The sequence below is a fragment of the Xenopus laevis genome, chromosome 1L (assembly GCF_017654675.1).
Source record: "Xenopus laevis strain J_2021 chromosome 1L, Xenopus_laevis_v10.1, whole genome shotgun sequence".
NCBI lineage: Eukaryota > Metazoa > Chordata > Amphibia > Anura > Pipidae > Xenopus > Xenopus laevis.
In genome coordinates, this window is record NC_054371.1 from 54,634,583 (window position 1) to 54,778,761 (window position 144,179).

At 40.2% G+C, this 144,179-nt stretch overlaps 2 protein-coding genes across 2 annotated transcripts; one reads left to right on the forward strand and one right to left on the reverse strand.

Moving 5' to 3' along the window:
• Window positions 1-17,801: 17,801 nt before the first annotated feature.
• On the reverse strand, window positions 17,802-68,446 carry tma16.L (translation machinery associated 16 homolog L homeolog). The gene is given in 7 exon segments (NM_001096063.1): window positions 17,802-18,177; window positions 22,662-22,704; window positions 48,323-48,471; window positions 51,793-51,877; window positions 55,376-55,413; window positions 56,381-56,487; window positions 68,360-68,446. Coding segments are annotated over 7 exon segments (591 nt in total). The 5' UTR covers window positions 68,363-68,446; the 3' UTR covers window positions 17,802-18,011.
• On the forward strand, window positions 37,601-44,365 carry LOC121402799. Its single transcript, XM_041589280.1, has 2 exons — window positions 37,601-40,451; window positions 42,125-44,365. The coding sequence occupies exon 2, from the start codon at window positions 42,964-42,966 to the stop codon at window positions 43,909-43,911; it is 948 nt and encodes a 315-aa protein (XP_041445214.1). The 5' UTR covers window positions 37,601-40,451; window positions 42,125-42,963; the 3' UTR covers window positions 43,912-44,365.
• Window positions 68,447-144,179: the final 75,733 nt, after the last annotated feature.

Sequence of the window (144,179 nt, forward strand, 5' to 3'; positions counted from 1 at the left end):
GGAAATGCGGTAAGGCAACATCTGCAATTTATAAAGTAATTTAGGGAACATAGTCATTTTTACTAAATGGATCCTACCCGAAAGTCGTGTTCATCCATTTTTGAGTGTCTTGTTCAATTTGGTCAATGGTACTTCTAATATTGGATCTGTACATGTCCTTATGGTGCTGCGTCAAACAGATACCCAGAAATTTGATATGATGTTTGGCTTTCTGAAACGGAAATGGATTCGCCCAATCAGAAGGGGTAGTGTGTTGGAGGCGCAAGGCTTCGGATTTCCCTAGATTAATTTTAAAACCGGCTATGGTGCCAAATGCATCAATTTTTTGCAGAATTACTGGTAGTTCAATGTGAGGCTGATGTAAAAAAAGGAGGATATCATCTGCATAAGCTATCAACTTAAGCCTTTGCGTACCAATCGGAATACCCTGAAAAATATCACTATTAAGTAAGTGCCTCAGCAGAGGATCTAGGGCTAAGTTAAAAAGTAGCGGCGAGAGAGGACAGCCTTGCCTGGTGCCCCGTCGTATTGGGAATCTGGGCGAATTTGTTCCATTCGCCGTGATGTGAGTATAAGACTGGGAATATAGGGTTCTAAATAAATTGAGCATTTGTATGCCAAAATGTTGGAATTTGAGTAATCGTTTAAGGTGAGCGTGCGTTATCCTATCAAAGGCTTTATCCGCGTCTAGATTAATCAATATACCGTGTTTTCTCTCCTCCAGATTACATTGATATATAGCCTTCAGGAGAGCTTGAACCAGGTATCGCCCTTTGAGGAACCCTACTTGGTGAGTGGTAAGTATATGCGGGAGGATGAGTTGCAGCCTGTCTGCCATGATTTTGGTCAAAAGTTTCAAGTCCTGATTCAATAAAGAGATGGGTCTATACGAGGAAGGAAGAGTGAGATCTTTCCCCTCTTTCGGGATCAGTATAATCCTGGCCTCGTTGGCCTCATTCCACAGGGGGGAACCCTGTAGAACATCATTAAAAAGCGTAGTAAGTAAGGGGGCAAGCTCTGGGAGGAGGATTTTATAATATTCAGCGCATAGACCATCAGGGCCCGGGGATTTCCCGTTTTTTAGACATTTTATTGTTGATATAATTTCTTGTTCAGTCACAGGTGCGTCTAGGATTTCCCTATCCTGTACCGAGAGCTTGGACAGCTGAGCATCCCGCAGGAAAGAAAGACCTTCCGCAGGAAGATCCTGGTTTTCTTCATAGAAGAGATTAAAGTAAGATTCTAGTTCAGCCATAATGGTGTCAGTATCCCGGGCCCAACCATCCTTTGTTTTTAACTTTTTAATAAAATGTGACGTAGCGTTGAGTCTGGTTAGTCTAGCTAAAAGCCTACCCGGTTTGTTTCCCCATCTGTAAAACCTATTCCTCGTATGAGAGATTTTATAGTGAGCACTGTCGTGTAATAAAGTATTAAATAAAGCCTTTGTGTCTGAGTATTTCCTTTTATCCTCCTCAGAGTTTGTACGCTTGAAAGCCTTATAGTGAGTCGTGAGTTCCCGTTGCAGAAGCATGTATTTATCCCGAAAGCATTTTTTTTGTCTAATTATGTACGCAGTAATATGGCCCCGGAGTACAGGTTTGGAAGCTGCCCACAGTAGATTTTGGTCATCCCAGTGTTGTAAGTTATCATCTAGATAATTCGCCCAATGTTGTTTAAGGTAAGTTTGGAAATCAGAGTTCTTGGACAGGTAGGAGGGGAATCGCCAGTTATATGAAGTCGCCCTGGAGACAATTTGCTTCAAAATCAGAGTGACTGGGGCGTGGTCAGTTATATGAATGTCGCCTATGGCAGAGGCCAAAATATTGGGGGTTTGGGATTCAGCTAGAAAGAAATAGTCAAGCCTAGAATGTGTCCCGTGAGCTCCCGAATAAAAGGTATAGTCCTTGGTATCTGGGTAAGTAAACCTATAAGTGTCGTGCAATTGTAAAAACTCACACAAGGTATGTAATGGGGTGATCCTTCTGATCGGGTATCTGGAGGTGGCGTCCGATCTGTCCATAAAGCGGTCCCACACTGTGTTCATATCGCCGCCCAATATCAGGTTGGTGGGTCCCCAGGAGTCAAGCCGTTGCATTAATTCTGAAAAGAAAAAATTATTGTCATCATTTGGGGCATATACGTTAACCACAGTATATTTCGAGTCAGGAGTTTCAATGTCTACAATCAGGTAGTGTCCATTTTTGTCTCTATACGTTTTAGTCACGGAGCCATTCAGTGATTTACTCAGTAAAATTACTACCCCCCTAGATTTAGCCGTGTAAGACGCTACTATTTGCTCCTGAATCCATGAGTCTCTCAATGCTATTCTATCAGTGTTTTTCCAATGTGACTCCTGTAAAAGGACGATGTGGGCTTTCTCACGTTTCAGAAAGTCCAGGACTTTCCGTCGTTTTATCGGGGTATTTAAGCCATCAACGTTCCAGGAGAGTAGTTTAAGGTGCTTAGGTTGATTAGTCAGGGGGAAATGTTGCGCGGGTTCACCCATGTTGGTAAATTTAACCAATACCCGTTTTAGGGGTGAACAGGGTGATCCTTAGCTGCGGGGGGATAATCATTCTGTCCCAGCGAGCAGAAGCCATCCTGGGGGGGTCTGTATGGCATACATGGGAGGGGCAGGTGTAGAAATCTGTCTCAATCACTTGGCAAAACAAGAACAAATTAACTATATACAAAAGAGGAAAGGGGTTTTCTAATGTAGTCATTACAACCTTAAATTCCAGATACAACCACAGTAATATGGGAAGACAGAATAAAGCTGTCACGATAGGCAGAAGAGTTCAATCAAGTAAAGTAACATTGAAGTGGTAGGTAGGTTAAAAGGCAGAAAAGTAGAGAGAAAGGCGTGGAGACATGCAAGAAACAAAGGAAATTAGCAACATTTGCATGGGTGTGGAAAAACAAAAAAAAAGAAGGGAAAAGTAATATCCGATGATGAAGACCAAACGTGGGAGAGGGTGGGTCAACAAGGTTCCAACATCTAGTCAAACCATAGCAGAATGGGATAGCATAGTCAATATCTCCAGGACAATGCCACAAACGGTGAGAGTTCCAGACGGAGGGCCATAAGCATGAATCACAGGTCGCCGAATCTGCCCCCAAGTCATAGTCCCTGGATAGGTAATGCAGATGCGGAGGAGAATCACAATCAAACAGAGGGGGGAAATTGTGGTGGTGTCGCAGCAGCAGGCCCATCCATGGAGAAGTGGAGCAGAATAATCAACATCCATAGGGAACATCCAACCAGGGCGACAACGTCAAGGTTAAGGACGCAATCAGAAGTCACTCATCAGCCAGTTGTCGAACCATCCCCTCACATCAAGATCTCTCAGGAAATGGCACCAGGCAATAGGTAACTAGGGATGTCGCGGACTGTTCGCCTGCGAACTAATTCGCGCGAACATCGACTGTTCGCGTCCGCTGAATGTTCGCGAACGTCGCGCGACGTTCGCCAATTTGGGTTCGCCTTAGCTGGCGCTTATTTTTGACCTCTCACCCCAGACTAGCAGATACATGGCAGCCAATCAGGAAGCTCTCCCTCCTGGACCACCCCTACACCCCCTGGACCACTCTCCTTCCATATATAAACTGAAGCCCTGCAGCGTTTTTTCATTCTGCCTGTGTGTGCTTGGAAGAGCTAGTGTAGGGAGAGAGCTGGTTAGTGATTTGAGGAACAGTTGATAGTAACTTTGCTGGCTAGTAATCTACTTGATACTGCTCTGTATTGTAGGGACAGAACTCTGCAGGGATTTGAGGGACATTTTAGGTTAGGTAGCTTTGCTGGCTAGTAATCTACCTTCTACTGCAGTGCTCTGTATGTAGCTGCTGTGGGCAGCTGTCCTGCTGCTGATCTCTCATCTGCTGACTGCTGCCTGTAACCCAATAGTCCTTGTAAGGACTGCTTTTATTTTCTTTTTTGTTTTTTTACTTTGCTACTATAAGAGCCCAGTGCTATTAGTCTAGCTGTGTTGGGGAGTGGGACTGGTGTGCTGCTCCTCCTAGTAGTTCACAACTACCAGCACCAACCAGAGTCAAAATTGTTACAAAGTATCTTATTAATAATAATAATTCTGTGTCCGTAAACATCACCTGAGTGATACAGCAGCAATAATATATTGTAATATATAATATCCGTATCCACTACTGTATACGTTGCCCTTGCAGGCATTGTTTGCCCAGTCTTTAACCAAGTGCCACCTCGCTGTGTGAGCTTTTTCACATTCCGTGTCCAGAAACATCACCTGAGTGACGTAGTGTGATTTCTGCCCTTTACAGCACAAAACGCAGCGCTGTGTCAACAATGTATTTTTCAGATACATTTTTGCCCTTGATCCCCCTCTGGCATGCCACTGTCCAGGTCGTTGCACCCTTTAAACAACGTTAAAATCATTTTTCTGGCCAGAAATGTCTTTTCTAGCTTTTAAAATTCGCCTTCCAATTGAAGTCTATGGGGTTCGCGACGTTCGCAAACCGTTCGCATTTTTGACGCAAGTTCGCGAATATGTTCGCGAACATTTTTTCCGCCGTTCGCTACATCCCTATAGGTAACAGTAACCAGGTTAAGTGGGGGTTCAACAGGATACTCAAAAAAAGAAAAAGGCAGAAAAACCGGAGGCCACAGTCAAGAGTCGGGAGCGACCAAGAGGTGAACCAACCCCCCGTATCAAAAATCCATAAGAGGTAGTGTAAGGGGACAGCAAGCAGTAAACTGGAAAAACGGAAGGCAGGTCCACCAGCTCAAGTCTGGGATTTAGACTCAACGTATTGCAATGCTTGTTTGGGGTCCTCAAAGAAGCGGATTCTGCCAGTATCTCTTTCAACAATTTTGAGTTTTGCCGGGAACATGAGAGAGAATTTGTCATACAGTTTTTTGCAAACAGTTGCAAACTCTCTGCGTTTTGCCGCCACGGAAGCAGAGTAATCCTGGAAGAGTAAAATGGAATGGCCATCATAGTTAAGGTTACGTTTCATTCTCTAGGCCTCCAGGATCCTGGTTTTGTCAGTGAAATTCAAAAGTTTAAAGATGACTTGACGCGGACGCTGAGCGTCCTGGGTCGGTGGTGGGCCGATCCTGTGGAATCGCTCCACAAGATAGGGAAGGTATTGGTCCTCAATACCAAGGGCGGAGGGAAGCCAATCATGTATGAGTTTATCCAGGTCTTTAGCTTTGACTGATTCAGGAATCCCCACCAATCTCAAATTGTTTCTCCTACTACGGTTCTCCAAATCCTCTACTTTATCAGACAGGATAGAGATCTCCTTCTGCTGCAGATCAATTGTGGATTGTGCCGTAGTTAAATTGTCTTCCAGGGACGATATTCTGTCTTCAGCCTGGGTCAACCTCTGGGATTGGTTGGTCATTTGTTGTAGAATTTCAGAGACAGATTCCTTGATACTTGCCAGCTTCTGGTCAAGCAGGGGGCCTAGAACGTGAACCATGTCTTCCACAGGAGAAGCGGCAGAATCATTTTGGGTTCCCGTTTCCATATCACTTTCGGTCTGAGCGGCTTCTTGAGTCTGTTTCTTGTCTTTTGGCTTGGTGATTGTCCTACGCGAAGTCATAGTAGTAGGTTGGCCTAAATATTTTTCCATCACGTGGTGGCAGTCCCAAAATCATGGAATGTAGAGCCTACTTAAGAGAAATGGTCATCGATTGAACAGGTGTACAGTGGTTGTATCATCCAAAGGTCCTACATCATGGTAGAACGTGAGGTACTATAATAGAAAGGCAGTCCCCCTCCTCGTAGCAACATTGCTGCGGTGGAAGATTTAGGCATAGACAGCAGACGTTGCCCAATAATTGCTGAAATACAGGAAAGTCAGAAATGTGGGTGCATACCCAGTTATCCAGCTCGCAAGAGCGTTTCAGTGCGCACAGATAGCAGCAGTGAGAATACAATATGACAGTTTCGCTGATATGGGGCAAAACAGGTGGTTAAACTGTAAGGTGGTGGGAGCCCAAATGTAAGCTGGTGATGCCCTCACGTGGTCGTGGCAGAAATTGGCAAATCACTGTTGCTTAATAAATAGCAAAATATAACTGCGTCACTGGACAGTAGCAGTAAATAACATTCACGTTGCAGGAAGGATCAATATGAGGTCAGAGAGGCAGTAGTAGTGAAAGTCCTGCCAGTTTGTAAGTTAGGCTGCCTGCCTGCAAATAAACATGGCCTAGCCACAGTAGACAGTAACTGCGTCACACAGCTGGTGGTCAAAAGGAGTGCATACGGTGGGATCGTAGCCGGATATAGGAGCTGTGGGCCAGTGGCAGTGGCAATGGGCCGTGCAGGTGCGCTAAGCGCGAAGGCAATTGACTAGCAGGGCCACGTGGTACGCTGGGCCTACCAACTTGGCGCTGCCGCCGCACAGGCCGCAGCAGGGACAATCAGCGTCAGATGGCTGGGCGAGGCCTCCCCGGGAATCAGCAAACCCAACTGTGAGTATCGCGTTATGCAGCGTATACTTCACCGGGAGCGGGTCCACGTCCAGTCCTTCCAGAAGTCCGCGTGGTAGGGGACTGGATCCAGTCCGGCTATGTCCAGTGACGATGCGTGCGGCGCGCTGGCCTCCGGGGTCGCAGGAGGGGGGAGAGTCGGGAAGCTGCTGTCCCCAGTTTGCCCCCAGGTATTCCGCTGTGATATCACCACCCTTGCCGTGTAGTTTTGGCGAAGCTGCGGTAGTCGTGACCGCAGATATAATCAGGTGATGGCGGAGCTCTGTTAAGATGCGGCCATTAGCAGTGGCACGCCCCCCGGAAGTCCGCATTCATGTTAATTTAAATGCTCTATGTCTTAAATAATACACAATGGACTGCAAAATGCAATAATAGTGCACAATATTTGTTATTTTATCTTACATCTATTAATAATGATAAAGTTATGATCAAATATGTATATACAGGTATGGGACCTGTTATCCAGAATGCTCGGGACCTGGGGTTTTCTGGAAAAAGGATTTTTCCGTAATTTGGATCTTCATACCTTAAGTCTACTAGAAGATCATGTAAACGTTAAATAAACCCAATATTCTGGTTTTGCTTCCAATAAGTATTAATTATATCTTAGTTGGAATCAAGTACAAGTTACTGTTTTATTATTACAAAGAAAAAGTAAATCATTTTTAAACATTTGGATTATTTGGATAAAATGGAATCTATGGAAGGTGTCATTTCCGTGATACAGTAATACGGAGCATACTGGATAACCGGTTTCCGGATAACGGGTCCAATACCTGTATAAAGGAATAAGTAAAAAATTGTGATGCAGTGTATGTATGTATGTATAACTTTATTTGTAAAGCGCTGCTAAGGAGCTGCAGCGCTGTACAGTGCATAAAAGTACAATATATATATATATATAAAAGTATACATGGGGGAGACAAATCACATAATAAATATATACAGAATCATAGCAAAAAGAGCTTAAGGGCTATGTGGTAAGAGACATAGTGGGAAGGAGGTCCCTGCCCCGTAGAACTCACAGTCTAAGTGGATGGGAGGCTAACATACAGGTACAAATTGGAGATAAAAAAGTGCACAAGGTAAGGCATAGTCAGAATAAAAAGGCCTAGGCTAATGTTGTCCAAAAGGTAGACTCTCAGTTTTTTCTTGAAGAGATAAAGAGAGGATTCCTTACGGACGAATTCAGGGATGGAAAGTAAGGAGCAGCAAGATAGAAGGGTTTGAGAGGAGAGGTGGCAGTGGATGTGGATGGTGTGAAGAGACGGTGGCTCTGAGAAGAGAGGAGAAGACGACCAGGAACTTATAGTGAGACAAGAGAAGAAAACGTAGTGAGAATCAGAGGAGTGGAGGGCTTTGAATGTTAGTAGAAGGGTTTTATATGCTATCCTTTGCTCAACAGGCAGCCACGCTAAGGATTTTAGTTGGGGGTTGAGCAGATTCCCTTTTAGGAGAGAGTAGAAGGATCCTGGTAGCAGAGTTTAAGATTGATTGGAGGGGAGAGAGATGGGAGTCAGGAAGACCAGTTAGGAGGAGATTGCAATAGTCTAAACGGGATAAGATAAGGGCATGGATTAGTGTTTTGGCTGTTTGTGAAATGGGCGTATCTTGGCTATATTGCGGAGGAAGAAACGACAGGTTATGGCAGTATTATTAATATGATTAGAGAAGGAGAGGGACTGGTCAAAGATGACCCCTAAGCAGCGTGCCGAGTTAACCAAGTTAATAGTCATGCCATCAATAGTAATTGTGAAAGGAAGAGAAGGGCTTGGTTTGGGCGGAAAGACCATGAGCTCAGCCTTGGCCAAGTTGAGCTTGAGGTGGCATTGGTTCATCCAAAAAGAGATAGCTACTAGGCAGTCTGCTATCTGGGTTTGAACATTAGAGGTTAGTGAGGGAGTGTCTAAATATATCTGAATGTCATTTGCATAGAGGTGATATTTAAGGCCAAATGAAGATATATGGTCTCCTAAAGAGAGAGTGTACAAAGAGAACACAAAGTGTAGTTAGGAAAGTTCCAACCCTAGTAAAACAATACAGACAACATACTTGAACATACTTCATTACAAGTGCATCTGATTATTTGAGAACACCTTTAGGTAAAAGAAAAGATGAGGAAGTCAAATTTTAGTAGTATTAGAGCTTTTTGAAATCGCGAATAAACTCATTTCTGCAAATGATTTGAAAAAGCGCGAACAGGAAAAAGTAACAGGAATTTGAAACCGCAACTTTTTTGACTTGTCTGCCACAAAGTACGACTTTTTCATTTTGACGCACAAAAGCAAGCATCAAAAACCCCAAAAATCATGAAGTAAAGAAATCTGTCATTGGCTTCTGCATGATTTCGACAGGTTTCAGCTGGAGTATTTTCAGAATTGGAATGTCTCTGTTTAGTTGCATAATATTGTAAATACATTTTTTTCCCCTGCAACTTTTTTGGATTTTTAGTGACAATTTTTGGCTACATAGTGTGATCTCAGAGGAGCACTGACATGCTGACAAAGTGTCAATAATGTAGTTGGTTGTGGAACAAACCCAAGGCAGCAAATTGACTGCAATACTCTTTATTGGGAGGTAGAGTTACACAACGTTTCGGGCGGGGCCCTTTGTCAAGTGTCACACTTGACAAAGGGCCCTGCCCGAAACATGTTGTGTAACTCTACCTCCCAATAAAGAGTATTGCAGTCAACTTGCTGCCTTGGGTTTGTTCCACAACCAACTACATTATTGATACATTGATTTGGGATATCGAACACAGGATAACCCGTGGAATTAAACCAACAACAGTATTAGTGTTTATTCGACGTTTCGGCTCCTAAACACGAGCCGTCCTCAGGAAGAACACACCAGAAAACAAACACACATATTTATACACCTAAAACAAGCAGAAAAGGGCGCCAACGAGATCAAATGACGTGGAGAGTGGTAGCAGGCACGAAGGAGGCAGGCAGTTACCTGCTACATCAGGAAGCTTGTGTAAATAGCGCTCGGCACTGAATGACGGTACTGGCTTAGTAGGATCTGCTCATCGATATTTTTATTCCGTATCTGGATGGGTGGCGACACTACATACGATCTAGATGCTGTAGGACTGTTCCTGGCGGATTCTGGAAATCTCATTCACACTGTACCTGAAGTGTGAGGCTACGGGTAATTGTTTTTAATTTTTTAATGGTCACTAAAGGTGGCAGGTGTCCCTTTTATATTCTTTCAACATAAATTACTTCCATTTGACAAGCGAATGTTCCATTATAATGTATAGCATACGACAGGTCTTTAGTGGTGAATTGGGGTTTTGCCATGCTGGCTGTTTTAATGTGAGTGCATCCAGGTGAGGAAGTAATACCGTTAGTTTTTTGGAATCTAGTACCATTCCCAGGAATTCTAGAGACTGTGTGGGTGTGAGAAGACTTTTTTTGTGATTGATTAGCCACCCGTTTAGGTGGAGTTGTCTGAGGCATTCCTGAGTCTGTCACTATGAGGTTGTCTAAGTATGCTACAATGTGTATGCCTTAAAGGTGCAGCATGGCCAGTATGGTTCTTAGAGCCTTTGTAAACACTCTTGGGGCTGAGGTGAGCCCGAATGGTTGGGCTTGAAATTGGAAGTGGCGCTGCCCCAGAGCGAATCACAGGATGGCGATGTGTAGATACAGTATGTATCCTGAGTGCGAATCTTTGACATGTAGGACTGCGGCTTGAGGGATTTGATTATGGATCATTTTGAAACATTCCTATTTCACCTGTTTGTAGAGAGGGTGAAGGTTTAGTACCGGATAATAAACCCCGTATTTTTTTGGCACTAGAAATAAGTTGGTGTAAGCAAAACTGGTCTGGTACTGGGGTGATCACATCTCTGTCTAGGAGATCTTGAGTGATGGAGAGCAGGGGTGCAGTTTTTGGGGTCTGCTGGCATGAGAGAGGGAACAAACCTGTTCGAAGGAGGGCGTTTTGAAAAATTGATTCACTGCCCAAGGTGCATGTCTAAGACTCAAGGAATCTGTGACAGAATTCTGCCAGACAGGGAGAAATTTGGATAGCCTGCTTCCTACTGGGATGGGGTGAGGACTGATTATGGGAAGGGTTGTTGTCTGGGATGTGATCTTCTCAGGAATCCTGACCTTTGGACAGTGTGCTTTTGCGTGTAGATTTGGAATGAGTCGGCCAAGAAGCTTTAAATCTCCTGTTGCTTTGACCCTTAGATTGGGGTCTAGAAGCTCTGGATGTGCTATTGAGAGACCACTGCCTGTGATGATTTATTTTATGAAAACCCTTTCTGGGTCTTCTGCCTTGCGGAAGGAAGGCACCTTTAACAACCATGTCATCCAAAATAATTTGTTTTAGTTCTAGACCAAAGAGTTGTGATCCTAAGAAATTCAGTGATGTCAGCTTGTTTTAAGACACCGTATCTCCAGACCACTGACACAGCCATTGAAACCTGCTTGCAGTAACAAAGGCTGTTGAAGCATTGGCTGCGAGTTTTACCACATCTAGTGCGATTTCTCTTAGGAAAGATAGAGCTGTTTTAACCATTTCTAGGTCAGAGTTTTATTGTTCAGGTGAAGATGGAGGGTGTTTTAATAATTCTTGACACCAGGGAGCAGATGTACTAAGGTTCAAATGGTAAATTCAAATTTGATTTTCGAGTTGGTTTTTTGATCAAAACTCACAATTTCAAGTTTAAAACCACCAAACTGAATTTGAATCCGAGATTTATTATCCACCCTACCCTGGAATAAATTTAAATTCGATAGGTCACCACTTAAAACCTGCCAAGTTTGTAGAAGTCAATGGCAGAGGTCCGTTGACCCATTTGAAGATGTTAATAGCCTTCCTGACATTCTAGTATTTTTCCTGAGGAAAACTCTATTCGAATTGCTTACGTATTTGATTTAAATTTTCAGGTTGTTTTAACATTCAATCAAATTTAGACATTAGAGTTTATTAGAGTAAAAACAAAAAATTTACATAACACTAAAATTCGACCTTTGAGCAGCTAAAACTGAGCAGCTGGAAGTCTTGTTTGAGGGCTGAGTGAATCCTTCTGTCTGTGGGAACCTTAAGGGATCACGCATCTTATGCTGGTAGCATTGTGTGACAAGCGAAAAATAGGGGGATTGACTTTTTGGACCTTGTCCCTGTGTTTATGATCTTCATGAATTGGATAGGTGTCAAAGAATTTTTGTGGAATCTGTGTTTTTTTTGTCTGGCTGTTGCCATACAATGTCAATGATCTTGGTAATGGTTTTACAGGCCAGAAAAGTGTTGCTTGAAACTTTGTCTGCTTTGGAGAGTGAGATTTGCTCTTCTGAAATCTCAGGTGTGGAAAATATTGCACTTAGAAGATTCGTCTGGTTGTTTTGAGCCCTCTGAGCTATTGAATTGGGAATCTGATATATACTCTTCTTCAGATACAGTATCCACTCTTATGGAGTCTGATTGGCAGGAGCTCCAATCAAAATATTCCCCCCCAAAGGGTGGAGATCTTTTTCTCTTATCTTTTTTTTTAGGTAAATATTTGGAAGTAGAAGGGTCTGTTTGAGCTGTGAGTGCTTTTTGTACAAAAGAGTGACTAGTGCATTGATTTCAAGACATTAGTTGAGAATTTTGGAGAATTTTGTAGTGTATGTTTCCTGTTGTGGACTAACAGGTGACTTCTTAAGAGATTGCTGTTGAGAAGTTGGATCCTGTTGCTCCTGTGTAGCAGGCACTAAGGCAGTAGCAGTTATAGCTGAGGTATTAGGTTTGGAGTCTGTATGAGGAGACACAGAACTGTCTCTGCATTTTGAAGCTGGTTTGACAATTTTTTTTCACTTTAGCCTTACCCTTGCGTTTACCAAACATTAAAGAAATAGAAAAATTAACGAAAGAAACTCTGAGAAAAAAATTTATTAGAAAAAATCAATTAATTTGAAAAAGTCAATCAATTGTGAAAAATTAATTGATATAAATAATTACTTAATTAGAAAAAAACATTTTATTTCCCATTCATGATTCAAACCCTATATGTGCTTATAGTTTTGAGTTGGTATATCCAATATGCTTCAATCTTAGAGTGTCTTTTTATCACCCCGTTTTATATTACATTTGGGGCTATTATCTGGAAAGTAATATTAGATACCTTATCTTTATGCTCAATTATATGCTTAGCAATGGCTGATTTACTGCAGCCCCTTTTAACGGTGGAAAAATGTTATATAAACCAGTGGAACGCAAACTTATCTGCTGCAGTAATGCGCTACTCAGACTCGTGGATCTGGAGCGCGTTCGCTGTGAAGTCAAGATAACACCCGTGAAGTCATTGAGTATATTTAGGAGTAGATGGTGTCCAGACATCTTGTGCTGTGAAAGTGGGACCACTTAATTAGTATGATGCCATGGATACTGAGGTAACTGGCTTGACCTGTGGGAGTGCACAACCAGGCCCAATACCATAGATTGCATACAACAGGGCTCCACAATCTTGGAGTGTAAATCATTCTTATGCGTGGGACTGACCAGGGGCTCACTAAATAGGAGCACGAGATGCAGAGTACTTACCTTTGTCCCAAGCTAAGGCTCAACCTAAAGAGAGCACGCTGGTATTAAAGAAGCCTACTCTGCCAATGTAATGATATGTGTGGGCATACATGGTAGCACGCTAGATTATGGCTCAACCATGATTTTAAGTTGTCCATTGGAAGCTCTGTATATTGAATTTGATGATTGCAGGAGGAGAAAGGAGAGTTGCTGCCTCCTAGCAGTACAAACTGAAAAACACCTACCCATACAGACCTATAGATACTGAAAAATATATTTAAAAATATACATATATTAAAAGATACATATACCAATACCTACTGTATATTCTATATTAAGATCACTATAGCCTTGGGCATTATGCTTGCTCAAGAAGTCATCCAAACAGTTCTTAAACACATTAATAGAATTAATAAGCAAGGCCTTTTTTTGCACAAAATTCCACAGTCACACATTAGCTATGAAGGTTTAGCGCTTACACTGGTTTTTAAATGTCAAGAAAGTCGCATCTGTGGCATTATCACAGATTGGCCTTTACACCTTCCATTTGCCACAACTGCAAACAATCACAAGCGCTTTTGTTCACATTTTTGTACCTAGCCTTGAATCAGCTTATACTAGATGAGGCCAAATGTCACTGTTATTTATTTACATCTGGAAATAATCTGTAATATTATGTGGCAATATTGCTTGATAAAAGAAAAACAATTCAGGACCAGAGAACATGCCTTTATTTGCAAGGTTCATTTATGTTCACTACAGTCTTGCCTAAAGAGGTCTTTGTCTAATTTAGCTATGAGAATGAAGACGTCTAAAGAAAATATTGAAGCACTATTAAAATGTGTTTAAAAAAAACAGTATATATTTCCATTTCCTCAGGTATACATTACTGTCATATAGGTCACCCCTAATTCACCATCTTAAGTAGTAAATCTGCGGATAACACCAATATACAAGACATAGCGTAGTTTCCAATATTTTACTGTGGCAGTTCCTTAGTACTAAATAAATACAAAGAATGGGGTGCAGTCTGAGGAAAAAAATCCACTTGTGCTAGCTCTGGTGTCCAAACACTAAAGGAGTACTACAGAAGTAATATAATCACCCACATCAAAGCGGAACACAAATTGCCTCAATTCAAAATAAATGATACCTAGACCCGGCCTGCAATCGTGATAGCAACATGCCTTAAACTTGCCGGTTATACAAGGCTCCTGCTGGGCATCATCTTGTCAATCAGTGCATCATAAGAAAGTACCTGGCCACACGTTTCATGCACACACGGCGCTTCAACTATATAAGGCAATCCTGTAAGGATAAGTCTGTTCTTTAAGGTAGGATGGATGCCTTAGTGAAGCCGGGTGAAGGAATCTCAAGAATATAGCAAATTAAGGGTAGAAATAGTCACACACCAACAACATGAGATGGTAAGGTTAGCGAATAAAAACATTGTGCATGTTGTTTTACAAAGAAACATCACCTGAAATGTTTTGTTTGTAGGGATCGTTGTGCCATGAAAATTCATATGAGCTTTCTATCGTGTTGGTGTTTTTAAGACAAACGTGGGAGGGAACCTGAAGTGCAATGTTTGAGTTAATATTTCTTAGAACCGGCACAGGAGTAAACAAGACGTACGCGGCGGGCGTCCCGCCAGCCACTAGACCACCAGGGTCAGCAGTTCTTACAGTCTGCAGTTCAACTGCATCTGAGTTGTTTAATTTAAAATTCATTGTGGTAATGTACAGAACCAAAATTAGAAAAAAGTCTGTCCAAATATTAATGGACCTAACTGTACCTTTACAAAATATAGGATGGGCATATTACCATGCCGCTTGGCCTTGCAATTTATGCTGCGAAATTTTGACAAATACATGTCAGGAATCTCCATAAAAATATACTTTTGGCATATTATATTTATCTATATTCCACAACTTCTTTTCTGCTATTTATATTTATTTAGTGGAAAAATTAAATTACAAATAAATTTGTTCATATTAAAATATAAGTATTTTAAAAAACAATACACAGTTCAGCCATGGACTAAGATTGATATAAATTATGCATCGTTGCTTCATGCCAAGTTACCACACCAAAACATTACTTTCAGGATTTATCCCTAAACATTTATTAAAAATACATGCTTACAACACTCATCTGTAGTCCTGTTAAAGGAGCAGTCAACACTCTAACTATATCTGGTCCTTCATCACATACCAATAGGTATGGAATCCAAACTATAGGAAGGACATATGCCATAGACTACATTGTAAGCAAATCTAAATTCTAATTTCTCAAACTTTCTTTTTTTAATAAAAAAGAAAAATATTTTTCTGTAATAATTTGTATTTGATAGTAAGAAAGCTGCATGAATCCATACTGTGGACAAAAAAATACTATTGTGTTTTATTAATGTTTAAGTTTTTTTAGTAGACAAGATACGGTGATCCAAATTATGGAACTATACCTTATCAAGAAATCCCCATGTACCAAGCATTCCGGATAATAGATCCCATACCACTGTACCACCTCTTTAAAGGGGACATTTCATATAACCTTCATATTCAGATATATTACACATCCTTCCTCAAAACATGTAATGATGCAGAAAGAAAAAAGTTTTGAAAGCATTTTACCTCCTAGAACTGTCATTATATCAGAGCTGCAGAGAGAACCTCTCAGGTCAGAAGCTAGGCTGAAATGAAGAGTGGGAGTGTCTGTTCATTCTCTCACAGGAAGTGGTCACAGCACTGACTGACAGGCTGAACTCCTGAGCTGTAGCAGCCAAACCCCTCCCCTCCCACCCTCTGTCCTGTGTGTCCCAGCCTGCACATAACTGTCTTATGCTGCTGCCTGATCATTCACTTATAACAACATCCCTGAAATGCTCAACATAAATCAATAGATGTGAAGGTTAATACAAACTGTAATAGTATTTTCTTTTATTTAAAGTACAACAGTATTTGTGGAACAGTTTATGATCAGGTGCAGGGAGTTGCAAGGTAAAATGCAGCTGTTCTGGGACAATTTATAATGAGGTGCAAGGAGTTGCAATGGGAAATGCAGCTGTTGTGGAACAATTTATAGGGAGGTGCAGGGAGGTGCAGGGAGTTGCAAAGTAAAATGCAGCGGTTGTGGAGCAGTTTATGATCAGGTGCAGGGAGTTATAAGGGGAAATGCAGTTGTTGTGGGACAATTTATGATCAGGTGCAGGGAGTTGCAAGGGAAATGCAGCTGTTGTGTAATTTATGATCAGGTGCAGGGAGTTGCAAGGGAAATGCAGCTGTTGTGTAACAATTTATGATCAGGTGCAGGGAGTTGCAAGGGGAGATTCAGCTGTTGTGTAACAATATATGATTAGGTTCAGGGATTTGCAATGGGAAATGCAGCTGTTGTGGAACAATTTATAGGGAGGAGCAGGGAGTTGTAAGGGAATAAATACAGCTGTTCTGTGATAATTTTTGATCAGGTGCAGGGAGTTGCAAGGGGAAATGCAGCTGTTATGGAACAATTTATAATGAGGTGCAGGGAGTTGCAAGGGAATAAATGCAGCTGATGGAATTGTATAACATATAATAACAGATACAGGGAGTTACAAAGGAAAACCCAAAAAGATGTTGATTGCTGTTTGTATACAACATCATACTGTGTAGAAAATGACTATGGTACTTACACTAACTGCTCATACACATTGCCCCCAGAAAATAATAAAATACTTTTAGCACCAGAGTATGTATTATTTATACAGAAGTTTGCTTTTCTTTCTTTTCCACAATTATTGCAGGGCAAGAGAAAGGAACAAGCAGCGAAGGGAGGGGGAGGAAAACAAACAGGGCAGAGAGGGGGTTAAATAAATAGGACAGAGAGGGAGAGAAAGGAGCAGTTCAGGGAAGGGAAAACCAGCAGTAAGGGTTAATAGAGGACTGCAGGGAAGGACTGTGAGAGACATCACAGACACGCCCACTCCTCCCTCATTGGCTGCTGCTCTATAGCTTATACAGAAAGAGCGGTAGGCTGCACCTCAGATACTGAAGAGTCTGAGACAGGAAGTTGCAAAGGGGGAGGGCTGAGAACAGTTTTCAAGCTAATACAGACGTTTTTTGATGCAAAAGGTATTAAAATAAAAACACTTTCTTCTATTTTACATTATTTGAAATGGTTTGATGCATTGTGAAAATTTATGCTATATGTCCCCTTTAACACTTTATAAAATTGCAAATGTGTAATGATGGCTACTAACACAAGTACTTAGCCAAGGGCACTGTGTAATTTTAAACAGATGAGTCATTCCATTTTATGTTGCGTTTATGCCAGGGTCATTGCATATTTGAACGACTTGGTTGACATTCTTTCAATCATATTTGGTTTCTCTCATTTTTAATGCACAGGTGTGCAAAACTTCAATATACTGTTTATTGGTACATGCAGAATTTTCTTTCAGTGTTCATGCTTAGATATGATTTGCTACAGTCTTATTTAACAGACGATGAGGTTGAAGAAACACGTCCATCAAGTTCAAACTTTCTGATGTATCCACCAGTACATCAGTCTATTGGAGCATATAGTACAAAATGTAACTGTTTAAATCTGATTTGTCTACAGATTTAGACAAACAATCATCAAAATGGGATCAAGCGTATAAAGAAGCAAATAACTGAATTGCTTTTAGTGCAGGTAACGACTTAGTTTTGTAAAAAATATAAAGTTTGTGACCAAATTTAGGTGCCAATTTGCCATTCTGAGATAATAATTTCAGGTCAACTGGAGCAATCATATGTGGAAATTTAACATATTAGTCATTTTCATACAAGGCTAAAGTTAAAACAGATTTATTTTTTCACTTGCAGTTATAGAGAGCTCCCAAGTCTGTATTATTACATTTTGATATGCATTTGAATTTCACATAGCTAGAAAGTTCATTTTTGGAAACAACGGCAATATTCAACACAAGCATCATGTCAAATTTAATTCAAAAATGAATTTCCCACTTTTTAGTTATTCATTAAAAAGGTCTGAGTGACTTTCAACTTTCTTGAAAATCAGGCATGGATTCCTCATTAGATCCAAGTTCATTTTCTATTTCATCATTGCTGCCTGGAACATCTTTATCACTTTTGGAAAGTGAATCGCTGATTGAAATTTTTCGCATTTTGATATTCGGCAGTTTCTTCATATCTAAATCCCAATCCCTTAAAAGAGGAGCAATAAATAGAAGCAAATAAATAAATTAAAAAGACAAAAAACATCACAGAATGTAGAGTATCAGAATCTGGATTTTGGATTTATTTGCAGAATTCAGATTTTGTTTGTGATAACCTGAAAACCCATGCCCAAAATAATTTTTCATACCCCTAAAAACTCAAAATAAAACAGTAAAAGTTTAAGTTGATATTATTATGTACAACGACCGACTCACATGGGGTGAATAAAAGGGATCTTGTTAGGTTCAAGTCTTATATTCAAGAAAGGAAAAACAAGAACACAGATGTGGATTGAAAGGAGAAAAGAGAAAGTACCCCGTAGGTTCCCTAATTGCTAATTATTGAAAACCCTTAATATAAATTTAATAGATAAATCAATTCATTAACCTGTAACCGATCAAATCATCAATTTAATTAATTATATGTAATAAACTTATGAACTGAATTTTTTTTAAAAAAATTATAAATTATTTGCATTAATTGTGTTCTGTGATTGTTGCTTATTTCAACTTAAATAATAAAGTGCTTTGTGCTTAGTAATTAATTAATGCCTCATTCATTGATTCAACATTATTCCATTTAAAAACCGTTAGATATTAGATTAATGGTGGTAATTCATTAAAGAATTGATCTATCCCCAAGATTAATCTCTAATAAATATAAAGTGCCAGGTGCCTCAATTGATTACATCAAATTATCCTAAAATTGATTAAATTATGCCACACAAATTAATTAATAATCAGATAGTGAATTAATAATTAAACTAATGAAGCGCTTGAGTTCATTGAAATAGATTGAAAAAGAAAAATAATAGATGGTGGAGCTGTCCCAAGATCCCCATCTCAATTTTTTCTAACTCAGGGACACCACAAAGTAAAGGCAGTCAAAGTATACTGGACTGTAGTCGTGATATTATTTTGAGCTAACTCATAAAGAGCTATCTAAAGGATAAGACCACAAATCCAGCAACCTTTAAGAGTATTAGAGAGAGAGAGAAAAGATAATGAATTTCAATGCCACTCCAAATCCCGGAGAGCCCCACCGAATAACCAGCTGCCCCAACTTCTATGAAAAAAAGGATCCTTCAGTGCTTTGATTAATGATAGGACTAAGGTGCACTAAGGTAAAAAAGAGTTCTGATAGAATTAAGAAAATTGTTTTAAAAAATAGCTTCAAAAGTTTAAATCTTGCCGACACGCGTTTCGCTAAAAAAGCTTTATCAAGGCAGCAAATATGGGTTTTTCTCCAAGACGCGACTATTTAAAGACTTCCGCGTATAATGGAGCATCCGTCTAAAACGTGATGACGTCACGAAATCCCACGAGCGTTCAACCGCGATATTGGTTCAACCGCGATATTGGTTCTTTGGATGAGCGAGAAAAGAGTCCTCCCTGACACGAATCAACGGTTGAACACTGACTTCATCACGTTTTAGACGTATGCTCGATTATACACGGAAGTCTTGAAATAGTCGTCGTCTTGGAGAAAAATCCATATTTGCAGCGCTCGATTAATTTAATTATTAATTCGCTATCTGATTATTAATTCATTCGTGTGGCATCATTTAATCAATTGTAGGATAATTTGATTTAATCAATTGAGGCACCTGGCACTTTATATTTATTAGAGATTAATCTTGGGGATAGATCAATTCTCCCTGGATTTAAGCATCTTGCACCTTTTGTTTTTTTAGTTAATGATTCACCGCCATTTACCTAATATCTAAAGTTTTTTAAATGGAATAATGTTGAATCAATGAATGAGGCATTAATTAATTACTAAGCACTTTATTATTTAAGTTGAAATAAGCAACAATCACAGAACACAATTAATGCAAACACTTTATAATTTTTTTTTAAAAATTCAGTGCATAAGGTTATTACATATAATTAATTGGTGATTTGATCGGTTAGAGGTTAATGATTTGATTTATCTTAAATTTAATTTAAGGGTTTTCAATAATTAGCAATTAGGGAAAATACGGGGTACTTTCTCTTTACAATCCATTTTTATACACTGACCCAGTCAGACCCCTGTATAAGTCCCAAATCTTAGAGGTATATCAGGTTTCTTCTCTATTAAGTACACAGTTGTGGTCACTGGGCAACACAGAACACAATGGTCATGTACTTCCACATAACAAGGTGATAAGTGAATTTTGGTCATGTCTTTCAAAGCTGCGGAATATCCACTATTATGGAACTAAGTTTATAGAGGACTGTCTTTGCTTACTCTTTAGATAACGATATGTTTATTTTTTGTACAAAACTGGCATGATCATCAACCAAAACTAATGTTCCAATTCTTTACCATAAACAACCTTCATTTGAAGTGGAGTATGAATACCATTACAGAATCAACAGACTACTTTTACTATGCTTATGGATCAACATTAATTTTGGGAAAGAAACGTGACTATGCATAGCAGATGCTATAATCAGGGAGGAAAGACAGTTCTGCCAGTGGGGCTTCCTTCTAAAGGGGAAGCTTTGGATGATCAGGTGTGGGTTGGGCGGATGAAGAGCATGTCAAAACCATATTGTCGTAGAGCAGGCACTCAAAGAGCAGTCTTTGCACCATTGTAAACCACGTGTAAAGGTTTGGAGGCCACTTCCATGTGTACCAAATAAACGTCTTGAGCTTTTACATGTATTGAATGCCTGCTCTACTACAATATAGTTTTGATCCACTTCCCTAGCTGAAGGCTCAGGGCGGTGCACTTGAGCGTCTTCCAAAAGGTGAGTTAATAAATCTATAACCTTGATCATTTGCATATGTTATTCATCAGCCTTGGCCTTAGAAGGAGAAGCATGATCAGTCATGGCATATGGGGCAGCAAAATTCCTGATGGGATCTGGAGATCTAAAGGTTTCTCGTGCCTGGCATACATTTTTCAATAGTGGACGTCCTACAACTAGGGATGCATTGAATCCACTATTTAGGGCGAATCCCAATCCTTCACGAAATATTTGGCAGAAACCAAATCCTAATTTGCACATGTAAATTAGTACCAGGAAGGGCCAAAAAACATTTTTATGGATTAAGATTCGGTTTGGCCAGGCACTTGGCTTCAGCGGAATCCTGTTGAAAAAGGCCAAATCCCGAACCGAATCCTGGATTGGGTGCATCCCTAAGTACAACAATACAAATTGCACAATAATGGGAGAATATGGTACTAAATTCAGAAAATTAAATCAATCTTAGTTCTATAATACTATGCTCATAACTGTTTGTGCATATGTAACTTAAAAGATATTTGGTCACTCAGCTCATGTATTTACACAACATTATTACATCTATGGAAGAAACTGCATCACCAAAATTCATTCAAGTGGCATTTTTCATAAGACACAAAGGAAAAGAAAACACATTACTGTGTTAATAGGTTCACCCCAAATTCTCACCCACAATAGCAGTCATTTATTATGCATTCTAAAGTCCTTGACTACATAACTGATAACCTAAGTGCAAACCCATCAGCAGTATGCAAGTAAAATACATATTGAATGCGGTGTTCAACTGCATTTAAAAACAATTTATTAGCACCTCACTAAAATATGCAAAGAACCATCGGCATGCAGTAAACATCACTTTCATATACATTTTGGAATTCCTTACTTTATATGATTTTTTTTTCCAATTCAATGTTTATTTTATTTCTTTATCATTTAGAGAAGGAAAAAAGGGAGGGGGACATTTCTAGTTAAAGGAACAGTATCATGAATTATTTTAATAAAAAATTTGTTTGCACTTAACGAAAAAAAACACACCAGCACACACATTTAACTTTACATTCGCAAAGACTTTTTTAAGAAACATCTTACCGATACTCCGCTTGCGCTCCTCTTCTGAAAAGGCGACATGGCAACGATCCATCTGGCGGCGCTCGATTTCTCCTCCCTGGCTATCTGCTATAGAAGGCAGGGAGGAGAAATCAAGCGCCGCCAGATGGATCGTCGCCATGTCGCCTTTTCAGAAGAGGATCGCAAGCGGAGTATCGGTAAGATATTTCTTAAAAAAGTCTTTGCGAATGTAAAGTTAAATGTGTGTGCTGGTGGGTTTTTTTTCGTTAAGCAGGCAAACAAATTTTTTTTATAAAAAAAAAAATATCATGTTACTGTTCCTTTAAGATACTGCAAAGAACGTTATGATGTAATGGAAACACAGTTCAATGACTTCAAAGACCTAGATAATGCTGCTGAGGGAAAAACATTACCTCCCCTATATACAGTTATATTCTCACAGTCAAAAAATAATGGCAGATAAGAGAAATTTCTCACATGCAGGAACTTTTCTTCTATACTCTGCACAAAGCTGCTTCTGAACCACTGCTTAAACAGTGTAGTTTCTGTAACTATCTTTGTGTCACTGTTTGCCTTCGAGTGATCTTTTTTTTTAAACCCAGGATGTGCAGAAGAGCAAATTTATTTAAAGAGCAAAAAAAAAACCACAAATCTGTTACAACCACTTACCTGAACACTTTCAGATTTCTGGAATTCACAATATCTGGTATTTCTAAAAAGGGCAAACAAAATAATAATATTAAGCTCTACATTTACTACATTATTTTTAAATAAATGACAATTATTTTGAGGACATCATGTAAAGGAAAATCAATAATAGATAAAAGATTGCTGATCAACAATTTACATCAATTATACTGCACATTGCTGTAATAAGCAACAGTACTTGACTAGACATAGCTCACAGAAAGAACAGTAGTTTATGGTTTGCGGGTGGAATTGACTGGAAAATGAAGTTGACAGCAGTACCTAAAATATAACATTTGATTTAAATTCCATTTGTCATAGCAATGATTTTGATTATGCCGATTGTCAGGCACTTGCTATCAATTATACATGAGTGGTATTAGGCAATTTAATATCAAAGCGATGAGCACTGCTTTCTGGGAAGCATATAACCCTGGGCAACTGTGTTTTACTATGCCCCTGATTTTGAGCCTGCTTTCTTGCTTTTCTCACATTTCTATTTTTGTTTTTTAATAGTAAGCAGAACAAAGTATTATATAAAACATATGCTACTTATAAATAATTATACAGCATACTTTTGTAATTGGTAAAACATCCTTTTAAAATCAAGAAAATGTATTATCCCAAATTCCTGGTCATGAATGCATATTCAGTAAAATATACTGCCATGGTACTGAGGCACAGGGAGTTTTATTTACCTGCACCTTCGGATCCTTTTGAAAGTGACTACTTCTTAACTCATTTCATTCTACTTAATTGACACAGCCACAGGGATTGAGGTGGCACCCTGAAGTGGGGCCCTCTCTGTTACAAATTGTGCACACATTTTTTTTTCATTTGGCATATGATATGCACGAGTAACAAAGCAGTCACACTTTAAAGGATTCAAAGATGGCGGTTTACCAGACAAGGACGCTGCGTCATAGCCATCATGTTCTATTAAGTTCTAATGTCATTTAGAAGAAATTAAAATCGCATAGCTGTGCTTAATCTATTTAAAAAGTATTTTCAGACATCTGAAAAAATCTCAACCACTTCACCTTAACCAAGCAAGCTTGGTATGTTTTAGAAAAAATGTGTTAAGATATCCCCAACAATGTACCATGTTATCAAAATATATCTGCAATCACTAACTTGTTTCCAATAGGTAGAAACATGCTCACTAGAAGTTAAATCCTGACATTTCTGCAATTCAATCCCAAAAGGCTGAGGTTCAATTCTGGCACAATATACCAAACAGCTGACATTTCGTTCTATTATACTGCACCAGATAGTTAGGCAAGCATTAGAGAGAGTCTAAAACAGCATGCCATTACTGCCATATACTCTATAGACATATAAACAAAAAAAAGATTGTCTATGTTCTGAAAAGCATTTTGAATCTATTATGCAAAAAAAAAAAAACAGGCTTCGGAAGTTCTGAAATGTCCTACTTCATTGCTATTTTTTATTGATTTGCTATTTTAACATCACCTTTCAAAAGCCTCTTGTTTATATTGATATTATATTATAAAACCAATGAACAAGGTTGATGTGTGGCAAGAACACATATTGAAAGAGCACTGTACAAAAAAGGAAATTAAAATGATGTAGTATAGGCAAATCCTAGCTGGTTATTAAAAAGAATTCTACACTGTTAAGTAAAAAAAAACTGCTGATGCTCTATTTACTGCATATCAGCTCCGAGTATAAAGGAAATAGAGCAGATCCCGGCAATACCAAAAACAAACAATCCAATAATTTGCTTTTGCCCCAAAGGACAACGTTATGTAACCCAAAACTACTTGTGCAATAAATATACATTATTTGCTTTGAGGATATTAAAGTTGTTCCAGATCACATTCTCAACTTCAATACTATCACCTTTCAATAGGGCAATTAGATTGTTCATTTAAATAGGTCACAGTCAGTGTGTGATCTTTGCTGCACTAGCACATTGCCTCTTATTTTTCCTTCAATAAATTCAGCCAGTGTGTTACAGTGGATATCTGGAAATTGCGCAGAATGAAAAAGAAATATCAATTCCAAGACATATAAATAAATATTCATTCTTTGAAAAAAAAAATAGATAAGCAAGGTTTGCAGTTTTGCAATCATAGCAACTACTGGGGGGGGGGGGGGGGGGTGACAAAATGTAAGGCACCAAACCCCCCACCCCAGTGATTATAATGGCTTACCCGATACCCCTGTGTGGTGCTCTTGTTAGAAGTAAACTTCACCCACCATGGGTATTTCTATAGAAGCTAATTTGCCACAACCTTCTTTGGTCTTGTTTTTCCGGCCCCATGCGGGCAAATTCATTTTACGTTTTTTTTTTTCTCCATTGAAGTTTGCCATTCACTCTACTGCACATGCACCAGTCTGTACCGGAATGAAGTGCAGACAGAAGAAGCCGAAGAAAGTGGCGACAAGTAACTTTTACAGAAATACCCTGGTGCACGTTAGTTTTTAGCAAACAAGAATGAACACCAGCCTGGGGTACCAGGTAAGTGATTATAATTACTGAGGTTGCTTAACAATTTGGCACCTCTCAGTGATTATATTGCGACTTAAAAATGGCTTGTGTATACAGCATATAATTATTAAAGGACAGACAATCTGTTATGCCTGCATGTATAATTAAAGAAGAATGAATGGTATAACAGTAGCTCAACAGAAGAAGATAGAGCTGACATGGCTGCCCTTCAGAGCATAGATTGGGGCATTATGCTTTCAGCTAAAAACACAGGACAGAAATGGTTGTCATTTAAAATTATATGAAATTGTTACTGTTCTCAATTTATTCCCTTAAGGAGTAAATGTAGAAGCACTAAGAATACCCCTATGTGGCTTAATATAGAAGTAAAGAGGTTTATAGGAAAGAAGAGAAAGGCATTTAAAAGCTGGCTGTTGGAACAGAAACAGCATTTAATAAATATAAACACTATAATAAAGGTTGTAAAACAGCAAATCGGAAGGCAAAAATAGGAAATGAGGAGCCCATTGCTGAGGCTAAGACTAATCCCAAAAAGTATATTAATAGTAAAAAGATCCAGGTTGAGAGTGTTGCTCCTTTAATAATAGTACCAGTATGGTTGTAACAGATTTGGAAAAGGCAAATGTGCTAAATCAGTTCTTTTCTTCAGTGTATACAATAGGAGTCAAGAGTTCCTAGGCTCAGTTTATAGCTGCACTCAGCTCAATCTAATCAGTGGCTGACTCAGGATATGATTCATAAAGCTTTATTTAAAATTAATGTAAACAAGCGCCAGGCCCAGATGGCATACACACCGGATTCTAAGAGAGCTTAGTTCACCTTTAGACTGGCCCCTATTTCTGATTTTCTCAGATTCGCTTTGATCTGGTATGGTACTTATGGATTGGAGAAAAGCCATGCAGTATATGGCAACCTTGCAACATGATCTTGACAAACTGGCAGTCTGGACAACTAAGTGGCAAATTATATTCAATGCGGATAAACGTAAAGTCATGCACCTGGGATGTAAAAATTAAAAAAAAAAAACAGGCTTCATCTTTACATTCTTTTTTTACAATCATCTAGTAAATTACCCTAATTACATAACTGGCGATTCCTCTAGTTTACACTTCAGCACCTGTTCGTATACTTTCATTCGTTATCAATTAAAAGATATATCACTTAATGCAGCCTTTCAATTAACATCATACTCTTATATTTTATCATTGTGATGTTTCATTGAACTTGGCATTATTCGCTGTGCCATGTATGATATGTAACTTAACCCTTAAAAGAATTGAGTCACATTTTGCCTAGAGATAAATATTTTTATCCGTGAGTCACATAGTAACATAGTAAGTAAGGTTGAAAAAAGACACATGTCCATCAAGTTCAACCTTTTTTTTTTTTTGTTTATTAACTACCTGCCAGTTGATCCAGAGGAAGGCAAAAAACCCATCTGAAGCCTCTCCAATTTGCCTTAGAGGGGGAAAAATTCCTTCCTGACTCCAAAATGCCAATCGGACTAGTCCCTGGATCAACTTGGACTATGAGCTATTTCCCATAACCCTGTATTCCCTTACTTGCTAAAAAGCCATCCAACCCCTTCTTAAAGCTATCTAATGTATCAGCCTGTACAACTGATTCAGGGAGAGAATTCCACATCTTCACAGCTCTCACTGTAAAAAAACCCTTCCGAATATTTAGGCGGAACCTCTTTTCTTCTAATTGGAATGGGTGACCTTGTGTCAGCTGGAAAGACCTACTGGTAAATAAAGCATTTGAGAGATTGTTATATGAGCCCCTTATATATTTATACATAGTCATCATATCACCCCTTAAGCGCCTCTTCTCCAGCGTGAACATCTCTAATTTGGCCAGTCTTTCCTCATAGCTAAGATTTTCAATACCTTTTACCAGCTTAGTTGCCCTTCTCTGTACCCTCTCTAATACAATAATGTCCTGTTTGAGTGATGGAGACCAAAACTGTACGGCATATTCTAGATGGGGCCTTACAAGTGCTCTATACAGTGGAAGAATGACCCCCTCCTCCCGTGACTCTATGCCCCTTTTAATACAGCTCAAGACCTTATTTGCCCTTGATGCCGCTGACTGGCATTGCTTGCTACAGCCAAGTTTATCATCTACAAGGACTCCAAGGTCCTTTTCCATAATGGATTTGCCTAGTGCAGTCCCATTAAGGGTAGTGGCTTGGATATTTTTACATCCCAGGTGCATGACTTTACATTTATCAACATTGAATCTCATTTGCCACTTAGCTGCCCAGATTGCCAGTTTGTCAAGATCCTGTTGCAAGGATGCCACATCCTGGATGGAATTAATTGGGCTGGATAATTTTGTGTCATCTGCAAACACTGATAAATTACTTACAACACCCTCCCCTAAGTCATTAATGAACAAGTTAAATAAAAGTGGACCCAATACTGAGCCCTGGGGGACCCCACTAAGAACCTTACTCCAAGTAGAGAATGTCCCATTAACAACCACCCTCTGTACCCGATCCTGTAGCCAGTTTCCTATCCACGTGCAAACGACTTCATTAAGCCCAACAGACCTTAGTTTAGAAAGCAGTCGTTTGTGGGGCACAGTATCAAACGCTTTGGCAAAATCCAAATAGATCACATCTACTGCCCCCCCACTATCCAGAATCTTACTTACCACATCATAAAATGCAATAAAATTCGTCTGACATGACCTATCCTTCATAAAGCCATGCTGATTGTTGCTCATAATGCCATTCATTAGGACAAAATTTTGAATGTGATCCCTTAACAAGCCTTCAAATAATTTGCCCACCACAGATGTCAAGCTTACTGGCCTATAATTGCCAGGCTGAGATCGTAATCCCTTTTTAAATATTGGAATAACATCAGCTTTTCTCCAATCCATAGGCACCATACCAGATGACAGTGAATCTGAGAAAATCAGAAATAAGGGCTGGTCTAAAACTGAACTAAGCTCCCTTAGAACCTGGGGGTGTATGCCATCAGGCCCTGGAGCCTTGTTTACATTAATTTGTATTAAAGCTTTTTGAATCATATCCTGAGTCAGCCACTGACTAGATTGAGCTGAACCATTCGTGCAGTTATTAAGTGAGCCTGTGAACCCAGACTCCTCTATTGTATACACTGAAGAAAAGAACTGATTTAACACATTTGCCTTATCTGTATCTGTTACAACCATACTGGTACCATTATTTAATGGAGCAACACTCTCAACCTGCATCTTTTTACTATTAATATATTTAAAAAACTTTTTAGGGTTAGTTTTCACCTCCACCGCAATTAACTCATTTCTTTTCTTAGCCTTCCGGATTGCTGATTTACAACATTTATTACAGTGTTTATATTCATTAAATTCAGCTTCTGTCCCTACAGATTTGTAGTTTTTAAATGCCTTTCTCTTCTTTCCCATTAACATCTTTACCTCTGTATTAAGCCACACAGGATGATTCTTAGAGCTTCTACGTTTAGTCCTTAAGGGAATAAATTGAGAACAGTAATGATTTAATATCATTTTAAAGGACAACCATTTCTGTTCTGTGTTTTTAGCTGAAAACCTAATGCCCCAATCAATGCTCTGTAGGGCAGCCCTCAAGGCACTAAAATTAGATTTTGCAAAATTCATGGTTTTTGTATATTTTAGTTTTTTGCACCAGACATTAAAAGATATAACATTATGGTCACTATTACCCAGGGGTTCAATGACTTGCACATTTGCTATAAGTTCTGGGTCATTTGAGATCACTAAATCAAGAATAGCATTTTTTCTGGTAGGCTCCTCAACAACCTGTGCTAAAAAATTGTCGTGCAATAAGTTTATAAACTTGTTCCCATTAACTGATCTAGCAGTACCGTTGCTCCAGTCAATATCTGGGTAATTAAAATCCCCCATTATCATTACTTTACCTAAACTAGCAGCCTTTTCTATTTGCATTAGGAGCTTTGTCTCTTCCTCCTCGCTTACATTAGGGGGTCTATAGCATACGCCTACAATTAATTTGCTGGATTCTTTACAATTGGTGAAGAACTCCACCCATACGACTTCTGGCCCCTCATTTTCTAACATAACCTCCTCCTTTATATGAGCTTTTAAATCCTGCCTAACATACAGACATACCCCTCCTCCTTTTACTGATATTCACTGATATTTACTGCCCAGTCATGCGACTCATTCAGCCATGTTTCGGCCACACCAATCACATCATATTTTCCTTCCATCACCAGCAGCTCCAGCTCTCCCATTTTACCAGTCAGACTTCTTGCATTTGTAAACATACATTTAATACTGGCACCATATTGAACATATGACATTTGGTCCTCCCTATCCTTAACAGTATCCCCAGCCAAATCTCCTCCCCCATTTTCCCTTTCTTTGCCCACTATCTCATCTAACCTGTCTACCACTGAATCTTTTACTGAACCCTCCCCCCCCACACCTAGTCTAAAATCTCACAAACATTGATGGACTACTACAGCCAGTATGCTGTAGCTAAACTGCAGCATAAAAGCATGCTGGAAGATGCTGGCAGTTGCAGTCTACTAGCAGCTGTGGAAAGCATGGCATAGAAAAAGTACAGTTTACAATAAAATTTAACAAAGCTAACTTTAGTAGAAATAGGGAAAAAAAATTATGAAAACTATTTCAGGATGAAAGCTTTATACATCCATAAATATCTTCTATCACCTCTCTGTATATATGCATAGCTATTCTCTAATTTGATTCACCATTGCTGGTTGCAGGAGAAGTCAATAAGAAGCATTTCAAAAAAATCTGCACTAAGGACGCTTCTTTCTATAAACGAGGGCCAATAATAAACCAGCAATCATTTATTCTGGTACGTAAAGGAACAGTCACATCAAAAAATTTAATTGCTTTAAAGTAATACAAATATAATGCAGTGTTGACCTGCACTGGTAAAATTGCTGTGTTTGCTTTAGAAACACTACTATACTACTATTGTTTATAGCAACCAGGGCCATATAGCCTTTTTTCAATTTCCATTTGGCATGGCTACACAGCAGCTTGTTTATATGAACCATAGTAGTGATTTTGAAGCAAACAGTTCAGTTTTCCAGTGCAGGGCAACATTAAATTATATTTTCTTTAAATTTACTTTAAAGGAAACCTGTCAGTTTTTCAGTTGTAGTGGTTTTGTAAGGAAAGAGTTAATGGTATTACATACATTGATTCTTTTTTGTAATAATGAAATGAATGCAGGGTTTTTAACAATGCGCACGCGACTTCACAAGATCCGACTTTGTGAAAGTCGGTGCGCATAGCCTCACGGGAAAATATGTAGATCTCGTGAGATTTGGTGAAGGTTGGACTGTGCACGCCGGAGCAGGGGGGTGTGTGTTCCGGAAGTGAAACACAGAGGAAGATGCCGGTGCGTCCGTCCTTATGTCTGTCTCTCTCTCTCCCTCTCTCCGTGTGTCTGTGAGCCCCCCCCCCCACTCCGTTCAGAAGCAGCACTGACTTCCGTCTCACAGCTGCACCGCACACATTAAAACGCCAGCACAGCTTCAAATGATTTACCTCGGACAGCTGCTTCCCAAAAGGCAATCGGTTGTGGCGCCCTGACACTGCTGCCTGCTGTTATTGAGGGGACGCAGGAATATTTAACACAAACGTCTCAGTGGTGTGGGGGTGTGGCATCATGACCCTTCACTCTTTCTGCTTGTGCACTGTGTCCGATCGGGAGCCCATTCACACACATAAGAGGTTAGGGGCACTGACCGGGAGGGACGGAGATCAGGAGGAGGCAGGGGGTTGTGAGTGGAAGTTCACCTATTGCCTCACATTATCTGCCTCTCACAATAACAGCCAAGCTCTCCGCACTCCGTCAGATTTCCATCCTCATTTTTTTGTGCTGCTTGTCACAGCATTTTGTGCTGCTTGTTGTAAGGATCAAGTGCAAATAAAGTTAAGTGACTGGGTGTGTGGGGAGAGACAGAGTGTGGATGTCATGTACGCCTCCTCCCCCGTGGCTTTGCTGGCTGGAGTCGGACTGTGTGGGGGCTGGGGAGACACAGAGAGGGAGAGAATGCCTGCTGCAGCCTGCAGTGTGCCGCCGCCCACTACGACCACATGGTAAACCTAATAACTAGGTAAACCTAGTCAGTCTGTGCTCCAATTCTCCAAAACTTGTCTTTTCTCTCTGTCTGTCAGAGTGCGCTCCAGAGGGGTGTAGGAGAGAGAGGGGATTGAAGCTGTTCTGCTGCAGAGTAGTGCTGTTAATAGAATGAAGGAGCTGTGGCTGAGCTCAGAACTGAGATGACACTGTGGCTGCTTTTTTTGCACAAAAATTTGAGCAAAAGAGGGGTCTGGATTTCATGTATAAATCACATAACTATCAATTTAATCAATATACATTCATATACAATAAATTATTTCAACCAATTAATTGCATTTCATTCTGAATTGATTCTATAAATAGGCAAATGCATGTAAGAGCTCTAGTAAAATTCATTGTGTCATTCATGATTTTCATATACCAAAGACCTGTTAAAAACAATTCTCCTGTTTATCAGTATAACCTGGTGGCACATAGCAGACATCAGAGCAGGACACTGGGCCATTCCCTGTACTAAGCACAATTCAGCAGGAACAGTCCCCTAAGTTTGCTCATAGCCTGTACAGAGAGATCCCATAAAACTATGGCAGCATAGGTATTCCCTGTACTAAGCACAATTCAGCAGGAACAGTCCCTAAGTTTGCTCATAGTCTGTACAGAGAGATCCCATAAAACTATGGTATATAGGTATTCCCTGTACTAAGCACAATTCAGCAGGAACAGTCCCCAGTTCCAGCTTTTAAATGTGGGGTCACTGCACCCATATAAAGAGCATTGCCTTGTAAGGATAAACATGTTATTGGTACTTTTTTTTTAATCAGACTCTTTGCGATTCAGATTATAATCTTTCATTCAAATCAATTCATAGTTGCTAGGGTAATTTGGACACTAGCAACCAGACTGCTAAAATTGCAAACTGGAGAGCTGCTGAATAAAAAGCTAAACTCAAACTGCAAATAAAAAAATGAAAAAAACAATTGCAAAGTTTCTCAGAAAATCCCTCTCTGCACCATATTAAAGGTCATATAATGCTGTTAATGCTGCACTGATTAACCCCTTGATATTAACGCAGTAATGTGTAATGTGTAGTTTCCAAAAAAATATATGCTTTTCTGGGGTGAACTTACTTTTTTCTATTTTTGCTCCCCACAAAACTAGATAAACATGATTATTTCCATCTTATTAGACACTTAGAAGCCTATATTTTTTTACAGAAGTAGAATTACACCAAAATTCTTGCATATTTTGAAAGTTCAGGTTGTCCTGAAAAAAACAATATATTGCTTTCCTTGGTAAACTAAAAGACCCCCCCCCAGGAAAGGCCCTTGGTAAAAACTGCTTGGCAGTAGATATTCGCATCTAGGGCAAAACAGCTGGCAGGGAAAGGGTTAAGCATGCATGAGATTTGGCAGTTTGGCACAGCCCACACACACTAAACAGAGGGGTCCTGTTTCAAGATGGCAGCACCTATGAAACACTTTTTACATGTAGGATATTTTCTAATCCATTTTAGATATAAACAAAAACAGTTGACTATAGGGTTTAACTAAGGAGGGAAAGATATATATTACTCATATCTCAAGGTGACAGGTCCTCTTTAAAACAATTTTTTTGGTGTTACTGTTCCTTTAAACCTAAATGGTTAGGATGACCGGACTTTTAAGCCTTCAGGAAGAAAGAATAATTCAATTGTAAATACAGGTATGGGACCTGTTATCCAGACTGCTCGGGATCTGTGGTTTTCCAGATAACGGATCTTTCTGTAATTTGGAATTCAGACCTCAAGTCTACTAGAAAATAATGTAAACATTAAATAATCCAAAATATGCTGGCTTTGCTTCCTATAAGGATTAATTATATCTTAGTTGGGATCAAGTACAAAGTACAGTTTTATTATTACAGACAAAAAGGAAATCATTCTTAAAGATTTGGATGAAAAGGAGTCTAGGGGAGACTGGGTTTCCAGATAATGGATCCCATACCTGTACCATATATGCATTTATAGGTTACTGCAGGAGATACATCAGGAGTATAATATTGTATATTATAAATATGCCCACTGTACAGTAAATGTTCACCATTATGGCAATATAGACACTAGAAGAACAAACAGGCATTTACAAAGAACTCTAAAGTCTAGATACTCTGGGAAACTCAAGCTTGAAGGTCCATTAGTGCTAGATTTAGATCAAAATTTATATTACTGGGATTATGTCTAAATGGCTGATAAAGCAGTATTTTCATATAACTATGACCTACTCACATGGAATCGTGAAAGTTTTATTCATGGCTACCTGATGGCCCTAACTGCCTTAAGCTGGCCATAGATGCAAAGATCCGACTTCCCCATGATCCGACCTGCCACTAACCATTCCGATCAAATAAAGTAGTAAAAACAGATCAGAAAGAACAGAAATTATAGGCAGCCGACAGAAATCTTTGAACGTGGGCGATCAACTAAATGACCTATCCCTGTGGGACGAAAAATGTCGGGACTCTGCACACACGGTCTGAAAATCGTACGAATCGAGGATTCGTACGATCTGATCTTTGCGTCTATGGCCAGCTTTACACGTCTATAGTCACCTACCTTTTTGAATGGAAAATATTTTGCATAGGCTGGAGATGTTGGCCTGGGATCACTTGAACATGTAAACTGATTTATTAGGCTGGACTAATGCATGGAACATAATAATTGGTCCACAATTTAATTTTCACTTATTTTATGAATTACATGTCTATTAAGCAGCTTTTTATGCTGAAATTCAAACTGACAGGATTAATGACACAAGCTTGTTATTTTTGTTTAATTTTCTTCACATCCAGGACCTCTCCGTCATTTTCATAGTTGCTATGGCCAGTGGATCAGCAAACTGAAAGTTTGAGTTAATACAGAGTTCATGAAGGTTAACAGTGCAATACTTTTCAAGCTCAACATATTTAAGTTAAAAGTTGGTTCTTAAAAGGGCCACTTCTATTTCTCCACTCTGTGCACATATTTATTATGATATGTAAGCGTTTAGGAAGATGTTGCTGCCCTACTTGGTCAATACCATGACCAGTCACTTTGAAGTGATACGGACACTAAAGAAGTTATTATTCAAAATATTAATGTACATCAAAAGTTACCTATAGCTCATGTTGATCTTTTTCACTGAAAGGGCTGCTTTTGCAAGTAATTGTTACTTGAAGTTCCTAAACCTGACTGACACTAAAGAAATTATTATTCAAAATATTAATGTAAATCAAAAGTTACCTATAGCTCATGTTTATCTTTTTTCACTGAAAGGGCTGCTTTTGCAAGTAATTGTTACTTGAAGTTCCTAAAGCTGACTGTTTTTCCAACCTGACTGTCCCTTCTCAACATGACAGTTAGATTTTCTAATGCTAACAGACCGCTGAAGCTCAAATATGGCAGTCCCTTTTAGAGAGGAACATGGGGTATCAAATGGGGAATGTAAAAGCATCTGTAAATACTTTTTATGGCAAAATTATAAATAGCATATGATAGATGTATCAGCATTATGATAGATGTAAAAAAAGGTTTAATTTCTGGTGTCAGTATCACTTTAAGTTGCCCATGAATCCCTTGCAGTAACAATCCGTGGATTGCACCCATTGCCACTTGTTAATTTCTTGTAAATAAATAGCCAGATACACGTGAGAAATATAGGAGGTGCCAATCAAAGTTTTAGGAAGAAAAGACAATACAAGCTATAACTGGAAAGCAGAGCAAGTTACACATGATAAAAACCGCATTTAAAGCTATGCAAGTTCTGACAACAATTTACAGAACAAATCACAGATATACTATTTTAATCTGTGGGGTATACTTTTTATACAAAAGCTACCAACATTTAGGGGGTCACTGCTGAAAAATGAATTTCAAAAAAAACAAAAAAACAAGCTCTAAAAATCCACAAAAACCTCTAAAACAAAACTTTGCCAGGTAAAAGTTGTGGAGGTCCTATGAAAGTTAATTGGAGCTGTTGGTCCTATTGTACCTCTCTAAATCAATTGGGTTTTGAGGTATTTGTTTTTTTAGCACATCAGTTAGTGTAATTTTTAGTTGGTACTTTTTTCTTTTCTTTTTTTTTTTTTTTAATAAATCTCACGTCATTCATAGTTTTAGAGTCTAGTTGTGGCTTCAAAAACCTATAAAACCACTAAAATCCGTATACCCATAACCTCTGGTATTTACTAGACCTAACAAAAAGCAAGTGTTTTTATTCTGTGCAACCATATCTAATGGCAGAGCAACAAACAAAAGGCAAGAAATGCAGTGGATAGTAGCAGTTTGGTATTCAATCAATGTCAAGCAATTGGTATAGCTGCTATTGTAGAATACAATAAACTTCAATAAAAGACAGGAATGAAACTACAAATTTACAGCTTCAGCAGTGCTGACTGCAGCGAACAGATAGGAAATCAGATAAATTAAAGTGATGGCCTTTTCCCTTGGTATTAGCTTTGTTAAATGCTTTCTTTAAAAAGTAAGGATCTTTGATTTGCTTTTACAAAGACGAATTTTCTATTTATTTCCTAACATTTATACTGAATTCACCCTGTGTACATTAGACTCCTTAAAGGAACAGTAATGTCAAAAAAAGAAACTGTTTTAACGTAATAAAAATATAATGCAGTGTTGCCCTGTACTGGTAAAACTGCTGTGTTTGCTTCAGAAACACATCTATAGTTCATATAAATAAGCTGCTGTGCAGCAATGGGGCAGCCATTAAAAGGAGAAAAGTCTCAAGTTACACAGCAGATAAGCTCTGTAGCACATAATGTTATCTGTTATCCACTATTTATCCTGTGCCATATACTGTAGAATTTTTTAAATTTCCGCCATTGTTACACAGCAGCTTGTTTATATGAACTATAGTAGTGTTTCTGAAGCAAACAGATCAGTTTTACCAGTGCAGGGCAACAGTACATGATATTTTCATTAATTTAAAATAGGGATGCAACGAATCCACTGAACCCGAATACTTCGCAAAAGATTCGGCTGAATACCGAATCCTTGTATATGCAAATTAGGGGTGGGAAGGTGAAAACATTTTTTACTTCCTTGTTTTGTGACAAAAAAAAAGTCATGCAATTTCCCTCCCCGATCCTAATTTGCATATGCATTTGCATAATTCGCATAGTTCGGCCGGCCAGAAGGATTCGGCCAATCCGAATCATGCTGAAAAAGGCAGGATCCTGAACCAAATCCTGGATTCGGTACATCCCTACTTTAAAACACTTTCATTTTTTTGTGTTACTGTTCGTTTAATCAAAAAATGCAAACAGAAGGCACTGACCCCAATTAAACAACAACATTATATGAGAAATGCATCAAATTGGTTTTACAAAAGTTTACAAAATTCCCATTAGCAATGTAACTGCATAACTGCTGCAAGGGGCTTCCAGTGCTCACACCTCATTCCAGTTCCTATGCTTACCTACTTCCTCCAGTGCTAACTCTTTATTTCTCAGGCATATCCGTTGAGGCACTCTGTCTGTGGGACTGTTCTACATAAGATTTACAATTGTACCCAACCTATGATTGCACTCATGCATATACAAATCCGTGTGTGGCCTCCTGCCCTATGCCTCCCACTAGTTTAAAGTTCTGTTTTGAGTGTACAAGAAGCTGAAATGCTCCAAAATATATCTGTTTATCTAAGCTAGTATGCTCTACAAACCCACTAAATTAAAGGCTGCCATTTAAAGGGCACTAACTACACAATAATTGACTGTTCTACATATTCAAGTGAACCTTTAGTGACATGATCATCATGAATACAACCAACATATTTTTTAATGTCTTTATCTTTAAAAGATTTTTTTCAATTGTGATGAAGATGAAGGCTGCAGAGAGTAGTTTTCTGAAAGTCTTTGCTGCTATACTTTGATGCTGTATTTAGTCAGTTTATTACTGACGTGGAAATTTTTCATATTTCGCCATATGGCCGCCACCGATGCGGGATAAGTGTCTTAACGACCGACATTTGCACAGTCGCCCGATCATTCTGATTCCCATCCGATTTGTGTTCATCAGGCATGACTGCAGCATGCCGGGTGTGGCGCCGGTTGGGATTGAGGAATACGGGCCACTGAACAAAGGTGTACTTTTACAAGATCAGTACAAGCCATGCTAAGATCACTGTGTCTGTGTATATGTATATTACCGGGGGAAGTGCCTTTTGTCCTGGTGTCTTTTGTTTGCCTAGGGCAGTCTACCTTTCCACCCCCCCTCTTCTGTGGACATGTGTCTGTGTGCTGGTTCCACCAATTGATTCATAGCATAACATGCTCATTGATTGGATATATTGTAAGACCACCTTTTGTCTTGGTGTATAATAAACCACTGGCCATTGTAGAGGAAGGCAGAATACTGGACCCCAGCTAAGAACGACTGCTGTGACGTTATTTCCGGGGGATTGCGCAACATCACCACACGATACATCAAGGTTTCTGGATCGATTGTCCATTAAGGCAAAAGATCATTTAAGTCTACCACAACAGATGGCGAGCCTAATGCAGGTGGTTCAATTTTTCCCTTAATTTCAGCAGAATTAAAAGGGGCCATATTTTATTTCGGGCAGCAAAAAGGCCGGCATTGAGGTAAGACATTTTTGTTTTGATACTCTCATATTTGAGAAAGTTTTTGCTGTCTGCAAATTGATTTGTGGTCTCTAGGCTGCTGGAATCAGGTAAAAATCTACCAAAAGAACATTTTGGGTGTATGTGTGGTGTTTTTCAGTATTAACTGCCCAGGTACTGGTTGGGGCATATCTGCATAACTGCTGTGGGGTTTATTCGTTTATTTTTTAACCGTAAGGGACTGTTATTGCCCCTGCTAGAGGATCTGTGAGTGATTCAGACCAGTGGAGGGAGTTTCTGTGTATGCCGGGTGGTTGTAGGATAATCTTGTAGCAGGCAGATATGGCCAAAAGTATCTAGAGGGGATTTAGAATCATTGTTTTTTTCATTTGTGTTTGTTTTCTGTCTGTCTACTAAGTGGTGTTTGTTTTAAAATTGCGACTCTATAGGTTTCATCCTTGAGAAAATCTTTAGTTTGGGAGGATTGTATTGCTTTTATTATTACAAGTTTCAATATTGGAGGTTGGGTAACAATCCGACCAATCTGAATTACAAACCAAGTTTCTAGCCCTTGCTGAGCGCTGAACAGGGGGAGCCTACGCCATTTTGAAATAGCCAGTGGCCATTTTTGTCTTTAAGCACATGTGCCAGCGGCCATGTTGTCTTAGTTTTTGAAAAGGTATATTGGGCTATTGGTGGGAGGCACATCCCCTGCATATAACCCTAACAGTTGTTCTATTGTATATAATAGATTTTCATCTATACATTTCATAACAGCAAAGTTCTCTTTGAACTTTTTGGAACATTTTTTACATTTTTGTTATACCTCTGCTGTTCCCTGCAGTCTATTGACTCCTACTTCCTCCAGGATAGGGGGTTTTCCTAAGGAAGAGACCATCACATGGTGTTGTAATTGTAATTGTCCTTTTGTGTGAGTGAAGGAAGAGTGTTGCATGGTTTACAACATAAGGCTATATGTTAACTAGCTATTTCTCTTTTTATACTCCTTGTTTTCCTGCTCTTTCTCTCTTTATTTTCCTCTCTTTATCCTTCCTTCCGTCCTTTATTATCCCCATCTCTCTCACTTTTCTCCATTTCTCTCTTTTAAAACACTTTTGCTTACCCTCTCTCTCTCTCTCTGTCTATAACTACCACACTAACTCTTTGCCTTGCTTTTGGCTAGCCCTCTTTTCTGTCTTAATCTATTCTCAAACCAACACATTCTCTGTAGGTTTGGTTGGAAGACATCTTTTCTGTCATTGGAAGTCTGGTAGTGTAAGATAGCTGCTGTCTGCTTATGAAAGTTGCTGTTATGAAGGAAATTCCTGTTAATTACGTCCATAAGGACTGTGCTGCGAAGTCGGACTGTATAGGGTGAAAAAACAGTGAACTGGTTAGCTTTTTGTGAGGAGAAAAAGTGGACCAAGCCTACTCGGGTTCATCAATTGTCGCGTGAGCTTTGTTCTCTTTTCTCTTCCCCTCAAGGTCCATCTTAAGGGTGGAAGGTGTCCGTGGTTCGTAACAAAGCCCGGGGGTGGAGTTTGTGGGGAAATTATTGAGGACTGTTCCCTTTCTTGTTCGTGACCAGGTGTCCGCGGTTCGTACCGGAAGCTTGGGGGACGGGACTTGGGGAGGTGAACTGGGGAGGGGTTTCTCTGTTTCTATCTGTTTTTCTAGACACTTTCTCTCAAAACCTATTGGCCTGACTGGGGTGACCAGGTGTCTGTGGTTCGTACCGGAATCCCTAGGAAGGTTCAACTATATCTCCCTTGTTCTCACTTCCTGTCGCTCCCTCTCACTTGCTGTCAACACTCCAGGCATTGGGAACTCTTATCCTGCAGTCAGGGCGCTGTTTTGAGCCAATTTAGCACGAGGGATAAGGAAGGTGTCCGTGGTTCGTACCTGTCCGGATCCCTCGGCCGCTGATCCTTCTCTCTGAGTGGGCTACGGTGGATAATGTCCGTGGTTCGTATTTGAAGCCATAGAGCTACTCAGAGGACGAACAGGTAAGGATCGACGGCGGTCTGCGCAGTGGACGTAGACACTGTAGGTGGACGCATCTACTTGGAAAAAGCTCGAGACTCGAGTATTGGTGTAGGGAAATCTAGGGAACAGAAGGGTACCACTTCTGAGTTCAGGACGGCTCAGCAGCACATGAAATCCACATATGGAGGAGGGACTGTTAAGCCCCTCAAAGATTGGCACAAATGGTCTTCAGGTTTAGAATGGTCCATCCCTAAGGAGGGGACGTTTGAGGTCTGGATCTAGGAAAAGTTCGTCCGTGAGTTCCACTCCAGACTCCAAACACATGGGTCTTTAGAGAAGGCCAATTTGTGGTTACAGGAATCTACCAAGCCTTAGCAGCAGGGCATTCAAAAGTCTCAGACAGTAAGGTCAAACATAATCATGTACTTCCTTCCAGCCAGAACTGCAGAAAGCAATAATGATAAGGACGAGACAGAGCTGCAAACAGGTTTAAATTTGCTAGCAACACAGGTCATCTCAACATCCTCAGCTCATCTGTCTCCATCACCATCCCCACATCTGGAATCCGCAAAAGATGCCTCTGACAAAACGGATTACTGCCGCCTTGGAAAATCCGATTTGGTCACCTTATGCGAAGCCAGAGGTATCTCTATAATAGACAAATCCAAATTAGAATGCATAGAGGCCTTGGAAAGGGATGACTTCCAACAGGGCCCTGTGGGGGATTACAGGCGCTACGGGGGGGCAAGGAATTCTGTAAGCAACTGACAGACAAAATGCCCACTATGTATAGTGTTGTGTCCCCATTCCAGTTTATGACAGCGATCCAGGGCCCAGATGAGGACGCCTCGGTCTATTGGCAGAGGTTAAAACAAGGGGTAACAGATGCAGGGTTTGAGCCAGGTCCAGATGCCCCAGAGAACACCCAGTCAGTATCGCCCATCCATCTAATGTTAAAGGCTAAATTTCTGGCTGGATTGGTGCCTAAGCTAAGAGATAGGCTAATGGTTGCACGACCAGAGGCCCATTCTATGAGTTTCCACTCCCTTATGGCAACAATCCAGGCCATAGAACTGGACCTGCATGCCAGGAAAGAGGCCAAGTCGGCCAAAATCATGGCAGCTCTTGAGCTAATTGCCCAGGACCACCTTCCCTATACTAGGAAAAAGAAACTCACCAAACGTACTAATATAACTTGTTTTAATTGCTATCAAAAAGGACATTTAGCGCGCCACTGTCCAGAAAATGAGGACAAGAAAGAACAAAATTCTCCTAATCCTTATAAAGTTGTTCCTGACCGGCCTCATGCACATAACCCAAACCCGGGGAAATCTTACCGTAGTACGGAGGGCCCCCCAGGAACCTACCATTTCATACCAGACCCTGAAACAGTTAAAACCTTCGGAGCTGCTACACAGTCCCATAGCTTCGCCCACTAGGGGAAAGGCAAACCGGTGTCGGCCCATTTCAATCTATTTCTTGAGGAATTGCCATATCCTCTGTCCTGCCTCATCGACACCGGCGCAGCCAGGACTGTTCTAAAAACACAAGATCTAAAAGGCAGGATTCCACTCTCTGGCAACACAATCCCCACCATTGGGCTTACAGGTCATCCAGTGACTCTTAGGGAGACGAAACCATTGTACTGCAGGTTAGGTCAACACACCGAAGCAGTCAGATCTCTATTAGTTTCAGATGATGTCCCTATCAACCTATTGGGAGCAGACATTCTGTCGGAGATTCAGGCCAACATCACTTATACCCCAGAGGGTGTTGTGGTAACTAGTGCACTCACAGACGAGTTGCTGTGTGCAGTGGTGGCAGTCCCATATACTGGAGAACCTGGTACACATTTGTCCCTGGATGTACTAGCTGAGATTAGAGCCTAAGGTTTGGGCGGTTGACAAATATGATGTCGGCTTGCTGACAGTACCTCCAGCCACTATACGGATTGCCCCCGGTTGCGTGCTACCAAAATTGCCACAGTATCCTCTGAGTATAGCGCAGATGGACAGTCTCAAGATCCAGATTGATAGATATCTCCAAATCGAGGTCTTAACCCCAACACAATCACCCTGTAATACACATTTATTTCCAGTGGCAAAAAAATCAGCCAAGGGTCAGGAAGTCACTTACCGACTGGTCCATGATAACAAATTCATAGTCAGTGATGCCTCGTTAGTGCCTAATCCTCACACATTACTTGCGTCCATTCCTCCTAAAGCTTCGTACTTTAGTGTTATCAACTTGTCTAATGCCTTCTTTTCTGTTCCACTAGATCCACAGTGTCAATACATCTTTGCTTTTTCGTTCCAGGGTAGACAGCTGACGTGGACCCGGTTACCACAGGGGTCCATGACTAGCCCATCGGAATATAATTGCAAGCTAAAGGTGGTATTAGACCAGTGGGTGCCAGAGGATCCGGAGGTCGCACTGTTACAATATGTGGGCGATCTATTAGTTTGTTGCCCGGACAAGGATTCATGCTATAGACACACTATCTCGCTACTGAACCATCTGGCATCCACTGGGAATAAGGCTAGCAAGGAAAAATTGCAGTTTTGTAAGGAGAAGGTTATTTTTCTAGGCCTCTGTATCTCAAAAGGGACCCAACACCTAACAACACAACAGATACAGACTCTCAGACTTCACCCGACCTCGTAATGCCCGACAGTTGAGAGCCCTTCTAGGTCTGATCAATTACAGCAGAGATTGGATCCCTAATATTTTATTCAGAATGGGTCCTCTCTATACTTTGTGTTATTACAGAAAGTTGGTGACATAGTTTTAGATTCCCCTCTAACCTTTCTCATCCCACACTCTGTCCAAGAGATTCTCAACCAGGTCCAAACCAAACATCTTTCAGCAGCACGTCTGACCAAATCTGAAGTGACTCTCCTTACCCCTACTAACCTCACACTGAGACGATGTACAATCCTCAATCCCGCATCTCTTCTCCCGACCCATTCTGACTCGGAAGAAGAGGGGGGGACGAAGGGATTGTGACTGACTCTAACCCAACCATGACAGAACCAACAGACGATCACAACTGTCTTGAACTCATGGAACCCGAGACAGAAGCAGTACAACATCCACCTCCATGACGGGCGGATCCACGCCAGCCACTGCAAGAAGCTGCTGGACTATCAAGTGCAATGATCAGGTGCATTGTTTCTATATACACTTGTTGTTTAATGTATTTTGGATACTGTTATGAGGAGTCACATCCGAATTTACTGTTCAAGATGCATTTACAATTAGCAAAAACAGCAAATAGGTCCAACTGCTGGGTGTGCTCCAAACCCACTCCGAGCCAGAGCATCCCGGCAATGGCGGCAGTACATGCCCTTTATGACATCAGGGTGGGCATGAGAAAGTTTAGTCCTTCAGGTAGATCAGCGGAACGCCATCTGTCCATAGAATTTAATCAGACATTCTTAGATGGTAATGTCACCTATGGTCTTGATGTCAGCCCCGAGGCTTGTACTAGACTTAGCAGACCCGTGTGGGTATCCAGTCAATTAGGCCAGTCCGGGATTTGTTTTAATATCAGCTCTAGTTTTGGAGCCAAGTCCCTGGGGAGGACCGAATGCCCATCTGGGATAACCATCCAGATCGACCATAGAATCCCTGACAATAACAACCTAACCACCAGACATGATTATGTCTGCTGGGGGGGAGGGTGTGACATTCAGGAGGGTGCAGCAATCCCATTATCCATCCAGTTGTTGCGCAATGCCCGTAACCGTAACCCCAATGACCTTTGTGTCTCATTAACTGGGCCCTATTACTTTTTCTGCGGCCAGGCTGCCTATAGAGCCGTTCCCCCGAATACTAGAGGGTCATGCTCCTTAGTCAGGTTAGTCCCTGCCTCCTACATTGCCGACGGTCACAAGGACTTGATGGTGCAGAGGAGGGTAAGTGTGGAAAGAAGGACCAGGAGAGAGCTATTCTCCGCAGGGGACCGTGCATGGGCATGGTTTCCGGCATGGACCGGATGGGGTATAGAACTTATGAATCGGCTAAATAATTTTTCCATCATAATGGACGAGATGTTTAATGAGACAGTCGAAGCCATGAAAGAAATTTCTTCTGAACAATGACAGCTGAAGACCCTTATGCTTCAGGAGAAAATGTCTCTCTACTATCTTTTAGCATCAAAGGGGGGTTTCTGTGAGTTAATTGGGGAGGATTGCTGTACCTGGGTGGAAGATACTGGGGACAAGGTTCAGGCCCATCTTGACAAGGTGAAAGCATTACAGGGACAAGCACGCGCTATTGCAGAGGAGGGTTGGAACCCCTTTAAAGGTTTAGGGGCTTCGGCGATGTTGTCTTCTATTGGATCATGGCTTAAAGAAGTTGGAGTGTATGTCCTGATGCTGCTCTGCTTTCTTTTCCTCCTCTATGTGACGGCGAGAATGACCTGTTGTTTGGTGAACCAAGTTGCAAAGAGCCGTGCAGAGGACCATGTGATGATTCCATAAAGAGCCATCGCCTGAAGCATCCGGAACCCTTTACCTCAGGAAGATCAGCACAGGAAGAACCACCACCTTTTTTTAATTTTTTTAACACAAACTATGGACTGTCCCTAAAAGAACCGACTTCTTCCCTTCTTGGAGACTTTTTTTGGGCTGTTCTTCTCAAAGAAGACATAACCAGAAACCTTTAGAAGCTTTGGTTGGAGTGATTGTAGCGTTAGGAAGCAGTTGCTGTGACGACATATGGCGAAAAAGGAGGGACTGACGTGGAAATTTTTCATATTTCGCCATATGGCCGCCACCGATGCGGGATAAGTGTCTTAACGACCGATTCCCATCCGATTTGTGTTCATCAGGCATGACTGCAGCATGCCGGGTGTGGCGCCGGTTGGGATTGAGGAATACGGGCCACTGAACAAAGGTGTACTTTTACAAGATCAGTACAAGCCATGCTAAGATCACTGTGTCTGTGTATATGTATATTACCGGGGGAAGTGCCTTTTGTCCTGGTGTCTTTTGTTTGCCTAGGGCAGTCTACCTTTCCACCCCCCCTCTTCTGTGGACATGTGTCTGTGTGCTGGTTCCACCAATTGATTCATAGCATAACATGCTCATTGATTGGATATATTGTAAGACCACCTTTTGTCTTGGTGTATAATAAACCACTGGCCATTGTAGAGGAAGGCAGAATACTGGACCCCAGCTAAGAACGACTGCTGTGACGTTATTTCCGGGGGATTGCGCAACATCACCACACGATACATCAAGGTTTCTGGATCGATTGTCCATTAAGGCAAAAGATCATTTAAGTCTACCACAACAGATGGCGAGCCTAATGCAGGTGGTTCAATTTTTCCCTTAATTTCAGCAGAATTAAAAGGGGCCATATTTTATTTCGGGCAGCAAAAAGGCCGGCATTGAGGTAAGACATTTTTGTTTTGATACTCTCATATTTGAGAAAGTTTTTGCTGTCTGCAAATTGATTTGTGGTCTCTAGGCTGCTGGAATCAGGTAAAAATCTACCAAAAGAACATTTTGGGTGTATGTGTGGTGTTTTTCAGTATTAACTGCCCAGGTACTGGTTGGGGCATATCTGCATAACTGCTGTGGGGTTTATTCGTTTATTTTTTAACCATAAGGGACTGTTATTGCCCCTGCTAGAGGATCTGTGAGTGATTCAGACCAGTGGAGGGAGTTTCTGTGTATGCCGGGTGGTTGTAGGATAATCTTGTAGCAGGCAGATATGGCCAAAAGTATCTAGAGGGGATTTAGAATCATTGTTTTTTTCATTTGTGTTTGTTTTCTGTCTGTCTACTAAGTGGTGTTTGTTTTAAAATTGCGACTCTATAGGTTTCATCCTTGAGAAAATCTTTAGTTTGGGAGGATTGTATTGCTTTTATTATTACAAGTTTCAATATTGGAGGTTGGGTAACAATCCGACCAATCTGAATTACAAACCAAGTTTCTAGCCCTTGCTGAGCGCTGAACAGGGGGAGCCTACGCCATTTTGAAATAGCCAGTGGCCATTTTGTCTTTAAGCACATGTGCCAGCGGCCATGTTGTCTTAGTTTTTGAAAAGGTATATTGGGCTATTGGTGGGAGGCACATCCCCTGCATATAACCCTAACAGTTGTTCTATTGTATATAATAGATTTTCATCTTTACATTTCATAACAGCAAAGTTCTCTTTGAACTTTTTGGAACATTTTTTACATTTTTGTTATACCTCTGCTGTTCCCTGCAGTCTATTGACTCCTACTTCCTCCAGGATAGGGGGTTTTCCTAAGGAAGAGACCATCACATGGTGTTGTAATTGTAATTGTCCTTTTGTGTGAGTGAAGGAAGAGTGTTGCATGGTTTACAACATAAGGCTATATGTTAACTAGCTATTTCTCTTTTTATACACCTTGTTTTCCTGCTCTTTCTCTCTTTATTTTCCTCTCTTTATCCTTCCTTCCGTCCTTTATTATCCCCATCTCTCTCACTTTTCTCCATTTCTCTCTTTTAAAACACTTTTGCTTACCCTCTCTCTCTCTCTCTCTCTGTCTATAACTACCACACTAACTCTTTGCCTTGCTTTTGGCTAGCCCTCTTTTCTGTCTTAATCTATTCTCAAACCAACACATTCTCTGTGTGCTGGTTCCACCAATTGATTCATAGCATAACATGCTCATTGATTGGATATATTGTAAGACCACCTTTTGTCTTGGTGTATAATAAACCACTGGCCATTGTAGAGGAAGGCAGAATACTGGACCCCAGCTAAGAACGACTGCTGTGACGTTATTTCCGGGGGATTGCGCAACATCACCACACGATACATCAAGGTTTCTGGATCGATTGTCCATTAAGGCAAAAGATCATTTAAGTCTACCACAACATTACCATAAAGTAGAAATAAAAGTATTGCAGCACCTTGCATGCCAATTATTAAAATTTCAGTAGGGGTGTATTTTATTCCAAATATGTTAACAGTTGCCTCCTATCCTATAAGGCTGTACTCCACTTGCTGGTGCCAGTTTTTTAAAGGAGACATATAGTATAAATGAAAAAACCCAAGGCAATTATGAGTAATATATGGTGTTGCTTTTACATGGTACTAAAAATTAACATTATCTTTAAAAATAGCGCCTTTATTGGAGCTCCCTATAGATGTTCTCTGGTCCCTGTTTGTGTTTTAAATGAGGGGTGGACGTGTCCTAACGGTCCCTGCCAGAAACATAGTAGGAAGGGGACAGCCAATCACAGCCCTGCAGTCGCACAAGCACAGACAGGCTTCAATTCCCTAACAGGTCCTTCTAGCTGCTGATTGGTTCCTGTCCTACAGTGCAGTGAGCGGAGACCTGCCGGCTCTAATGCACAGCCTGGGAATTCAGGGAGTAGGAAGTGGAAGGGAGGGATTATTAGGGTTTTTGCAGAAATATTCAATAATAATCAGCCTGAAACACTACTTTTTAAGCACAATTCTTCCATATCTAAATGAGTATAACACACTGGTACATTCTTATTTTTTATACAAAATGTCTTGTTTAAAATCAAGCTGTCTGAAGTGGCGGTATAGTCCATAGTAGAAGACAAACCTATACCAACTACAACTAACTGCATAACAGCAGGGCTTACTGCATGGACAGTGCGGGCCTTCAAGAAAATAATTTTCAGTTAAGTCCAAATTTCTCTTTTCTCTTAAAGGAAAACTATACCCCCAAAATGAACACTTAAGCAACAGATAGTTCATATCATATTAAGTGGCATATTAAAGAATCTCACCAAACTGGAATATATATTTAAGTAAATATTGCCCTTTTACATCTCTTGCCTTGAACCACCATTTCATGACTATCTGTGCTGCCTCAGAGATCACCTGACCAGAAATACTTCAACTCTAACTGTAACAGGAAGAAGTGTGGAAGCAAAAGACACAAGTCTGTCTGTTAATTGGCTCATGTGACCTAAAATGTATGGTTTGTTGGTATGTTTGTGAGTACAGTGAATCCTACGATCCCAGGGGGCGGCCCTTATTTTTTAAAATGGCAATTTTCTATTTATGATTACCCAATGGCAGATACTACTAGAAAAGTATATTATTATGATAATGGTTTATTTACATGAAGCAGGGTTTTACATATGAGCTGTTTTATGCAATATCTTTTTATAGAGACCTACATTGTTTGGGGGGTATAGTTTTCCTTTAAGCAGCCCTCCCTGTCAGTGCAGATGCTAGAGAAACGTTCAAAAGCAGTCTCCAGTTAAAGTGGTCTATATTGAGGCTTTATAGGAGAACGGACACCTGCAGAACCTTTCTCCCAAAAGCTGTAGGTGCAGAATGAAATACTTGCAATTTCTAACACCTTAGAAAGGTTGACATGGACTGTCAAGTGATGCCCTGCAAAATTGAATTATACTTATGCAAGTTCATTAGATGAAGCTCATAATCAAGTTTCCCTTTAATTACATTTAAAGTACTTAGTTTTAACTAATTACAGCATACCATAAAAATAAATAAAAAATTTGTAAAAAATAAAAATATAATTCATACCTATTCCATATCCATTGTATAGTTGCCTTTCACGCTCTATGGTCTGCTTGATAACAGTCTCACGAGATTCATGCCGTCTTGTTTGTCTTCCTTTGATACTGTTGTGCAATTCAATTTGTTCCAATTCATTATCAAACCGATGTAAGTAACTGAAAGAGTACACAGAATTACCATATTTTGTTATATCGCTAAACATTGTCTTCCCCAATTGAGGTTCTCCTTACTCAGCACGTTATAGAAAATAGAGAATTAGGAAAGTAAAGTAATATCCTTGCCTTTTAATTAACAATAATTAAAAATATTGTTATTTAAAATATTGGCAAAACACACATTTAGCACAAGTCCTTAGAATACTTGTAATAATATAATACTGCAACATCTGCTAAAACATCTCACCAGGGAATTATTGTTCTACAAAATACTTTAGTAGTCTAATTGCTCACACGCCCATGTCTTTCTATCCAATATACAATCTGATTTACACCATGAAACTTGTTCTGAAATGCTTTGTGTAACTGACCTAATAAGGACAGTATATAATAAAGTTGGCTGGAGATATGACAAAAGTAACCAATAGCTTTTTCATCTTCAAGGGGTGCTTAATTCTTAAGTCAACATTTATAGAATGTCCTATATCTAGCAACTTTTCAATAGTTCTTCTGTGAGGCGACAATTTCATCGTTATTGTTACTTTTTATTACTTATCTTTCTATTGTGACCCTCTCTATACTTTATTCCAGTACTGCACTAAAACCACTGTCTGTTTGCTAGTGAAAATCAGACCATAGGAATCAGAAAGCTTCTGAAATACCAAACTGTACAGCTGCTTAACAAAAAGCTAAATAACTGAAAAACAATAAAAAAATGAAGACCAGCTGCAAATTATTTAGAAATATTAAGGTCTACAACATACTAAAGGTTAATCTAAAGAACTACCCCTTTAAATTACACCCTCCAAATACACATTTTTTAACGGTTTAAGACAGGGCTGTATAACCAGAGACCCCCAGGTCATATTTTGCCCTTCAAGAGATTATAGTGGCTGCTGTTACCAACTTCAAGACAGTAAAATTTACATTTTTATTAACAGGCTTTTACTTATTGTATTGTTTAATTTTACCTGGAGATGGCAGCCCCAGAAAGGCTACTACCCAATACTTAAAAGTTTGTCATGATTTTTATGATGTAGTTTTTATTTCTAGATTACACTGTTTACACTGCAAATAATTCACTCTACGGTATAAAATCTCATTCCTGAACCAACAAGTGTATTTTTTTTAGTTGTAATATTGGTGTGTAGGCAGCCATCTCAAGTCATTTCGTCTGGACATGTGCTTTCACAAAGCCAGAACTAGGATGGAACTGCTTTCTGGCAGTTTTTAGTCCTACTCAATTTAACAATGTGTCGCAGTGAGACCTGAATTTTTACTACCAAGTGCTGTTCTTACATCTACCAGGCAGTTGTTGTCTTGTTTTACCGAGCTGCTATCTGGTTACCTTCCCATTGTTCTGTTGTTAAGATGCTGGGGTGGGGGGGTGATATCACTCCAACTAGGAGAGCAGCAGTAAAGAGTGACAAGTCACATGACTGGGGACAGCTGGGAAACTAGCAATATGTCTAGCTCCATGTCAGATTTTAAAATTAAATATAAAAAAATCTGCTGATCTAAACTAAGATACAATTCATCCTTATTGGAGACAAAACCAGCCTATTGCTTTATTTAATGTTTACATCATTGTCTAGTAGACTTACGGTATAAAGATCCAAATTACAGAAAAGTCCATTATTCGGAAAACCCAGGCCCTGAGCATTTTAGATAACAGGTCCCATAACTGAACTAGAAAGTATGTTTTTATATAAAAGTTTTATTTATATGAAACAGGGTTTTACATATAGACTGTTTTAAGCTGTACATGTTTACAGGGATATGAAATGTTTAGGAGTATAGCAAACACGCTGCAATAAAATCAGGGCTTCTACTTCAAAGAGAAGAATTTTACATATACTGGATAGAAATAAATAGCACTTCAACTCAAATTGAAAACAATGGCACAGTGACACTGTCCAGCAACCCAGAACAACAGGAACAGAGGCACAGCAAATGCACACTGGTACATAATATTACCAGTGGAAATCAAATCAAATGGGTGCTTTGGCTTTAACGGATGCCAGAATTAGAAGACTGTGCATAAGAAATAGCAACTGCCAGAATTAATTGTTTTCAACTGAACAGCCTAATTATGCAATGCTCATTATTTCCAACAAGGAGATACAAAATGTAAAAGTTTGAGGTTTCCAAGAAGAGGAATGCTGAACAAAAGAAATTAAAACCAAATATTATTCTAAATGCAACCATATCACTAAGCTATAAATATAGAACTACAGCCAGCATTCTGCTCATTATTCATTGTCCAGATATCTTAGAAAAGAGGAGACAACTAAAAATAACATTTTTATAAAAGATAATGCTGCACATGATTCAAAGTAAGGACATTAAAAATAATTTCTTGAAAAGGGGAAATTCTTTTAAGTTAACTATTTAGATTGTATTGTTCTTTAATTACATTTTATTCAAACCAGGCTTAAACAGAAAATATATACAACAGCCCCTTTTGACATAAGTTTATTCAGTTGGACTTGCTCAAACATACCTTATTCTACCAAAAGAAACCAGGATAGTCTGTTATTGTAGGGAACAGTCCCCCGCCCTCAGAATCAGTGTAATGCAATCCCTTCCTCACCTTATTCAATTGTGAAATTATGGATTCTGTGATTTGAAGTTGTTCTGCTTTTTTTTTAGGGAATCTGTGCCCCACCTATTAGGGACAGCAGAGGGACGGACGTTCAAGTCCCAAAATCCATCACTTCACAATAAAACAAGGTGTGGGAGGTGTTGCATTACCCTGTGAGCCTAAGTGGGGGTGGAGATCTGGTCCCTACTATAACAGACAGACTATCATGGAATCAAGTATGTTTGTGTAAAAAAAGAAAGCAAACAAAAAAAAAAATTATATTTATTTGATTATTTATTTCATGAACCTTTTAACATAAGTCCAACAAAATTAGCTCATGGCAAAAATATTTTCCCTTTAGGGAATCGGATTAATATCAGTATCTCTGGTGCAATACACTAGGACAAATAAAACAAGTAGCTCTTATTTCACTCAGTAAGTCGTTTGATCATTTTTTCCAAGAACGTAACTTGTTGGTGCTCTGTAAATAAAAGATAATGATGGCACAGCACTGTATATACATATGCCTCCTTATCCTTTTCATGTATATTCCACTTTGTTTCTCTCGAAGCCACTTTAAATTACCGTAAAAATATCTAAATTATATAAGTATCAACAATGTTTACATTTAAGGGAGTTCCCCATTTACCAGCAGTTGTTTTAAAATAAAAACCATCACTGAATACCAGAATATCCTGAGTAATTAGTGTAATAAAACAATAATTAATGTATCCTACCTTTCAATTAGTTCACAGGCTTCCTTCTTTGTGTATTCTGCTTTTTCAGGATTTAGATGGCTTTGAAACCACTGCAGTTTTTCACCTACAAGAACAAAGCATTGAGCAATCTGCAGATTTATAATGAGGAAAAAAAAAGATAGATAAACAGAACCAGATAATATTAACAGAAGCCAAGTAATCTTTCTATAATTCTAGTAGTAGAAAACAAGGAGTGGGGCTAGAAAGTTAGTGCCCTAACACCAGAAAAAGGCAGCAATTTTCCTCCCCATGAATTCCCTTTCCTGTAGTCTTTTAGTCTTCAGTGTCGCTGATTTTTTTCAACTTCTGCAGACGGAAGCCATCTGTACATGAATGAGGAGAAGATGGAACACTATGTGAAAAGTTAACTTTTGCATGAAAATGGTACCAAATTTTTTAGCTTATTTTTTATGAGGAAACAAATGCAAATGTTTATATTTTGACCAAGTCCCTTTTACTAGACAACCTATAGCCAACAAACTAGTGACCACCTTGTTTCTGGTATAATTGTCATAGAGCGATTGAGACTCTGATGTGCTCAATGTGCATGGTTTAATATAGTCCTCTGCTGAGCCTAGCATAATAAAATTTGCACATTAGATAAGCTCTTGGGCTTCCTTCACGAGGCCTAGATACCACATTACTTTCTTACTGTTCTATGCTGAAATTCATTTTGACATCTCCAAACTGGCAATGCAGCCCAGTTCTTTTAGGATCATGAGTAAGATCAAAAGAATTTCTAAGTTGAGAGCATGGCCTTACCACAAAGAGTCAGTCAATTTAAACACCCAATCACAACCCTCATGACATCAGAGACTGCCAATATTCTATAAGAGTGCCCAGAACCACAAAGCAATGAATGTCTTCCCATTCTCCAATTGCAGCTCTCAGAAAGCAGTGGTGACCTTGCCAAAAGCACTTATGAGCTCTAAATAGGAAACTCAAGTCTAAGGGTTCCAGCAGTGCCTTTTAATTCTATGAAAAGGAAAATATTCTGAGTCTGTTTAATATGGTTTAGTGATCTTAAATCTATTACTGCCTCATTTGGGACAAGGAAAAGCACCAAATGCATCCAAGTGCTTGGAGCATCTCTTATTGTAACTTGAAATCTATTAGCTGCATCACTGGTAAAGAGTAAAAAGTAAAAGTAAAATACAATACAACCCAGAGCTCAGAGAAACCCTTATTGCAACTAGTTGAAAGAACTTCAATGAATCCTTCTTCAAGGTCTTGTAGAAGGATATTCCTTTGGCACTGATGTTAAGTAACAATTTCTGATCATAACAAGAACCCAATGATCCATGTGATCTTTTTCCATGCATTTCGGTTAACCTTTTCCCTCGGATAGCCTGGTAAAAAAATTATACATTCCTTTACAGATGGCTAAAAGGCCTAATGAGTATGTCCCCTAGAAGGGCATAGCGCAAAGAATGTTTATCAAGGCTGCATCTGACACCCATACTTTAAACCAGGTTGGTCTAAAGTCTGATTTAACTAAATAAGAAAATATTGCAACCATCCGGGTTTTCTATTAGCATTCAAAAGCTCACTTCTGGTAAAATGGACTGAATCTGATCTTTCAACTCTAGAATCCATATCATTATTGATAACAAGACAAAAGCTGCTATTACGGCTTAAATCATAGGCTGGAACTCTGTAAGATCTCCTCTGGGTTCTTAACACTCAATGTGTCCTTTAGTAGAATAGTTGTACCTACAAACAAGGGACTCCAGTACGTTCACTGTTGGAGGACTTTCAATATTTTCTGGAAAGCCAAAGGAAAGCACTGCCTTGAATCACTTATGGAATACAGCTTTGAAAAAGAGGATTGAATTCCTCTGCAATGAAAAAAAGAGTTCATCTTCATCCTCTTCCTCCAAAGAGGTGTTACAATGCAATATCCCACCTAAGGGTGGACTAAATCATTTATAGTTTGTTTGTTTCATCTCTGGGTTGGTAAAGTTATCTTTCAGGTTCTGCTGCATGTGGGAGGTGAAGGAAATATTAAAGCACAAGAATGTCCACCTTGAAGGCCTTCAGCTGTTTTTTATCTGCAACTCCATCTCTTACATACATTCGGGAGATGTAATTGGAAAACAAATGGGGATAGGGGAAAAAAAATGATTGCTGCTATAAATATATGTAATTATATTCATAGTGGGAAGTTTGTCCTGATCCATTTTCTGATAGCAACCAGTAGATGGTAACTGATAAATGGTTACTATATACTATAAAAGAGAAAACAGTGTTGCTTTTGTTAAAATTATTATGATTCAAAGGAATGTACAAAGGAACAGAAATATTAAAGACACAATATGCCAGAGATAATCTTAAAGAAAACTGTTTTATTGTATATCTCCTAAATATAGATGGAATTTATATGGTAGCATTTAAGCATTTTTGTTATGAGCTACCTGGCATATGAAAGTGAAGCTTATGTTTCAGTAAAAATTTGTTTGAGAGATTTCCATGAGCAAAGAACATTTTGATTTCATGCTTACAGATGAAAGTTCTCTTAGCAACAAAATGATTAGCTGCAGTTGGTAACACTCCACCCGAGCATTATTAGAAAGACATAAAATGATTACTTTTTCTTGGTAGTCTAGGCATACAAAGCAAATATTCATTCTACTTATCACATCATCATTCTCTTACAAAAATCCTGTATCAAATACCAATGTAAGAAAAAGTAGGTGGTAAGAAGGGAAAATACAAGCAGTCAATACATCTGTAGGAAATTTCCTAACCATTCCCAGACAAGTGTAAAAAAATCGGAAGGGAAATGTACAAAAATATTTTAAAAGAAAATTCATATTGACAGGTGATATTCAGTAAAGGGTTCAGCAGCGTAACAATGATTTGATTTCAAATTATAATTTAAACATTTATTTTAACCTTGTAGAGTGCTATGTAGCAGCACCATTACTGTTAAATTTTATATGTTCTAATCAGATAATATACATTTTATTGAATCCAGCTATGAATCTGTATTAAACTTAAAAAAAATCTAGACTGGGGGAGCAGAAGAGTTAAAGGACATGGAAAGTGTAATACACTGGGGTAGGTGCAAATTCGATAGCAGGTGCAGAATCTAAATCTTTCTGTTTCTTCAAGTGAAAGCTTTAAAAGTTTGCTTAAGTACAGTGGTGAAGGGGGCACCTTACAATGCATTAAAGAACTAACTATATTCCAGTGTTCCTGTATGGGAATAATTGTAGCAAGGCACCACTAGGAATGGGTGATTTTGACCCGTTTCGCTTATACAAAAATTTGGTCTATGGGCAATTTAATAAAAATCAGTGGTGCCTAAAATACTTTCATTCCACTGTCTTACCCTTTCCTTGTCCTTTAGGAGATAGCACATGTAAAGAATAGATGTTACTGCTAGAAATGTGAGTAGATAAAACGGTGTGCAACAAAATGTATAAAATACAAATGGAAAAGGATGAGATGACTATATTAAATAGCAGAGAACAGAAAGCTACAGTTCTGACTGGAACGGAACACCTATTTAATTGTTTAAAACAAGAAAGTTATTAGCTGGCATAACTGTTAAACTTACCAATAATGCTTAGGCGCAGAGCTTTTTCACTTTTTAACCTTTAAAAGGAAAAGAAACTATGTTTATTCATGATACTGAAGAACCAAAATCATACATTAATATCAAACCATATATGAGATACGTTTCAAAACCATATTATATTACGAGGGAGGAATTGCATATATATTTCAAATGCTTTATTGATGGGGAATTTGGGGCGTTTCGCATCACCAAAAAATTTTCCTGCAAAGTTTGTGAAATGGGAAATTTTTTTTCCCAAAGTTGGTGGGTTATTTAACATTAGTAACATCTATTGAATGGATTACTGGAGATTAAATGCAGTTGCTGTTCCACATTTGTTCATTAGAGTGCAGAGTCCGTTATGAACCTCAGTCAATGTCACTCATGTGACCCACACCATGATATTTCCACAATGCAGTCCTTTGATGCAAAAATAAAAACAGGTCTAATCCCAGCATTCGCTTGTAGCTGAACCAGTTTTTGAGTTTATTCCCGTGGAAAACTCGATTGATTAGCGTTTTCGAGTTTCTCAACTCTAACTCACAGAATCTATTTTTTTTGTAAGCTCATTCGAGGTATAAAAAACTCTAACATTCGACCTTTGATAAATAACTCCCTTACTCTCTGTCTGGTTTTTATGGGAATAATAACATTGCAAATAGCAGCAAAACTGGATTATTGTATTTGACACGCTATTAACAAAATAACTATTACGTTAACTAAAATAGAATGGAACCAAGTTTTACATACTATATTCCAAGACCTTGCACACTTCTCTTTATTTGTGACCAGTAGTTCCCTTAAACGCTAGCACCAAGTAAGTTTTTTCTTATTTTTCTGATTTAAAGTACTAGAAGCAATTAAAATGTATAATTGTTTACCGTTTGATAAATGAAAACACTTTAAAAAAAAAAAAAAAACAGTACACACACCCCTTTAAATCTGAATATAAGGAAAGAAAGCAGGATAAATCAATAGTTACTCGCAAAAACAAATTGAGCATACCTATCCTTTCTGTCTTGCTTGTGGGCTTCTCTTGTGAGCTGAGCAGCTTTCCTGCTGTACGGATGAATAACTTTTTCTTGCTTGCTTTTATTTGATTGGACTTTGGGCTGCAAAATAGGATTATACTGATTTACACTGATGCGAATGTACACACTTCTAAGGTTACTTTTAATGCTGCATTCAACAATTTGTATTGTGTGGATTATCAAAATGCACAAATCCAGAGGCACTGTTGAAAAAAGGCATTCAAAAATGACAGCGTGAAAATTAAATGTAAAACAGGTCTAAGACCTATTATTCAGAATGACTGGGACCTAGAGTTTTCAGGTAACAGAACTCTCAGTTATTTGCATCTCCATACCTTAAATCTGCTAAAAAAAAATCCAAATAATAACCCAATAGGACTGCTTTGCTACCAATATGAATTCATGCTGCTTACTTTGGAACAAGCACAACGTACAGAGAAAAAATAAATACTTTATAACAATTAGATTTGCTAAAAATGAATTTGATGGGAGAAGGACTTTCCATAATTCAAAACTTTCTGGATAATGGGTTTCTGAATAAAGAATGTACAAGGCCTCAGGGTATAAGCGAGTGAGAGGCCAACAAAGAAGTAATAAAATAAACAGTAATTAAAGGAACAATAACACCAAAAAATTTGAGTGTATCAAAGTAATTAAAATATAATGTACCGTTCCCCTGCACTGGTACAAGGGTGTGTGCTTCAGAAACACTACTATCGATTTTATAAATAAGCTGATGTATACACATGGGCAGTCATTCAAGGTACAGGTTACATAGCAGATAACATACCACTGTATTCTATTAGAGAGCTTATCTGTTATCTGCTAAGTAACCTGTGCCTTTTTCTCCTTTTTCAACTTGAATGACTGCCCTCAAGGCTACAGAGAAGCCTAACTTTAGTAGTGTTTCTAAAGCAGGGCAACCTTACATTATAATTTAATTATTTTAAAACTTAATTTTTGGTGTTACTGTTCCTTTAATAAATAAATGTCTATATAGGTATAGGACTGGTTATGCAGAATGCTTGGGACCTGGGGTTTCCAGGTAAGGGGTCTTCCTGTAATTTGGAGGATTGGTTTGCCTCCAATAAGGATTAATTATATTTAATAATCTGGATAGGAACAAATAAGTTAAAGGAATTCTGTCATGATTTTTATTTATAAATTACATTGTTTACACTGCAAATACTTCACTCTAGCATATACAAGTTTATTCCTGAACCAACAAGTGTATTTTTTTAGTTGTAATATTGGTGTGTCATTTTGCCTGGATATTTGTTTTCAGAAAGAGCTAGCAATTCACATTGGAACTGCTTCCAAACTGACTAATGTTTTTCCTACTCAGTTTAACTGAAGGAGTCACAACTGGATTTTAATGACCAAGTGCTATTCTCATCTGTACCAAGGAGAGGTCATCTTGTGTCAGGGAGCCGTTATCTCGTTACCTTCCCATTGTTCTGCTGATTGCTGGATTGCTGGGTGGGGGAGAGAGAGAAAGGGGGATATCACTACAACTTGCAGTGCAGCAGTAAAGAGTGACTGAAGTTTATCAGAGCACATGACTGGAGGCACTTGGCAATTACTTCTACGAAAAAGCTTGCTGCACCAAAGTCAAAAAATCAAAATCAAGCAGAGTGATCTCAAGTACCATAATCTGCTTAATTAGATATTCAAATGATAGACTTTATTTCAGACATTATGAATTACTAGGAATATTAAATCTAACCATTAGATCTAGAAGGGGTAATAAACCTATCAGGCAGCAAATCTGTTTATTTATGTAATTTATATGTGAAATTGTGTGTTTCTTTCATTTGGCTTGCTAGTTGGCAGCTAAATTTAGAATGCTGCATTCTTAAACTTGGTTTTGTTTCCATAGAAACAAATTATTACACATCCTAATGGGCAACCTTTTTATACCACATGGAGTCTCCAGATTGACTCTTGGGTGAGGCCCAAAACTGGATTGTGTGAACATACAATTTATAAATTCCCCTGAAACACTATCATTACCGTATATGCTTGTCTCATGCTGTCATATCTATTTTAAATAATAATTTTAAATGAAACACAAGGCATGTTGGTGTGAAAGTAAACAAGCCAAACGGACTAACATTTCTCTCAGGCTTCTTTACACATGCTTGAATTCATATTTCTTTTGTGTGCTTTAGCAGTTATTTTGTTAAAACTCAGCAGTGCTGAAACATTGAATTTAAATAGGTTATAAAAAAAAAAATTAAAGTATCAAATAAAACAGCCAAATCAAAATGTTTACATACAGTGGTGTGAAAAACTATTTGCCCCCTTCCTGATTTCTTATTCTTTTGCATGTTTGTCACACAAAATGTTTCTGATCATCAAACACATTTAACTATTAGTCAAAGATAACACAAGTAAACACAAAATGCAGTTTTTAAATGAGGGTTTTTATTATTTAGGGAGAAAAGAAATCCAAACCTGTGTGAAAAATTAATTGCCCCCTGAACCTAATAACTGGTTGGGCCACCCTTACAGCAATAACTGCAATCAAGCATTTGCGATAACTTGCAACGAGTCTTTTACAGCGCTCTGGAGGAATTTTGGCCCACTCATCTTTGCAGAATTGTTGTAATTCAGCTTTATTTGAGGGTTTTCTAGCATGAACCGCCTTTTTAAGGTCATGCCACAACATCTCAATAGGATTCAGGTCAGGACTTTGACTAGGCCACTCCAAAGTCTTCATTTTGTTTTTCTTCAGCCATTCAGAGGTGGATTTGCTGGTGTGTTTTGGGTCATTGTCCTGCTGCAGCACCCAAGATCGCTTCAGCTTGAGTTGACGAACAGATGGCCGGACATTCTCCTTCTGGATTTTTTGGTAGACAGTAGAATTCATGGTTCCATCTATCACAGCAAGTCTTCCAGGTCCTGAAGCAGCAAAACAACCCCAGACCATCACACTACCACCACCATATTTTACTGTTGGTATGATGTTCTTTTTCTGAAATGCTGTGTTACTTTTACGCCAGATGTAACGGGACGCGCACCTTCCAAAAAGTTCAACTTTTGTCTCGTCGGTCCACAAGGTATTTTCCCAAAAGTCTTGGCAATCATTGAGATGTTTTTTAGCAAAATTGAGACGAGCCTTAATGTTCTTTTTGCTTAAAAGTGGTTTGCGCCTTGGAAATCTGCCATGCAGGCCGTTTTGGCCCAGTCTCTTTCTTATGGTGGAGTCGTGAACACTGACCTTAATTGAGGCAAGTGAGGCCTGCAGTTCTTTAGATGTTGTCCTGGGGTCTTTTGTGGCCTCTCGGATGAGTTGTCTCTGCGCTCTTGGGGTAATTTTGGTCGGCCGGCCACTCCTGGGAAGGTTCACCACTGTTCCATGTTTTTGCCATTTGTGGATAATGGCTCTCACTGTGGTTCGCTGGAGTCCCAAAGCTTTAGAAATTGATTTATAACCTTTACCAGACTGATAGATCTCAATTACTTTTGTTCTCATTTGTTCCTGAATTTCTTTGGATCTTGGCATGATGTCTAGCTTTTGAGGTGCTTTTGGTCTACTTCTCTGTGTCAGGTAGCTCCTATTTAAGTGATTTCTTGATTGAAACAGGTGTGGCAGTAATCAGGCCTGGGGGTGAGTACAGAAATTGAACTCAGGTGTGATAAACCACAGTTAAGTTATTTTTTAACAAAGGGGGCAATCAATTTTTCACACAGGCCCATGTAGATTTGGAGTTTTTTTTCTCCCTTAACGTAAACCTTCATTTAAAAACTGCATTTTGTGTTCAATTATGTTATCTTTGACTAATAGTTAACGGTTTTTGATGAGCAGAAACATTTAAGTGTGACAAACATGCAAAAGAATAAGAAATCAGGAAGGGGGCAAATAGTTTTTCACACCACTGTATGAACTTTATAGCTCTTTTGGGAAGGGCCCAGTTTACCTTATGTATTAGTTATTGGTGCTTTTTTAACTGTATGTTTTATTTTTTACTTAAGTTCTGTTATAAGTTCATATTAATTGGAACAATTTAACATGCTTTGGCAAGTGCTTTTGTCCAAGTGTCATATCTACACATTAATTAACTGGTTATACTGGAAAGCCTATGTACGTCAATAAAGACAACAGTTATATACAGGACGTTTTTTTTCTAAATCAAAGTCATACATAATTTTCCTTCTCTTCTCATGACATGTACATTACATAAATGAATAAAATATGCAAAAAATATCCAAGTGATAAGTGCCTTTCCTGACTCAAAGTGGACCTGTCACCCAGACATAAAAGCCTGTATAATTAAAGTCCATTACAAATTAAACATTAAATCCAAATTATTTTTTTATTAAAACATCCATACCTCTTGTAAACTCATTTAAAAATATCAGCTGTCAATCATTTATTGCCTGCCCCTCCTCTTTGCCTTAGGCATAGAGACGAGGCAGGAAATCACTTTCACTTTCCATTCAGCACTTCCTAGATGTCAGAGCACTCCCTACATTCCCCCCCCCCATAGCCTGTGCATGGGGATTGCCATCAGGTCCCCCATTCTGGCACAGAAATAAGATTTTGAGATAATGCAAGGCTTGCATTAATAACAGTGTTCACAAAATGGCAGCTGCCTGCTTGCTATAATTATGACTTCCCAGGATGAAGGAAACAAGATTTAAATAAACGATATAGTATAAATAAAGATTATTTTGCTTGACTAACATGATAAAATAGGATTTGGAATTATTTCTTAAGGTGACAGGTCCCCTTTAAATAACATTTGTTTTGCAATATTGCTAAATGATTTTAAAAGATTTTTTAAGATGACAATTCAGCTCTTTCAGACCGAGTAAAGAATTTAGCTGCCTGTGCATGTAGGGAGCCAAGATTTGCTTGTTTGGCGACCTCGCACAACAGTTGAAATCGTGCCATAAGCACAACAGTGATTCAAACTCCACCACAGTAAAACTAAAGCTGGCCATAGATGTTGAGATTTTTAAAAGATCCGATCGTCATCGTGAGACCACGATTATCTCGGATTGTCCATCAACTAAAAAGACCAATTTGCCAAGAAAACAAAGGGTAGCTGCCTGCTTGGCCCTGCAAACAGATAGATTGCACTGGGTCCGATAAAGATTTTTTAACTTGGCCGATCATATTCCTGACAGATGGCCGAAAAATCGTAAGATGTACGATCGTTCGAATCCCACTAACTTCAAGATAATTTCGAAGGATTGGTCGGACTTCGGTAAAATCGTTTGCGTCTATGGGGAGCTTAATACATTGCTTCAACAAAGCTCCTGTTATTTATCTGTGGCTACTGCAGCAGTGAATTTGGACTATGGATAGGTGCACATCCCAATTGGTTGTTCACTCACAATCAAAGTTTCACTTCTATAGCAGAGGGGTATCTCAATGGGAGGGTGGCTTCTACAGACGAATTTAATGTAGAAATAAAATGACATTTTTCACCAATTTGTTCTTATTACATGTGTTGCCATGGTAGCAGTACTTTCTTCTAGGGACTACTAATGAGTAGTCTCCAATAGATACCATTTACTCTATTATCTCTCTCTCTCTCTCTCTCTCTCCATACACACTATAAATATATATATTTATGTTTAAGATCACACACTATGTATAAATGAATATATATATATATATAAATTATATAGAGATATAGATATATATATAAAAATAAATAAAACAAAATCCAAAGGGTGCCAGCACTCACGAAAAAATTTATAAATGTGCCTGGGTGCACGATCAACGAGTGAATTAAACAAATCAAGGAAGAGGATCAGCACTCACAGGTCTTAAAAATTCAAATAATAATTTATTAAGGAACTATGGACTGACGTTACGGCCCTGGGACGCAATTTCCTTTCAGTTGAAATTGACTATTTAAACCTCTGAGATGGCTTTTGTAGCCTTCCCCTAAACCATGATACTGAACAATCTTTGTTTTCAGATCTTTTTCAGAGTTGCTTTGAGGATCCCATGCTGCCACTCTTCAGAGGAGAGTCAAACAGAAGCACAACTTGCAATTGGCCACCTTAAATATATTTTCTCAAGATTGGACACACCGTCTATGAAGTTCAAGGCTTAACTAGCTCATACAACCATTTTGGTGTTGCTGGTAATCAGTATTGAGGAGTTACATGCATTCAAATTAGCAAAACAACAAGGGTACACACATTTTTGCACAGCCAGTTTTTCACATTTGAATTAATTTCATACAACTGAATAATGCTTCACTAAAAATCTTTGTTCAGAAAACACCCTAATACTGAGATGTTCCTGGGAAATGAGACATAACACTTATCTTTTTTGTTGAAAGTGTAATAAATTATTATGCAGGCTGAGAGGGGATACCAAACTTTTTTATATGACTGTATAAACATTAAATAGAAGTGCATGAGGAGTAAAGTATGAGAAGCAGATCTTGCAGCTAAAAGGGAGCTGGTAACTATTTAAGAGTCAAGCTAGGTTTCTTTGTTCCTTCAACATATTCCGTTTGATGAAACCATCATAGAGGTTACTGTAAATACTGCAAGAATAGCCTACAATATTAAGAGTAATTATTCACAAATTGTGGGGGGGGGGAGAGGTACTACTATGGGGACCCAGAGCAGGAATTAGGTGGGACTAATCTAAATTCAAATTATAGCAGCAGTGTTGTATCGCGGTAGCCATAGATTAAAAGTGGCAAAAATCTACCAATATAATCTTTTAGATTATAAAATGCAACGTTGTGGGACAATTAAATCCCTTCTCCAGGCTTGGTATATAATACATCAGCTGAAAATCATGAAATTTATACAATGTACCAAAGGATAAAAAAAGATTTCTTATAAAGCTGTCATATATGCATAGAATATAGAAGATATACTGTAGATCAGTGCTGTCCAACTTTTGTGGTACTGAGGGCTGGAATTTTTGGTCTACATGGTTAGGGCCGAAAATGTAAGCCAGTGTTTTCCACTCCTTGTTTTTAGACCACACCCACGTTAAACCACACCCATGTTACCCCATGTCCACATGACAGCACACCAAAAAACCAAATGGTTGGTGCTCACTGCAGGGATGACACTCATATGTGAAAAAAAGTTAAGTCATATTAAGACATACCCTTAAAGGAGAAGGAATAGCATTTGCCAAAAGTTAGGCACCTCCAAATGACTATTTTTACTTACCCGACACCCCGGGCCAGTGCTCTTATCAGCAGAAAACCTGCTTCACCCCCTGAGTTCTTCTAGGGAGCACCACAAAGAGATCCTCTTCCTGCTTCTTTGGGTCTTCTTGCGGTTGCGCATGTGCAGTAGAGCAAAAAGCCGAAATTTAAGGAAAAACCTGGCTATTTCGCTCTACTGCGCAAGCGTCTGTCCCTGGAGATTTGAAAAACAATGAAGTGGAAGAGGATCTCTCCGTGGTGCTCGCTAGAAAAACCCAGGGCCTCTGAGGTTTTCTGCTGATCGGAGCACAGGCCAGGGGTGTCAGGTAAGAAAAACACTTGGGGGCGCCTAACTTTTGGCACCCAATTGTAAAATGCTATTCCTTCTCCTTAAAATACATATACCTGCTTCACCCCTGTGGATAATACAGCACCCCCATCCCCAGCACATGATTAAACACATTAGGGGCCCCTAACAATAATTTTGAAATACTAACAAACCCCCAGAACAAATACCAGGCCCGTGAGCTCCACTGTGCTCACTCTGCATTTGCAGTACATAATCCTAGAGGGGACACATTTCTGGGTGTAACACTTAGCAGGGGGGGACGCAAGGAGGGGGGCCAGTGGGGACTTATCATTGTGGGGGGGTTTAGTTCTCCAATCTACATTACCATTATGAAAATGAATACAGACAAGTGACAGTGGCCAATTTAAACACACACAATTTCTATAGTTAAAACATATATAAAAATATCCACCTCTCTCTTAGCTACCAGGTTTCTGATGAAAAAAGTATAGAATTTTACCAAGATAGCTCTGAATTACCAGAAGCTCATATCCCATAGACTTTTAACCAAATAATTATAATTCTTACAAATTATTACCAGAAGCTCATAGCCCATAGACTTTTTAGCAAATAATTCTAATTCTTACAAATTATGGTGATTCAAATACAAAGTTATCTGCTATTGATAAGAAGACGGTCATACATTTACTGCAATAAACCAATCTTTTGTTGCTTTGCAGACAATTGTTCACAACAGCATTTTTTCTTCCAGGAATGGTACTTTAGAGATTCCATTTGTGATATGGTGAATGTCTAATTACAGTTTACTCATAACAATTGAATTACATCACTGCAATTCCTGGCTTTTAAAGGAGTATTCCAGTTGATACCTTCAGATAAAACAGTTTAATACTTTGTTACAAATGCAGCCAAGTATTTCTTAAAGTCGTAAATCAATCATGTTTTCATGGATAAAATGAATACATTTCCTAACTTTGGCCTTCTGGCTATACTAAAGAACAGCCTGTGGCTGCATGCGAGGTTACCTTTAGGAATGCACCAAATCCAGTATTCTGACTTTTTCAGCAGGATTCGGATTCGGCCGAATCCTTCTGTCCGGCCGAACCGAATCTGAATCCTAATTTACATATGCAAATTAGGGGCGGGGAGGGAGATTGCATGACTTTTTGTCACAAAACAAGGAATTAAAAAATGTTTTCCCCTTCCCACACCTAATTTGCATATGCAAATTAGGATTCGGATTCTGTTCGGTATTCGGACGAATCTTTCGCTTAGGATACGGGGGTTCGGCCGAATCCATAATAGTGGATTCGGAGCATCCTTAGTTACCTTTTCTGAAAAGTGGTCTTTTATGATTTAGTTATATTTATCTACTATATTCCAAAAACTATTATACCAGTTTTCTTCTTATTTGAACATTTTGTTTGGCCTGAGATTAGAATATCCAAAAGACCATGCCTGATGCAAAGGAACATACAGTATCTTTGACATAAAATATGTATGAAGCAAATTTCAAAAAAATAATGCCAGGGTTGACCAGACTCTACCAATGTTTGCCACCACAACATCCCTATTAGAATTCAGTTTGTAAACCACAACAAACAAATGAATTATGTTTAACTATGCAAAAATACTTAATGCTATTTAAAATCAAAAATCACGAATCCCCCAGTCCCCAGGTTTGTTCTTAAGTTGAATTTGTTTGTAAGTTGTAACAGGTACATTTACTTATCAAATGAAACCTAGACAGATGTTTGTCTTAACATAGTATTTTTTTTTTTAGTAGTAGACAACACATACCAGAGGGGATTGGGGCAGATAGTTCATTAAAGCTAAATGCTAATAAAGGTCAAGCAAACCACATTCCATAATTGTAATAGCCTCTGTTTGTAAGTGTGAGTTGCATGTAAGTCAGATGTTAGTAGCCCAGGGACTGGCTGTATTTGCCTTTGCATTGCTTCAATGTCCTTGTAATGAAACTTCAAATAAATCCAAATACAATATCTGTTTTTTCCCACCTGAAGCTCATTTAAGCTCCATTAAACCACTGAAAAAAAATTAAAGAAATAAGGGTTTATGTAATAAAAGGCACCAAGTTTGCCCAGTATAAGTAACCCATAGCAACCAATCAGCAGGTAGCATTTACTGGTCACCTGTTTAAGGGCAAATATCTTATTGGTTGCTATAGGTTACGGCTACTAGGAAAACTTAGTGCTGGGGTTGTTCACCTTCCTACACTTTTTTCAGTTCAGTTGGCTTTAGATTCTGTTGGGGGGGGGGGTTGCTGACCTTGTAAACTGTTCTAAGTTGATACATTTCTTATATTTGTCCCTGCTGAGCAGAATCACAGAGTCTCACTAAAGGCCGCTGTTAGAATTGATTCAATAGTTGCCAATACTCCAGAGATGCTGCTGAGAAATGCATCAACTAAAGCAAAATTGTAACATTTCAAAGTGTGTACCTGAATTTATAAAAACCGTAAAAAATAAAAGATGGAAAGTAATTGAAAAAAAGTCTTTATTTCTGGTGAACCTATCGAATCGAAAGGTGTTTGGAAGGTGAACAACCCCTTTCACCAACAGATAGTTCTTATGTGGCCTATGAAGGAATATGTATACAATGTATTAGTAAATATTGCCTTTTTACATCTCTTTCCCACCATTTTATGATGATCTGTGCGCTGACTCACAGTAGAGTCCTGCGCGGGTCCATATTTTGGAACCCGTACCCGATCTGTAGCCCCAACCTGCAATCCGAAACCAAGACCCGCAACCAGCATTCTTACTCGCTTGGACCCACTACCCGACCCGAAAGTACCTTATCCGCAACCCGGACCCGCTGACCATCAAGAATCAGGAAGTGCTGACGTTGAAAACCGGAAGTGTCATCGGAAGTAGGCATGATCAGAAAAAAGGAGTAAACATCGCTATTGAGAAGACCGTTGGCTCGACCCGCAAACTCGTAGAACCGCCAGCCTGCGTCTATACCCATACCAGGAACTTCTACCCGCAACCTGCAGGTTACCTCAGATTTTTGCGTGTAACCCGCGGGTACCCGACCCGCTGCAGGACTCTACCTAACAGATAACCTGACCAGAAATACTTCAGCTCTAACTGTAATAAGTAGTGAGGATCAAATCTGACCCGTTTCGCTTAGCCAAAATTGCGAAAGATTGCAAATTCGCCAAAATGCATTGAAGTCTATGGGCAGCATAATTTTTTTTGAAAGGCGACAATTTTTTTGCCCATTGGAGTGTCCAATGGGTGCCATTTTCACTGCAAAACTTGGTTGAAAAGTTTCATTCATCACTAGTAACAAATAGTAGTGTGGGAATATATGACAGAACTTCATCCATTAATAGACTCATGTTTCCTAACATTTATGTGTGCCCTTTGTTTGTGTGCGCACTGTAAATTGTAGGATCCCAGGGGGTGGGCCACAGTACTTAAAGAAGACCTAAACCTAAAAATGAATATGGTTAAAAAGGCCATATTTTATTTAATAAACTTCTTGCACCAGCAAGCTAAGCTTAGGGGTCATCGTAAATTATCAAGCAGAAAATGAGGTTGGCCTGTAATATAAGCTGCACGGCTGATTATTAAATTCAGATGCTAGTTGCATTTGTTTCTGTGCTGCCATGTAGTAATTTTCTGTATTAATTATTAATCAGCCTTATATTGTGACATTTATATTCTTTATATACAGTATACTGTGTGTGGGCTCCTAAGCTCAGTAAGTGACAGCAGCACAGAGCATGTACAGTGAATCAACAGAAAAGAAGACGGGGAGCTACTAGGGCATCTTTGGAGGCATAGACCTTCACTGCTAAAGGGCTGTGGTTGCCTTGGGCTGGTACAGAAGCCCAAAACATAATGTACACCATTTCTAGCTACTTCTTTAGTTTGACTTTAGTTCTCCTTTAAAATGCCAATTTTCTATTTAGGATTACCCAATGAGACCCACTACTACAAATGTATGACACACTACTAAACAAGTATAAATATTAAAATAGTGTATTTGGATGAAGCAGAGTTGTTTTATGCACTATAGCTTTAGAGAGACACACACTGCTTTCAATATTAAGAATCCTCAACCACCTGTATTGAGGGAAATGTGAAAAACATGAAGTAGGGTCAGGAGGAGAGAAGAAAGCCACAGGCAGCTGCCCAGAGCATGACTATTTCTATATAGGAGGAGGGGCTGCAATTACAAACAATGTGGAAAGCAATGCAGCACATACATTTATTGTGGTTAACAATGCAGCATTTACTCTATTTCTAGGGTATCGTCATCACCAGTCCAGCTCTTTGCCTCCCCTAATCTTATAAAGCTGATCTGTGAGCACAGACAAAATCTTCCAACCACGTGTGACAACTACAACTTCCTTGGGTGCCAATTGCTCCTACTCTCGCGGCTAAACGGATCCGACGTTGCTACACTCGGATTATAATTAGAAAAACATATTTCCAAACAGCAGACACTGTACAATAGACGCACTCACCATTGTGGCGTTTGACACTGCCCTCACTGTTGACCCGCTACTGAAACGTCCCGCAACACCGTAAGCACCAAACTCCTTGGCTTCAGTCTCATCTCGCGAGAGTGTGACGTCACGCACGTGTATATAAGCGCAGTGATGCTGCACGTCACGGTATTGGGAGTAGTGGTGAACAACGTGGGTTTCTGTGATAAAATATCATAAGCAGCTGCCATTAAGAGACAGTCTTTGGTGGGCACTGAAGGCTGTGTGTATCCATTAGACTTTGTTGGTGGCGTGTTGTTTGTGAGCAATACTTGCTGCAACCAGTACCTCAGCTTCTAATATTTCACAACTACTTCATTTTTTTGGTCATTAAAACTCATCATATATTATTTATTGTTTGTGCTTGTGTCAGTTCTTTATTACCAGCAATTTCGCCACTACTGAAGCCTTTGCTGGTGGACCTATCGCTTCCAATAATCAATACCACAGCAGCTGTCAGCCATGGTTACCCTTGCACAGTTAAACATGTTTTGTGTTGCGGGAAATTCTTTTAATTGAACACAAGGCAATATTATCATAATTTGGGTATAAAATACGGCCTCATTTTCGAGAATATGTTAATAATCTTCGTTTTTTAGGCACAGAATATATAGGCACTCAGCTCAGATAGTATATCAGAGGTAGATGTAGGTGCATTCCCTGAGGATGTAGTCAAGGCAGTACAGCTTCCCTCCAGGCAGAAAAACCTCACACGTGGTCTTGATCCCACCCAGTAGAGTGGTCCCTTCACATTTGTTAAAAAAACACCTACTTGCTTTTTCCTCAGAAGCAATACCCCCTGACACCAGAACCTCCACTCCCAATATTTGACCAAAAAGTATAATTTTTTCCTGCTCAGAGCTCTGGTTTATGCCAGTAAACAAAACCTGTTGAAAACCTGTTGAAATCAAGCGCTGATATCCCTTTATTGGAGATGTTTCTTGCCTTCTTCAAGGGTTTCGGCTGGTTTCCAGGGCATCAGATTGTAAAAGTTGCGTTTTTTCAGGCGTCAAATCGAAAAAGTGGCACGATTTGATTTGACACACAATTTTGTCGCGACTTTTTCCCACACATGCTTTTTTTCATTTGGATTTATTTGCATCAAGTTTTAATAAATACCCCCTTAGTGTAGGTGGTTCTTCACAGGGATGCCAGCAAGGTTGTGGAATGCCCTGTCTGGTGATGTATTGGCAGATTCTATTAATGCTTTTAAAGTGGATTGTGTAGCTTTATGAACAAACTATTGTGCTGTTAAGATCTACGGTTAAACAGTATAGCTATTAGTATATATAGTGAATAAAATACAAGGATTGTAAAATATAAGGATATCAGAAGTTACAGAGGAGTTCCATGACCCTAAAAAAGCACGAGGCCGAAGGCCAAAGTGACTTCTAATATCCTCATATTTTGCAACAGTTTCAGTGAGTCATGTGATTATAACCGATGACATCACTAATAAGGATATAATTTACAGGAAATACATGGCTCTTGTGTATTATATATATAAATATATATGTATATATATATACCAAATGAAATAGGAACGCACAACCATAAGAAATGTCTGAAAGCAGGGTGCCAGTCTTAAAATTCATAAATATTCCCATCGATGACGGCACTCCATAAATCAGTCAGGCCAAAGCAAAAAGTCATATCATTGAGGTTTATTTAGTGGAACAACGTTTCAATATACCCTGATATATATATATATATATATATATATATATATATATATATATATATATATATATATATATATGTATGTATGTATATATAATTCACAAAGATGCCAGCACTCTCGGCAACAGCGTTTAATGTGCCTGGGTGCAGAGTCAGGAAATCCACAGAGAAAACAGAAGATGAGCCGCACTCTCAGGACTTAAAATATAATAAATATTGCTTTATTTAACGTTAATGACCAAAGTTTTGCCCTCCTCCAAGGCCTTTCTCAATATGTAGCCTTGCTATATATATATATATAGGCTTAATAATAAAACATTTTTTGTTTTTTCACTAAAACCCTGTGAGTGCCGCAATCCTTTTTCACTGCTTATTTCCCATGCTGGCACCCAGGTATTAATTTTGTCTACAGAGTGCACCATTCCTTTGGTTATATATATATATATATATATATATATATATATATATATATATATATATATATATATATATATATATATATATATAGACAAATACAAGAGTCCTCTGCCCTCAACCCATTATCAATATATTTAAGACAGAGACATTTTGTGCATACTGCTACTGAAAAATGCCTTACCCTTTAAACAAAACAGGGATTGTTTGTCCATATATTGCAATATATTTAAGCTGGCCAACTACGTCAAATTCATCCCATATCTGGCCAGTCCTATGTTCAATTTTCATCTGATTCATTAAGAATTCTATTGCTTCATTATACATTTTACAAAGGGACTAAGTCTTATCTGCAACTTACTAGCTGCTTTCAAAGTAAAACTCCCAAACTTGGCGCCCTTTTATTAGACACCACCAGTGGGATCACCTGACTATAGCTGGGAAGGGTGGGAGCTACAACATGGAGCTGGTCACTGCTCCTGTATAACTATAACAAATAAGGGAACGTTGTGCTCACCACTAATTTTTAAACCCATTAGGCGGGGGTGCAATGAGGCTGTGACCACAAAATACATATAGACAAATAGAAAAGTCCTCTGCACTCAACCCATTATCAATATATTTAAGACAGAGACATTTTGTGCATACTGCTACTGAAAAATGCCTTACCCTTTAAACAAAACAGGGATTGTTTGTCCATATATTGCAATATATTTAAGCTGGCCAACTACGTCAAAGTCATCCCATATCTGGCCAGTCGTACACTCAATTTTCATCTGATTCATTAAGAATTCTATTGCTTCATTATACATTTTACAATGTATAATACACAGACAGCCTGTCTGTGTATGGCACTGTTCTCTGTACCCTGATATATATTGATAGCAGTAGCAGTATGCACAAATTGTCTCTGTCTTAAATATATTGATAATGGGTTGAGTGCTGAGGACTCTTGTAATTGTCTATATATATATATATATATATATATATATATATATATATATATATATATATATATATATATATATATATATATAGACCAAAAATACTGTACAAAAACCGCACTCACAGGACTTTATACAGGTGCAAAAAAGATCTGTTTATTTTTTACGACGTTTTCGGCTTCTATTACTGAAGCTTCTATTACTGAAGCCTTGAGAAAGGCTTCAGTAATAGAAGCCGAAACGTCGTAAAAAATAAACAGATCTTTTTTGCACCTGTATAAATTCCTGTGAGTGCGATTTTTGTACAGTATTTTTGGTCTACATAATCTTTGAATACTGCACCCAGGCAGCTGTTTTTTCATGCATGAGTGCTCCAGTTTTGTGAGAATATATATATATATATATATATATATATATATATATATATATATATATATATATATATTTAGGTCTTTATAAGTATGCTTATAAATGTGCACCGGGGATTATTTGGGTTGAACTTGATGGACTTTGGTCTTTTTTTCAACCAAACTAAACTACAGTAGAACCCTGCTTTTAAGTCCCCCGATTTAAGGTTTTCCAAGATTATTTGTTGTCTGGCATACATACAATACAATACATTTGTTGTTCCCGCATTTAATGTTACACAAACTTTATGGGGCAAATTTACTTATGGTCGAATATCCAGGGTTAATTAACCCTGGATATTCGACTGTCAAAGTCAAAGGATTTACCGCAATTCGTTTGATCGATTTTAATCCATCGATCGAACGATTTTTCTTCGACCAAAAGAAGGATTGCAAAGCCTATGATGACCTTCGGTAGGTTTTAGGTGGCGAACTAGGGGGTCGAAGTTTTTTTTTAAAGAGACAGTACTTCGACTATCGAATGGTCGAATAGTTGAACAATTTTTCGTTTGAATCATTCGTTTCGAAGTCGTAGTCGAAGTTCGAAGTAGCCCATTCAATGGTCGAAGTAGCCAAAAAAAACATTCGAAATTCAACGTTTTTTTATTCTATTCCTTCACTCGAGCTAAGTAAATGGGCCCCTATGTGTTATTTTAGCAGTCCCTGGGAAACATAAAAGTGGGGTTCTAACTGTATGTAAGCAGTGCAGAATGGCCTTTTCCTTATCTTTAAGCCAAAACAGCCACAACAAAGGCATGTTTATACAGAGCTAATTATCTCAAGTTAAAGGCAAAATGTATTATAAAATTATTTTTATTTTGCTCATTTATTATTATTATTATAGTCACATAATGTCCCTTTAATTCTCATTTATTATTAATTTATAAAATAGCTTGCCGATTGTTTAAACATTTTATAGAAATTCTGCTATAATCCATGCAAGATAGCCTGCTGTTAGTATTAGCACTAAAGCCTATAAGTATGGGAATTTGTTAAGATTATTTTCAGCTGTTTTAAAAAGGAGCTTGATTCTTGTTAGCATGATTCAAATCAATATCCTTTTACAAGAAGGCTAGCTGCTATAAAGTATACACCAGCTGAGCACAGGATATCTGTATCTGATTTCCTCCATAAATGAGTTCTGGTAGTACTGTGGAGAAAGGTCAATAAAATGATGTCAGAAGTTCAGAACATTTAAGTTGCTTGATTATCCCCTGTTCAGTAAATAACATTTTTTCACAGATGCCAGCAAGATAATTAAATATTTTCAAATAATTTAAGAAAAGAGCAAAAAATACTATTTTAAAATTGTAAGCAAGGCTGCATTTACTGTGGCAAGGTGCAATAAGAGGCATATTAGCTAATAAATTAATATTGTAGCTAATCATTATCAATGCATTTGTTTATAGATCATATAAAATGCAGAATTTAAATTAGTTGTATACTTTATTATAGATTGTTAACAGATTTGTTTTGATTAAGGGAAAATATGCCACCTTTTTTACATGAACCCAATCAGCTGTACTCATGTTTAAAAAGTACATAGTGGGGCCCATTTACTTAGCTCGAGTGAAGGAATAGAGGAAAAAAACTACGAATTTCGAATGTTTTTTTTGGCTACTTCGACCATCGAATGGGCTACTTCGACTTCGAATCGAACGATTCGAACTAAAAATCCTTCGACTAGTCGACCATTCGATAGTCTCTTTAAGAAAAAACTTCGACCCCCTAGTTCGCCACCTAAAAGCTACCGAAGTCAATGTTAGCCTATGGGGAAGGTCCCCATAGGCATTGGTAGCTTTTTTAGGTCAGTGAAAAATCATTTGATCGATGGATTGAAATCCTTCGAATCGAACTATTGCGCTAAATCCTTCGACTTTGATATTCGAAGTCGAAGGATTTAACTTCGATGGCCGAATATCAAGGGTTAATTAACCCTCAATATTCAACCCTATGTAAATCTGCCCCAGTGTGTCTGAACTGCCAGAAATAAGTGTATATATGTTCTTTTTCACACACATCTGATTCCACTATTTGAAATAAAAAAAAAAAAAACAGACAGGCGGAATGTTTTTAAAGCTTCAGATCAAATGGCAACTTTGAAGAAGCCCAGCTGATTTGGTTCATGTAAAAAAAAAAGGGAGTATATTTTCCCTTGCACTAAAAGTGTGACCTATTATGGTCACTAACGCTATCAATAAGTTAGAAGCTTGAATTACAGACTGGAATAGAAATATGAAATGCCCGGATAAAATATTACAGGTATGGGATGCGTTATCCAGAAACCGTTATCCAGAAAGCTCTGAATTGCGGAAAGACCATCTCCCATAGACTCCATTTTAATACAAATAATACAAATTTTATTTTATTATTTCCCTTTTCTCTAAAAAAATAAAACAGAGCCTTGTATTAGAACCACACTAAGATATAATTAATCCTGATTGGAAACAAAAGCAGCCTATTAGGTTTTTTAATGTTTACATGATTTTCTAATAGACTTAAGGTATGAAGATTCAAATTACAGAAAGATCCATTATCCAGAAAACCCCAGGCCCCAAGCATTCTGGATAACAGGTCCCATACCTGTATAAGCCATATGATAATCTTCAGTCAAATGCAAACCACTAGGTAGGTACAGCCTAAAATCATGTATTTAATTGATTTTATATAGACATACATGATTCCTTTAGACTGAAATAAATCATGGTCTTGGGACCTTGAAGGCCTCATCCATTTATAGATAAAGATAAACCCCAGATTTTCAAGTGTTGTATGCTCTCTTGCTTTTCCTGGATGTCTATGTAACCCCCGACAAGAGTTTCCGGTCTGCTTTGCACCCACTTCATAAGTTTTTACAAGGTGGTTGAAGCACACACAACTTTTACCACTTTGTATACTCTGTTGTTTTAACTTGTTCAAGCTGAAACTTCTATCCCTTTTTGCTCTTTCTTTACCTCCACTCCACCAACCTTCTCCTGCTTCATTCTTTCTATTTTTCTGCATGGACATCTGCATTTCATAAAACGCCATTTGCATGTTATGTTCATTCTGTAAAAAACTTCAGAAGTTAATAAAAATTATTGAAAATAAATCATGGTAATTCTGGTGTTCTACTTTCAGCTGGCTGAAAAAACTTATCACTGATTGTATTGGGTTACTGCCCAGGTGCAAATGCGCCCAGTGTTTCTAAATGAGCTCCAGTATCTTATTCCTATTCATACCAAGCATCAAACTGTTCAGAATAACCCTGGCACTCATATTTAGAATGTTTTATGTTAATATGTTATATGGGGATTTGCTCAGACTGGTATTGGTAGGGTTGAAGCAAACAGGAGTCAGGGTTGCCATAATGCAGTTGAAACAGTATTTTTTCTGCTCGTTATTTTTTTCAAAGCAGGTTTCCAACAAAACAGTTTAATAAACAAAGGTCTATTTTGCAGTCATCAATTTCACAGAAAAAGGACTCTCACTCCCGTGGTATATAAATAAGGATTCCTCCACCCCTAGCAAAGTAAGGCACGGTACCGTAGAGACTTAGCTCCTTGGCTCTGCCGCAGCTCTTCAGTGAAACACCTTCCCTATAGCATGAGCCAGCTGAGGATAATTATACTTGAAACCTTGGAGCAATGTATACACCAGTAAATGCTTTCACAGTAGTACCTAACAGTAAGACTATTTGAGACTAATAATGGTGTAAGATACAAGCTTAGAGACAATTTTCAGAAACTTACTAAAACTTCAAATTTAATTTAATTTGAGTAAAAAGACATATTTACCTATTTTGGATTTGACAGAATGTGTACTTTCCAGAAACACGTTTTCTGGGGTCCACTTGTGTGCAGCTGGGCTTCCCCTCTGGACTTGCACCCTGCCACCCTCCAAACATGTGTGATAAAAATATTCCCCTGCCCTGACGTCCACAATATGACAATGTGCTTACCGTGGCTCCAGCAGACCTCAAGGGGATTGCACTGCCAGTACTGGAAATCTCTGTAAAGCTATACATATTTGTATACATATTTGGTATTGGCATATTCAGGAGACACTGGACATTTGAAATGAGTTTTTTTTTTTAAATATTTTTATTTATGGAATTTTGTCTTACAGCAGAACAATTGCAGAGTGTAAACAAGCATAGATACGGTACATTGTACAGAGCTCAAACGGTATATCACAGTTGTATGGGCAATATAGTCATCAATCAGAACCACATCACAAGACTGGGGGGTGCCCCAGTTGTAAAAATAGTAGTTCCACACTGCCAATAGGACTATCATTCAGACTGGTGCTCTTTGAGAGCCAGGGGTACCCCATAGCTTGCCATAGTAAGTGCCTAGGTACAATGAGAACTAGGGGAGCTAACACAGAGTCCATACTCTAGGAGACTGTGAATGGGAAACCTGTAATAACTGACCCATAAGATGTCCCCAGAGCAAAAATGCCGTTAGACAGATTAAGTTTGTGCACATTAACAATAACTTAAAAATCTAAAACAAATTGTTAAACTGAGCAGGGAAATACCAATACAAAAAAAAAGAAAATGAAGATAAAAACAAAAAATAAAGAGTGGTCAAACATACGTGAGGTACTGACAGTGCGTGTCACATCTGGTACTTGACCCCTTAAGACACCTCTTAATGTTAAGGGATAGAGGAGGGACCTTAGGCATTTTATCTAACTCAGCCAAATTTTCGAGGTCCTTTGGGAATTCTCGGAAGCTAGACCAGTCAGCCTTTCATTCATGTAAATCCAGTCTATTTTATTCTTAAACTGAGAAAAGTTAATGGTAGGAGATTTCCAAGCTTTGGCAATAGATTGTCTAGCAGCCAAGAATATGTGGTTAAGTAGTTTCAGTTTAATCTTTGGGGTCCCCTTAGGGGGTACTCCAAGCAAAGCCTCCTGAGGGGCCTTTGGCAAATTCAAGTGTAGAACCGAGAAGATAAGGTGATAGACCCTAACCCAAAACCGGACGACTTTCGGGCAGGTCCACCAGATGTGGGTCATAGTCCCCGGGGAGGAACAGCCCCGGAAGCAGTGGTTGTTGGAGCTATGGTGGATTTTAGCTAGTCTAGCAGGGGTCAAGTACCATCTGAAGAGCACCTTGTATCCAGCTTCCTTTGTAATAGTATTAAGGGAACTATGATTCAAATTATCCCAGGCTTTCAGCCAATCATCCTCTGGAATGGTGACACCTAGTTCCGTTTGCCATGCTTTGATATATGTCAGGTCAAGCAGATTAACCGGGGACACCATATTTCGGTATAACAGTGAAATAGTGCACGGGGTTATGGTAGAATTGGTGCACCAACGCTCAAAATAGGTCTGGCTGGCGGAATCGGGATCTCTCATTGAGCAAGCCTCCCGGGCCCAGTGTAGCAGTTGGGTTGCCCTAAAATGTTCCTCGTCAGGTAGGTCGTAATGTTCCTTCAGGCTGGAAAGAGTTAGGGGGCCCCCGAACCGTAAGCAAATTACCCAACCTCGTCAAGTTGTTGGAAAACCACCAGGCAAAGGAGGAAACATGGAGGCCTGGAGAGAATGTTGGGTTGCCTGCAATTGGAGCCACTGGATTATGTGGCGAGGTTAGGCGGTATAATTTGGCATTTTGGTCCCATAAGGAAAGCATAAAATTCAGGCTAGGGCTCAAGGTCCGAGGTCGGAGTGTCGGGGCTGACCATAATAACCCTTAATAAGGAAGTGAAAGAGTGTTCTCTAGTTCTACCCACAATGGGGGAGAACCGTGAAGATGTAATAATGGTACTTGAGCTATCTGGGCCGCTATAAAATATTTTCTCAAATTAGGAAGGCCCAGACCCCCATCCTGAGGTCTCCTTTCCAATGTCGCCCTATTAACCCTTGGAGGTTTAGACTGCCAGATAAAAGAGAGGACATGCTTTTCAAATGCTGTAAGATCTTTCTTCACAATGTCAACTGGGAGGACCCTGAACAAATATAACAGTTTTGGAAGGAGCGTCATTTTCACCGCCGTTATACGACCTAGCCAGGAGATGTGATACTTGCCCCAATCTTCCAATAACTTCCTAAGCTTCCCAAACATATAGGGGTAGTTTGCCCTGTAAAGGTGGTGATACTGAATTGTAAAACGTATCCCCAAAATAGACATGTGCGATTGGCACCAGTGAATGTCAAAATTTATCGTCAAAAGCTTGAGCATCTCGGGGGGTAAGTTGATATTTAATGCTTCAGTTTTGGTGGGGTTAATGACCAAACCCGATAGACGTCCAAAATTTAGCAGGGTCTCAAATAGATGGGGAAGGGATGTCAGCGGTCTTGTAATAAGCAGGGTGATATCATCCGCGAATAGGTGTAGGGTATGTTCCTGAGTCCCAACTTTTAAATCATGTATGTCAGGGTGATCTCTGATCATGATAGCCAAGGGTTCCAAAATTAAGTCAAATAAAAGGGGGGACAGAGGGCAACCCTGTCTTGTCCCTCTTCGTATTGGGAAAGTTGGAGAGGAATGGGGTCCAATCGTCACCCTGCCGAGGGGATTATGATACAAGGCCTTAACCCAGGACGTGAAATTAGAACCAAAGCCCCATTCAGAGATAGTGTGGTATAGATAGGGCCATTCTACCGAATCGAACGCTTTTCTGATGTCTAGTTTGAGTAGCATAGAGGGAACTTTCAGTTTGTGAGCCTGGTCAGTAAGGATAGAGAGTCTTCTTATTAGGTCAGTCGCCTGGCGACCTCTTACGAAGCCCACTTGGTCCCTGTGTATCAACGAGGGCAAAATCAAGTTTAAGCGCATGGCCAGGACTTTCGCTAAGAGCTTAATATCAATATTGAGGACCGAAATGGGGCGGTAATTTTTACAGTCAGTGGAATCAGTATTAGGCTTGGGGATGGGGGTGACATTAGCCGTTAACGTCTGTTGAGGGAAGTTATCACCTAAGATTATCTGATTAAACAATTTGGTAAGATGAGGGATGAGGATATGGGAGAATTTTTTATAATAAAGTGCCGAAAAGCCATCTGGGCCAGGGGATTTAGAGGGTTGGAGGTGCCGAATCGCCAAGGTAACTTCCTCACCCGTTATTGCCTTTTCCATGGAATCCCTCTGGGGACCTGTCAACGAGGGAAGGGTCAATTTGTGAAAAAATTGGGTGAGCTGAGATGGAGAAACATTTGCGGATGTAGCATATAGGTGCCTGTAGAAGTTGGTAAATTCGTGCAAAATTTTTGGTAATGCATTAGAAGTATGCCCTGAAGCAGTTTTAAGCGTGGAAATGGGTGTATAATCTAGGCTATGTGTGGGCATAAAAGCGTTGCTGAGTCCATTGCAGTGAGTGTTGGGCTTTAGAAGAGAGCAATAAATCGAGCTCTGTTTTGACTTTTCGGATTTGTCTGGAGAGATCTATACTGGGGTCAGCAGCTTGAGCCAAGATAAGGTCGTCCAGCTGCTTGGATAAGTTCAGTTGGTCTGCGTTGGACTTGGACTTTTTGCGGGCCCCTAACTGTATTAAGTGCCCTCTCATTACTGCTTTATGGGCATCCCAGATATTGGTGTATGACGGGGTTGACCCGGTGTTGGTTTCGAAATATTCCTTAAGGAACATTTCCAATTGAGTAAAGGTGTCTGCCGATTTCAATAAGAGATCGTTAAGTCTCCATCTCGAGAAATCTTTCTGAGCTTGGTAGAGAGTTATCCTGTACATCAGGGGAGAGTGGTCAGACCAGGGAACGTTCAGAATTTTTGAGGACTGCGGAAGAGAGACCAAAGCTTGGGACACCCAAATGTGGTCGATTCTGGTGTGTAGTATATGGGGGGCAGAGTAGTGGGTGTAGTGTCTAGTCCCCGGATGCAGTTCCCTCCAGATATCTACTAATCCCATTTGTGATAGTAACAATAGAACCTTGTTGCCTTCCGTACCAGTGGGAGACAGGGTAACAGGAGGTGACTGAGCAATCAACTGCCTATCCCAGAATCTATCCAGAGTAACGTTAGAGTCCCCTCCTAAGATTATTTTCCCTTCCGCCCAGTTGGAGAGGAAGGCTGACACTTTTTCAAAGAAACTGTATTGACCAGAGGTGCATAATATGACATCAATGTAATTTTCTCATCGTTATGAATAAATTTAAGGGCTAGAAATCTGCCTTCAGGATCCTCAAATTTGTCGAGGAATTGAATTGGTAGGCCCGCCCTGATGCATATAGCAACCCCTTTCGTTTTAGTTACGTTATTGGCCATATACACCAGGGGAAATTTTTTGTGTAGAAATTTAGAGTGGGACCCTTGAGAAAAGTGAGTTTCCTGAAGGCAGAGTATATCAGCGTGAACCGAGGTGTAATAAGAGAAAGCCTTCTTCCTCTTAAGCGGGGAGTTGAAGCCCTGAACATTATGAGAAATAATCAATAAACCCATGTTAGCAGTAAAGGCAGCATTGCAAATAGAAACATTCCTAAGATAACCTCTGGCATAAACCAGCATTTGTGCAGAAAACGATACTGACAGTAATTATATAAGAAGAGGTCCATTGTCGTTTGACCAAAAAGGAAAAAATAAAAACAAGGGAATCCAAAGGAAAACAAAAAGGTAGAGCTGCAGTGGGAAATTCCCCTAGTAAAACCAGTAATAGTGTAAAAGTCAAGAAAAAAAACCAATACTAATAGATAGAACTTGAAGGTAGACGGAACTAAACCTAGTATGACAGTCAGTGTCCATTTGCCTTCCAAACCCAACATGAGGGAAGGACGAGGTGACTGACTTTTGGGGGTCATTCGAGGTTCCTTCTCTGCGCCTGTCCCGCAGGTTGAAATTTCAAAATTTGAAATGAGTTTTAATTAAATGCACAATATGAAATATTTTTCTGATATGTATCCCAATATTATATATAATAAGTGCGGATCTTTCTACAGTTATATATATATATATATATATATATATATATATATATATATATATATATATATATATACAATTCAGGCTGTGGTGCACTCCAATCCAGCAGAGTTTTACTGCCTGGGTGCTGTCATATATAGTGCAGATAGTCGTGTTCCAAGGAATGACTATATATATATATATATATATATATATATATATATATATATATATATATATATATATATATATATATATATATATATATATATATATATATATAGTCGTGTTCCAAGGAATGACGCACTCCAGGACTTCATAATGAGATATTATAATTGGTATTATTAAGTCTGACCCTTAAGTTCTTAAATGCGGTGTCTACTCAAAAACTGACCTCTGCTACATTGTTTATAATAAAGAATGTAAATTTGCTTAGAATTAGATTTGAGTTTAAACGTTTGTAGGTAGATATCCCCTTTAATCAATCAATTTTTTCAGCTGCAATAGGAACCCCGGTGTGCATTTAATCTTCTGAAACAAAATATAAAAAGAGTCCTCGCCTGTTATCAAGCATACTTATCAAACTTCCACATGAGCAAGCAAAGGGATGTCAGCTCTTCAGGGCATTTGCTTAAGCACATAGAAGGCCCTTCAGCTAGACATGGCCTTTTAACTTTTCGGCCCAGTCGGTCATGGCTTCTAGCAAATGAATGCAAATGTATAGAATTATTATTCAGTATATGTTATCCTGCGTTATCTATAAATATAATCACTTAGATTATACATTCGTTTATAACCAGTGGTGGAAGAATTACAGGAGAATTCATTCAGCATATTTCCCTTACTACGTCAGTATAAATTTGTCATAGTGAGATGTGCAAAGTAACACCTGTGCTGCTAGTCTTCATTAAAATACAGAAGCATTGAGAAAATGCAGTTTCTTTTCCAGAGTGATGATATTTGTATTGACGTATCTGATATTGGCGGGCCTATTTTTCAAAATCCAGATTTGTGTAGTTTTAGAGTTTTCTACTTCTAATAAACTCATATTTTAAAGAAACACAAATGTTACCATATGTATTAAAAATCTGATTATCAAAAACTTGAATGAATAAAATTATGAAAAAAACGTAGTTGTCATCATTATTAATAGAGTTGCAGCTCTTTTGTCTTTTAGACAACAGTGTTTTTCACTTAGAGGTAGATTTATTAAGGTTCGAATTGTACCGTATATACTCGAGTATAAGCCGAGTTTTTCAGCATCCAAAATGTGCTGAAAAAGTCTACCTCGGCTTATACTCGGGTCAGCGGGCAGTTGCCGATATTGCAGTCACTTTTAATCATTCCTATACCAACAGTTCACTTGGGGAGAGACTGCAATATCCCACAATGCCCTCTGTTGGTTTTATGAAAGAATAACAGTGCGCCCTCTGTTGGTTATTTCAAAGAATAACAGTGACTGCAATATCACACAGCGCCATCTGTTGGTTGTATCAAAGAATAACAGTAACTGCAATATAACACAGCGCCATCTGTTGGTTGTATCAAAGAATAACAGTGACTGCAATATCACACAGCGCCATCTGTTGGTTGTATCAAAGAATAACAGTGACTGCAATATCACACAGCGCCATCTGTTGGTTGTATCAAAGAAAAACAGTGACTGCAATATCACACAGCGCCATCTGTTGGTTGTATCAAAGAATAACAGTGACTGCAATATCACACAGCGCCATCTGTTGGTTATATGAAAGAATAACAGTGACTGCAATATCACACAGTGCCCTCTGTTGGTTATATGAAAGAATAACAGTGACTGCAATATCACACAGCGCCATCTGTTGGTTATATCAAAGAATAACAGTAACTGCAATATCACACAGCGCCATCTGTTGGTTGAATAAAGGATTAACAGTGATGGCAATATCACACAGCGCCATCTGTTGGTTATACGAAAGATCAGTGATGGTTTTATGACACACAGCACTCTCTGCACAATTCTCTGTCACCATCAACTTTGCAAAGAAGTCCGGTCGATCGCTGGGGGAGTCTCTTTGGCGGAAGGTGCGCTGCTGGGAGACAGGGCTGTAGTTGTGTCTAGGCTTATACTAGAGTCAATAAGTTTTCCCAGTTTTTGTAGGTAAAATTAGGTACCTCGGCTTATACTCGGATCGGCTTATACTCGAGTATATACGGTAAATTAGAATTTTCGAGTTGGACTTTTGGTCAAAACTCACAAATTCGAGTTGGGAATTATCCAAACTCGAATTTGGGATTTATTATACCTGGACCCTGGGAACAACTCGAATTCGACTATTCGCCACTTAAAACCTGCCGAGGTCATGTAGAAGTCAATGGCAATGGTCCAGGGACACATATGAAGACGTTGATAGCCTTCCTGATACTCGGAGAAAGTACGTTTTAGACAATCTAGTTTTTTCTTAAATAAGATACTATTCGAATGTTGATGTCATTTGAGGTAAATAAAAAAAAAATCTAACGGATTACAGATTTGATTAATAAACCCCTTAATATTGGAAAGTCATGTTTTTTAAACCATTATTCACATTCATGATTGTAAGAGCAAATCATTTTGGAAAGGTGATCTAAAATAAATGTCATGCCTTTGTATGATGTGTATTTCCTTTTATACTACCTGACTGACATATTTTGCTCCACTAGGTTACACTCCTTCAGACCTTGCATAAGCCTTAATGACAATGGAAAAAATTCAGGAGATATGCAATTCAAATGTAAAAGAGCAGTATAAAATATCATAAAAAGCAGCAATATATTTTTACGCAAAAAACTGTGCATGGCTTCATAAATATGACATTTTTTACACAGTGGTTGCTTGATGATCAGCTGGTGACGTTGGTCATTTGATTTAACTGTTTTTACATGATAAATTGGTCCCTCTGTGTACAGTGCTAAATATAAATATTATTCATGCTTTAAAAAAAAAAAAAATATATATATATATATATATATATATATTTCTTAATACAGGGGTATCTAAAACTCTATAAAGCTCCCAGGTCTCCTTAATCTCCATCAACTACAGAACTTTACAAAAAAAACATACTGAGACACCTTCTTTCTTTTATATAAACCCCTGTGCATTTGTTATTGCCTAATGCAAAATAATAATGGATTTAGCGAAGTGCAGTTTCATGGCAAGCTCTTAGTGGCAGGTAACCTTCAATAACAAACGCATAGCAGACAATTTATTAAGTTCATAATAGAAGAAAGAAAGAAATGTCAATGCTGAAAACTTAAAAAAAAAACTAAAAGAAGACAGTTATAAAGAATCCATTATAACGTGTCACAATACAGAATGTATACTGCAGGTTTAATTTATTTACTTTGATGATTTTCTTCTATTGTTGCCAAAATGAAAGAGTAACTTCCTGGCTAAACCTGTGAATAGTGTTTTCAAAACCACCAATACTTTTCTGTAATACTGTAATAACTTTTAAACAAATCACGTCTAAAAACTGTAACCCATGCAGCTAAAACAATCATGCTTAGCATTTAAAATATACACATTGTAGCAAAGATCCTAAACCTATAAATGCACACATATTACCTTTGACATAAGAAATCCTTTTTTCGGCTGCTTTGTTCTGCAGAAGGAGATGTATTCATTGGAGCATGTCAGGACAGCCCTCTTTGCTTTCACATACAGGTATGGGATCCGTTACCTGGAAACCTGTTATCCAGAAAGTTCTGAATTACGGAAAGGCCGTCTCCCATAGACTCCATTACAATCAAATAATACAATTTTTTAAAAATGATTTCCTTTATCTCTGTAATAATAAAACAGTAGCTTGGACTTGATCCAAACTAAGATATAATTAATCCTTATTGGAAGAAAAATCAGCCTATTTTTTATTTAATATTTACATGATTTTCTAGTAGTCTTAAGGTGTGATTAAGGAAAGACCCGTTATCTGGATAGCCCCAGGTCTCGAGCATTCTGAATACCGGTAATAGCTCTCATATCTGTACTGTAATTTCATTGCTTCCAAGGAATGAACAGGCAGGCTTACTGACTTTACTAAATTGAGATTTATGAAAACTCAAGATTTTTCTCACCCATTTAACTAAGACATATTACAAATTTTTATTTTTTGGATCTTCGGCATTTGATTTGTCACTTGAATTTTCTCAAGCATGAAAACGCCTGAGCAATGTTCCTTGTGTTGCTCAAGGCTCACATTGACTTTCATGGGCAATGCAACTTACAAAATGCAGATGTCAAAAATGTAGAAATGCAACTTTGTGAGAAGTAGGATGTAAGAGTGATCTGTTTCCTGTTTATTGTTCAGCATATAAATGGTGTGTTCTTTGTAGTTTATAAATAAGTGAAGTGACTGGGATAGATATATGTAAATTACAGATCTAAAATAGTTAAAGGGGGAACTTCACAAAAACATAACTTAAGCTTTTTGAAAGTAAACATAATTTCAAGCAGCTTTGCAATATACATAATTTAAAAAATATACAGACTTTTCATGATTTTTAATGGTTTCTGACAGTTCCCTAAGCCTAGTCCCCTGCTCTCCTGCTGCTCTCTCTGACTACTTTGCTGAGCTGGTTGACTACTGTTACTTTGTATCAACAGCCAGCTGTCCTCAGCCTGCATCCTCCAAACCCCACAATTCCCTGCATACCGTACATGATTTCAATAAGGAAAGGAACATCACAATGCATTGTGGGTTATGTAGTTCCTGCATGCTGTCTGTAAGCTGTGGAGTAGTTGTTACTATTTGTAACATCAGTGTTTTAGTCCCTCCTTCCGAGCCAGGATTTCAAATTATGCAGAAAGAGAAGAACTGTTAAACAGCTGGATTTCAGCAAAGAAAATGGCATTTATTCATACTTTTTGAAGAAACAGTTAACTGTGATGGATATATTAGGGGTTTCTGTGTTATGTTGGCCTCTTTATCAAATTTTGGGTTGGAAACCAGAGTTCACCTTTAATTGTCAGTGCTTTTCTTTTCTTTAAAAATATAAAATCATACTAAAATACAACTAGAATGTAAATGTGGTTGTCTAATGTATATAAACACTTAAAAAATGAAACATACTTTACTTCACTCATTAACTCCCTTTCTAAAAAACCAGCACAACTTGTCTCCACCTTTAACACTCTCCTTTCCCCTTCTCCACCCCCTCCATGCACATCTGTCTCTGCTCAAGATATTGCTGAGCACTTCAAAAACAAAATTAACACTATCAGAAGGGACATTACACTACTCAACCCCCCTAGACTTCCACCACCCTCCCTCCATACTCCCCAGTCTCTCCTGTGCTACTTCACCCCTGTCACTGATGAGGAAGTCTCAAAGCTTTTGGCCTCTTCTCACCTTACTACCTGCCCGCTTGATCCAATTCCCTCAATACTTCTCCCCAATACCAATCCTTGTCTAATCAAAGCCTTAACTCACCTATTTAACCTTTCACTCTCAAATGGACTGTTTCCTTCTCAACTAAAACATGCTTTTGTCACCCCCATTCTGAAAAAACCCTCTCTTGATCCCTCCAATCTTGACAACATCCAACCTATCTCTCTGCTACCTTTCATCTCTAAACTACTTGAGCGCCTAGTCTACAACCGACTAACCTCATTCCTCTCTGACAATAACCTGCTGGACCCCCTACAATCTGGTTTTAAGCCACAACACTCCATGGAAACTGCCCTGACTGGACTAACTAATGACCTTTTAACTGCTAAAGCCAACAATCATTTCTCACTACTAATACTGCTTGATCTCTCAGCCGCATTTGACACTGTAGATCACCCTCTCCTCCTCCAGTCCCTCCATTCGCTTGGCCTTCGTGACACAGCCCTGTCCTGGTTCTCTTCTTACATCACCAATTGTTCCTTCAGTGTATCCTACAATAGAGTATCATCTTCTCCCCTACCTCTTTCTGTTGGAGTTCCTCAAGGCTCTGTCCTGGGACAATTACTATTCTCCCTCTATACTTCCTCCCTAGGCAAATTAATCAACTCTTATGGTTTCCACTACCACCTCTATGTTGACGATACTCAGATCTATCTCTCATTTCCTGATCTCGCGTTCCTTCTGCCTGTCCGCTATCTCTACCTGTATGTCGCAACACTACCTTAAATTAAACCTCTCTAAAACTGAAATGGTTCTCTTTTGTCCAACTAACACCAGTAACATCCCGGAAGTATCCATCATAGTTACATCACTATCCCAGGCCCGGTGCCTTGGGGTTATCCTAGATTCTGCCCTGTCATTCACTCCTCATAGCCAATCATATTATTATTATAATTATTATTATATCATATTAAATTATGTCACTTCCACCAAAGGAACATATCCAAAATATGATCATTTATCACCCAAAAATTCTTATTCACTCTCTCGTCATATCGCGTCTAGAGTACTGTAACTCTCTTTTAATTGGCCTTCCGCTCCAGAGACTGTCACCTCTCCAGTCCATAATGAACACTGCTGCGAGGCTCATATACCTCAGCAACCGCTCCTCCTCTGCATCGCCATTCTGTCAATCCCTGCACTTGCTTACGTTACCTTTCAGAATTAAATTCAAATTAATGACACTGACTTTCAACGCACTCTGCCCCACCCTACATCTCTGAACTCATCTCTATACTCACCCAACCGCTTACTACGCTCCTCTACTCATTCAAGTCATTCAAGACTTTGCAAGGGCTGCACCCCTCCTCTGGAACTCTCTCCCATAGTCTGTCCGACTTTCTCCCAACCTTTCTGCTTTCAAGAAATCTCTTAAAACGCACTTCTTTCGAGAAGCCTACCCTCACTCTGCTTAACTACCAAACGCAACACCACATACAGCACCACATTTCTCACCCACTTAATTCGATCTTGCCCACTCCCACACCTTGTGTATTACTCCCTTCCCTTTAGAGTGTATGCCTATGCATAGGGCCTTCCTCACCTTTTTGTACCGGTATTGATTGTGATGTATGTAACTCCATATGTTCTATGTATATAATTCATGTGATTGAGTTGTATAATCACATTTACTTTACAGTGCTACGCAATATGTTGGCGCTATATGAATACATGTTAATAATAATAATAATAATAATAATAATAATAAATAATAATAAATAGTCAGATGATTGATACATTTTGTCTGGTTAAAGCTAACTAAACCCTAAAAATCAATGTGGCTACATATGGAGTATTTTATATACTGAACTTATTGCACCAGTCTATAAGTATACGTATTTGTTATTAACTGTTATTTTATAGTAAGGTTTTATATTTAAATACTGTGGTTTGATTTTTTATAGTTTTTTTCTGTCTTGGGTGCTAAATAGCAACGTTTGGTGTGCTATTGTGCTTACAGCAAGTTTGTCACAACCTGCTTTACTTTGTGTTTTCCCTCAGTTTGAGGGGATGGGGTTTGATTAGTTGCACCTGAACAGACTGTATAAATAGAACCCCTGGGACTCCAGTGGAGCCTGTTCTAGTGTTTAGCTGCTCTTATTTGTTTGCTCTTTAAGTGGGGGATCTGTAAATGGAGTTATAAACACCGGAGTTTGAGTGGGGGATTAAGAGTGATTTCAGGGATCTAGGCTATAAAATTAAGGGAAATTTTTTTTCTGAAATTTTGCCCGTGCCACATGCAAGTTTAGGAAGACAGTGGGAGCTTAGGGAGCTAAATGTGTGGCTCAAGTCTTGGTGTAGGAAGGAAGGGTTTGGGTTCCTAGAGCACTGGGCTGATTTTTCCTTTGGGGTACAACCTATATAGTAGTGATGGATTACACCTCAATGGAAGGGGGTCCACTGTGTTAGGGGAGGCTCATATACCTCAGCAACCGCTCCTCCTCTGCATCGCCATTCTGTCAATCCCTGCACTTGCTTACGTTACCTTTCAGAATTAAATTCAAATTAATGACACTGACTTTCAACGCACTCTGCCCCACCCTACATCTCTGAACTCATCTCTATACTCACCCAACCGCTTACTACGCTCCTCTACTCATTCAAGTCATTCAAGACTTTGCAAGGGCTGCACCCCTCCTCTGGAACTCTCTCCCATAGTCTGTCCGACTTTCTCCCAACCTTTCTGCTTTCAAGAAATCTCTTAAAACGCACTTCTTTCGAGAAGCCTACCCTCACTCTGCTTAACTACCAAACGCAACACCACATACAGCACCACATTTCTCACCCACTTAATTCGATCTTGCCCACTCCCACACCTTGTGTATTACTCCCTTCCCTTTAGAGTGTATGCCTATGCATAGGGCCTTCCTCACCTTTTTGTACCGGTATTGATTGTGATGTATGTAACTCCATATGTTCTATGTATATAATTCATGTGATTGAGTTGTATAATCACATTTACTTTACAGTGCTACGCAATATGTTGGCGCTATATGAATACATGTTAATAATAATAATAATAATAATAATAATAATAAATAATAATAAATAGTCAGATGATTGATACATTTTGTCTGGTTAAAGCTAACTAAACCCTAAAAATCAATGTGGCTACATATGGAGTATTTTATATACTGAACTTATTGCACCAGTCTATAAGTATACGTATTTGTTATTAACTGTTATTTTATAGTAAGGTTTTATATTTAAATACTGTGGTTTGATTTTTTATAGTTTTTTTCTGTCTTGGGTGCTAAATAGCAACGTTTGGTGTGCTATTGTGCTTACAGCAAGTTTGTCACAACCTGCTTTACTTTGTGTTTTCCCTCAGTTTGAGGGGATGGGGTTTGATTAGTTGCACCTGAACAGACTGTATAAATAGAACCCCTGGGACTCCAGTGGAGCCTGTTCTAGTGTTTAGCTGCTCTTATTTGTTTGCTCTTTAAGTGGGGGATCTGTAAATGGAGTTATAAACACCGGAGTTTGAGTGGGGGATTAAGAGTGATTTCAGGGATCTAGGCTATAAAATTAAGGGAAATTTTTTTTCTGAAATTTTGCCCGTGCCACATGCAAGTTTAGGAAGACAGTGGGAGCTTAGGGAGCTAAATGTGTGGCTCAAGTCTTGGTGTAGGAAGGAAGGGTTTGGGTTCCTAGAGCACTGGGCTGATTTTTCCTTTGGGGTACAACCTATATAGTAGTGATGGATTACACCTCAATGGAAGGGGGTCCACTGTGTTAGGGGAAAGAATGGCCAAGAGGTTGGAGGAGTGTTTAAACTAGGCAAGGGGGGTGAGATAAAGAATTCTGGGGAAGCTAGGGTAGACTGAGCAGTGGGATTAGTAAAGGCTCATGGGGGAGGAGTGAGGGGGGCATATAGTTTACTAGTTAAAAGGAAACAGAATAATACTAACTTAACATGTAAGTGACGAGTATTAAATTATGATACTAGTTGCATTGGTTTCTGAGCTGTCATGTAGCAATTATCTGTATTAATTACTAATCAGCCTTATATTGTGACGTTTATATTCTATGTGTACTGTATATTGTAAATGGGTCCCTAAGCTCCGTAAGTGACAACAGCACAGAGCATGTGCAGAGCTACTGGGGCATCTTTGGAGGCACAGATCTTCCCTGCTAAAGGGCTGTGATAGCCTTATATACAGGTATAGGATATGTTATCCAGAAACCTGTTATACAGAGTTCTGAAATACAAAAATACTATCTCCCATAAACTCCATATTATTCAAATAAATCAACTATTTCCCTTTTCTCTGTAATAATAAAACAGTATCTTGTAATTGATCCTAACTAAGATATAATTAATGCTTATTGCAGCCAAATAATCCTATTGGGTTTATGTAGTGTTTCAATTATTTTTTAGTAGACTTAGGTATGGTGATATAAATTACAAAAAAAACCCCAGCTCCCATGCATTCTGAATAACAGATGCCATACACGTTTCTCAATTTTCTCAGTTAAATAACCCATGTTATTACATTCCAGTATTATACTTTCTATTTAGCATACAGCCTTCTAAGGAAACTATATTATACTGTTTTCACTGTTGAAGTAACATTTTTGCTTGGCCTATTTTTTAAAAACTATGGCAAAAGGAGGAGGCTAACCAAATGCATCAATAGCAAATTTGTAGCAGTACTTGTATATGGATAGTTCACTTCCAATTTCAAATGAAACTGCTGGATTAACATTTTTGCCTGTGGACATAAACTCCCATCAGAAACTTTGACAAGATCTGACTTTTGAAGTCAAAATGGTCCCTAAAGCTCTGAACATTTTTGTGTGCCTCAGTTCATGTTCCCTAATTGCCAACAAAGTTACAGCTTCTAAAATAGTCCTGGGAGATGAATGGAAAAGGAAATATGGATTGGTTTGCATGCAAATGATAAAAATAACCAAATACTAAATATTCTATTGTATAAGTTCAAGCTTTTAGAAACAACTGCATAACTGAAATAGTGTCCATTAAAATAAAGGTATTAAAGATAATTACACACCCTAAATGCACCATTCATGACAGTTGGGAAAACTGTATAGTAAACAATTTGCCATAGTTCATTTTTAAAAGCTGGATGTCAAAAACAAGACACACAGATTTATTAAGGGTCGAATTGAAAATTTTAGTTTTCTAATTTTTTTTATGGTCAAAACTGTCAAATTTGACTAGGGCATTATCGAAACGATTCGAGTTTTTTTAAAAAAAATTCGGATTACATTTTCAAGATTTTTCATACTCTAGTTTTCAACTATTCTCCATCTAAAACCTGCGGAATTACTGTATGAGTCAATGGGAGAGGTGTAGTGACCAAGTTGGTTTTGTTTGTAGTCTTCCTGACATTCAAATTTTTTTGGTGAAAAAACTCGAATCAAGTTTGGTTCGAGTTGTAGGGGTAGATTTACTAAGGGTCAAAGTGAATTCGAGGGAATTTTCGAAGTAAAAAAATTCTAAATTCAAAGTAATTTTTTGGATACTTCGATCGTCAAATTTCGAAGTTTTTTGTACTTCGAAATTCGACCCTTGAAAAATCTGCCCCTTAGAGTCAGTAAAATTTGTCCGAGTTTAAGATATTCAATGTTTTTCTTAAATAACCCCCCCAGTCACATTTCAAATATTTTCAAATTTGAGGGAGGTTAAAAAAAATTCACATGAATGCGAAGTTCGACCCTTGATAAATGTGCCTTTATTTGCTTCATATTGAAAACTAGGAAAAATTAAAAAGTTTCATGATATAGCACGATTTTTGCCCAGAAAACAAGTCTTTTCGCAGTGTAATTTTGAGGCAATTCATACATCATCCCCATTTTCTATAATTTATTATAATTGACATGTATTTTTAGAGCACCAACATAATGCGCAGTGCTGTATAATAAATGTGTTTATTCAAAGAAATCACATGAATGAGTCTTACAGCTTGAGAATCACTCTTGAAGGATCTTAGCCAATTTTCTATGTACAAAGCAAGAAACACCTCTCATGAGTTATCATTATGAGAAACAGAACAGGGTCACTCCCAGCCTGAGGGGTAGCAGCTTAGAAACATGAAAAATATTTAAAAAGAGAGAAGGAATTCATATACTTATATAAATAATTAAATAGGATTAAAAAGCCCTCCAAAGTGTCTTAAAAAAAGTCACTCCCTTTATTTACAGTTTATAGACAGAGGCTAATTTTCCTTAGAGTAAACATATGCAGATGTATAGTATACCTTTTTTTAGGAACAGAGCAAGATATTATTCAGACTACAAAGTTCAGTGTTTCTCCGTAGATGCAGATACAGGACCTGTTATCCAGAATGCTCGGGACCTGGGATTTTCCGGATAATGGATATTTCAATAATTTGGATCTTCATACATTAATACACACCCATACATTATGGGGGTTTCACACTTTCACACCACCCACACATACTTGCACACGCACACATGCGCATACAACACTTATTTTGCCAAGTGTACGCACACTTTTATACACAGAATTGATATCTTTTTTTACTGCATCCTGTAGTTTTTTGCCTGATAAAAAAAATGTTTTATTGCCATTGTGAATAGCGTATTTGCTATTCGCACTGTGCAATACCTTTTGTATGTTATTTCAATGATTGTATTCCATTTTTGGTGCATTTTTAGCAGTTTTATTGCATTTTTAGCAGTTTTATTTCAGTTCTGCATAGGCATTTCTCACTTGTTTCTGTCTGTAAAACTTATTTGGCCAAGCTAAAAACTTTTTATAGACAGTTCAGAAAAGCTTTGATGTTATAGTTTTCCTAGGTAAACTAAAAATTCCCTCCCAGGGAATGCCCCTAAAGTGAGACAAATAACATCTGGCACTGAGAACAAATGAAAAGGGAAATTCTGCTGGCACTTAAAGGGGACCCGTCACCCAAAAAAATTATTCAGAATCCTATTTTATCACATTAGTCTAGCAAAATGAACTTTAATTACACTATATAAAATATTTGTATCTTGTTTTCCTTCAATCTGGGAATTCATAATTATAACAAGCAGGCAGGAGCCATTTTGTGGGCACTGTTATTAAGGCAAGCCTTGTCTCATCTCAGAATCTTGTTTGTGCACCAGAATGTGTAACCTGGTGTCCATTCCCATGCCCTGGTTACACAATTAAATGGTGAAGAGAATGGGGGAATGTGGGGAGAGCAGTGACATCTAGGAAGTGCTGAATGGAAAGTGAAAGTAATTATCTGCCCCGCCTCTATGCCCATGGCATAGAGGAGGGGCAGACAATATTTGATTGACAGCTGAGATTTTTAAATGGGCTTACAACAGCTATGAATGCTTTAATAAAAAATATAAATTGGATTTCATGTTTAATTTGAAAAGGACTTTTATTATACAGATTTTTGTGTCTGGATGACAGGTCCACTTTAAAAGGGTTACGTCTACTAGAAAATCATGTGAACAGTAAGGGGCAGATTTATCAAAGGTCAAAGTGAAAATTCAAATTTCAAGCTAATTTTTGTGTACTTTGACTAAGAAATAGTCTAAATCCAATTTGAATAAATTATGAAAATTAGAATTCTCGAAATTTATATACTGTCTCTTTAAAAAATTGACTTCAACCATTTGCCATCTAAAACCTGCCAAATTGCTGTTTTAGCCTATGGGGGACCTCCTAGAACCTATTTGGAGTCAATTGGTAGACATTTGAAAAAATTTAAGGTTATATTTGGGGAAAAACTTGAATTGTACGATTCGAATACTCTATTACTATGATTCGTACGATTCAAATTCGATCAAAAATGGACCTATTCGATTGAAAACAGACCTATTGGCCCAAAAAAAACCTTCGATTTCATTTCGGTTTGTCTTTTTGAATTCTAATTTCAACCTTTTTCAAATTCGAAATTCAACAGACCTATTGGCCCCAAAAAAAACCTTCGATTTCATTTCGGTTGGTCTTTTTGAATTCTAATTTCAAAGTTTTTCAAATTCGAAATTCAACCCTTGATAAATCTGCCCCTAAATAAACCCAATAGGCAATAGTGCTTTTCATGGTGGAAGCAAAGCCAATTCAACGTTATAACTAATGTGATTGATTTGAAAAGTATTAAAAAAGTATTTCCTATGAGTTTCAGTCAATATCTTTATGTTAAGCATATTTTAAGCATATGACTGGAAATCATCCGTTGTAATTTTTTATTTTGTTCTCTTTTTTAACTATGTATCTAACATTTAGTTACAACACTTGCTTGGCAACACTGTCAGGAATGATGTATGCAGCAAATCTTTGTATATGTAAGCAATCCAGAATATTTCAAATCAATGAAAAACTATTTTTTATCATGGTAAATATATCAAGGTGAAAATAAATGTTCTCTCAAGGTTCTTCCACAGTGTATTCTAAAAACTGGTCCAATTATTTTAAACTATATACATATAAAAAAGCGTTTCTGTAAAGCTTGATGTTTGATGGATCTTACTGTTAGAACGTAATGAATGGGTGTTCTATATTTTTCGTGATATTTATTTAATAGGGACAAAATGAGTCATGAAAAATTGCCAGTTTAATTCGAAATATGTAAAATATAAATACAGGTATGAGATCCAGAATGCTTGGGACCTGGATTTTTCTGTAATTTAGATCTTTATACCTTAAGTGTACTAGAAAATCATGTAAATATTAAATAAACCCAATAGGCTGGTTTGCTTCCAATATGGATTAATTATCTTTATCTTAGTTTGGATCAAGTTCAAGGTACTGTTTTATTATTACAGAGAAAAAGGAAATCATTTTTAAAAATTTGGATTATTTGGATAAAATGGAGTCTATGGGAGATGGCCATTCTGTAATTCAGAGCTTTCTGGATAACAGGTTTCCAGATAATGGATCCCATACCTGTATATACTTTGCATTCAGCATAGGGCTTGTATTGGAAATAGATCATGGCTGTAATCTTAAACAATAGCGATATACTGTATATTCTTATTTGTTGTACTAAGCAGTGCATCTCAGCTAAAGAACAGTTCCTTTTAGAGCACTGAACTATTGTTGTTGTCCATAAATAAGGAATTGGGCTGCATGAGATTGATCAGATGCATTTGTTTTTCAATTGACACATGACTAGGGGCAGCTGAGAAATTGACAAAATGGCTAGCCCCATGTCAGATTTCAAAATTGAATATAAAAAAATCTGTTTGCTCTTTTGAGAAATGGATTTCAGTGCAGAATTCTGCTAGAGTAGCATAACTACAAAAACATGCTTTCCGATGACAGGATCTCTTTAATGGAGAAGTGCCCCTTTTTTGAACAATTTATAAACTGTAGTAGATAGTTAAGTCAAATAGTGTCTATAGTTTTTCTCACAGTTGTTTAAAACTTGAATCCTTCACGAAAGATTCGGCCGAATACCGAACCGAATCCTAATTTGCATAGGCAAATTGGTGGTGGGAAGGGGAACAATTTTTACTTCCTCTTTTTGTGACAAAAAGTCATGTGCTTTCCCTCCCCACCCCTAATTTGCATATGCAAATTAGGATTCGGTTCAGCCAGGAAGAAGGATTCGGCCTAATACGAATCCTGCTGAAAAAGGCCGAATCCCGAACCGAATCCTGGATTCGGTGCATCCCTAGATTGCACACACTTATGAACCATTAATATTTTAGTAACTGTAAGGAACTATTACAACACTTGGAGGTCTATTTATTAGAGGTAAAATTTTAGTGGTTTTAGAGGCATTTAAACCATGACTAAACAATCCAAAAACCTCTAACCAAATTGATTTAGAGCGGTCCAAAAGTATCAGCGCAGCTCCCATTGACTTCTATAGCAACACGACAACTTTTATAGTTTTGTAATAGATGTTTTAGTGGTTATTACAGCTCATAAATTTAGATTTTTAGATCTTTTAAGAAAATCAGGGAAACCAGGAATGCTAACTCCTTGTGAAATCACATTATTTCCAATAATAATATTATAAAGTTCTTTTGAAAATAAAAATATTTCAAACACTTGACCCAATGATGTCTTTTTACTATGTGTGCATACATTTTATGATGTTAGCATGATGTGGTGCTTTGTTGCCATATTTTGGACATTAATTTAATGCCCAGTTACAGGTCTTTTAAAGTTAAGTTCCTGGGTAAAGTTCCTGGGTTTGCTACTTTAACCTGATTATAAATATATTTACTTCCCTGCCTCTTCCTAGCCACTCTGATTGCTGCCTGCATTAACCTGTGTCTGAATACTGACAGTGTGCTTTGTTTAACCCTTTGTATACCATACCACTGGACTTTTCTAATTTTTGACTTCTCAAATGACACCTTCCTCCAGGAAACCCTGAATTTGAGTTAAAAAAGATGACCTTTAATACAAGAAAGGCATTATTCCATGCCCTGGCCATCTTCCAAGAGTGAATAACATATTTAGAGATTTATAGGAAGGAACTGGGTCAACCTAGTTTTTTTAGAAAAAAACTTTGTTACTTTACTTATATTAATAAATTTTTTATTGCCGTTTTTCTCTTTTTTTACAATACAGTAAAATACAATATAGTAAAATACAATGGTTTCATAGTGTCATTGTAAACATACAGAAAGCGAGTAGTATATTTGCATAAAAAAGAAAATACAAAATAATTTGACTGTTATATTTTCACACTTTTAAACTCCAAACTTTATAAATGAACTTTAAACTAAATGTGTGCGCCCATCTTTATTCTTCTTGTCTGGCATTCTTTAAATAAGTGCAGAGTAACTCAACTAGGGAGCAATTTCCAGCTAACATCGAAAAATTAGGTTAAAACATAAAAGCACAGAGGTTAGCGCAAGTACCCCAGATCAGATCATATAATAGATAGGAAAGAAACGTAAAGTAATGTAAAGTAGAGTTTCCTTATTCCAGGCCTTATCAACATATTATCAACATAATGTTTTCTATTAGTTGTTTCATCTATTACAATATAATAGATATCAATATCAAGCTGAGAGAAGGAACGTATCAAGCCCATGAAAAGTAGCCCGAGGTGCCCAGGGTTGCCAAATTTGTAAAAATTTCTTGTGGGTCCCGGATAAAAGTGAAGTCGATTTCTCATTTCTCATAATCTCTGTTATTCGAGCCTTTAATTTCGGAATAGAAAGAAATGGGGTCGCCATGACTTAGCGATCACCTGTTTGGCTGCCTTAAATATAAATGTAATTAATTTTCTAGAGTTGGCGTTAATATTAGGGATCCATTGATTAAATAAGGCAACCCAGGGGTCCTTTCTAATATGGATGTGGGTAATAGAGTCGATTATACCATAAATTCATGACCAGTATTTTTGCACTATAGGGCAGTGCCACCAAATATGAGCCATCGTTCCTTCTCCACCACAACTCCGAAAACAATCTTTAGATTGAGATGGAAACATCATGTTTAACCCGCATAGGAGTAAAATACCAACGAGTGAGTATTTTGTAGGAAGTTTCTACTTGATGTAAATTAATAGAGCATTTATTCGTTCCTTCCCAAATACTGTCCCATGCTTTTGGATCAAGAGTTTGGCGTAAATTTTGTTCCCAGGTTTTAATATACGATGGAGGAATTATGTTGCTTACATCATTAAGGACTGGTAAAGCAGAGAGATTAAGCCTTTTGTGTAAGGGTAAGTAACACATGATGTTTCAAATGCAGAGCAGGAAGGTAGAACCGGGTTTTTATGTGTTACTTTACTTTTATTTAAATAAGAATTTATTATACCAAACTCATCATATTCCTTTACTTGGCTACAAAATGTAACGGATTAGAAAGGGATCCAAAACCAAAGGCCACTTATTATTATTTCACATTTTAGATTGGACATAAAGGGAAGGAAAAAATTAATAACACAAATAATTTTAAAAAAACACAAAAATTAAAACATAAAGACCATGTGCTTACAAATACTTTTGGACAAAAATCGCATAGCAGCATTCAGTTAAAGCTGATTACAATTATTGTTTAACTACATATTGCTTCATTTAGTCATTTGGTGACAACTCACCCTCCTGCGAACACTTTATTAGCTGTTTGTAAAATGTTGTGCAACTAGGAAATATATGGACACACAGCATAGAAACTATAAGGTACATTATAAAAGGTTTCATTATTTTTTATAATCCCTCATTTGAAATCTAATGCTTGACTCCTTTGGGTGGTAGGAGCACATGTGAGGTGTGTTAAATCTTGCTTATTGCCCATCATTGGTGTAGTTATTGCGCAGCAACATATATTTCTATGGTTTGTTTCAGTACTATAAAAGATCACCTTGTTCATCAATTTGCCAGTTAAATTTTATTCTTGCCTAGTGGCCTGTTCATCCAATCCCTCAGCTGTAGCTCTAAATGCAAATTTTCTATTTCAACCTGTTTTTGTGAAACATAATGCTGCTATGATGTTTCTTACGTAGTTCCATTTATAACCTGGCCCTTTTTTTTATGGGTTGTGAGCTATAAGGTACATTAAGCTGAAAGATTGTTATGTTTTAAAAACAGCCTTGCCAACTCTGTTTGTATTCTGTTTACTTCTTGGCTATTGGACCAGTATAATACATTTTGCATTGATTTATGTGCTATAAATATTCAAGTTAATTCAATGCAGAGTTAAAACAAGAATATACATTCAGAGTGTGGCGGTATGTAAGAAATGCAACAAGCTACTATCTGTTATGGTTATGTATAGCGATTGTGGCTGCCTTTGCTAATATATTTAATGGTCTCACTTTGTACTTCATGCATTTATATTTATCATAATAAACCAGAAAACTGAAACAAGCTTGTAATACAAAATAAGAAATCATTTATAGAGATCTTTTTAACTTAATAAATGCTGACAAATAAGTGCAGTGCTAAAAATAAACTGCCAAATCTTTGAAAGCATATTTTTGTTCATGCTTTGATTTGTGGGGAACATGTTCTATCTGCTATATTGTTATGCTCATTCTTATATTGTACAATAATGCTCAATATGCAGGTGCTTTATAAATATGAATGAGTAGCATTGTACTATGTAGTGGAAATGTGCTAAATCCATACTTTTTGGATTTGGCCCAAAATGGAACAAATCAAATACATTGCATACTTATGTTAAAACAAGCAGTCTAAACAAAATTTCGTTTAAAGTTGTCTGTGTAACTGTTACCTATACTGCTAGTGTGGTGAAATATCAATAAGCTATATTGGCCCACACCCTCTATAAATAGAAAGGGTGGAATATATTATTGGAATTAGCAAGAAACATATTTGTTAACAATACACAATAATGCCTGTTGATGTGGATCAAGTTTGATAGGAAACAGTGCAGCTGACATTTCTCATTGTTTTCTAGGGACATAATAGTGCCAGTGTATCAGTGTAAGAAAAATATTGTATATTGCCATTGTGTGCACAATTTATAATTACAAAAAAAAAACAATAGCAATGGACATTTACACCCATGGACTGTACACCCTAGAAACTGCCTGTACAGTCTCCCATATCAATCATTTCAACAAGCCAAAGGAAAATGTTCCAAGAAATATGATGAGTGGGGAATGATTCCTACTTAAAAGATTAAGTTGAAACATTATGACCAAAGGGTTATTACTGGAGCAGTTTGCAATTCCAAGCTGGTTTCTAGACAGTAGCTGTCTACACAGTAATAAACAGGTGATATAAAATATGTTTTCCATGTATTACTTTATTTAATGAGGCAGCTTCCTCTATATACAGAACTCTAGATTCACACATATTTGAGGAAATTCATCTCTACTTTACTTTTCAGTTATATAAAAAATGCTGTATTCTGTATTAGGTCCACTGTTATTTAATTTGTTTGATTTGTCGAGAGGATTTTGTAAGTAATGTATTAGTGTAAAGTTTATTAAATGTTTCAGTAATGAGGAAAGGCTGGCCAAATTGGTATTATTTCAGTAGGTCACATCACTCCCATCGTTCTTTGCATTGCTTTTAATGGACATTATGGGGCCCATTTACTTAGCTCGAGTGAAGGAATAGAGGGGAAAAAAACTTCAAACTTTGAATTTTTTTTTGGCTACTTCAATCATCGAATGGGCTATTTCGACCTTCGACTACAACTTCGAATCGAATGTTTCGAACTAAAAATCGTTCGACTATTCGACCATTCGACCATTCAATAGTCGAAGTACTGTCTCTTTATAAAAAAACTTCGACCCCCTAGTTCGCCACCTAAAACCTACCCAAGTCAATGTTAGCCTATGGGGAAGGTCCCCATAGTCTTTGCTTTTTTTTTTGGTCGAAGAAAAATCGTTTGATTGATGGATTAAAATCCTTAGAATCTAACGATTCGAAGGATTTAATTGTTGATTTTTCGTTCGATCAAACGAATTGCAGCAAATCCTTCGAGAACTGTAATGTAAAGCTGTTTGTCTTGAGAGACTGTGTTTATTGCAAGGGAACTCTGATCCTTGTATAGTTAGGGATGAATGTTTCATGGTAGGAAGAAATCTGTAAAGTCTGATCAAGACATGATTCAGTAAATGAAAACCAGAATTTATTTTATGTTAAAGGACTGCACCAATTTAGTAGCACCTTACAGAAAATTAGCATAATTACTGTTTTTTTATTCCATATCATTAACCAAATGCAATAACTTAACCAAATAACTGGCTAACTTCGGATCAATTCATAAAACAGCCATTAACTATTGTGTATACCAAACAGTGGCCCATGTCTGGTTTCCAGGCAGGCATAGTGAATTCACCTGTGGTCAAGGTGTGCAGAATTGGCAACAGTGTGGCTATAAAAAAATCACTGCTCTGCACTCACACATTGTCCATTGTAGGCCAAGCTTGCTTGTTCCTTGGTGCTGATCTCCTGTTCCTGATTCCTGCTCCTTCTGATTTTCTGCCCTGTTAATAACCTAGCATTTGTCTTATGTCTCAGTGGTTATTTTCTGGTTTTAACCCCGGCCTGTTCCTGACCTAGAATTTGTCTCTGGTTATTTTCTAGTCTTGACTCCTGCCTCTTGCTCCTTGTGATTTTCTGGTTCTGACCCTGGTCTGTTCCTGACCTAGATAGCAAGAAAATTCCAATGGCACACAGGTCTGCATGAAGTCTTCAAGTGTTTATTAAGCGATGCAACGTTTCGGGGAAAAAAAACCTTTGTCATGCATGACAAGCATGCTTGACAGGTTTTTTTTTCCCTGAAACGTTGCATTGCACTCCGTTTAATAAACACTTGAAGACTTCATGCAGACCTGCTATTGTGAGGTGGCCGAGCCTCTACCTGTGTGCACCAGTCATCTCTTCAATTAAATAGGGTGTGTGAGATCCTACACTAATTCTGTTCCTGACCTAGCATTTGTATCACATACTGTAACTCAGTTTCTACTGGCTCCTTCCCTGCTGTACGTGTGACTCCCTTCCTTACTCCTGTGGGAGTTGCTGGATTCTCGTGAGGCAAGACCAGGCGGCACCCGAGTTACTGAGGTCTAGGCCTGAGGCCAAAAGTGGCTATTATAGGCAGAAGATTATGCCTAGACCTGAATCCAGTGACTTCTGCTGGGGTTTGGGTTCACCATATGCAGGACCGCAATCAGAAATGGCAGGGCCCCATACGACCCTGCTACGCCCACTGCAGGCCCCACCTACAGGTCTGCCCTCCCCACCACACAGTAAAAAAACGAAAAAAATATTGGTGGCTAGGGTTCCCACATGTTAATAAAAAATAAAAAGATATTGGTGGTCAGGGCCCCCATAAAAAAAACATTTGCGGCTAGGTCCCCCCATTAAAAAATATTGGTGGCTAGGACCCCACATGAGAAAAAAAATTGGTGGCAAAATTGGTAACCAGGGCCCCCCCACATTATAAGAAAATTGGTGGGCAGGGCCCCTTAAACGTCCACGCCTTCCCGAAGTCAACAGCTCTCAGAAAGATGGGGGGCCCGGCTAATCAAGTAAGTGTGGCGTGGCTGGGCCCCCCTTACCCTCGGGCCCCCTACAACTCTCCCACCTGTCACCCCCTGATGGCTGCCCTGACCATATGTGACATATAGCTTGAAACGCTGGAATTCCAGACATCCAATCTTTTTTTATGAGGGAATCTGGCAATCCCTATAGAGATGCCTGAGTTACTGCACCAAAAATATCTGATAAACATAATTTGCTCAGTCTAAAAGACAATACTCATACTCAAATACAATGTTCAATTTGAATTTGGACACAAATGAGTTATCTTTAAAAGTGGACCACTGGTACTGGGCATATTATATTGCCTAATCTAGCACATTAACTGGACAAATTGGGTGTCACAGAAAGACCCTAACCAACATACCTTTCCTTTGTCCAAATTATCAGTCTTTGTCTGTGTGGTGACAATATTTAGTTTTCCTTCAACAGCGTCCACATCTTTACCCTCCATATGAAATATAAGGCACTAAATTTGCCCAGTAGCAGTAACTAATAGCAACCAATAAGAAGTTTGCTTTTAAACAAGTGACAGGTAAATTCTACATGCTGATTGGTTGCTATGGATTACTGCCCCTGGGCTTCACCACCCTAAGTCTGGTGTAGCACAAAAGAGAAAATAGACATTTGAACATACAAGTTCGTATTTATTTCAAAAAGGATTCAGACAAATCCCGATACTAATCCAAACCCTAATTTGCATATATTACCGAACAAAAGGAGAAAAGAAAGTCTGCACATTTTAGGAAATAATAATAGGTTCGTTGATTGGTGGCAATGGAATATACCTTTAAGGGGTCGTGTTTTAGAGGTTTGTGAGGTTTTTTATACCTTGAATGAACTCACAACTCGAATGTTTTCTAATTTAGGAAAAAACTTAAATATAAAAAACTTAAATTATTAGAATTTTCGGGTGAAACCCACCAAAACTACCCCCGAAGATCATGAAGACTACAAACATCTTTGAATGGTAGAAGAGACCTCTACCATTGACTTCTACATGACCTTTTTAGCTGGAGGCTTTTCGGATTTGAGCTATTTCCAGGTTGTATAATAAATCTCGAAATATTTGAGGGGTTTTTTACTGAAAAATACCCTCAAAACTCGAATATTTCTGGTAAAAATCAACTCAACCTTTGATAAATAACCCCCTAAGTTTTCAAGTCATTGGTGGCCAGCTTGTCATTGCTTGATATGTAAGCTGTTGGGTCAAGTCATGAATTTCTGCTGTCGTTCTGAAATTGATCTGTGGTTGCATACAGGCTGACACATTGCATGTTAGTGCAGACAAAGGAGCAGGCTGAAATATACAACTTGTATATTTAAAAAACGTTTTCAGTTCTCTAATTTCTGATTTTCTCAGATTCACTGTCATCTGGTATGGTGCCTATGGATTGGAGAAAAGCTGATGTTATTCCAATATTTAAGAAGGGATTACGATCTCAGCCTGGCAATTATAGGCCAGTAAGCTTGACATCTGTGGTGGGCAAATTATTTGAAGGCTTGTTAAGGGATCACATTCAAAATTTTGTCCTAATGAATGGCATTATGAGCAACAATCAGCATGGCTTTATGAAGGATAGGTCATGCCAGACGAATTTGATTGCATTTTATGATGAGGTAAGTAAGATTCTGGATAGTGGGGGGGGGCAGTAGATGTGATCTATTTGGATTTTGCCAAAGCGTTTGATACTGTGCCCCACAAACGACTGCTTTCTAAACTAAGGTCTGTTGGGCTTAATGAAGTCGTTTGCACATGGATAGGAAACTGGCTACAGGATCGGGTACAGAGGGTGGTTGTTAATGGGACATTCTCTACTTGGAGTAAGGTTCTTAGTGGGGTCCCCCAGGGCTCAGTATTGGGTCCACTTTTATTTAACTTGTTCATTAATGACTTAGGGGAGGGTGTTGTAAGTAATGTATCAGTGTTTGCAGATGACACAAAATTATCCAGCCCAATTAATTCCATCCAGGATGTGGCATCCTTGCAACATGATCTTGACAAACTGGCAATCTGGGCAACTAAGTGGCAAATGAGATTCAATGTTGATAAATGTAAAGTCATGCACCTGGGATGTAAAAATATCCAAGCCACTTATACCCTTAATGGGACTGCACTAGGCAAATCCATTATGGAAAAGGACCTTGGAGTCCTTGTAGATGTTAAACTTGGCTGTAGAAAGCAATGCCAGTCAGCAGCATCAAGGGCAAATAAGGTCTTGAGCTGTATTAAAAGGGGCATAGAGTCAAGGGAGGAGGGGGTCATTCTTCCACTGTATAGAGCACTTGTAAGGCCCCATCTAGAATATGCCGTACAGTTTTGGTCTCCATCACTCAAACAGGACATTATTGTATTAGAGAGGGTACAGAGAAGGGCAACTAAGCTGGTAAAAGGTATTGAAAATCTTAGCTATGAGGAAAGACTGGCCAAATTGGGGATGTTCACGCTGGAGAAGAGGCGCTTAAGGGGTGATATGATGACTATGTATAAATATATAAGGGGATCATATAATAATCTCTCTAATGCTTTATTTACCAGTAGGTCTTTCCAGCTGACACGAGGTCACCCATTCCGATTAGAAGAAAAGAGGTTCCGCCTAAATATTCGGAAGGGGTTTTTTACAGTGAGAGCTGTGAAGATGTGGAATTCTCTCCCTGAATCAGTTGTACAGGCTGATACATTAGATAGCTTTAAGAAGGGGTTGGATGGCTTTTTAGCAAGTGAGGGAATACAGGGTTATGGGAAATAGCTCATAGTCCAAGTTGATCCAGTGACTAGTCCGATTACCATTTTGGAGTCAGGAAGGAATTTCTCCCCCTCTAAGGCAAATTGGAGAGGCTTCAGATGGTTTTTTTTTGCCTTCCTCTGGATCAACTGGCAGATAGGTAGTTAATAAAAAAAAAAGAAAAAAAAAAAGGACATGTGTCTTTTTTCAACCTTACTTACTATGTTACTATGTTACTATGTTACTATGTAAGTTGTACAATACCTCTTTCACCCAACACACTTATGTTTCATGATGGGCACTTCTGACCAAGGGGGTCAAGGAGCAACCAGGTTTTTTTTAATTTGCACCGTGCCTCACTCTTAGAGCCTATAAATGCAGGTCTTTCCACTGCAGAATGAATGAAGGTATTGGAAGTAATGTATTGTTTTCTTGACCCTGATTTGCTTTAGTTTTGTAAGACCATATGTAACCCAAACTCAAGCGTGAAGGTCCAGGAGCTCAAGTTCTAGTGTCTAGGTGTCTAGGTGTGCAGCATTGTGTTTTGGTTTGTATACTTGAGCTTATTATTAAAGTTTCTGATTTTTAGTTTTATTTAAATAAGAACTAGAAACACTAACAAGTAAAATAATTGTATATGTAAATAAATGTAATGCAGCAAGTAACACTAACAAATAAAATAAGTGTAAATGCAATTAAATGTAATGCAGCAGTGTAATTACGTGGTGCCCCCCCCCCACGCAAAAAAGTATTTGGAGGTGCCAGGGCAGACAACCAACCCTACCTAAACCCCCCTCCTGCCCGCTTATGTTCCCAGTTCCCCACCCACTCTTAGGTAGGAGAGTAGCTGGGGAGGAGTAATTTGTTTTCCATAGAGCAAGCAGACCCTGTTCCCCCAGTGTGGTCTGCTTCCTTTATAGTTACACCAATTATGTAATGTACTGTTTCTCTACAGCATTTTTGCTTATAAGCATTACTACAATTTTATAAAATATGGGGAGGGTATTTTATAGTAGCCTTGTGCACAGTCTCATTGTTAATTAGTATACTGATATGGGTGAACGGTATGGGTGAAAGTAATAACATTATAAAAAAATTAGGACTATACACCTACAATATAAATAATTCAAATAGTATAGAATTATTTGTTTCCTGTAGGACAATACATAATGTTTTGTTACAGCTTTGTTTTTAGTTTCCTTTGAAGCATCACAACTTGCAAAAAAAGCCTTTTCGCAAAAAAGGAGAAAAAATTAATAAAAATACTCTGATTTAATGATAAAAAAGTTGTTTTTCTCATTTTACAGCATGTTATCGAATCAATTACCTGTGATTTTTATCCTCTCAATACAATATTAACTATATAATAATTAAACCAAAAGGATTGGAAGCCTCATCCAAACTTTGTTGCAAACAACAGCATAAATCCACTCTATTATTCACTAAATCACATTTTGCCACTTTTACTTGACAAAAAAACCTTTTCGCAAAAAAGGAGAAAAAATTAATAAAAATACTCTGATTTAATGATAAAAAAGTTGTTTTTCTCATTTCACAGCATGTTATCGAATCAATTACCTGTGATTTTTATCCTCTCAATACAATATTTACTATATAATAATTAAACCAAAAGGATTGGAAGCCTCATCCAAACTTTGTTGCAAACAACAGCATAAATCCACTCTATTATTCACTAAATCACATTTTGCCACTTTTACTTGACACCTAATTATACTTCAGTGGTTGCTCCTGTTGCAATTAAACCTGTCCTCAATAAGCCGCTAATTACACAAGATTTTTAAAATTCAGGTCCTCCTGCTGGTATGATACGTTTTGCGTTGGTTGAGCATTGTTTGAAGTTTGAAGGAGCAATCCCCATTAACACAATTTTGCAAAGGATTTTTTAGCACTGATTGCATATATTATAATGCAAATTATTCATGCTGAAAGTGGATCTATTCTCACACTTTAACCCTCAGTGATTTGTATTTCTCAACAAAGAATTATGCTAGAAATGCTATACCTTATGTTTTGGACTTTGTACCAGCAAAAGGTCACCACAGCCATTTATCAGGGAAGGTTAGGGGTTATAGACTTGGTGCCAGCCAGAACGCTAACTGCAGTGAATTTGTATGTAACAGGTTTTAGGAAACAGGGCTTCAAGCAGTAACAGTTCCTGGTAGAAACAAATGTTACTTGGACTTTTTACTCTCAGGCATGCCCTCCCTTTACCTTTGGAGATGAAGGGTTAACCACACTGGTTCTCCACACAGAACTTGATCTCACAAATAACTTGGGCAACAGTGGTTTATTAATGAAATAGTTCGCAATCACTTTGGCTGGTGCAAGATGGTACAACATCTTAAATCAGAAAATGCTTCAAATACTTTATAACATTAGTTGTTACTCACACTATCTCAGCTGGGTTACAACACCCCAATTTAGTTTTTGTTGCCATGGTGAAACAATCCCCAGTGCTAGGCGAAGCTAACACTCCAAGGATCTCCTATCTGCTTGAGTCTCTATACTGGCAGCTTTGTCATTGCAGTATATTGACCAAACTGGCATTTTAGTAGGAGCCTCTGACTGCTCTAGTAACTACCCTAACCCTGCCTTTCACTCCCAGAGTGAACTATTTATAAATCTGTTGCGGCACTTCACTTACTAAAACCACCTCTGTTACAGTACATAGTTACATAGTTACATAGTTAAATTGGGTTGAAAAAAGACAAAGTCCATCAAGTTCAACCCCTCCAAATGAAAACCCAGAATCCATACATACACTCCTTCCTACTTTTAATTAAATTCTATATACCCATACCTATACTAACTATAGAGCTTAGTATCACAATAGCCTTTGATATTATGTCTGTCCAAAAAATAATCCAAGCCATTCTTAAAGGCATTAACTGAATCAGCCATCACAACATCACCCGGCAGTGCATTCCACAGCCTCACTGTCCTGACTGTGAAGAACCCCCTACGTTGCTTCAAATGAAAGTTATTTTCTTCTAGTCTAAAGGGGTGGCCTCTGGTACGGTGATCCACTTTATGGGTAAAAAGGTCCCCTGCCATTTGTCTATAATGTCCTCTAATGTACTTGTAAAGTGTAATCATGTCCCCTCGCAAGCGCCAACCCCAACCTTGAAAGTCTACCCTCATAATTTAAGTCTTCCGCCCCTCTAACCAATTTAGTTGCACGTCTCTGCACTCTCTACAGCTCATTTATATCCCTCTTAAGGACTGGAGTCCAAAACTGAACTGCATACTCCAAATGAGGCCTTACCAGGGACCTATAAAGAGTTAATGCCCTTTTTTATGCAAGACAGAACTTTATTTGCTTCAGTAGCCACAGAATGACACTGTCCAGAATTAGACAACGTGTTATCTACAAAGACCTCTAGATCCTTCTCATTTAAGGAAACTCCCAACACACTGCCATTTAGTGTATAACTTGCATTTATATTATTTTTACCAAAGTGCATAACCTTGCATTTATCAACATTGAACCTCATTTTCCAGTATGCTGCCCAGTTTTTCAGTTTAGACAAATCACTCTGCAAAGTGGCAGCATCCTGCATGGAACCTATAGTTCTGCACAATTTAGTATCATCTGCAAAAATAGAAACAGTACTTTCAATGCCCACCTCCCGGTCATTAATTAAGTTGAAAAGCAAGGGACCTAATACAGAGCCCTGTGGTACTCCACTAACAACACTGGTCCAATTAGAAAATGTTCCATTTACCACCACTCTTTGTAGTCTATCTTTTAGCCAGTTCTCTATCCAGGTACAAATACTATGTTCCAGGCCAACATTCCTTAATTTAACCAGTAACCTTTTGTGTGGCACTGTATCAAATGCTTTAGCAAAGTCTAAGTAAATCACATCCACTGCCATCCCAGAATCGAGGTCTCTACTTACATTCTCATAAAAAGAAATTAAGTTAGTCTGGCAAGATCTATTACGCATAAAACCATGCTGGCACAAACTCATAGTATTATCATTTGCTATGAAGTCCAGTATCTTATCCTTTATTAACCCTTCGAAAAGCTTTCCTACCACTGACGTCAGACTAACTGGCCTATAGTTTTGAGGCTGAGAACGGGATCCTATTTTGAATAGAGGCACCACATAAGCAATTCGCCAGTCTCTCGGCACTATGCTAGATCTCAATGAATCCTGAAAAATTAAGTAAAGAGGTTTGGCAATCACAGAGCTCCAGCAAGTGGAAACCAAAGAAGCAGAGCATGTTGGCTTTACTTGTTATAAACTAGGAGAATCTGACACCCCATGTCCAAGTACTGAGCTTCCAAGGGCCCTGCTCCTCCTCCCAAATGTAATGGAAGACCAAATCTATGTGCCTAAAACCTTCCTTGGGAAACTAAAGTAATTAAAGTTTGGTAAAACCTAAAAGGGGGTTATAATGAAATAAATCACACTAAGTTTGCCCAGGAACAGTAACCATAGCAACCAATCAGCATGTAGCATTTACTGTTCACCAGTTTAAAAGCAAAAATCATATTGGTTGCTATAGGTTAATGCTCCTGGGCAAGCTTATTGCCTTTTATTACATTTGGGGGCTAGTAATCCCCATACTTGCATGAATTTCCAAATGCTAGTCTGGTTTCCTCCAAAACCCCAAAAACATACAGGCAGGTTAATTGGCTTCTGATTAAATTAGCCCTCCATTGTATAAATGTGATAGGGGCAAGGACTGAAGTGAATGATGTTCATTCTTAATTTTACTAATATGTACCTTCAACGATTCCCCACAGTATATCCCTACATTCTTTCCAGCTGATTCACTGCACATGCACTGGGCTAGTGCCAGTTACCTGGGTTTAGAGACCAACTGATAATATACAGTATATCCAATATAAAATTAATTGTGCAGGAATAATTAGTTGTTAATTCAAGTTAATATTATATGACAGCAATAATAATATCTGCATCAGAAATAAAATAATGCTCAAACCTGTAGCATTAATGTCTATGACTGATGTTCCTTCACTAATTTTTTTTGGCTAATGTTTTGATGATTTTTAACAGTCTTTAAGCTTATTTTCTAAATAATGTGAAGCCCAGAGTACACCGAGCATGGCAACTGAAGGCATGGATCGGTACTAACAGAGCTGCTGAATTTCTAGGCTGGTACCATAACTTCAGTTTAGAAAATAATAAATAAAGTAATTTTAACTATATTCTTTTTAAAGTTGAAAAATAAACCCCAGAATGACCTAATTCTGGTTACTGATTATTTAAAGAAACTCCACTTACAACCCCCCCCCCCATAATATTCTGATAACAGCCTCCTGTAGGGGTAATTGAATAAGTCATATGTCTAAATGTAGTACAATGCAGCAAAAGAAGAAAATAAAAGTTCAAGTCGAGCAAACAAAAAGCACTTTGAAACAATGCTATGCCCATGGATGGCTATATATTTGAACCACTAACATGCTGCTTTGCATTATCTAGAAATGTAGTTGAGCTTTTCTTTCAAAATTAGTTCTTCCAGTCAGCAATTTGGGCTTGTTACATTGAAGATTCATTTACTTTGGGGGTTATTTATCAAAGTCGGAATTTATATCAGTATTTTCTGAAAAAACTCAAAACCAAATCTGCACGGGTTTTTTGGCTTATTTATTAATACGCTTTCCTGAAAATTTTGTTTGCATCCGATTTTTACCAAAAACCCAGCACATATCAAGAAATCATTGGGACTTCTCCCATTGACTTATATGCAACCTTGACAGGTCTGAGATGCCGGATTTTCGGATTCTGACTTTTCCATTACAAGATGATGACCCCATGTGGCCAACTTTGAAAACATAAATCATTTGTTTAATTAGGCTTCTGGTGGAGTAAGTTCATGTTAATGTTTAGTATACAAAATGCAGCATTTCTAGCATTATTCTATTTTAGACTTTAGTTCCCCTTTAAGTGTTTTTCAGGACTGTGTAGGTACAGTCAGTCTAAGCAGAGTGGGCAGTGACATGTAGCAGGATAGAAGGCTAAATCTACAGACCTCAGTATCTAAGGATTGAATTATGAACACTTTGCACAAGTGTCATCACCAATCACATCTATGCTTTCATTTTCGAGATGCTATACTAATTACTAATTGGTTGCTGTGACAATTTCGCAATTATGTTAAAAAATATCAGCCCCATATTCTTTATCCATTCTAGGTTTAAACTGCTTTATACATGTTACTTTCCAAGTCCTAGTAATTCTTGGCTTTAATCTGAGATATAATTACACCGACACCTGGACATTTGCATGTTTTTCTGCAAATGTAATAACTAAATATAAAGTAAGATTCATGATAGTAAATATTGTGCAAAAGATCATTGCTTTCTAACATTTTTTTAACATGTGTATTGGTAAAAAAAGGGTTTTTTTTTTAAACTTGTATGTTTATGTGAAAAACAAGTTCAAAATACACATTTGATTCGAGTGAACATATTCAAAGCACATAGCAACCCAAACAGTATCCAGTCTGTTTGGTACACAAAATAAGAAAGGAAAGTGAAAATAAAGGTAATAGAAAAATAAAAAAAACCATAAGTAGTACATGGCATATCTGGCATAAAAAGTAAAGTTAAAGGGTTTTAGGGTAGGCAACCATTCCTCAAAGCTCCTGACATCACTCATAGCAATAATCACAGAAGACTTAACATCACAAGATTTACAAAGGATGCCAAGGGTCCCAGATCTGGCCACATTTGAGTTTGGACTCCAGCGTTTCCACAGTCATCCTCTCCATACGTTCTCTAGAGTCCAATTGTTGGAGTAGATGTTGTATAGTAGGTGGTAAAAAAAGGGTTTTGATGGATAAAGCCAGTGTTAAATGTGTGAAATGTTGTGACCTAATGAAGATTTAAATAGCTGTATTAGGTGGGGGTAATATCCTAGAGAATAGGTTCAAGTCACCCACAACTTTGCACCTTTTTATCCTGCTCTGTCCTGCTGTGACCTCTTACAAAAGCTGCCCTTTATAGATTGTTAGATTCTTAATAATAGGGCAATCACACAAGTCCACAGGAGTAAACCTTATGACTCAATTGGAAGTAGCTTATGAATACATATATGAACGTAGTTATTGGACCTTTGGCAGATTATTCACAGAGACACAGAAATTACCTCCACAACGAATAATTTTAAAACAGCGTTTACACTTTCTGATGTAATTTGTCAGTGGCAACACATAAAGAAAGGGTCATTTACAAAACCCCCTGCTGCAAGTGCTAGAGTACTAAGGAGTTGTAGCAGCCATAAGGAGGAAGTAAGCACAGGGCTCCATAGCATCATGCACCCACTAGCACTCCTTATCTTGTGTTTCTGTACGTGTGTGAGTTTAGAGCTTAATAAATAAAAACTCAGCAATGTTCTATTGATCTCTATGGCATTTTTAGAACAGTATTTATGAAATGGGGAGTCCAAACTTTCACCCATTGATAAATACAATTCTAAAACTCCCACATGAATGAACAGAACAGTTTTTATTTATTATGTTTTAAACTCACATTTTGATAAATCTGCCTCTAGGAGTATGTGCAGCTGTCTATAATCCTGGCCTAAAAATAGCCAATAAGGCACACTGACTAATTTACAAACATAGCTGCTATTACCTTTTTATTGCTCTTTTATTAGTAACAGAAAAGCAAGAAGTTCAAAAGGAAAGTACACATATTGGACTATTCCCTGCAGGAAAAACTTGGTCTCAGGATTTTTAATCATTCTATATGGTGTCATGTGGTATGCAAAGTTTCAGTTTAACTTAAAACAAGCAATATACTAGAACCCACAGATAGGTAGAAATTGGTAATTCTGATTGGGGCCACAGGTTAACCTGTCTGCTTTTCTAGTGTTTTATTATCCTTTGCCACCAACTCCATACATTTTCCCCAGGTCTTGGATTTATTGTACCCACACATCTGCACTTTATCATGTTCTTACTACTATCATATCACAATGATACACCCATCATGTCTGACGTTTAGCATTATTTACTTAACCTATTACATCTGCTGAGTGTGCACTGTCTTGTCCTGTCCCTGCACTATGCTGACCTGTCTTGCAGGAGTTGCATATTTTTGCATTTTCACTTTTTGTCTGTTGTCCAGTACATCTTTCTGAAGATAGCTTGAAAAAGAGAAGTTGATTAGCAAAGGCAGCTTTTGGCGCTTTACCGAATTGTAAATATCAGTCACTCATTAATGCAGCCCTAAAAAAACAATAAACAGGCAACCTCCGCACAGGCTTAAACCCAGGCCATTTGGGGGAAGAAACCAGGCAATTTGCTGCATGTGTCATAAAACAGACATGTGGGGAGGCTGGTTTTTGCTGACTCTAAAGTAGCAGTCACTCTTGAATGCAGCCTGAAGAAAATGTCAACCCTCAAATGTCTGGGAAAATAGCCACACCAGGATTTGAACTCAGGTCTCCTCAGTGAAACAATGAGCAATTAAACTGCTGAGCCCCCGGGATGGCGCCTGTGTGGAACAGTTCCAGGTGACAATAACAACCCAATCTCCTAAACTAGCAGTCACTCTTGAATGCAGCCTGAAGAAAATGACAACCCTCAAAGGTCTACGATACCGAAGGTCGTGAGATTGATTCTCGCCTGTGCTGGAAACTTCGTGCCAGGACTGGATGGACCGGATGGAAAGCTGCCTATCAAGAGGTGGAGACAAATCACTATTCCTGCCTGTGCTAAAAGCTCAGATGGTGGAGAGTTGGAGTGATGGAAGGGCAAGCTGTCTGCTCCTAGGTTGATTGCAAAGAGGGGGCTGGCGCTAACCTGCCTGTGATGGAAAGCAGCATCCTTGCTTAAAAAATGGCTGTTGGCAGCACCCATTGTTTAAAAGGGTACTGCCCCTTTTTCTTACAGGGGTTACCTATAAGATGCCCCCCCTGCCCTTCTTGGTGCATGCCTTGCATCAGCTGCAGTGGACCTTAGTCAATTGTTTAACAAAGACAGGCTTCTGAAGATAGCTTGAAAAAAACATTTGAGAAGCTGATAAGCAAAGGCAGCTTTTGGCACTTTACCGAATTGTAAATATCAGTCAATCATTAATGCAGCATGAAAAAAAATAAACAGGCAACTTCCGCACAGGCTCAAACCCAGGCCATTTGGGGGGGGGGAAACCGGTCAATTTGCTGCATGTGTCATAAAACAGACGCATGGAGAGTCTATTTGCTGACTCTAAAGTAGCAGTCACTCTTGAATGCAGCCTGAAGAAAATGTGAACCCTCAAAGGTCTGGGAAAATATACACACTGGGATTTGAACTCAGGTCTCCTCAGTGAAACAACAAGAGATCTAGCCGCTGAGCAACAGGGATAGTTCCTGTGAGGAACATTTCCAGATGACCATAACAATCCAATGTCCTAAAGTAGCAGTCACTCTTGAATGCAGCCTGAAGAAAATGAAAACCCTCAAAGGTCTGGGAAAGTATCCACACTGGGATTTGAACTGAGGTCTCTTCGTGGAAACAGCAAGTGATTTAGCCACTGAGCCACAGGGATGGTTCCTGTGAGGAACAGTTCCAGATGACCATAACACCCCAATGCCCTAAAGTAGCAGTCACTCTTGAATGCAGCCTGAAGAAAATGAGAACCATCAAAGGTCTGTGAAAGTACCCACAGTGGGATTTGATCTCAGGTCTCTTCGGGGAAACAACGAACGATTGAGCTGCTGAGCCACAGGGATGGTTCCTGTGAGGAACATTTCCAGATGACCATAACAACTCAATGTCCTAAAGTAGCAGTCACTCTTGAATGCAGCCTGAAGAAAATGACTACCCTCAAAGTTCCAGGAAAGTATCCACACTGGGATTTGAACCCTGGACTCCTCTGGGAAACAACCATTCCTTTACCAACTGTGCCACAGGGATGGTTCATGTGGAGAATAGTTACAGATGACCATAACAACAAAATGTCCTAAAGTAGCAGTCACTCTTGAATGCAGGCTGAAGAAAATGACAACCCTCAAAGTTCCAAGAAAGTATCCACACTGGGATTTGAAGCCTGGACTCCACTGGGAAACAACCACCGCTTTACCAACTGTGCCACAGGGATGGTTCTTGTGGAGAGTAGTTACAAATGACCATAACAACCCAATGTCCTAAAGTAGCAGTAACTCTTGAATGCAGCCTGAAGAAAAAGACAACACTCAAAGTTTCAGGAAAGTATCCAACCTGGGATTTGCACCCTGGACTCCTCTGGGAAACAACCACCCCTTTACCAACTGTGCCACAGGGATGGTTCATGTGGAGAATAGTTACAGATGACCATAACAACCCAATGTCCTAAAGTAGCAGTCACTCTTGAATGCAGGCTGAAGAAAATGACAATCTTCAAAGTTCCAAGAAAGTATCCACACTGGGATTGGAAGCCTGGACTCCTCTGGGAAACAACCACAGCTTTACCAACTGTGCTACAGGGACGGTTCTTGTGGAGAGTAGTTACAAAGGACCATAACAACCCAATGTCCTAAAGTAGCAGTAACTCTTGAATGAAGCCTGAAGAAAATAACAACACTCAAAGTTTCAGGAAAGTATCCACACTGGGATTTGAACCCTGAACTATTTGGGGAAACAACCAGCGCTTTACCAATTGTGCCACAGGGATGGTTCTTGTGGAGAACAGTTACAGATGACCATAACAACCCAATTTCCTCTTGGGCCTCTTCTTTGACTGGCAGTACCGGCAGTCCATCTAACAGAGTCAATACGAACACCGTGTACTTTACACCTTAGGGGGGCATCTTACAGGTAACCGCCTTGAAAGAAAAAGTTGCAGTACCCTTTTAAACAATGTGCACTGCAAACAGCCAGTTTTTTTTAGCAAGGACGCTGCTTTCCATCACAGGCAGGTTAGCGCCAGCCCCCTCTTTGCAATCAACCTAGGAGCAGACAGCTTGCCCTTCCATCACTCCAACTGTCCACCATCTGAGCTTTTGGCACAGGCAGGCATTGTGATTTGTCTCCACCTCTTGATAGACAGCTTTCCATCCGGTCCATCTGGGAATTGATCTCACAATCTTCGGTATCGTAGGCACGTGCCTTAACCATTTGGCTATTGAGGAGGCCCCCTTTTTTAAAGTAACTTTGGTTCATATTGAATCTGTTAGGTTATGATGAACCGCCGGTACTGCCAGTCAATGAAGAGGCCCAAGAGGACATTGGGTTGTTATGGTCATCTGTAACTGCTTTTCAACTGAACCAACCTGGTGGCACAGTTGGTAAAGCACAGGTTGTTTCCCCGAGGAGTCCAGGGTTCAAATCCCCGTGTGAATACTTTCCTGGAACTTTAAGGGTTGTCATTTTCTTCAGGCTGTATCCAAAAGTGACTGCTACTTTAGGAGATTGGGTTGTTATGGTCATCTGGAACTTTTTGACACGTTAACTGTCTCAATGGCTCATCAGATAAATCGCACGTTGTTTCCCTGAGGAGTCCCAAGTTCAAATCCTGGTGTGGATATTTTCCCCAACCTTTGAGGTTTGTCATTTTCTTCAGGCTACATTCGAGAGTTACTGCTACTTTAGAATCAGCAAAAACCAGCCTACCCACACGTCTGTTTTATGACACATACAGCAAATTGCCTGGTTTCTTCCCAAAATGGCCGGGGTTCGAGCCTGTGTGGTAGTTGACTTTCTTTCATTTTTTTTCAGGCTGCATAAATGAGTAACTGATATTTACGATTCGGTAAAGCGCCGAAAGCTGCCTTTGGTTATCAGCTTCACAAATGTTTTTTTTGAAACTATCTTCAGAAGCCTGTCTTTGTTAAACAATTGACCAAGGTCCACTGCGACCTGATGCAAGGCATGCCCCAAGAAGGGCAGGGGGGCATCTTACAGGTAACCCCCTTGAAAGAAAAAGTTGCAGTACCCTTTTAAACAATGTGCACTGCCAATAGCCAGTTTTTTTTACCAAGGACGCTGCTTTCCATCACAGGCAGGTTAGCGCCAGCCCCCTCTTTGCAATCAACCTAGGAGCAGACAGCTTGCCCTTCCATCACTCCAACTGTCCACCATCTGAACTTTTGGCACAGGCAGGCATTGTGATTTGTCTCCACCTCTTGATAGGCAGCAGTCCATCCAGTCCATCCAGTCCTGGCACGAAGTTTCCGGCACAGGCGGGAATCGATTTCACGACCTTCGGCATCATAGGTACGCGCCTTAACCATTTGGCTATTGAGGAAGTCCCCTTTTTTAAGGTAACTTTGGTTCGTATTGACTCTGCTAGGCGGATGATGGACTGCAGGTACTGTCAGTCAATGAAGAAGCCCAAGAGTACATTGGGTTGTTATGGTCATCTGTAACTGCTCTTCACAAGAACCAACCTGGTGGCACAGTTGGTAAAGCGCTGGTTGTTTCCCCGAGGAGTCCAGGGTTCAAATCCCCGTGTGGATACTTTCCTAGAACTTTAAGGGTTCTCATTTTCTTCAGGCTTCATCCAAAAGTGACTGCTATTTTAGGACATTGGGTTGTTATGGTCATCTGGAACTGCTCCACACAGGAACCGTCTCAGTGGCTCATCTGATAAATCGCAAGTTGTTTCCCCGAGGAGACCTGAGTTCGAATCCCGGTGTGGATACTTTCCCTGACCCTTGAGGGTTGTCATTTTCTTCAGGCTGCATTCAAGAGTGACTGCTACTTTAGGACATTGGGTTGTTATGGTCATCTGGAACTGTTCTACACAGAAACCATATCAATGGCTCATCAGATAAATCGCACTTTGTTTCCCCAATGAGATCTGTGTTCTATTCGCGGTGAGGATACTTTCACCGACCTTTGAGGGTTGTCATTTTCTTCAGGCTGCATTCAAGAGTGACTGCTACATTAGGACATTGGGTTGCTATGGTCATCTGGATCTGTTCCACACAGGAACCATCTCAGTGGCTCAGCGGCTAAATCGCTCGTTCTTTCCCTGAGGAGACCCGAGTTCAAATCCTGGTGTGGATATTTTCCCCAACCTTTGAGATTTGTCATTTTCTTCAGGCTGCATTCGAGAGTTACTGCTTCTTTAGAATCAGCAAAAAACAGCCTCCCCACACGTCTGTTTTATGACACATGCAGCAAATTGCCTGGTTTCTTCCCTAAATGGCCTGGTTACGAGCCTGTGCGTTGTATTTGACATTTTTTTTTTTTCAGGCTCCATAAATGAGTAACTGATATTTACGATTCGGTAAAGCGCCGAAAGCTGCCTTTGCTAATCAGCTTCACAAATGTTTTTTTTGAAGCTATCTTCAGAAGCCTGTCTTTATTAAACAATTGACCAAGGTCCACTGTGACCTGATGCAAGGCATGCCCCAAGAACAGCAGGGGGGCATCTTACAGGTAACCCCCTTGAAAGAAAAACTTGCAGTACCCTTTTAAACAATGTGCACTGCCAACAGCCAGTTTTTTTTAGCAAGGGCGCTGCTTTCCATCACAGGCAGGTTAGCGCCAGCCCCCTCTTTGCAATCAACCTAGGAGCAGACAGGTTGCCCTTCCATCACTCCAACTGTCCACCATCTGAGCTTTTGGCACAGGCAGGCATTGGGATTTGTCTCCACCTCTTGATAGGCAGCTTTCCATCCAGTCCATCCAGTCCTGGCACAAAGTTTCCGGTACAGGTTGGAATCGATCTCACAACCTTACGTATCGTAGGCACGCACCTTAACCATTTGGCTATTGAGGAGGCCCCCTTTTTTAAGGTAACTTTGGTTCGTATTGACTCTGCTAGGCGGATGATGGACTGCCGGTACTGCCAGTCAATGAAGAAGCCCAAGAGTACATTGGGTTGTTATGGTCATCTGTAACTGCTCTTCACAAGAACCAACCTTGTGGCACAGTTGGTAAAGCGCTGGATGTTTCCTCGAGGAGTCCAGGCTTCAAATCCCATGTGGATACTTTCCTGGAACTTTAAGGGTTGTTATTTTCTTCAGGCTTCATCCAAAATTGACAGCTACTTTAGGACATTGGGTTATTATGGTCATCTGGAACTGTTCCTCACAGGAACCGTCTCAGTGGCTCATCTAATAAATCGCACGTTGTTTCCCCGAGGAGACCTGAGTTCAAATCCCGGTGTGGATACTTTCCCTGACCCTTGAGGTTTGTTATTTTCTTCAGGCTGCATTCAAGAGTGACTGCTACTTTAGGACATTGGGTTGTTATAGTCATCTGGAACTGTTCTACACAGGAACCGTCTCAATGGCTCATCAGATAAATCCCACGTTGTTTCCCCGATGAGACCTGTGTTCAATTCCCGGTGAGGATACCTTCCCTGACCTTTAAGGGTTGTCTTTTTCTTCAGGCTGCATTCAAGAGTGACTACTTCTTTAGGACATAGGGTTGCTATGGTCATCTGGATCTGTTCCACACAGGATCCATCTCGGTGGCTCAGCGGCTAGGTCACTCATTCTTTCCCTGAGGAGACCCGAGTTCAAATCCTGGTGTGGATATTTTCCCCAACCTTTGAGATTTGTCATTTTCTTCAGGCTGCATTCGAGAGTTACTGCTTCTTTAGAATCAGCAAAAAACAGCCTCCCCACACGTCTGTTTTATGACACATGCAGCAAATTGCCTGGTTTCTTCCCTAAATGGCCTGGGTTCGAGCCTGTGCGTTGTAGTTGACTTTTTGTTTATTTTTCAGGCTGCATAAATGAGTAACTGAAATTTACGGTTCAGTAATGCGCCGAAAAACTACCTTTGCTAATCAGCTTCAAAAATGTTGTTTTTTTTCAAGCTATCTTCAGAAGCCTGTCTTTGTTAAACAATTGACCAAGGTCCACTGCGACCTGATGCAAGGCATGCCCAAAGAAGGGCAGGGGGGCATCTTACAGGTAACCCCCTTGAAAGAAAAAGTTGCAGTACCCTTTTAAACAATGTGCACTGCCAACAGCCAGTTTTTTTTAGCAAGGGCGCTGCTTTCCATCACAGGCAGGTTAGCGCCAGCCCTTCTTTGCAATCAACCTAGGAGCAGACAGCTTGCCCTTCCATCACTCCAACTGACCACCAACTGAGCTTTTGGCACAGGCAAGCATTGTGAATTGTCTCCACCTCTTGATAGGCAGCTTTCCATCCAGTCCATCCAGTCCATCCAGTCCTGGCACGAAGTTTCCGGCACAGGCGGGAATCGATCTCACGACCTTCGGTATCGTAGGCACGCGCCTTAACCATTTGGCTATTGAGGAGGCCCCCTTTTTCAAGGTAACTTTGGTTCGTATTGACTCTGCTAGGCGGATGATGGACTGCCGGTACTGCCAGTCAATGAAGAGGCCCAAGAGTACATTGGGTTGTTATTGTCATCTGTAACTGAACTTCACAAGAACCGACCTGGTGGCACAGTTGGTAAAGTTCTGGTTCTTTCCCCGAGGAGTCCAGGGTTCAAATCCCCATGTGGATACTTTCCTGGAACTTTAAGGGTTTACATTTTCTTCAGGCTGCATCCAAAAGTGACAGCTACTTTAGTACATTGGGTTGTTAAGGTCATCTGGAACTGTTCCACACAGGAACCGGCTCAGTGGCTCATTCGATAAATCGCATGTTGTTTCCCCGAGGAGACCTGAGTTCAAATCCCGGTGTGGATACTTTCCCTGACCCTTGAGGGTTGTTGTTTTCTTCAGGTTGCATTCAAGAGTGACTGCTACTTTAGGACATTGGGTTGTTATGGTCATCTGGAACTGTTCTACACAGGAACCGTCTCAATGGCTCATCAGATAATTCGCACGTAGTTTCCCCGATGAGACCTGAGTTCAAATCCCGGTGTGGATACTTTCCCTGACCCTTGAGGGTTGTCGTGTTCTTCAGGTTGCATTCAAGAGTGACTGCTACTTTAGGACATTGGGTTGTTATGGTCATCTGGAACTGTTCTACACAGGAACCGTCTCAATGGCTCATCAGATAATTCGCACGTTGTTTCCCCGATGAGACCAGTGTTCAATTCCCGGTGAGGATACTTTCACCGACCTTTGAGTGTTGTCATTTTCTTCAGGCTGCATTCAAGAGTGACTGCTACATTAGGATATTGGATTGCTATGGTCATCTGGATCTGTTCCACACAGGATCCATCTCGGTGGCTCAGCGGCTAAATTTCTCGTTCTTTCCCTGAGGAGACCCGAGTACAAATACTGGTGTGGATATTTTCCCCAACCTTTGAGATTTGTCATTTTCTTCAGGCTGCATTCGAGAGTTACTGCTTCTTTAGAATCAGCAAAAAACAGCCTCCCCACACGTGTGTTTTATGACACATGCAGCAAATTGCCTGGTTTCTTCCCTAAATGGCCTGGGTTCGAGCCTGTGCGTTGTATTTGACTTTTGTTTTTTTTTCAGGCTCCATAAATGAGTAACTGGTATTTACGATTCAGTAAAGCGCCGAAAGCTGCCTTTGCTAATCAGCTTCACAAATGTTTTTTTTTGAAGCTATCTTCAGAAGCCTGTCTTTATGAAACAATTGACCAAGGTCCATGGTGACCTGATGCAAGGCATGCCCCAAGAACAGCAGGGGGTCATCTTACAGGTAACCCCCTTGAAAGAAAAAGTTGCAGTACCCTTTTAAACAATGTGCACTGCCAACAGCCAGTTTTTTTAGCAAGGGCGCTGCTTTCCATCACAGGCAGGTTAGCGCCAGCCCCCTCTTTGCAATCAACCTAGGAGCAGACAGCTTGCCCTTCCATCACTCCAACTGTCCACCATCTGAGCTTTTGGCACAGGCAGGCATTGTGAATTGTCTCCACCTCTTGATAGGCAGCTTTCCATCCAGTCCATCCAGTCCATCCAGTCCATCCAGTCCATCCAGTCCATCCAGTCCATCCAGTCCATCCAGTCCATCCAGTCCATCCAGTCCATCCAGTCCATCCAGTCCATCCAGTCCTGGCACGAAGTTTCCGGCACAGGCGGGAATCGATCTCAGGACCTTCGGTATCGTAGGCACGCACCTTAACCATTTGGCTATTGAGGAGGCCCCCTTTTTTAAGGTAACTTTGGTTCGTATTGACTCTGCTAGGCGGATGATGGACTGCCGGTACTGCCAGTCAATGAAGAGGCCCAAGAGTACATTGGGTTGTTATGGTCATCTGTAACTGATCTTTACAAGATCCTACCTGGTGGCACAGTTGGTAAAGTGCTGCTTCTTTCCCCGAGGAGTCCAGGGCTCAAATCCCCGTGTGGATACTTTCCTGGAACTTTAAGGGTTTACATTTTCTTCAGGCTGCATCCAAAAGTGACAGCTACTTTAGTACATAAGGTCATCTGGAACTGGTCCACACATGAACCGTCTCAGTGGCTCATTGGATAAATCGCACGTTGTTTCCCCGAGGAGACCTGAGTTCAAATCCTGGTGTGGATACTTTCCCTGACCCTTGAGGGTTGTCATTTTCTTCAGGTTGCATTCAAGAGTGACTGCTACTTTAGGACATTGGGTTGTTATGGTCATCTGGAACTGTTCTACACAGGAACCGTCTCAATGGCTCATCATATAAATCGCACGCTGTTTCCCCGATGAGACCTGTGTTCAATTCCCGGTGAGGATACTTTCACCGACCTTTGAGTGTTGTCATTTTCTTCAGGCTGCATTCAAGAGTGACTGCTACATTAGGATATTGGGTTGCTATGGTCATCCGGATCTGTTCCACACAGTATCCATCTCGGTGGCTCAGCGGCTAAATCGCTTGTTCTTTCCCTGAGGAGACCCGAGTTCAAATCCTGGTGTGGATATTTTCCCCAACCTTTTGAGATTTGTCATTTTCTTCAGTCTGCATTCAAGAGTTACTGCTTCTTTAGAATCAGCAAAAAACAGCCTCCCCACACGTCTGTTTTATGACACATGCAGCAAATTGCCTGGTTTCTTCCCTAAATGGCCTGGGTTCGAGCCTGTGCGTTGTATTTGACTTTTGTTTTTTTTTCAGAATCCATAAATGAGTAACTGATATTTACGATTCGGTAAAGCGCCGAAAAGCTGCCTTTGCTAATCAGCTTCACAAATGTTTTTTTTAAGCTATCTTCAGAAGCCTGTCTTTATTAAACAATTGACCAAGGTCCACTGTGACCTGATGCAAGGCATGCCCCAAGAACAGCAGGGGGTCATCTTACAGGTAACCCCCTTGAAAGAAAAAGTTGCAGTACCCTTTTAAACAATGTGCACTGCCAACAGCCAGTTTTTTTTAGCAAGGGCGCTGCTTTCCATCACAGGCAGGTTAGCGCCAGCCCCCTCTTTGCAATCAACCTAGGAGCAGACAGCTTGCCCTTCCATCACTCCAACTGTCCACCATCTCAGCTTTTGGCACAGGCAGGCATTGTGAATTGTCTCCACCTCTTGATAGGCAGCTTTCCATCCAGTCCATCCAGTCCATCCAGTCCATCCAGTCCATCCAGTCCATCCAGTCCATCCAGTCCATCCAGTCCATCCAGTCCATCCAGTCCATCCAGTCCTGGCACGAAGTTTCCGGCACAGGCGGGAATCGATCATGACCTTCGGTATCGTAGGCACGCGCCTTAACCATTTGGCTATTGAGGAGGCCCCCTTTTTTAAGGTAACTTTGGTTCGTATTGACTCTGCTAGGCGGATGATGGACTGCCGGTACTGCCAGTCAATGAAGAGGCCCAAGAGTACATTGGGTTGTTATGGTCATCTGTAACTGATCTTTACAAGAACCTAGCTGGTGGCACAGTTGGTAAAGTGCTGGTTCTTTCCCCGAGGAGTCCAGGGTTCAAATCCCCGTGTGGATACTTTCCTGGAACTTTAAGGGTTTACATTTTCTTCAGGCTGCATCCAAAAGTGACAGCTACTTTAGTACATTGGGTTGTTAAGGTCATCTGGAACTGCTCCACACATGAACCGTCTCAGTGGCTCATCGGATAAATCGCACGTTGTTTCCCCGAGGAGACCTGAGTTCAAATCCCGGTGTGGATACTTTCCCTGACCCTTGAGGGTTGTCGTTTTCTTCAGGTTGCATTCAAGAGTGACTGCTACTTTAGGACATTGGGTTGTTATGGTCATCTGGAACTGTTCTACACAGGAACCGTCTCAATGGCTCATCAGATAAATCGCACGTTGTTTCCCCGATGAGACCTGTGTTCAATTCCCGGTGAGGATACTTTCACCGACCTTTGAGTGTTGTCATTTTCTTCAGGCTGCATTCAAGAGTGACTGCTACATTAGGATATTGGATTGCTATGGTCATCTGGATCTGTTCCACACAGGATCCATCTCGGTGGCTCAGCGGCTAAATTGCTCGTTCTTTCCCTGAGGAGACCCGAGTTCAAATCCTGGTGTGGATATTTTCCCCAACCTTTGAGATTTGTCATTTTCTTCAGGCTGCATTCGAGAGTTACTGCTTCTTTAGAATCAGCAAAAAACAGCCTCCCCACACGTGTGTTTTATGACACATGCAGCAAATTGCCTGGTTTCTTCCCTAAATGGCCTGGGATCGAGCCTGTGCGTTGTATTTGACTTTTGTTTTTTTTTCAGGCTCCATAAATGAGTAACTGGTATTTACGATTCAGTAAAGCGCCGAAAGCTGCCTTTGCTAATCAGCTTCACAAATGTTTTTTTTGAAGCTATCTTCAGTAGAGATGGCGCGAACTGTTCGCCGGCGAACTTGTTCGCGCGAACATCGGGTGTTCGCGCTCGCCGGAAGTTCGCGAATGTCGCGCGACGTTCGCCATTTTGGGTTCGCCATTGTTGGCGCTTTTTTTTGCCCTCTCACCCCAGACCAGCAGGTACATGGCAGCCAATCAGGAAGCTCTCCCCTGGACCACTCCCCTTCCCTGTAAAAACCGAAGCCCTGCAGCGTTTTTTCACTCTGCCTGTGTGTGCTGAAGAGATAGTGTAGGGAGAGAGCTGCTGCCTGTTAGTGATTTCAGGGACAGTTGAAAGTTTGCTGGCTAGTAATCGTTTTGATACTGCTCTGTTATTGGAGGGACAGAAGTCTGCAGGGGTTTGAGGGACATTTAAGCTTAGGTAGCTTTGCTGGCTAGTAATCTACCTTCTACTGCAGTGCTCTGTATGTAGCTGCAGTGGGCAGCTGTCCTGCTTCTGATCTCATCTGCTGACTGCTGCAATAACAGTAGTCCTTGTAAGGACTGCTTTTATTTATTTTTTTGTTGTTTTACTACTACTACTACTACTACTATAAGAGCCCAGTGCTATTAGTCTAGCAGTGTTGGGGAGTGGGACTGGTGTGCTAATCTGCTGCTCCTAGTAGTTCAGCAGCACCAACTTTAATTTTTTTTTTTAATATTCATTTTTTTTTTATTTTACTTTTTTTTATTTTACTACCGCTGTAGTAGTGTATAAGTTGACCTTTTAGGCATTATTTGCCCAGTTTTTTTGGCCGCAGCCACTGAAGCACAGAGGCCAGAAAAAATATGCCATATAAATGCTGAAAATAGTCATTTTTTGCCCTACGTTGACTCAACGTATATGGCAAAAAAATGACTATTTTCAGCATTTATATGGCATATTTTTTCTGGCCTCTGTGCTTCAGTGGCTGCGGCCAAAAAAACTGGGCAAACAATGCCTACAAGGTCAACGACGTTGACCTTGTAGGCATTGTTTGCCCAGTTTTTTTGGCCGCAGCCACTGAAGCACAGAGGCCAGAAAAAATATGCCATATAAATGCTGAAAATAGTCATTTTTTGCCATACGTTGACTCAACGTATATGGCAAAAAATTACTATTTTCAGCATTTATATGGCATATTTTTTCTGGCAACTGTGCTTCAGTGGCTGCGACCAAAAAAACTGGGCAAACAATGCCTACAAGGTCAACGTATGGCAAAAAATGACTATTTTCAGCATTTATATGGCATATTTTTTCTGGCAACTGTGCTTCAGTGGCTGCAACCAAAAAAACTGGGCAAACAATGTCTACAAGGTCAACGTATGGCGAAAAATTACTATTTTCAGCATTTATATGGCATATTTTTTCTGGCAACTGTGCTTCAGTGGCTGCGTCCAAAAAAACTGGGCAAACAATGCCTACAAGGTCAACGTATGGCAGTTGTTTAAAGAGAACAGTAGATTACTAGCCAGCAAAGCTACCTAAGCTAAAATGTCCCTCAAATCCCTGCAGACTTCTGTCCCTCCAATACAGAGCAGTATCAAGCAGATTACTAGCCAGCAAACTTACTATCATCTGTCCCTGAAATCACTAACAGCTCTCCCCCTACACTATCTCTTCCAAGCACACACAGGCAGATTTTTCAGATACATTTTTGCCCTTGATCCCCCTCTGGCATGCCACTGTCCAGGTCGTTGCACCCTTTAAACAACTTTAAAATCATTTTTCTGGCCAGAAATGTCTTTTTTAGATGTTAAAGTTCGCCTTCCCATTGAAGTCTATGGGGTTCGCGAACCGTTCGCGAACCGCTCGCATTTTTGCGCAAGTTCGCGAATATGTTCGCGAACTTTTTTTCCGACGTTCGCTACATCCCTAATCTTCAGAAGCCTGTCTTTATGAAACAATTGACCAAGGTCCATGGTGACCTGATGCAAGGCATGCCCCAAGAACAGCAGGGGGTCATCTTACAGGTAACCCCCTTGAAAGAAAAAGTTGCAGTACCCTTTTAAACAATGTGCACTGCCAACAGCCAGTTTTTTTTAGCAAGGGCGCTGCTTTCCATCACAGGCAGGTTAGCGCCAGCCCCCTCTTTGCAATCAACCTAGGAGCAGACAGCTTGCCCTTCCATCACTCCAACTGTCCACCATCTGAGCTTTTGGCACAGGCAGGCATTGTGAATTGTCTCCACCTCTTGATAGGCAGCTTTCCATCCAGTCCATCCAGTCCATCCAGTCCATCCAGTCCATCCAGTCCATCCAGTCCTGGCACGAAGTTTCCGGCACAGGCGGGAATCGATCTCACGTCCTTCGGTATCGTAGGCACGCGCCTTAACCATTTGGTTATTGAGGAGGCCCCCTTTTTTAAGGTAACTTTGGTTCGTATTGACTCTGCTAGGCGGATGATGGACTGCCGGTACTACCAGTCAATGAAGAGGCCCAAGAGTACATTGGGTTGTTATGGTCATCTGTAACTGATCTTTACAAGAACCTACCTGGTGGCACTGTTGGTAAAGTGCTGCTTCTTTCCCCGAGGAGTCCAGGGTTCTAACCCCCGTGTGGATACTTTCCTGGAACTTTAAGGGTTTACATTTTCTTCAGGCTGCATCCAAAAGTGACAGCTACTTTCGTACATTGGGTTGTTAAGGTCATCTGGAACTGGTCCACACATGAACCGTCTCAGTGGCTCATCGGATAAATCGCACGTTGTTTCCCCGAGGAGACCTGAGTTCAATTCCAGGTGAGGATACTTTCACCGACCTTTGAGTGTTGTCATTTTCTTCAGGCTGCATTCAAGAGTGACTGCTACATTAGGATATTGGGTTGCTATGGTCATCCGGATCTGTTCCACACAGGATCCATCTCGGTGGCTCAGCGGCTAAATCGCTTGTTCTTTCCCTGAGGAGACCCGAGTTCAAATCCTGGTGTGGATATTTTCCCCAACCTTTTGAGATTTGTCATTTTCTTCAGGCTGCATTCAAGAGTTACTGCTTCTTTAGAATCAGCAAAAAACAGCCTCCCCACACGTCTGTTTTATGACACATGCAGCAAATTGCCTGGTTTCTTCCCTAAATGGCCTGGGTTCGAGCCTGTGCGTTGTATTTGACTTTTGTTTTTTTTTCAGGCTCCATAAATGAGTAACTGATATTTACGATTCGGTAAATCGCCGAAAAGCTGCCTTTGCTAATCAGCTTCACAAATGTTTTTTTTTAAGCTATCTTCAGAAGCCTGTCTTTAGTAAACAATTGACCAAGGTCCACTGTGACCTAATGCAAGGCATGCCCCAAGAACAGCAGGGGGTCATCTTACAGGTAACCCCCTTGAAAGAAAAAGTTGCAGTACCCTTTTAAACAATGTGCACTGCCAACAGCCAGTCTTTTTTAGCAAGGGCGCTGCTTTCCATCACAGGCAGGTTAGCGCTAGCCCCCTCTTTGCAATCAACCTAGGAGCAGACAGCTTGCCCTTCCATCACTCCAACTGTCCACCATCTGAGCTTTTGGCACAGGCAGGCATTGTGAATTGTCTCCACCTCTTGATAGGCAGCTTTCCATCCAGTCCATCCAGTCCATCCAGTCCATCCAGTCCATCCAGTCCTGGCACGAAGTTTCCGGCACAGGCGGGAATCGATCATGACCTTCGGTATCGTAGGCACGCGCCTTAACCATTTGGCTATTGAGGAGGCCCCCTTTATTAAGGTAACTTTGGTTCGTATTGACTCTGCTAGGCGGATGATGGACTGCCGGTACTGCCAGTCAATGAAGAGGCCCAAGAGTACATTGGGTTGTTATGGTCATCTGTAACTGATCTTTACAAGAACCTACCTGGTGGCACAGTTGATAAAGTGCTGGTTCTTTCCCCGAGGAGTCCAGGGATCAAATCCCCGTGTGGATACTTTCCTGGAACTTTAAGGGTTTACATTTTCTTCAGGCTGCATCCAAACGTGACAGCTACTTTAGTACATTGGGTTGTTAAGGTCATCTGGAACTGCTCCACACATAAACCGTCTCAGTGGCTCATCGGATAAATCGCACGTTGTTTCCCCGAGGAGACCTGAGTTCAAATCCCGGTGTGGATACTTTCCCTGACCCTTGAGGGTTGTCATTTTCTTCAGGTTGCATTCAAGAGTGACTGCTACATTAGGATATTGGGTTGCTATGGTCATCCGGATCTGTTCCACACTGTATCCATCTCGGTGGCTCAGCGGCTAAATCGCTTGTTCTTTCCCTGAGGAGACCCGAGTTCAAATCCTGGTGTGGATATTTTCCCCAACCTTTTGAGATTTGTCATTTTCTTCAGGCTGCATTCAAGAGTTACTGCTTCTTTAGAATCAGCAAAAAACAGCCTCCCCACACGTCTGTTTTATGACACATGCAGCAAATTGCCTGGTTTCTTCCCTAAATGGCCTGGGTTCGAGCCTGTGCGTTGTATTTGACTTTTGTTTTTTTTTCAGGCTCCATAAATGAGTAACTGATATTTACGATTCGGTAAAGCGCCGAAAAGCTGCCTTTGCTAATCAGCTTCACAAATGTTTTTTTTTAAGCTATCTTCAGAAGCCTGTCTTTATTAAACAATTGACCAAGGTCCACTGTGACCTAATGCAAGGCATGCCCCAAGAACAGCAGGGGGTCATCTTACAGGTAACCCCCTTGAAAGAAAAAGTTGCAGTACCCTTTTAAACAATGTGCACTGCCAACAGCCAGTCTTTTTTAGCAAGGGCGCTGCTTTCCATCACAGGCAGGTTAGCGCTAGCCCCCTCTTTGCAATCAACCTAGGAGCAGACAGCTTGCCCTTCCATCACTCCAACTGTCCACCATCTGAGCTTTTGGCACAGGCAGGCATTGTGAATTGTCTCCACCTCTTGATAGGCAGCTTTCCATCCAGTCCATCCAGTCCATCCAGTCCATCCAGTCCATCCAGTCCATCCAGTCCATCCAGTCCATCCAGTCCATCCAGTCCATCCAGTCCATCCAGTCCTAGCACGAAGTTTCCGGCACAGGCGGGAATCGATCTCATGACCTTCGGTATCGTAGGCACGCGCCTTAACCATTTGGCTATTGAGGAGGCCCCCTTTTTTAAGGTAACTTTGGTTCGTATTGACTCTGCTAGGCGGATGATGGACTGCCGGTACTGCCAGTCAATGAAGAGGCCCAAGAGTACATTGGGTTGTTATGGTCATCTGTAACTGCTCTTTACAAGAACCTACCTGGTGGCACAGTTGGTAAAGTGCTGGTTCTTTCCCCGAGGAGTCCAGGGTTCAAATCCCCGTGTGGATACTTTCCTGGAACTTTAAGGGTTTACATTTTCTTCAGGCTGCATCCAAAAGTGACAGCTACTTTAGTACATTGGGTTGTTAAGGTTATCTGGAACTGCTCCACACATAAACCGTCTCAGTGGCTCATCGGATAAATCGCACGTTGTTTCCCCGAGGAGACCTGAGTTGAAATCCCGGTGTGGATACTTTCCCTGACCCTTGAGGGTTGTCATTTTCTTCAGGTTGCATTCAAGAGTGACTGCTACTTTAGGACATTGGGTTGTTATGTTCATCTGGAACTGTTCTAGACAGGAACCGTCTCAATGGCTCATCAGATAAATCGCACGTTGTTTCCCCGATGAGACCTGTGTTCAATTCCCGGTGAGGATACTTTCAGCGACCTTTGAGTGTTGTCATTTTCTTCAGGCTGCATTCAAGAGTGACTGCTACATTAGGATATTGGGTTGCTATGGTGATCCGGATCTGTTCCACACAGTATCCATCTCGGTGGCTCAGCGGCTAAATCGCTTGTTCTTTCCCTGAGGAGACCCGAGTTCAAATCCTGGTGTGGATATTTTCCCCAACCTTTTGAGATTTGTCATTTTCTTCAGGCTGCATTCAAGAGTTACTGCTTCTTTAGAATCAGCAAAAAACAGCCTCCCCACACGTCTGTTTTATGAGACATGCAGCAAATTACCTGGTTTCTTCCCTAAATGGCCTGGGTTCGAGCATGTGCGTTGTATTTGACTTTTGTTTTTTTTTCAGGCTCCATAAATGAGTAACTGATATTTACAATTCGGTAAAGCGCCGAAAAGCTGCCTTTGCTAATCAGCTTCAAAAATGTTATTTTTCAAGATATCTTCAGAAGCCTGTCTTTGTTAAACAATTGACCAAGGTCCACTGCGACCTGATGCAAGGCATGCCCCAAGAAGGGCAGGGGGGCATCTTACAGGTAACCCCCTTGAAAGAAAAACTTGCAGTACCCTTTTAAACAATGTGCACTGCCAACAGCCAGTTTTTTTTAGCAAGGGCGCTGCTTTCCATCACGGGCAGGTTAGCGCCAGCCCCCTCTTTGCAATCAACCTAGGAGCAGACAGCTTGCCCTTCCATCACTCCAACTGTCCACCATCTGAGCTTTTGGCACAGGCAGGCATTGTGAATTGTCTCCACCTCTTGATAGGCAGCTTTCCATCCAGTCCATCCAGTCCATCCAGTCCATCCAGTCCATCCAGTCCATCCAGTCCATCCAGTCCATCCAGTCCATCCAGTCCTGGCACGAAGTTTCCGGCATAGGCGGGAATCGATCTCATGACCTTCGGTATCGTAGGCACGCGCCTTAACCATTTGGCTATTGAGGAGGCCCCCTTTTTTAAGGTAACTTTAGTTCGTATTGACTCTGCTAGGCGGATGATGGACTGCCGGTACTGCCAGTCAATGAAGAGGCCCAAGAGTACATTGGGTTGTTATGGTCATCTGTAACTGATCTTTACAAGAACCTACCTGGTGGCACAGTTGGTAAAGTGCTGGTTCTTTCCCCGAGGAGTCCAGGGTTCAAATCCCCGTTTGGATACTTTCCTGGAACTTTAAGGGTTTACATTTTCTTCAGGCTGCATCCAAAAGTGACAGCTACTTTAGTACATTGGGTTGTTAAGGTCATCTGGAACTGCTCCACACATAAACCGTCTCAGTGGCTCATCGGATAAATCGCACGTTGTTTCCCCGAGGAGACCTGAGTTCAAATCCCGGTGTGGATACTTTCCCTGACCCTTGAGGGTTGTCATTTTCTTCAGGTTGCATTCAAGAGTGACTGCTACTTTAGGACATTGGGTTGTTATGGTCATCTGGAACAGTTCTACACAGGAACCGTCTCAATGGCTCATCAGATAAATCGCACGTTGTTTCCCCGATGAGACCTGTGTTCAATTCCCGGTGAGGATAATTTCACCGACCTTTGAGTGTTGTCATTTTCTTCAGGCTGCATTCAAGAGTGACTGCTACATTAGGATATTGGGTTGCTATGGTCATCCGGATCTGTTCCACACAGTATCCATCTCGGTGGCTCAGCGGCTAAATTGCTTGTTCTTTCCCTGAGGAGACCCGAGTTCAAATCCTGGTGTGGATATTATCCCCAACCTTTTGAGATTTGTCATTTGCTTCAGGCTGCATTCAAGAGTTACTGCTTCTTTAGAATCAGCAAAAAACAGCCTCCCCACACGTCTGTTTTATGACACATGCAGCAAATTGCCTGGTTTCTTCCCTAAATGGCCTGGGTTCGAGCCTGTGCGTTGTATTTGACTTTTGTTTTTTTTTCAGGCTCCATAAATGAGTAACTGATATTTACGATTCGGTAAAGCGCCGAAAAGCTGCCTTTGCTAATCAGCTTCAAAAATGTTATTTTTCAAGATATCTTCAGAAGCCTGTCTTTGTTAAACAATTGACCAAGGTCCACTGCGACCTGATGCAAGGCATGCCCCAAGAACGGCAGGGGGGCATCTTACAGGTAACCCCCTTGAAAAAAAAGTTGCAGTACCCTTTTAAACAATGTGCACTGCCAACAGCCAGTTTTTTTTAGCAAGGGCGCTGCTTTCCATCACAGGCAGGTTAGCGCCAGCCCCCTCTTTGCAATCAACCTAGGAGCAGACAGCTTGCCCTTCCATCACTCCAACTGTCCACCATCTGAGCTTTTGGCACAGGCAGGCATTGTGAATTGTCTCCACCTCTTGATAGGCAGCTTCCATCCAGTCCATCCAGTCCATCCAGTCCATCCAGTCCATCCAGTCCATCCAGTCCATCCAGTCCATCCAGTCCATCCAGTCCATCCAGTCCATCCAGTCCATCCAGTCCATCCAGTCCTGGCACGAAGTTTCCGGCATAGGCGGGAATCGATCTCATGACCTTCGGTATCGTAGGCACGCGCCTTGACCATTTGGCTATTGAGGAGGCCCCCTTTTTTAAGGTAACTTTAGTTCGTATTGACTCTGCTAGGCGGATGATGGACTGCCGGTACTGCCAGTCAATGAAGAGGCCCAAGAGTACATTGGGTTGTTATGGTCATCTGTAACTGATCTTTACAAGGACCTACCTGGTGGCACAGTTGGTAAAGTGCTGGTTCTTTCCCCGAGGAGTCCAGGGTTCAAATCCCCGTGTGGATACTTTCCTGGAACTTTAAGGGTTTACATTTTCTTCAGGCTGCATCCAAAAGTGACAGCTACTTTAGTACATTGGGTTGTTAAGGTCATCTGGAACTGCTCCACACATAAACCGTCTCAGTGGCTCATCGGATAAATCGCACGTTGTTTCCCCGAGGAGACCTGAGTTCAAATCCCGGTGTGGATACTGTCCCTGACCCTTGAGGGTTGTCATTTTCTTCAGGTTGCATTCAAGAGTGACTGCTACTTTAGGACATTGGGTTGTTATGGTCATCTGGAACTGTTCGACACAGGAACCGTCTCAATGGCTCATCAGATAAATCGCACGTTGTTTCCCCGATGAGACCTGTGTTCAATTCCCGGTGAGGATAATTTCACCGACCTTTGAGTGTTGTCATTTTCTTCAGGCTGCATTCAAGAGTGACTGCTACATTAGGATATTGGGTTGCTATGGTCATCCGGATCTGTTCCACACAGTATCCATCTCGGTGGCTCAGCGGCTAAATCGCTTGTTCTTTCCCTGAGGAGACCCGAGTTCAAATCCTGGTGTGGATATTATCCCCAACCTTTTGAGATTTGTCATTTTCTTCAGGCTGCATTCAAGAGTTACTGCTTCTTTAGAATCAGCAAAAAACAGCCTCCCCACACGTCTGTTTTATGACACATGCAGCAAATTGCCTGGTTTCTTCCCTAAATGGCCTGGGTTCGAGCCTGTGCGTTGTATTTGACTTTTGTTTTTTTTTCAGGCTCCATAAATGAGTAACTGATATTTACGATTCGGTAAAGCGCCGAAAAGCTGCCTTTGCTAATCAGCTTCAAAAATGTTATTTTTCAAGATATCTTCAGAAGCCTGTCTTTGTTAAACAATTGACCAAGGTCCACTGCGACCTGATGCAAGGCATGCCCCAAGAACGGCAGGGGGGCATCTTACAGGTAACCCCCTTGAAAAAAAAAGTTGCAGTACCCTTTTAAACAATGTGCACTGCCAACAGCCAGTTTTTTTTAGCAAGGGTGCTGCTTTCCATCACAGGCAGGTTAGCGCCAGCCCCCTCTTTGCAATCAACCTAGGAGCAGACAGCTTGCCCTTCCATCACTCCAACTGTCCACCATCTGAGCTTTTGGCACAGGCAGGCATTGTGAATTGTCTCCACCTCTTGATAGGCAGCTTTCCATCCAGTCCATCCAGTCCATCCAGTCCATCCAGTCCATCCAGTCCATCCAGTCCATCCAGTCCATCCAGTCCATCCAGTCCATCCAGTCCATCCAGTCCATCCAGTCCATCCAGTCCATCCAGTCCATCCAGTCCATCCAGTCCATCCAGTCCATCCAGTCCATCCAGTCCTGGCACGAAGTTTCCGGCATAGGCGGGAATCGATCTCATGACCTTCGGTATCGTAGGCAAGCGCCTTAACCATTTAGCTATTGAGGAGGCCCCCTTTTTTAAGGTAACTTTAGTTCGTATTGACTCTGCTAGGCGGATGATGGACTGCCGGTACTGCCAGTCAATGAAGAGGCCCAAGAGTACATTGGGTTGTTATGGTCATCTGTAACTGATCTTTACAAGAACCTACCTGGTGGCACAGTTGGTAAAGTGCTGGTTCTTTCCCAGAGGAGTCCAGGGTTCAAATCCCCGTGTGGATACTTTCCTGGAACTTTAAGGGTTTACATTTTCTTCAGGCTGCATCCAAAAGTGACAGCTACTTTAGTACATTGGGTTGTTAAGGTCATCTGGAACTGCTCCACACATAAACCGTCTCAGTGGCTCATCGGATAAATCGCACGTTGTTTCTCCGAGGAGACCTGAGTTCAAATCCCGGTGTGGATACTTTCCCTGACCCTTGAGGGTTGTCATTTTCTTCAGGTTGCATTCAAGAGTGACTGCTACTTTAGGACATTGGGTTGTTATGGTCATCTGGAACTGTTCTACACAGGAACCGTCTCAATGGCTCATCAGATAAATCGCACGTTGTTTCCCCGATGAGACCTGTGTTCAATTCCCGGTGAGGATAATTTCACCGACCTTTGAGTGTTGTCATTTTCTTCAGGCTGCATTCAAGAGTGACTGCTACATTAGGATATTGGGTTGCTATGGTCATCCGGATCTGTTCCACACAGTATCCATCTCGGTGGCTCAGCGGCTAAATCGCTTGTTCTTTCCCTGAGGAGACCCGAGTTCAAATCCTGGTGTGGATATTATCCCCAACCTTTTGAGATTTGTCATTTTCTTCAGGCTGCATTCAAGAGTTACTGCTTCTTTAGAATCAGCAAAAAACAGCCTCCCCACACGTCTGTTTTATGACACATGCAGCAAATTGCCTGGTTTCTTCCCTAAATGGCCTGGGTTCGAGCCTGTGCGTTGTATTTGACTTTTGTTTTTTTTTCAGGCTCCATAAATGAGTAACTGATATTTACGATTCGGTAAAGCGCCGAAAAGCTGCCTTTGCTAATCAGCTTCAAAAATGTTATTTTTCAAGATATCTTCAGAAGCCTGTCTTTGTTAAACAATTGACCAAGGTCCACTGCGACCTGATGCAAGGCATTGCCCCAAGAACGGCAGGGGGGCATCTTACAGGTAACCCCCTTGAAAAAAAAGTTGCAGTACCCTTTTAAACAATGTGCACTGCCAACAGCCAGTTTTTTTTAGCAAGGGCGCTGCTTTCCATCACAGGCAGGTTAGCGCCAGCCCCCTCTTTGCAATCAACCTAGGAGCAGACAGCTTGCCCTTCCATCACTCCAACTGTCCACCATCTGAGCTTTTGGCACAGGCAGGCATTGTGAATTGTCTCCACCTCTTGATAGGCAGCTTTCCATCCAGTCCATCCAGTCCATCCAGTCCATCCAGTCCATCCAGTCCATCCAGTCCATCCAGTCCATCCAGTCCATCCAGTCCATCCAGTCCATCCAGTCCATCCAGTCCTGGCACGAAGTTTCCGGCATAGGCGGGAGTCGATCTCATGACCTTCGGTATCGTAGGCACGCGCCTTAACCATTTGGCTATTGAGGAGGCCCCCTTTTTTAAGGTAACTTTAGTTCGTATTGACTCTGCTAGGCGGATGATGGACTGCCGGTACTGCCAGTCAATGAAGAGGCCCAAGAGTACATTGGGTTGTTATGGTCATCTGTAACTGATCTTTACAAGGACCTACCTGGTGGCACAGTTGGTAAAGTGCTGGTTCTTTCCCCGAGGAGTCCAGGGTTCAAATCCCTGTGTGGATACTTTCCTGGAACTTTAAGGGTTTACATTTTCTTCAGGCTGCATCCAAAAGTGACAGCTACTTTAGTACATTGGGTTGTTAAGGTCATCTGGAACTGCTCCACACATAAACCGTCTCAGTGGCTCATCGGATAAATCGCACGTTGTTTCCCCGAGGAGACCTGAGTTCAAATCCCGGTGTGGATACTTTCCCTGACCCTTGAGGGTTGTCATTTTCTTCAGGTTGCATTCAAGAGTGACTGCTACTTTAGGACATTGGGTTGTTATGGTCATCTGGAACTGTTCGACACAGGAACCGTCTCAATGGCTCATCAGATAAATCGCACGTTGTTTCCCCGATGAGACCTGTGTTCAATTCCCGGTGAGGATAATTTCACCGACCTTTGAGTGTTGTCATTTTCTTCAGGCTGCATTCAAGAGTGACTGCTACATTAGGATATTGGGTTGCTATGGTCATCCGGATCTGTTCCACACAGTATCCATCTCGGTGGCTCAGCGGCTAAATCGCTTGTTCTTTCCCTGAGGAGACCCGAGTTCAAATCCTGGTGTGGATATTATCCCCAACCTTTTGAGATTTGTCATTTTCTTCAGGCTGCATTCAAGAGTTACTGCTTCTTTAGAATCAGCAAAAAACAGCCTCCCCACACGTCTGTTTTATGACACATGCAGCAAATTGCCTGGTTTCTTCCCTAAATGGCCTGGGTTCGAGCCTGTGCGTTGTATTTGACTTTTGTTTTTTTTCAGGCTCCATAAATGAGTAACTGATATTTACGATTCGGTAAAGCGCCGAAAAGCTGCCTTTGCTAATCAGCTTCAAAAATGTTATTTTTCAAGATATCTTCAGAAGCCTGTCTTTGTTAAACAATTGACCAAGGTCCACTGCGACCTGATGCAAGGCATGCCCCAAGAACGGCAGGGGGGCATCTTACAGGTAACCCCCTTGAAAAAAAAAGTTGCAGTACCCTTTTAAACAATGTGCACTGCCAACAGCCAGTTTTTTTTAGCAAGGGCGCTGCTTTCCATCACAGGCAGGTTAGCGCCAGCCCCCTCTTTGCAATCAACCTAGGAGCAGACAGCTTGCCCTTCCATCACTCCAACTGTCCACCATCTGAGCTTTTGGCACAGGCAGGCATTGTGAATTGTCTCCACCTCTTGATAGGCAGCTTTCCATCCAGTCCATCCAGTCCATCCAGTCCATCCAGTCCATCCAGTCCATCCAGTCCATCCAGTCCATCCAGTCCATCCAGTCCATCCAGTCCATCCAGTCCTGGCACGAAGTTTCCGGCATAGGCGGGAATCGATCTCATGACCTTCGGTATCGTAGGCACGCGCCTTAACCATTTAGCTATTGAGGAGGCCCCCTTTTTTAAGGTAACTTTAGTTCGTATTGACTCTGCTAGGCGGATGATGGACTGCCGGTACTGCCAGTCAATGAAGAGGCCCAAGAGTACATTGGGTTGTTATGGTCATCTGTAACTGATCTTTACAAGAACCTACCTGGTGGCACAGTTGGTAAAGTGCTGGTTCTTTCCCCGAGGAGTCCAGGGTTCAAATCCCCGTGTGGATACTTTCCTGGAACTTTAAGGGTTTACATTTTCTTCAGGCTGCATCCAAAAGTGACAGCTACTTTAGTACATTGGGTTGTTAAGGTCATCTGGAACTGTTCCACACATGAACCGTCTCAGTGGCTCATCGGATAAATCGCACGTTGTTTCCCCGAGGAGACCTGAGTTCAAATCCCGGTGTGGATACTTTCCCTGACCCTTGAGGGTTGTCATTTTCTTCAGGCTGCATTCAAGAGTGACTGCTACTTTAGGACATTGGGTTGTTATGGTCATCTGGAACTGTTCTACACAGGAACCGTCTCAATGGCTCATCAGATAAATCGCACGTTGTTTCCCCGATGAGACCTGTGTTCAATTCCCGGTGAGGATACTTTCACCGACCTTTGAGTGTTGTCATTTTCTTCAGGCTGCATTCAAGAGTGACTGCTACATTAGGATATTGGGTTGCTATGGTCATCCGGATCTGTTCCACACAGTATCCATCTCGGTGGCTCAGCGGCTAAATCGCTTGTTCTTTCCCTGAGGAGACCCGAGTTCAAATCCTGGTGTGGATATTTTCCCCAACCTTTTGAGATTTGTCATTTTCTTCAGGCTGCATTCAAGAGTTACTGCTTCTTTAGAATCAGCAAAAAACAGCCTCCCCACACGTCTGTTTTATGACACATGCAGCAAATTGCCTGGTTTCTTCCCTAAATGGCCTGGGTTCGAGCCTGTGCGTTGTATTTGACTTTTGTTTTTTTTTCAGGCTCCATAAATGAGTAACTGATATTTACGATTCGGTAAAGCGCCGAAAAGCTGCCTTTGCTAATCAGCTTCAAAAATGTTATTTTTCAAGATATCTTCAGAAGCCTGTCTTTGTTAAACAATTGACCAAGGTCCACTGCGACCTGATGCAAGGCATTCCCCAAGAACGGCAGGGGGGCATCTTACAGGTAACCCCTTGAAAAAAAAAGTTGCAGTACCCTTTTAAACAATGTGCACTGCCAACAGCCAGTTTTTTTTAGCAAGGGCGCTGCTTTCCATCACAGGCAGGTTAGCGCCAGCCCCCTCTTTGCAATCAACCTAGGAGCAGACAGCTTGCCCTTCCATCACTCCAACTGTCCACCATCTGAGCTTTTGGCACAGGCAGGCATTGTGAATTGTCTCCACCTCTTGATAGGCAGCTTTCCATCCAGTCCATCCAGTCCATCCAGTCCATCCAGTCCATCCAGTCCATCCAGTCCATCCAGTCCATCCAGTCCATCCAGTCCATCCAGTCCATCCAGTCCATCCAGTCCAGGCACGAAGTTTCCGGCACAGGCGGGAATCGATCTCACGACCTTCGGTATCGTAGGCACGCGCCTTAACCATTTGGCTATTGAGGAGGCCCCCTTTTTTAAGGTAACTTTGGTTCGTATTGACTCTGCTAGGCGGATGATGGACTGCCGGTACTGCCAGTCAATGAAGAGGCCCAAGAGTACATTGGGTTGTTATGGTCATCTGTAACTGATCTTCACAAGAACCGACCTGGTGGCACAGTTGGTAAAGTGCTGGTTCTTTCCCCGAGGAGTCCAGGGTTCAAATCCCCGTGTGGATACTTTCCTGGAACTTTAAGGGTTTACATTTTCTTCAGGCTGCATCCAAAACTGACAGCTACTTTAGTACATTGGGTTGTTAAGGTCATCTGGAACTGTTCCACACAGGAACCGTCTCAGTGGCTCATCGGATAAATCGCACGTTGTTTCCCCGAGGAGACCTGAGTTCAAATCCCGGTGTGGATACTTTCCCTGACCCTTGAGGGTTGTCATTTTCTTCAGGCTGCATTCAAGAGTGACTGCTACTTTAGGACATTGGGTTGTTATGGTCATCTGGAACTGTTCTACACAGGAACCGTCTCAATGGCTCATCAGATAAATCGCACGTTGTTTCCCCGATGAGACCTGTGTTCAATTCCCGGTGAGGATACTTTCACCGACCTTTGAGTGTTGTCATTTTCTTCAGGCTGCATTCAAGAGTGACTGCTACATTAGGATATTGGGTTGCTATGGTCATCCGGATCTGTTCCACACAGTATCCATCTCGGTGGCTCAGCGGCTAAATCGCTTGTTCTTTCCCTGAGGAGACCCGAGTTCAAATCCTGGTGTGGATATTTTCCCCAACCTTTGAGATTTGTCATTTTCTTCAGGCTGCATTCGAGAGTTACTGCTTCTTTAGAATCAGCAAAAAACAGCCTCCCCACACGTCTGTTTTATGACACATGCAGCAAATTGCCTGGTTTCTTCCCTAAATGGCCTGGGTTCGAGCCTGTGCGTTGTATTTGACTTTTGTTTTTTTTTCAGGCTCCATAAATGAGTAACTGATATTTACGATTCAGTAAAGCGCCGAAAAGCTGCCTTTGCTAATCACCTTCAAAAATGTTATTTTTCAAGATATCTTCAGAAGCCTGTCTTTGTTAAACAATTGACCAAGGTCCACTGCGACCTGATGCAAGGCATGCCCCAAGAACGGCAGGGGGGCATCTTACAGGTAACCCCCTTGAAAAAAAAAGTTGCAGTACCCTTTTAAACAATGTGCACTGCCAAGAGCCAGTTTTTTTTAGCAAAGGCGCTGCTTTCCATCACAGGCAGGTTAGCGCCAGCCCCCTCTTTGCAATCAACCTAGGAGCAGACAGCTTGCCCTTCCATCACTCCAACTGTCCACCATCTGAGCTTTTGGCACAGGCAGGCATTGTGAATTGTCTCCACCTCTTGATAGGCAGCTTTCCATCCAGTCCATCCAGTCCATCCAGTCCATCCAGTCCATCCAGTCCATCCAGTCCATCCAGTCCATCCAGTCCATCCAGTCCATCCAGTCCATCCAGTCCATCCAGTCCTGGCACGAAGTTTCCGGCACAGGCGGGAATCGATCTCATGACCTTCGGTATCGTAGGCACGCGCCTTAACCATTTGGCTATTGAGGAGGCCCCCTTTTTTAAGGTAACTTTGGTTCGTATTGACTCTGCTAGGCGGATGATGGACTGCCGGTACTGCCAGTCAATGAAGAGGCCCAAGAGTACATTGGGTTGTTATGGTCATCTGTAACTGATCTTCACAAGAACCGACCTGGTGGCACAGTTGGTAAAGTGCTGGTTCTTTCCCCGAGGAGTCCAGGGTTCAAATCCCCGTGTGGATACTTTCCTGGAACTTTAAGGGTTTACATTTTCTTCAGGCTGCATCCAAAAGTGACAGCTACTTTAGTACATTGGGTTGTTAAGGTCATCTGGAACTGTTCCACACATGAACCGTCTCAGTGGCTCATCGGATAAATCGCACGTTGTTTCCCCGAGGAGACCTGAGTTCAAATCCCGGTGTGGATACTTTCCCTGACCCTTGAGGGTTGTCATTTTCTTCAGGTTGCATTCAAGAGTGACTGCTACTTTAGGACATTGGGTTGTTATGGTCATCTGGAACTGTTCTACACAGGAACCGTCTCAATGGCTCATCAGATAAATCGCACGTTGTTTCCCCGATGAGACCTGTGTTCAATTCCCGGTGAGGATACTTTCACCGACCTTTGAGTGTTGTCATTTTCTTCAGGCTGCATTCAAGAGTGACTGCTACATTAGGATATTGGGTTGCTATGGTCATCCGGATCTGTTCCACACAGTATCCATCTCGGTGGCTCAGCGGCTAAATCGCTTGTTCTTTCCCTGAGGAGACCCGAGTTCAAATCCTGGTGTGGATATTTTCCCCAACCTTTTGAGATTTGTCATTTTCTTCAGGCTGCATTCAAGAGTTACTGCTTCTTTAGAATCAGCAAAAAACAGCCTCCCCACACGTCTGTTTTATGACACATGCAGCAAATTGCCTGGTTTCTTCCCTAAATGGCCTGGGTTCGAGCCTGTGCGTTGTATTTGACTTTTGTTTTTTTTTCAGGCTCCATAAATGAGTAACTGATATTTACGATTCGGTAAAGCGCCGAAAAGCTGCCTTTGCTAATCAGCTTCAAAAATGTTATTTTTCAAGATATCTTCAGAAGCCTGTCTTTGTTAAACAATTGACCAAGGTCCACTGCGACCTGATGCAAGGCATGCCCCAAGAAGGGCAGGGGGGCATCTTACAGGTAACCCCCTTGAAAGAAAAAGTTGCAGTACCCTTTTAAACAATGTGCACTGCCAAGAGCCAGTTTTTTTTAGCAAGGGCGCTGCTTTCCATCACAGGCAGGTTAGCGCCAGCCCCCTCTTTGCAATCAACCTAGGAGCAGACAGCTTGCCCTTCCATCACTCCAACTGTCCACCATCTGAGCTTTTGGCACAGGCAGGCATTGTGAATTGTCTCCACCTCTTGATAGGCAGCTTTCCATCCAGTCCATCCAGTCCATCCAGTCCATCCAGTCCATCCAGTCCATCCAGTCCATCCAGTCCATCCAGTCCATCCAGTCCATCCAGTCCATCCAGTCCATCCAGTCCATCCAGTCCATCCAGTCCATCCAGTCCATCCAGTCCATCCAGTCCATCCAGTCCTGGCACGAAGTTTCCGGCACAGGCGGGAATCGATCTCATGACCTTCGGTATCGTAGGCACGCGCCTTAACCATTTGGCTATTGAGGAGGCCCCCTTTTTTAAGGTAACTTTGGTTCGTATTGACTCTGCTAGGCGGATGATGGACTGCCGGTACTGCCAGTCAATGAAGAGGCCCAAGAGTACATTGGGTTGTTATGGTCATCTGTAACTGATCTTTCACAAGAACCGACCTGGTGGCACAGTTGGTAAAGTGCTGGTTCTTTCCCCGAGGAGTCCAGGGTTCAAATCCCCGTGTGGATACTTTCCTGGAACTTTAAGGGTTTACATTTTCTTCAGGCTGCATCCAAAAGTGACAGCTACTTTAGTACATTGGGTTGTTAAGGTCATCTGGAACTGTTCCACACAGGAACCGTCTCAGTGGCTCATCGGATAAATCGCACGTTGTTTCCCCGAGGAGACCTGAGTTCAAATCCCGGTGTGGATACTTTCCCTGACCCTTGAGGGTTGTCATTTTCTTCAGGCTGCATTCAAGAGTGACTGCTACTTTAGGACATTGGGTTGTTATGGTCATCTGGAACTGTTCTACACAGGACCGTCTCAATGGCTCATCAGATAAATCGCACGTTGTTTCCCCGATGAGACCTGTGTTCAATTCCCAGTGAGGATACTTTCACCGACCTTTGAGTGTTGTCATTTTCTTCGGCTGCATTCAATAGTGACTGCTACATTAGGATATTGGGTTGCTATGGTCATCTGGATCTGTTCCACACAGGATCCATCTCGGTGGCTCAGCGGCTAAATTGCTCGTTCTTTCCCTGAGGAGACCCGAGTTCAAATCCTGGTGTGGATATTTTCCCCAACCTTTGAGATTTGTCATTTTCTTCAGACTGCATTCAAAAGTTACTGCTACTTTAGAATCAGCAAAAAACAGTCTCCCCACACGTCTGTTATATGACACATGCAGCAAATTGCCTGGTTTCTTCCCTTAATGGCCTGGTTCGAGGCTGTGCGTTGTAGTTGACTTTTATGTTTTTTTCTGGCTGCATAAATGAGTAACTGATATTTACGATTCGGTAAAGCGCCGAAAAGCTGCCTTTGCTAATCAGCTTCAAAAATGTTATTTTTCAAGATATCTTCAGAAGCCTGTCTTTGTTAAACAATTGACCAAGGTCCACTGCGACCTGATGCAAGGCATGCCCCAAGAAGGGCAGGGGGGCATCTTACAGGTAACCCCCTTGAAAGAAAAACTTGCAGTACCCTTTTAAACAATGTGCACTGCCAACAGCCAGTTTTTTTTAGCAAGGGCGCTGCTTTCCATCACAGGCAGGTTAGCGCCAGCCCCCTCTTTGCAATCAACCTAGGAGCAGACAGCTTGCCCTTCCATCACTCCAACTGTCCACCATCTGAGCTTTTGGCACAGGCAGGCATTGTGAATTGTCTCCACCTCTTGATAGGCAGCTTTCCATCCAGTCCATCCAGTCCATCCAGTCCATCCAGTCCATCCAGTCCATCCAGTCCATCCAGTCCATCCAGTCCATCCATCCAGTCCATCCAGTCCATCCAGTCCATCCAGTCCATCCAGTCCATCCAGTCCATCCAGTCCATCCAGTCCTGGCACGAAGTTTCCGGCACAGGCGGGAATCGATCTCATGACCTTCGGTATCGTAGGCACGCGCCTTAACCATTTGGCTATTGAGGAGGCCCCCTTTTTTAAGGTAACTTTGGTTCGTATTGACTCTGCTAGGCGGATGATGGACTGCCGGTACTGCCAGTCAATGAAGAGGCCCAAGAGTACATTGGGTTGTTATGGTCATCTGTAACTGATCTTCACAAGAACCTACCTGGTGGCACAGTTGGTAAACTGCTGGTTCTTTCCCCGAGGAGTCCAGGGTTCAAATCCCCGTGTGGATACTTTCCTGGAACTTTAAGGGTTTACATTTTCTTCAGGCTGCATCCAAAAGTGACAGCTACTTTAGTACATTGGGTTGTTAAGGTCATCTGGAACTGCTCCACACATAACCGTCTCAGTGGCTCATCGGATAAATCGCACGTTGTTTCCCCGAGGAGACCTGAGTTCAAATCCCGGTGTGGATACTTTCCCTGACCCTTGAGGGTTGTCATTTTCTTCAGGCTGCATTCAAGAGTGACTGCTACTTTAGGACATTGGGTTGTTATGGTCATCTGGAACTGTTCTACACAGGAACCGTCTCAATGGCTCATCAGATAAATCGCACGTTGTTTCCCCGATGAGAC

Bases quoted from the DNA above. Each gene is read 5' to 3' on its own strand.
- LOC121402799 (XM_041589280.1), top strand. From the start codon at position 42,964: ATGATCAGGTGCATTGTTTCTATATACACTTGTTGTTTAATGTATTTT.